At 40.6% G+C, this 144179-nt stretch overlaps 2 protein-coding genes and 2 long non-coding RNA genes across 6 annotated transcripts; 3 read left to right on the top strand and 1 right to left on the bottom strand.

Annotated features, from left to right (window-relative positions):
• The first annotated feature begins 32269 nt into the window (after positions 1 to 32269).
• On the top strand, positions 32270 to 77028 carry LOC135706775 (retinal dehydrogenase 2-like). The gene is made up of 4 exons (XM_065228430.1): positions 32270 to 32376; positions 75388 to 76168; positions 76227 to 76734; positions 76802 to 77028. The coding sequence occupies exons 1-4, from the start codon at positions 32341 to 32343 to the stop codon at positions 76944 to 76946; spliced, it is 1470 nt and encodes a 489-aa protein (XP_065084502.1). The 5' UTR covers positions 32270 to 32340; the 3' UTR covers positions 76947 to 77028.
• On the top strand, positions 65844 to 66683 carry LOC135706774 (uncharacterized). 2 transcript variants are annotated; one of them, XR_010518191.1, is made up of 4 exons: positions 65844 to 66143; positions 66223 to 66301; positions 66358 to 66444; positions 66503 to 66683. It is a non-coding gene; the product is annotated as an uncharacterized LOC135706774 (long non-coding RNA). The 2 variants fall into 2 exon arrangements; XR_010518190.1 differs by having other exon boundaries at positions 65844 to 66301.
• Positions 72631 to 73459, top strand: LOC135706773 (uncharacterized). Of its 2 annotated transcripts, XR_010518189.1 has the most exons (4): positions 72631 to 72939; positions 73019 to 73097; positions 73154 to 73240; positions 73299 to 73459. It is a non-coding gene; the product is annotated as an uncharacterized LOC135706773 (long non-coding RNA). The 2 variants fall into 2 exon arrangements; XR_010518188.1 differs by having other exon boundaries at positions 72631 to 73097.
• Positions 77029 to 127833: 50805 nt separating the features above from the next.
• LOC135706761 (uncharacterized) lies at positions 127834 to 129080 on the bottom strand. Its single transcript, XM_065228414.1, has 4 exons — positions 129056 to 129080; positions 128895 to 128993; positions 128509 to 128831; positions 127834 to 128457 (listed from the first exon to the last, which is right to left on the bottom strand). Exons 1-4 carry the CDS (start codon positions 129078 to 129080, stop codon positions 127834 to 127836), a joined length of 1071 nt encoding a protein of 356 aa, XP_065084486.1.
• Between the last annotated feature and the right edge of the window lie 15099 nt (positions 129081 to 144179).

The following is a 144179-nucleotide window of genomic DNA, read 5'->3' as shown; positions in this document are numbered from 1 at the left end:
TGTGTGTGTGTGTGTATGTGTGTGTGTGTATGTGTGTGTGTGTGTGTGTGTGTGTGTGTGTGTGTGTGTGTGTGTGTGTGTGTGTGTGTGTGTGTGTGAGTGTGTGTGTGTGTGTGTGCAATCTAACCCCCACTGTCCGGCAGTGTTATTATGGAAGAAAACTGCTTTTTATTACCCTTAAATTTAAGCAGGTTTAGTCCGGGAGTTAGAAGGTGTTAGCTCTATTGCAGCTCCAGTGACCCATTTCAGAATGCCTGGTAATTCACGACCACTCCGAGGTTCCTTTTACTTACAATAAGCCCCGCATGTTTACTCTCCCTTTATCAAATGGATAATGGTATCATAAACACACTTCCAGATTCAAAAAATATTATTTCCAGATCTGGCACGTATATAGTTTTGAAACTTGTTCAACTGTATTAAATCGATTTGACTGGACATTTCTTATCAATTTTGTTTCGAATACCTCTTGATTCATCTGCTGGCAGCACTTACTGGCCCTTACCGACGACCAACTCATCTGCCCGCAAATGCAATCGAGATATGTATAAGAACAATCTTCAACTGGAACGTACTCATCAAATCAATACATCCGGGAGCAAATTCCCGATGCTTATTTTTCTCTCGCAACCCGTCGTCGTCGAACGGCAATAAAAGGACACTCGGTGAGCAATTTTGTGACACGGAATTTTCACTGAACATAAACCGCGAATTCACGAATTTCACTACACCCAACTGCGAAACACGTTCAGAAGCACTTTTGGTACAATTTCGATCAATTTCTTTCGAAAACACAACAAAAAAAGTTACAAGCGAGCCAAAATCAACACCGATTGTGCCGAGCTCTTTCACGCACCTTGCAGCGCGTAAATAAACTGAAATTAAAAATTATCACTCGCGATGCCACTAATTTCTGGTCCGGGAGAAAATCAAACAACGCAGATCGCGACATCTCTTCTGATGCATGCAAACATGTTGAATCACGTTTTCTTTCTCTATTCTAAAACTTCCCGGAAAGCGAGAAAACTACCAATCACACACGCATAAACGTCCGGGAGGCAGAGCGCCAGCGATAATCCGGAGATTGCAGCCGAAAACTATGAGAGCGAACGCACGCACAAAACAGAGAACAAACTTTAAACACAACCGTATCCAAAGGCGTTCTAAACTGCACCCGCACTTTAGGTGAATCATTCTGTCGCAAAAAAGCCATGCAGGAGACGGATTCTTCATCGCCTTTAACTGGTTTCGCGCATTGGTCACAGGCGGAAGTCATGCTGACTCAGTTTCCAAAAGTGATTTAGAAACAGCTGTGGAGATGCTCTAATACGCAAAGAGGAATTGGATTCTCAAGATCGCCCAATGCTAGACAGTATACACTACAATATGACTGATTGGATAACTTTTTCACTGTTTTCACAACACAAAATATGCTCTAATTACACGATTATCGCAACGAACTGCACTTTCCACTAACAACCAGTACAATATTACAGGTATACCGAACGGAAAAAAACGAATAACGATAGCCCGTGTGATAGAAAATCGACAAATTTAGCAGCGCACAATCACGACGATGTGAATAACCGCAGTTTGTCTTCATATGGCAGTTTTTGGTGCCATGGCCATAGGAGAGGCAGTTCGTACACTGCGTAAGATCACGATGTTGGGGTTTGTAATGCTCCCAACTGATGATGACCTGAAACAGGTCCCGGATTTTGGATCTCAGAGCCGCAAGACTGGTGGATCCCTTCGTGAAGTGCACCAGGAACAACTGGTCACGGAAGCTGGTATTGTTGATGGAACGGCGGTTCATCTGGAACACGGCCTCAGGTTGGAACCCATGTTTGTATTCCTCCAGGCGGGAGCACATGATTTTGGTACCGATGCTGCAAAGCTTAAAGCGAGGCAGCAGCTTGTGTTTTGCCAGTTCGGCACCTAGCTTGGCAACATCCTTCACCGGCGTGAAAAGCGGGGGAATTCGCTCTTTTCTTGCAATGGGAGCGGCGTCACCATCGCCATTTTCTTCCGGGAGTACTGCATACTGGTTGGCTTGCAGTACTCGTTTTCCGGCGTCATCCTGCAACGCGCTGGGCTTGATTAGCACCTTCTTTGAAGGGCCCGCTGTTGACTCATTGGCACGTTTACGCACCATTTGTTTCGTGTTTGCAAGTTCAAGTAAACTTGCCAGAACGCGAGAAGGTGGCGACACTTCCAAGGCGCAATGCGACAGCACAAAACGAAAGCAGAGGCAGGAAAGCAGCGCTGTTTTATATCTTTTCAGGTTCAAGCAGAATGATGTGCAACCAAGTGGTATTCGTTTATGATGACTGGGCTTGGGGAAAACGTTTCATGAAAACAGTAATAATATTATCATTTGCACATTTTTCAAACGTTCTTTGATTAAAAATTGGAAAAGTATTTATTTCAGCAGAATTGTTAAGTAATATCCTATCGATTGGCGTATTTGGATTCTAATTTCATCTATAAATGACAAAGTTACAAGCGTTCAAAACCTAACACTATTTCACCACACATATTGTTTGATTTGTACCCCAGTATAGTCGACAAAGACGTAGTTCTACGTAAAAAAAGTTATTCCTTTCTAATCGGGATGCTTCTTTTCTGATTATTCAAATCCAGAACACATCAAGCGAATACAGTGCGATGTATCAGATTGAATAAAAGATTGAGCAAGGATAGATCGATCATTTTACCTCATGTTCCACCTTGCTTTACGTGACCCATTATTGAAAGTGATGAGTCGCCCACGCGAAGTAACACCACTTATCAGCTAGGACAATATTTCACCTTCTTGATGGTGATGTGAAGTTGCTTGAGCAAGCTATCAGATTCAGAAAAAATACTTACCAAAGGACCTACGACTAATTATTCGAGAATGGAATGTGCATAACTTGAGGATGACCGCTATTCAAGCAATGACAGTGAATAATCTCAGAAATTCCTCATCTTTGAATCGTGATTTCCACCGAAAAACAGTTCCGGAACGCTGTGGGTCGGAGCACTAAATTCACGATAAAATAAGAATTTACTTACTATGAAGTAATAAATTAAGCCAAACTGTACATTTATACCCACGAAACGTGAACTTCAATGGGAAATGGTTGTAGCCGGACGGAAGAAACCACTCCTCGGTGGCAGTTCGGCACGCCGCGGTTGGCGTGGAGGTCGATGGAAGTCCATCTTGGTGCCGACTACTAAACGAAAATAACATTTGCTCTTTATTTCTGTTGAACTGCTGTTCGGAGTTGTTATGAGCAGTGCTGGGCGGGCGGCGTGGCGGCATTGTCTGAATCGGTTGAGGGAGAAAGTCTACCCGTTGAATCACGAGAGTGGACGGGGAAGATCGAGGCCTATCCGCTACACCACACCGGCCAGGATAGGAGCACGACAAAGAGCAAGGGCGAGGAAATGATAAGATTTATTTACTTTTAGTATTGTTTCGAAGGAAATTTATTTTTAACGTTTTGTGTTTTCGGTTTTTCCTCCCCGCGTTGAGATTTTAGAGGTAGGTACGACTAGATGTCGGTGGGCTTTCAGCAGCCGGAAGTCCGCAAGATTTAGTGTCAAAGAGCCGGACAATTTACAGTCGTGCGATAAGATTTCCAATCGGGTGCTGGTATGTGTGGGGGATATCATTAAATCCTCGACCGCCGAAGGATATTACAACACTGAAATCGAATTACACTATCAACTGCAAATCATCAGATCATCACTGCAAATGTAACAAATTGTCTCGCATTACCACATCTGTGAACAAACATGTGAAAATTGCTTCATCGAGCTCATAAATCATCAATCAATAAATCAATATGGATGGTTCCCATTTCAGCGATCGAATCGAACCGATTCGAACACATTGCAAACAACAATGACTCGATTGTGCTGGGAGCTGGCATATTGTGCCTGTTGCTGCTGCTATCAGCGCCCAGTGGCGGCTTGAGGGGGTGCACCATTTGCACGACGACGAACTTTTCAGCCAAAACCCTTTTCTTTTGATGGAGTTATAGGACAGTTGGAAGGTAGTTAAAATCCCGGAAGAAGCAAAGCTCACCCCCTCTTTCAACAGGCACCTAGCGCCGCCCGCGTCGAGCCCTTCATGCCATTACACGCTGCATTTCATAAGCAAAACATAAATTTCCCGCATCCCAACAGCAATATTCACACCGGGCCCGGGTTCCACTCCAGAGAGCGCAGAAACAGGGCCACCAGCCGGCCGGACCTCGGAGGCAAGAGGGAAACCGAAAATAATTAGCCGAGACATTATTGAAAATTAACAAATGTCAAACCTGCAATAAATAAACCATAACAGAGTGTATAAATTTAATGACACCCTCAATGGACGGACCCCCAAGTGTCAGGGTGGGAAGGTGGTCAGGGAGGGCCAGCTTTATGATCCCCGCTGAAGGCAGTTTTGGGGACCAAGCGCAAATGTTTTGAGGCTACGGCCTGTCACCAGCTGGTTTTTCATCAACACGATCGAGCCGCCGAGACTCATTTGGACTGCCGTGTGCTGTAGGGTCTCAAAAACAGTGGTAAACGAGATTTATTCATAAAAACGTCGGCAACTCCTAGTCGGAGCAACAGCAGCGAGAAAAACACATTGTAATGATTTATACACTAGGTGGGCTCGATTGTTTCTCTGCCTTCCTCTGGTCTGTCAAGGAAGAAACGGGGTACCTACCGGTAGGTACTAGGCGAGGGTGCTCTGATTGTTGATTACATTTATTTCATAACCAAATGTCTCAAACATGGTAATTTACATCCACTTAACTAAAATTAATTTCTCCCTTATTGGTCGATGGAAATGAGTTTTTCTTTGTCGTGTTGTTGGGCTTTGAGAAGGGACACAAACTTCCTGAATGTGAAGGGACCATACCACGTTCTCTCTGCGGGCCATTCTTGGAAAAATGGTACAACGCTTGTCTTGTTGCTGCTTGACATCATTGAAATGCAGCTGTTCTCGGCAGGAACCTTTTATGCAATTGCCAAATAAACTTGACCCTCTTTAGCCCATGAGGTTTGTGAACGTTCGAGACTTTCGTAGCCCATAACTGAAGCTGCTCAATTAGCACAACGGTGCGCTGATATGCAGAGTAGACGCTCCTCTGCGGTGGGTCTCACCATCAACGTCAACAAGAGCAAATCGGTGGATGTCAACCCGGATAACCCTTGCAACTTTTTAAACAGAAACCGGCAGATTCCACTATCTTGGCAGCCAAGTATCGTCAGACGGCGAATCCAAGAGCGATATAGGTGCCCAAATCAAGAACGTTAACGTTAGGGCTGCCTCTTTGACTTTACGAATCATATGGAGAGCAGACCAGATGAGACTGCACGAAAATCCTACCACATACAGTGAAATTTGTACATAGAACCAAATATATGGTGTTAAGAATAAGCGATCCATTATCACTTGTCGTGATTTATCATCGTTTTGCTTGCTGCATCCAATCGGAAGCCCTTTCTCTTCTTTGATTTGTTTTCCGTCGATCTTGTTTTCCGTGCTGAGCACCAATGCTACCGATGCCATGGAGGCAGTTCCCTCACCTGGACCCTACCTATCGACCCATCACATCAACTCATGAACCGGGGACCAACGGGTTTACTTCCCTTCCCTTCCGAAGGCGTGATCAGAGATGTTATGCCTCAGAACATACTGGCGGCGCTGACTGGAATTGAACCCAGCCTGTTGGGGTGAGAGGTAATCACGCTTACCACTACACTACCGGTGCCGCTTGATTGGAAGCCATGTTTATATGGGGCTGCTCCAATTTACTGGTGATATTCGCTGCTCTGCGAGGTGTATTGTTCAGCGTCCGAGAACAGAATGAGCCAGTCTTTATTTCTTGAATATGTGTGGTTTACATGTTTGAATTCTCAACTGGCACAGACGTGTTTTTCCAACATTGGTTCATTTGAATTTTTTTTTTTAATTATTATTTAAGTTTCTCGTCCTATGAGGCCTGTTAAGAGAATTCCCAACTTGGTGGAAAGTCTGATCGGAAGCCCTGTTTATATAGATGGGGGCTGCTCCAATCCAATGGTGCTATTTGTATTAAATAAGACACTAGCACAGCCGCTGCAGTTGTCTTGGAACAGGTCGAGAGCATTACACATTTCTACACGGAGGTTTCGACTTGTCGTAGAAGATTTTTACAGACGAAATGTTGAATTTGGGAAAAATCTGATTTTTTTTTCTATCGCAGCATTGGACTGTTTCATTCATAAGAGCATTGAGAAGATTGAACATGTACCTTCAGGCCAAGCGTCAATATATTGTATCTAGAAGAAATTTCTATGCTGAGAAGTGCTCGACTTTCCCTGACGACGTAAAACTCCTTTAGCAGCATGGGTCTATCTTCTGTGATGTAAAGGTATGCATCGAACGTTGCGAGAACGTCGATGTTTGTCTCGGTTGCATACGCTTTGAGTGGACGGTCTACATAATTTTGGACGTTAAATTCCTTCTTACTAAAATCAGGAGTCTCGATCAATTTTTGGAACTTATGTTCGGTAAAAGTGTTCACCTGCGCTCCTGAATCGATGAGAAATACGCAATTCATAACTGCTACTTTAGCTGTAATGTATCCATCATCGAAATCGCTTAACGCCACTTATATTCGTTGCACTAACTCAGCGCTTGTCTGTGGGATATAATTCAAGTGGTCATCGGTAGTTTTCAGTTTGTCCTCAACTCTGCAATCTATATCGATCGTATGATCAATTCGCATCAACTGACGTTCAGCATTTTTAGACCCACCAATGGTTCGATCAGATGCTGGATCAGATGTACAGTCCTATTAAATAATACATACTATCAATTCATCTCTGTTTGAACTTCGATGACATTTCACTTCGGATTCTTTCTTATAATGAATATTCAAATCTTTAAGTATCAATTCAAACTCATCAATTTTATTATAGGTGTTCGAAATTTCGAAAGGTTGTCGTAAAATTACATGAACTATGTGTATAATTCTTATTAAATTTATAATGAGAGCAATAGAAATTCAAGGTCTTAAAAAAATCTCCGAGAATTTAGTGAATAATTCATCATTTACTGTTTAAAACGAGGTTTATAATTATGTTTCAATAATTTCACTCACTTTTCCGATTTCAACAGCATCTTCCTCCGACTTTCCAACTGTTGCGATCTGTTGAGGTGATTCTTCACGAATTCTGATAAATCGCTGCTCTCTGTCGTCGAAATTCTGGGCAATTCGGAGGATTCATTAGCTTGAAGACAAAATCGATCTTGTTGGCAGCATAACCCGAGCAAAGTCGGTTAACGAATTGAAAGCAAATCTATATGAAAGTTTGCAGTTCCTATCATAATGAAAACTCATTTTGATTTCAATTGTCACGACATAAGTCTGATATCATATTGTGCTTTCATTATGCAGTTAAGACTTTTTAAATGAAAGCAACTGAACTTGAAGTTCTGCTGTTAACGTCTTGTTTAAAATTTAATTTAAGCTCATCTGTCGTTGAACTAACGATTAATGTTTATTTGTTCCCGGGTGGGAGCTCAAGTCTTTCAGCATGAGAAATTATGAATGCAAAATCAGAAATCAAATTGATTTCACCCTGGGCATTGGCATAACCTTGAGGATTGCTTAACTGCAACCAGGACCAAGGCCTTGTCTGTATCTTTACATTTTGAAAGATGCACAACAGTGATGTCAGTTGTGATGTAGCGGACCAAAATTTTGTTGAAATTTAACTACTACCAAAAATTAAATAATTGTGTAGTGTAGAATTATGATTTTAACTATGAATTGTTTTTCTTGAGTCTAATGGCTGTAAAAATTATTATTTATTTTTTATTTATTTATTTGGTTCAAAACTTTTGGAAAGCGACATCTCACACGTACTACCTTTTAATTGTGCTTGATCGAGTGGCGATTTTCTTTCCTTTAGATCAAGACGATGAAGTTTTGAAGAAGACAACGATATTAACTATCTGCACGCTGAATCAACACATGGCCATGATATGATTTCATATCAACAAAACCATCATAACAGATTATCAGGAAAGCCCTTAAGTATGGGATCCCGGAGAAGAATATTTGAAGACCATGCTTCACATAGAAAACCAGCGCAAGGCACGATGAAGAAGGAAGCGGTCGATCGGCGGATTATTGGCAAGAGGTGACTAACAACTGAAACGGGTTGAAAACAGCCACGACAAGATTGTTCACTGAAATGGTGGAATCAGAATACAAAGACTCGGAATATACTCTCAGTGATTCGAGTAGCGATGATCAACTGAACATCCCGGATTTCAGAGGTTGCTCTAACGACAAGGATGATGCTTTCCTAGGATTCGTCTAATTAGTGCCATAATAATAAACAATCGCGCTATTGTCAAACTCTGTGATGGTAAAATCAACTAACATCATCTTTTACTTTGCACCAACCTCGATCATTATTAAAAGGAAAGTATTCACTTAATTTAATTCAAGAGCAAATTTTCATTACGTCGAATGTAACAAAGGTAAACAAAGTCGAGCTATCAGTGTCAATCGATTCTCCTGCTATTACACTATATACTGTCCGAATATAGGATCAATTCCCATTTTTAAATTTATTTACCAGTCAAATTGCTTTTTGACGTAATCACCTTCCGATCAAAATAGTTTTCGATGTTACTTAAGTCACCCAATTTCTATGGAGATGCCGTTTGACTTAAGTAACAGCGCTGAGAAACCCGTGAAAAATGTACGTTCGTCGTTTCGCTTTCTCATTATTAAAGTAAATAAATCGAACTGTTTGTTGCTAAGATGATTTCGGTGGTCCTAAAATGATGAATGGGCTGCACGTAAGGAGACGTAATAGATAATTCTCCCGAATATCCTGGTAAATACACTTTGACTTAAGTAACAATAGGGGCCACCAAACGACGTATAATAACTTTTGACTCAAACACCAGTGTTTTTTAGCATGAAAGCTAGCGATTTGCATTTGTATGATTAAAACCCTGCTAAATATGTTAAACATTGCTATCAATATGAGATTATACGAGTTTAATTGAAAATAGGAATAACTTTTCGGTCATCAAAACCAAACTTTATTTTTCTCGGATTGGTGCGAATGTTACTTACGACATAATGAAAATTTGCTCTTGAATTAGCATATTATACTGTCAATATCGTTGCAACTAATTCATTTAGGCATATTTAATTGACCTGCATTGATATTGGAAAATGGAGACTCACGATTCAGCATGGAGAGTGAATGAGCGCCGTTCTAGGGGTTGTTTGGGGCATGTTGTTCATTTTAGACATTATAGTTTGACGTGATCACCATGATCCACTCACGTTCTGGGATGTGGCCTTGAGACTTGCGATCCGGCGCCTTCTGCGTTAGCGTTGTTATGATATACTTCGTAGATTGGATACTAGCGACACTCACGTCTCTTCTGAAATTCTCAGTTGGACTACTTTCAGGAATAATGCTGGGGAGTAAACATTGGTTCCAATCTAAACAAGAGTAACAGAAGCATGACTGTCGCTATTCCCGGCCACACTCATCTTTACCATAACTAGGGATAGGGAAGGAAATGTTGATGTAGTACTTACTTAACGAGAGGCCACCGACTTAGCGACATCCTCATAAGTGCTACGGAGTTGGAGGGTTGGGTAGAGTATTCGGTTAGGATTCACCTCAAGTTGGTGATGCAACCAAAAGTATGTATTGTTTATTTGTTGTTTATTTAATCTCTCGATAGCCGGCTATCGAAAAAACACATTCATTTTTTTTGAGTGATCATGAATTTTAAGAGTCTTGGGATTAAACCCATGATTTTCTGCTCATCAGCCAAATCGATCCCTCCAGGGTCATCGAGCATTTCATAATCCACAGCGCTTCGCGTCAAAGTACGAATATAGCTTGAGATTCGGCAAAATCAAAATAAAAAACAAATCAAAAATCAGAAATCAAATAGATTTCATTGAAAGCAAGATTAGTTTTCCGTTTGATTCAACAGTGTAAAAGTTTGCTCTCGTTTTTGCTGTATTAACCGTTAAGTCAACCAAAACGAGTTCAACTGGAGTATTCAAAATAAGTTACATCATAACAGCAAACTTTGATTTCAATTTGATCTCCAGCTTTGCTCGGGTACCACTCCAGAACCATTTTGGAGTAGTGGCAGCTGGCCAAATAGGGCCAAAAGATGACTTAGCCTCTATACTTGCGGATGAACGGCAATACACGCTTTTTCAGGCATTCTTCGATATAAACTCAAGATGTCATCGTCGAGGATGTGACGAATGGTTCCGATTTCAGGCCACAACTGCAAATCGCTTGCCAAATCATGGCCTTTTTCGCGAACTTGTCGGCAAGCACGAACTTGAATCTTCCCGGCACATCCCCACGTCCAGTCGCGATGTAAAACCTTTGACCGGGAAGCTGCTTAAAATCGAGTTTGAAGTATATTTCGTCATCGATCAAAGGGCAGCTCTTGTGTTTCGTAAAAACAGGGTTCTACAAGAACCTTGCACGCTTTCTGGTAACGGAATAGGGTAGAGCGCTACTTCGTCGTAATTGCCCATTTCCGTTCTATCGATCAGAAAAGATCAATAATATCAATGATTTCACCGTGCACGAATCAATAATAGGTTTGTTACGATGCGTTAGTTAATTAGCTACAATAAAAATCCTGTTAGAGCACATTGTATGAATATTTACGCTCATTGTTCTCAAAACAAAATAAGCGCTCCTAGCGAATCCCTTTTTCTACGTTTACCCGTAGGACGAAGAAAATCTAATGGCGTTTCAATGCGTTAGTACGGAATTGAAGCTCGTAGAACGAATTTAGAATCAAGAAGCTGTATTAGATTTTAAACAATATCTCAACAATTTGTGACCTTTTTTTCAAATCCAACGGTACGAATGGAAAGGTGAATAAATTTAGAAGTCATATTTGACAGAAGTATTCAATTTTTTGTTTAAACTTGTTCAGAACAGAGAGGTAAAGCATGAGTTGTGCTTAGTAGGACGGAAATTAGGTCAACAACACTACTGCTTCGTTAGCCGGTTCGGATGTTTACTGGCTTTTTTACGACTTGTATCGATGTAAGAATGGTCCACACCGTTTGAAAGTTGGCGTTGTACCTTCTGGCCACATTTCGTACCGAAAGACCGGGGTTGGCTTTAACGCACCTCAACACCTTGCTGCGCTGCTGACGATCCCTGGTTTCAGTTTTTTGGTAGGTCCGCTGATTCCTTTCCACACTCAGGGTTTCCTTGTAGGTTTTGAGCACTCGACAAACTGTTATTATCAGCATCTTCAGAACTTAAGCCAGCTTGGAATCGGACCACTCCGGATTTTTCAGGTGTTTGTGTACAATATTTTTTCTTCTTTCGAGTTCCGTTTGACATTATTTCTGAACGCGATCGACTACTTTGATCAAACTTGCACCAGTTGGTCTCTATAGAAGTGTAAACAAACCACTGTTAAAGATTTTCGATTTCCAACACTAGAGGCGTGCTAGCGGCGCGCGAGGGCGTACCAATTTACTTTTAGTCAGCCTTTACGTTTTATTTTCCCATGATTATGATTTTACATATTACACTTCATTAGCCTGAAGGGCTCTTCATCTTAAAATTATAGTCAAAATGTACGACAAAAAACTATAGTCAAAATGTACGACACAAGAAACACTCTATCTTCCGCTATCCAATAAAGGCTGATTGAAAGTAAATTAGTATTTTGGGAATCGAAAATCTTTGACAGTGGTTTGTTAACACTTCTATAGAGAACAACGGGTGCAAGTTTGATCAAAGCAGTCGATCGCGTTTAGAAATAACGTCAAATGAAACTCGACAGAAGAAGAAATATTGTGCACAAACACCTGGAAATCCGGAGTGGTCCGGTTCCAAGCTGTCTTAAGTGCTGAAGATGCCGAAAACAACAGTTTGTCGAGTGCTCAAAACCTACAAGGAAACTCTGAGTGTGGAAAGGAATCAGCGGACCTACGAAAAAACTAAAACCAGGGATCTTCAGCTGTGCAGCAAGGTGTTGAGGTGCGTTAAAGCCAAACCCGGTCTTTCGATCCGAGATGTGGCCAGAAGGTACAACGCCAACTTTCAAACGGTGCGGAACATCCTTGCCAGGGATGGATATAAGTCGTACAAAGCCAGTAAATATCCGAACCGACACATGAAGCGGAATTCAAGGGCTGCACTTTGATCGATGACGAAACATACGTCAAACTCGTTTTTATGCAGCTTCCCGGTCAAAAGTTTTACATCGTGACTGGAAGTGGGGATGTGCCGGGAAGATTCAAGTTCGTGTTTGCTGACAAGTTCGCGAAGAAGGCCATGATTTGGAAAGCGAATTGCAGTTGTGGCCTGAAAACGGAACCATTCGTCACATCCTAGACGATGACATCCCAAGTTTACATCGAAGAATGCCTGAAAAAGCGTGTATTGCCGTTCAACCGCAAGTATAGGGGCAAAGTCATCTTTTTGCCCGATTTGGTTAGCTATCACTACTCCAAAGTGGTTCTGGAGTGGTAAGCTGCCTACAAGATCGATTTTGTCCCCAAGCTAATGAATGCTCCGAATTGCCCGGAATTTCGACCAATCGAAAAATACTGGGCAATTTCAAAGCAGCGACTTTGACAAACAGTACAGCCAAGTGAACACTTCCTATGTGTTGTAGCTGCATTGATACAAATCTTCCAGCTTTTGAAATAGTCGAACAGAACATCCACGCCTGATTGAAATTTTCTCGTCAGAGCACGGATCATTCGACCATTATAGATGATGGCAGTGGCATCCGCAAACATTGACAAATACCTTTAGAACTGAACCACACGGAAGAGGAGGAACATCTGACGTGAAGATGTTGAAGAGTATGGCAGGAATGATCTGCCCGGCAAGTAGTTTTTGATGATCTTAACAAAGACATTGCCGAACGCTTTCTCAACGTCCAACAGATGTATTGGAAACGGACTTGTTCCGCTTGAGGTAGTAACGATATTTTTTAGCCTTATCGCCATCGTCTCTCTCTCTGTTCTCTCGATAGCCTTAGCATTCAAGTACGTGATTGGTTGATAACGGTCAAAAAGTTTTGTTAAATTTTCGAAAGTTTACCAATGATAAACTACTATAAAATTTATAAAAAAAACGTATCTTACATCAAATCTGCATCAACTTATCTGATAATAATTGAAATCCATTCAGAAATGGCCATGTCATGAGCGGTTAAGACCTAACACTATTTCGTCACACAATTTTTTGATTTCTGCCCTAGTATATTTCACAAAGGCGTAGTCCTACGTAAAAACAAAAAGTGCTTTTTCATTATAGTAATGAGCTCTTAGAAAAATATTTTTAGCACAGATTGACAAAACTAGCACTGGTAAAAATAGTTGAGATAGAATCTAATCAGAATCAGTTACCTTACTTTTATGTTGAACGTGATATAAATAAGAGACAAAACTTAGGTTAAAAATCTATCTACCTATCTATGACTTTAAATTATCTTTCAACAAAGCATTCAAAATCTTAAAACGAACTTGTCAGAAAATTTTCAAAATCGATGAAAAAAAAAATATCACTTTGTCATATCGCTCCAAAAATTCACCATAATATGAAGAAACATTCGGAAATTACTTCGATCTATGAATGAACAAAGCGTCACATCATATTGAGGTGGTGAATAACTGTCATATTGAGATCAATAGTGGAAGCAATTTGGCTGCGTCTCTGATTGTCATTTCTGCTCCTGGTAACTACAGCAGCAGCGCCATGTGGCTATGGTGGAGATTTGACCAAACTCCCAAATGTACTATTGCGCATGCGACGCTCTCGGCCTCACAAAGCAGTTGGTTGAAACGTTATATGACAATCGCTGGTACTACTCTTCCAGGATCTTCATGTTTGTATAGATTTTACAGAGCTTTTCACCCATTTTCAAAAAAATCGTAGCAGTTTTCGATGATTTGACAGGTTTGCTAGCGATATCCTGGACAACTATCATTTTTCAGACTTTATGCGAATTGGAAATTATACCAACAATTCTCGAGCTAGTAAACATTGACTACCTCAAGTGTCAAAAACACCGTTTTATGGTTCCAACCGAATTGTTTTGTCAGTTGCTCTTGACCTAGTGCGCATGACCCAGTTTAACGATGACTCTACAGTTGGACCCTTACTTGTGTGGTTAGAAGTTTTATCGTCTGTGAAATACAAACGTATCGTTCAAACCTCACATCATGCACACAGTGATGGAAAAGTTTGCAAAAACTCACTATGACTCGTGAACTTTTTCCCTTGGTGAACTACATGAAATATCGTGAACTTTTCCAACACTGCATGCACAGCTCAATTGGGTATTTGATCTAATGTCCGTCCTTTCTAAGTACAACCAGCGCTTTTTCTCTCCCTTTTGTATTTGACGTATTTGAATAAGAATGCAATTTTTCTACTAAAGCTGAACTTTAAATTTATTTCCTTTAACATATGTACACAAATTGATTATATTCTGTTAAAAAGGCAACACTGATTTTTGATTCCAAATTAGTCACACGGGTTTTAATTCCGTCCAAACGTATTGTAACGCCATTGAATTTTCTTCGTCATAAAAATTGGTTCGCTTGAAGTGCTTCTTTTGAACAATGGGTGTAAACATTCATACTTTGCGCTCTTATAGAATTTTTGATGTAGCTTGTGAACTTAAGTATCGGATCGAACGAGTTATTGATATGTAAACGGATGATGGAGCCTCACTCGCGAGTTTGAAATGAGTCGAACGTAGCATTTTTCTGAGGAGTAGAATGCCTACTTCCAAATCATTCCACTGAGCTTCAGGGTTTGCGAGCGAAAGGAGTTAAAATGAGAGTGAACTGAATCAAAAACAAATTCGCTCATCAATTTGTTCCAATTCTATCTGAAGCAAGCTTTAAACATGTGTGATGATCCTGTACGATGACAAAAACTCATGCGAAAATGTACTTACTATTCCGAGCATGGCAGGCATTGATAATCAACTTTTAAAATTGTCCGGATTTATGGACTAAGTATCTGGATTTCAATGCATTACGGTACCCATACAAAATAGGATTACACTCACCAGCCTTAAACTTCAATTATATCGAACCTCTCTACTAAGACTTTGAGTCAAGTGCAAGAACATTTTTTTTTTCGAAAAAATAAGTTAACAAATAGTTGCTGTGCGAGTCACTGAAAATAAAGAAACAAATAACTGCATTTCTATTTAGCATATTCCTTCTTAAATCATGAGCAGTTTGTATTAAACTTACTTTTAAACTTATTTTGTCATTCGGTCATTTCTCCCACAACCTTCCTCGCATGCACAGTGGTCTAGGAAAGCAATCTAGCGGAACACAATAGCTCCAAAACGAGCCATTTTAGAGTCTTTATGTCTTAGGCAATGTTTTTTAATTGAAAAGTGACATATTTTGGTAAAAGACGAATTGTACTTAACATATACTAAACTGCCATTGAAAATGTATCTTTTTAATAATTCATTTTCAAGAGCTGTTGGCTTGAACAAAATTGTTCACTAGTCAAATATATGAAAGTCTATTCAAATCATAGTGGCCTTAGTTTTCAAAACATTGACTATTTTTAGTTAAAAATTTTAAACAGAATCGGTTTTTTACACTTCATTCTGTTTTTGTCAGAAAAATAGTAGGTTTTATATTAAATTTGCCCATGGCCACTCTTTTTTGACAATTCAAAGATGACAAAAACCATATCATTCATTCATATCATTCGGAAATCATATCTATAAATATTTTTAAAATTCTTGTGGTTTTGGAATGTTGCCATCGAATCTGATCCTAGACGCTACGGTGGATTTAAGAGATCTTAAGGGCAGTTCCCGTAACCGCAGGAAAGTTCAGACTTTTGGATGAGTTTGAAAATCAATAAGCGTGAGATTAGATCAATTAAGGACAACCCCATATTATCCAGGAAAAAATACGAGAACTCTTAAGATGTTCTGACAATGTCAGGAAATTATAGAGACCTCCAGAGAACTTATTAAAACTTCGAAGAAATTATGAAAACTTCAGAAATATCTCTCAATCTTCACAGAGGTCAAGAATACTTCAGGAAAGTTTAAAAATGTTTACTAGAGTTCCATTTCCATTTCAGATCAGAATCAAGATATTAAAGAATTGTGAGCTTCTGGGAAGCTTTTCTGATGTGGACGGATCAGCAAATCAAAGTACACCCAACCGGGGGATGTAAGATTCGCTTACAATTATGTGTGATTCATCATCAGAGGATGTTAGTGGAGACCGCATGAACCGAGGATGCGATATACCTAGCTGCGGTCCGATGTAAGAAAATTGGAGACCGAAATATGTGAGTGAAATTAATTATGTCGAAAAAAATAGGAAAAAGGTTGCCGACTGGACTCGAACCACGAACGTTGCGATAAACAGACCTGTGATTTCTCCACTGCTCTCTTCATGCTTCTGAATATGGGTAGCCTGAAAGCAAACAAGAAGCGCTCATTTCCTCTCATACTCGGTTTCGTATGCTTTTTCTGCTGGAGAGATTCGAGGCAAGTGTGTGCGTCGTTCTACAATGTTATACATAAAAAGCTTACTGGTATAGTCGAAAGCGTAGATAGAACACGAAATAAAAAAAGACAAAAAACCATTACATCCCCTGTAAGGCCAACTTCTAACATTCGCTGCGATGTCCATGAACAGAGGATGATAGGAAGTGGAACTAACATTCATTGTAATAAATTTTTGGTTTGCGTGTACAGTTCAAATAATTTCAAGGAAATTGAAGAAAGCTTACCGGAATTTCAACAAATTCAACGAAATTCAGAAATCTTCAGCAAAGCTCCGAGAAAATTTCGAGAATGTAATGAAAGTTATTTTAACATCAGGTAAATATGAGAGTATTGGCGAAAATTTAACTAAGTTGAATAAAGAACTTCAGGGCTTTTTTTTCTTGATTTGTTTTCCTTCAATCTTGTTTTCCGTGCTGAGCACCAATGCTACCGACGCCACTGAGGCAGCTCCCACACCTGGACCGTACCTGTCGACCCATCAACTCATGAACCGGGGACCAACGGCCTTAATTCCCTTCCGAAGGAACATCCCGGCCGCGCCGACAGGGATTGAACCCAGGCCTGCTGGGGTGAGAGGTAATCACGCTTACCACTACACCATCGGCACCACCAGAACTTTAGGGCTGTCCATTAATTTAAAAAAAATGCGATATCTTCCTAAAATTCCAGAAGCCTTCTAAGAAATTTAGAAACTTTAAGGAAGTTTCACGATATTTAGCAAAGTCCCGAGTACATTGAGGATGATCACATAGCTTCAGAGCAATCCCATTAAATTAAGAAAAATTGGTAAGACTTACAAAATGTTCCTTGGAATAATGGGATATGCCTAGAATTCTATGAATGATCGGAAAACTTTCATAAGAGACAGGGAATTATGAATATTTAGGGAACCTTAGACAAGCATAAGAAATGCTTCAGGTATGTTCAGGGAAAATTAGTGATTAAAAAAAAAAGTTTCGTAAGCGTTAATCAAGTTAACAAAACTTTAGGAAAATTATGGTTAATTATCCAAGGTAAGGTAAATCAATTAACAGTGCAGTCTAAATAACTGTAACGAAATTAAGAAATCTTTTAAACAGTTTTAATAATATCAGGAAAGTCTAGACTATTGAAAAAGTTATGAATTAGTGTCGATAATTTAAGGGCACTTCAGGAAAATCTCATAAACATCAGTGTTAATCTATGTTTTTTTTTTCGGTAACAAAAAGTTCTTAAAAGGGCCAATTTTCAAGTGCATAGACCACTCTCCAGAAGGCGAGTGGAACATGGTGATCGATTTGAGAACTGCGCGAAAATCTTAGATCTATGTATATTATTTGTTTCGTTTCAGATTGATTTCAGACAAATTGGGGAAACTTAGGAAAATTTCAGAAATTTCAAGAAAAAAACATCAAAAGCTTCACAGAAGTCCAGAGATCATCAGAAAACTTGGAACTCTAGGGAGGATCCGAGAACTCCACGAAAATTTCATGAACATTAAGAAAATGTGGGAACATTTCGAAGAAGTTTCATGTGCTACAAAAATTCTGGAACTCCAGAAAAGTTTTTTGAATTTCAGAAAATTGGTGTAAAATTTTGAGATGTTCCCAAATTGTCAGGAAAATTAACAGACTTTCATAGAACTTCAGAGATGTAAAGAAAATTGTTGAATTCTTCACATAAGTTCAGTGAACATCAAGGATGCTCAGACATTTTTAGGACAGTTTAATTAAATTCATGGCAGTACAACAAGGGGCCTCCTTTAGCTCAGTTGGTAAAGGCGCAGCTACAAAGCAAGACCATGCTGGAGGTGGCTGGGTTCGATTCCCGGTGCGGTAAAGGAATTTTTCGGGTTGGAAAATTTCTCGCCATACCTGGGCACATAGTAGGATTGTACTTGCCACAAAATTATACTTATGCAAACATGGAACAGGCATCGAAAGCTCTTAATTTAATAACATAGGAAGTGCATCTAGAACACTAAGTTGAGAGCACGCAACAAGCTGATATGCGATAAGCAATAAGCTTGAAATACGCAGCAGAAGAAGAAGAAGAAGAAGAAGAGGTACTGCTATCCCGTCTAAGCTTGCCATGCTCCGCCGGTACTCTCGCCAGTACTCATGAAACTGCGGTTTGAGTGGATCATCCCATCCACAGTCTTGCTTCCAGAGATCCTGCAGAAAGATCTTCGCCTGAAGTATTACTGATCCTACCAGTCCCAAAGGGTCGAATAGTCTGGAGGCATCTGATAGGACACAACGCTTTGATAACTCCGTAGACTCATTACAGCTTCCTGGAATTCTAGAAAAATTGCGAAAACTTCACTGAGATGAGAAAGTGACGTAAGCGACACCATGTTCAATTTTCACTTTTCACTATATTGGAGTTCTGCATCGTTAATGACACACAAAAACACTTAACACTTGCACAAAATTAGATTTTTAAGCAAAGCGGCAATGAGACGATAACCAAACATTTTCGAAGAATCGGTGAAAAAAGTTCACTGTTTGTACACATAAGTGACGTCCACCATACATAAGCGCTGATAAATTAAACGCTTTTTTAAACATCAACGTTGACAGTTTTGTTTCGTTCACTATGCCCCTCTAACCCCTACTCCTCAGCATTCGCTTTGTATTCTCACGAAGCCAGAACTGGTAAATATCACGGCCGTCATGTGACGATGAGAAAACAGGCCTTCTCACTATCACGAGACGAAACTACCTATCATTGGCTTTCTTGTCATTTTCCAATGATCAAGCACTCATGAGAATAATTCTGTTATGTGGTTTTGACATCAACATTTCTAACTGATTTAGATTAATTTAAGCAAGCAACTGTATGTAATCGGTGAAGTGAATATATTTTTAAGGTTTCCTCGGAACTAGGAACATTAATAGCACGCTCTGTCATGACAAAAAATTCTATGAGATTTAGAAGAATATCTCTACCATCGTTTTCTCATTAGACGATAGTGACAGAAGTGTCTCTGTAAATATCGTGTGAGATTTTTCATTTAAAATGACATTTGCCAGCCCTGTCACCAAACCTGAGCGTCTATTCATCATGGAGGTGCGGCTCAAAACGGCGTCTGTGCTCCATGTTAGGAGCGGCTGATCACCGTCCAAGTGCCAGCGTGGGACTCTTAACAGAGCTGTGCACGATGGTTCCCCGGCGAGACAGGGGGTAGGGGCAGGCCCAACAAGCCGCCATGAAAAAAAAAAAACAAATTTGCAAATACTGAAGAAAGAAATACGGATCGGACAATCGGCATAGACCTACGCGACGAAATAAGGACTACGATTGGAAACTCGGAACATGGAACTGCAAATCGCTCGGCTTCCCGGGTTGCGATAGGTTAATCTATGACGAACTTCAACCACGCAACTTCGAAGTCGTAGCACTGCAGGAACTTTGCTGGGCGGGACAAAAGGTATGGAAAAGTGGGCATCGAGTGGCTACTTTCTAACAGAGCTGTGGCACCACAAACGAGCTGGGAACCGACTTTGTAGTGCTGGGTAAGATGCGCCAACGCGTGATTGGTTGGCAGCCGATCAACGCGAGGATGTGCAAGTTGAGGATTAAGGGCCCGTTTCTTCAACTACAACTTCAACAACGTGCACTGCCCACACAAAGAGAGACCCGACGACGAGAAAGAAGCGTTCTATGTGTAGCTGGAGCAGGTGTACGACGGCTGTTCGCAACGGGACGTCAAAATCGTCATCGGCGACATGAACGCTCAGGTAGGACGGGAGGCAATGTATAGACCGGCAATCGGGAATTGCACCAGCTGCTGGGAGAACCATCCATCGTCCACATTGCAAAAATTGGGCGACTACGGTGGGCTGGGCACGTCGTAAGAATGCCGCACGACGACCCAGTGAAAATGGTTCTAGAAAGCGACCCAACAGGAACAAGAAGAAGAGGCGCGCAGCGGGCAAGGTGGATCGACCAAGTAGAAGGTGACCTGCGGACCCTTCGCAGACTACGAGGCTGGCGAACTGTGGCCATGGATCGAGTAGAATGGAGACGACTTCTTCGGACAGCAGAGGACAACAAGGCCTTAGCCTGATTGGTAAGGTAAGTAAGCCAGCCCTGTCAGAAGCTTCCATGGAATTATTCTAGAAATTCCCTAAATTTTCTCAAATCCTTCCTAGAATTTATTTCGAACAATTCTTTGAATTCGCTTAAAAGTATAACCGGAATATTTTTGAAATACTTCATGGAATATTCATCATAATTTTAAATTTTCTTTTACCTTGAAAATATTCTCAGTAAGAAACCCTTATAATTGTCATTGGATTCATTTCAGAATTCCTTTTGAAATTCACTCCTTCCGCTAGGGGTGCCAATGGAGTAGTTGTAAGCGTGATTGATTCTTCTTCTTATTCGCATTTCAAGCTTATTACTTAGTGCTTATTAGCTTATTGTGTGCTCTCAACTTAGTGTTCTAATTGTACTTCCTCAGCTATTAATTGAGAGCTTTCGATGCCAATTACCAATGCATGAATTTGTATATTGTGTGGCAAGCACAATGATACTCTATGCACACTAAGATTATTTTACCGAAATCTGCGAAATTTTACCGAAATCTCAACAGCTGAACGTTCGGTAAACAGTTCGGTGATTTTTTACAGATTTTCTGTGATTTTTCACAGATATTCGTTGAAAAATTACAGGAAATCTGTGAAAAATCACCGAACTGTTTACCGAACGTTCAGCTGTTGAGATTTCGGTAAAATTTCGCAGATTTCGGTAAAATAATCTTAGTGTGTGTCCAGGGAAGTCGAGAAAATTTCCAACCCGAAAGATTCCCTCGACCAGACCGGGAATCGAACCCGCCGGCTCCGGCTTGGTAATACCGTGCCTTTACTGACTAGGCTATGAGGCTCCGATAGAGTGATTGCCTCTCACCCTAAACGCAGGCCGCCGGAATTTTCTGAGGCATGAAATCTCTGATAACGGGAGGGAAGTAAAGCCGCACAGCGACCGGAGGCCGGACGAAACCCAAAAATAATGGTTTTGAGTATTTTTTTAATTTTTGTAGCTTTCTCACCCTTTCAATACTGTTGTCTCTATTGGATGTTTTCTCAAATTTGAACAGCCCTGTGAAGTTGCTGTGTCAACTAGTTTTGATGATTGTTAGTCCAATAACTACATTTTAAGACTTACTGAATCATGAGTATGGTAGATGGTAAAACCATCAATGCCGTAACACACTCAACATCCGCCCAAAGATGCTACTTGTGTTAATCAATGTCGGCAGAATTCAACGAAATTGACCAAATGCCTGTTATTAAATTCTTAGATCTGGGTCAATGCAGTCTATATTGCTGGATAAGATGTTTTGAGTGCCTGTTGCATATCGCTTATAGGTAGACTCAGTTTCTGCAAATGGGTGAAAACTTCTCATATCGAACAATTCAAAAGCTTCAAAAAGCACATATAAGATGAATTCTTCAACAGACTGGGTCTGCACATGAGTTATGATAAGGTCAAATGTGACACTGAATTCTGTGTCGTTAATTGGTAAAACAAACGGATGCAACTTAGCGTTTTCGGTATTCATCCAATCATATTCTTGACGGGTTGTGTCACTGGTTTCCACAGCTAATTGAAACTGGTCGACAGTATCGGGTTGACGATGGATAACAGTTTTCCCAAATTACATTTTTACAATTTCAATGGAACATGAGATGTCAAGATAACATTACCGTCTGAGCTACCAGCTTTTTCTAATTTTTGATTGTACTCAGATAAAGTTGCACCATCCATACCCCATTTTAGGATAAAACCCAATTTTTTATGACTCCAATTCGAATAGTTTGACTCTACAAGATTGACTAATCTTGATGCAGTGTGGTTCAGAAGTTCTTGCAATTCAATTTCACAAAGTACTTCTGAAGAATATAAACATTGGTTCGAAGGATATCACTTCTTTTTAGCGGCAGTGATTGAGTCATACGATGGGTGGATGTTTTTCGCTGGTTCTCTCACGATATTATAGCTACGCTTTGATAGCTTTGCATCATCAAAAAATAGATAACGCTTGTTCACAGAGATGCCAGATCTACGCAATACTCCGTAGATCTACGGATTTTACAAATTTTTGCGGAAATACGGATCCGTAGGTAAAATCTACGGATCTCGATACTGTTTCTACCGAGGTTTCTACGGATTTTTTTCATCAGTGTCAGAATCGAATTTTACAATCTATAATCTGATTCTCAAGGGAAAGAAGCATAAAGTATGTGTATTTACCCCTGTAACTTGTCAACCGTTTTCTTGCTCACTTATCCGCTTTTTGATAGAATTGGCGTTGACGGCGACTCTGTAGCTCTTCCCTCCTATGAAATATCCCATAAGCAAATGTCAGACTGTGCGTGAAACATGGCGGCCTTCGCGCTATCTCTTCACTCCGCCGAAAGTATCTATAATATACTGTCAATCTTTACTTGAAGAGAAAATTTTTCGACGTTGCCGTGTGAAGGCGAATAAAGGTCGTGTCGATACCAGTCTTGTAAGCGGTCACCGTAGTCGACACATTTTCTGTGATAATCGACTGCCTTTGCTTCCGACACTTGCAAAACAAGCTTTCAAACTACAGCACCAAACTAAAATGTCATACGACAGGCTCTGTCTTACGACACTGTCGCCGAAGGCCGCCATGTATGTATTTTAGTTTTTCTCATAATAAGAGCTGCTGATGTTGAGCTTGTGTGAATTCTGAAAATAGCAAGCAACAATGTCCTAGTAATAACATTTCTGATCAGAAATGGTTTAATTTACACCAAATTGAGGATTTAGAAGTTCTAATTTAGAACGAAATCACATATGTTCATATGGTAGTTATTTGATAATTTTCTTTTTGCTCGAATGTTGTTCTACCGTTTGCGTTGTGTAAGAGAAACGACGCTCTCTTCCCTGTCAGCTCGATGATGATCAGGCCTTCAACGTGTTCATCAAAAAGCACGTAATCCATAGGTCGTCGTACTTGTCCAGCTTTATAAAGGAAACTAATTGATGTGATCAGATCGCCATAAATGGTCTTGAAACCCCTGCAGTGGATCCTCAAATTGAGCTGAAAACCATTGCCTTGGATAATGATACATAATTGCTGCTTGGGCAACAGGAAACAATTGGAATGAGGACAAATGCCTGGAGATCACTCTCGCGTAAAACAGGGTTCCTGGGGGAAAGCCTACGATGTTCCTCACACTCAGTGCAAATGAGATGAAGTAGCTCCATTTGTTGAATCTCTCATTTGTTGTCAGAATAACACAATGGCAATGACTTAACAGATCCTATCCAGGAATTGACTGCACTACAAAGAGCAACTCTGGTCAATGATGATCCAGTCACGCGCTGTGTGTACTTCAACAAGCTGGTTGACACAATTGAATTTCAGCACCGTAGAAGTCCTCACGCACACATCTTGCTATGGCTGAACAAGAATCCCCGGGAAGCAATGCGTGAAAGTATGCCAAAAACTGTAGGTGCAACAGTATTCTTGCCTGTATTACCATCGGCCCTTTTCAGGGTCACCAAGATTTTCCAAAAGAGTTGAATTTCTGAACATGTCCCAACTAAAATTCATATCAAAAGCTTCTTTTCGAGGCAATCATAGTCATACTAAAGAGTATAAACAGAGAGAACCCCGATCAAATTCCTATTACTACACAGATCACAAGTCCTACTGCAGTTAACAAATAACATTTATTATATAAGACCACGTAGTCCGACGGCACCATTGCGTACAACCCCAAAGGGATGTCCCTAGTAGTTTTTCAAAAGTTCTTTCATCGATTTATCATTTAAAGTAAAATATCACCTTAGAACTAAAAAAAAAAAAAGAAAAAAAAAAAAAAAAAAAAAAAATAAAAAAAAAATGGCACCTTTGAATAAAAAAAATCTGTAGAAATCCGTAGATTTGAATAAGTCTATGGAATTGCATAGAAAAAAATCTGGCATCTCTGCGTTCATCAGACAACTTTTGTGAAGTGACACCAGTCTTCAGAATGTTTGCAATGTCTCTCTGAGCTTCAGACCGCAAAACGACTTCCGTAGCAAATCGCAACTCACCTATGAGAAGTATAAAATAGATTTCTTCAAATATTATTATAATGATGATGGAGTAAAATTAACCTACTAGAGCTACATGTTCGCCCACATTCGCTGCTAGACTGTTGAGCAGTTCAGTCGATTTGAATTCTCTCTAGTTTCGTTCGTTCGTTCGCAAGTCGAATTAGCTCCGCGTTGTGTAGTGACGCTCTCGCTGACCCAGCCATGGGTAAGAAATCGCGCGGTAACGCGAGTGCCGGTTTACCGGGAAAACAGACTCTCCCAGGAGACGGCGCGACCACCGAGCCAGCCCAGAAGAAGCAGAAGAAAACCCCATTGCCCATCCCGACAGGCGTTGCGGACCCGCAGCCGGGGCCTCCCGGAACTAAACGACCCAGACCTGAAGACAGCAGCGCCACCGTATCAGCAGCAAAAAAGCTGCTGAGCAACAATCCGTTCTCCGCCCTGCAGAACGGAGCCCAGCCACAGTCGGACCCTGAGACGGTGCCGAAAAAAGTTAAGTTGCCACCCTTCTATGTGAAGGGCTTCCCTCCCGGGCTATGGGAGCAGCTGGATTTCTACATTAAGCAGGGCCTTCGCTGCACCATTCAACGGTGCACGGAAGGCTACAAACTGATGGTCCCGGCCGAAAAACACTTCAACGCAGTTCAGGCCCTCTTGGACAGAATGAAGCTGGAGTACTTCTCCCACGACATCGAGGCCACCAAGCCGCTGAAAGTGGTGCTGCGCGGGCTCCACGACATGGACACCACCACCTTAATGGACGAGATTAAGGCGAACGGCCTCAAGCCGGTCGAAGTCCACAAGATGACCCGCAGCAAGGCCATCAAGTATCGTGACCAGCTCTACCTGGTCCATCTGGAGAAGAACTCCACAACCGTGAAGGATCTCCAGACGACACGCACACTGTTCCACATCGTAGTGAAGTGGGAGCGGTATAAACCCACCCACCGTGGCGTCACTCAGTGCTCGAACTGCCTATTGTTCGGGCACGGCACCAGGAATTGCCGCATGGCCAGCCGCTGCATCAAATGCGGCAAAAACCACAAGATCGACAACTGCGACAGCATCGAGGAAGCCACTCCCACATGCGCCAACTGCGGTGCCGCCCACAAGGCCACGAGTAAGGCCTGTCCGAAGCGGGCCGAATACGCCGAGATCCGGAAGAAGGCCTCGTCCAACAGCCAGCCCGGTCGCAAGAAGGTCCCAGAAAACAACGCGCAGAACTTTCCTCCGTTATCACCGGTCCAATCACGGCCAATTCCAGTGTTGCCGCCTCTCCCGCTCAACCAACAGTTGGCTGCCGCTGCAGTACCCGGTCAAGCCTCCGGCCCATCGACGGATCCCCCTGCTCCGGGATTGGCCGGTACAACCGGTGAAGCTACAGACGATTCTCCGCTGTCAACGGATGAGATCGTCACACTGTTGGCCCAGGCCATCATCATCAAGCGCACCTGCGCAACAAGAACACAACAGCTCCAAGCTATCATCTCCTTCGTCGCTAATTATGGACCGTGAACCCATAAAGATCGCCAACTGGAACGCTCGCTCCGTAGGGGCGAAAAACATTGAGCTTGCAGACTTCCTCCGCAAGCACGACATCGACGTGGGCCTTCTCACCGAGACCCACCTCAAGACCAGTGACAGCTTCTGGCTGCCCGACCACAGCATTGTCCGGCTTGATCGCACCAGCTCCAGGGGGGGCGGTGTCGCGGTCATCATCAAGAAAGGCATCAAGTACTGCACCCTACCCCACTACCGCACTTCCATCATCGAGGCCGTCGGCGTTGAGGTGGAAACATCGACCGGAAACGTCCGGTTCATCGTTGTCTACTGCCCCCGGCAATGTACCGTTAGCAATGGTACAGCACAGCAGTTCAAGAACGACCTTGCCATCATAACCCACACCAATGCCCGCTTTGTAATCGGAGGGGACCTGAACGCCCGGCACGAGGCCTGGCGGAACTACCAGCAGAACCAGAACGGCCGCCTGCTATTTGACCATTCCCAGCATGGTCTCTATTCCGTCTGGTTTCCGGACGAACCAACCTTCACATCACCGACGGGCAACCCATCGACGCTGGACCTGTTCTTGGCAAACACCAGATTAGCCAAGCCGGTTGCCGTCAACGACCTGAGTTCGGACCACCAACCGGTGCTGACCGAGCTGGGCTACAACGTGGCCCCTGCACCGTGCCAGCGGAAGGACTACCATCGAGTCAACTGGGTCCAGTTTCAACGCGTGGTCGACCGCCACATCGACGACAACCCACCGCTCGACACAGACGAGGACATCGACCGGGCCCTGGAGGGTCTCCATCAAGCCATATCCGTGGCTGACGAAGAGTGCGTTCGACGAGTTCCTGTGAGGGGTAAGTTTCAAGCAATTGATTCCCACACCAAACTCTTGATTCGGCTCAGAAATGTTCGTAGACGCCAGTTTCAGCGGACTGGGGATCTGCAGCGTAAATACGAAATGGTCGATCTGAATCGGCAGATCGCTTCCAGAATGGTCTCAATCCGGAACGAGAGTTTCGGGCGGCTCGTTCAGAACCTGGATGACCGTTCCAGACCATTCTGGAAGGTTGCCAAGGTGCTGAAGTCTCACCCCAAGCCCATTCCACCACTTAGAGTCAATGACGAACGGCTTATCACCAACGAAGAGAAGGCCAATGCAATTGGGGAGCACATTGCCCAGTCGCATTTGCTTGGCTCTACAATCCCAAGTCCACTCGAGAACCAGGTTGTGCAGTGCGTCCAGACGTTAGATGCCTCCCCTTGTGCCGTCCCTCCAGAAGAACGGATTACAGAGGAACAAATTTGCTCAGCGCTGAAACACAGTACGAACATGAAGGCTCCCGGGTTTGACGGAATATTCAACCTAGAGTTGAAAAATCTCAGCGCGAGGGTGCACTCGCTGCTGGCTGCCATCCTCAACAGATGCTTGGAGCTGCACTACTTTCCAAGCATCTGGAAGGTGGCAAAAATCATCCCGATCCGCAAACCTGGGAAAGACCCTTCACTACCGTCAAGCTACAGACCGATTAGCCTGCTCTCAGCGCTGAGCAAGCTGTTCGAAAAATTGATCCTCAGCCGATTAAACAAGTTTGTGGAGGAACATGACATTCTTCTTCCGGAACAGTTCGGGTTCCGCAAGGGGCATTCCACCAATCATCAGCTAGTGCGGGTGATGAATAACATCCGAAGTAACAAAGCTGTATCCAAGTCCACAGCCATGGCCTTGTTAGACGTCGAAAAGGCGTTTGACAATGTCTGGCACGACGGACTTATATACAAGCTTTGTAACTCCAACTTTCCACCATACCTTGTGAAAATCACCCGTAACAATCTCCAGCAAAGGTCGTTCAGGGTGTCGTTGAATAGTTCCCTTTCGGGACAATTTCCGATCCCAGCAGGTGTTCCGCAACGGAGTCTGCTGGGACCACTGCTTTACAGCATCTACACGTCGGACATCCCTCCTCTAGGAGACGGTTGCGTGTTCTTTCTGTTTGCAGATGACACCGCGATAGCCGTCAAGGGTAGGATGCCTCGTGAAATTACGAACAAGCTCCAACGATGCCTTGACACCTTTACTGATTATGCCACCACGTGGAAAATCATAATCAACGCCTCGAAAACCCAAGCGATCATGTTCCTTCACAGACAATCATTAAAACTTAAACCGTCTCCCTTCTGTACCGTAATGATGGATGGTACAAGGGTTCGAGTGGTCCACTGATGTTACTTATCTCGGGATGTTGTTCGATGAGAAGCTCCTGTTCCGCTCGCACATAGAGAAAACCCTAGTTAAGTGCTCCGCCTTGGTTAGGTGTTTGTATCCGCTCATTTGCCGCAGATCCCGCCTCTCAAGGCAAAACAAACTGGCTGTTTACAAACAGATCATAGCCCCCGCGATCTTCTATGCCGCCCCGGTGTGGGAATCGTGCGCTCAGACCCACAGGAACAAAATCCAGGTTGCACAGAATAGAGTGTTGAGGATGATCCTAGATCGTCCATTCGACACAAGAATAGCAGACCTCCATCAAGAGGCAGAAATTCCCAAAGTAGATTCAAAAATTGATGATATGACAACTAAATTTATTCAAAAATGCAATCTTTCTGAACATGCTTTAATAAGCAATTTGTACATAAAGGGTGATACGGTCAAAATTTGGTCAATATCAACTTGACGTATTTCTTTCAATTTTGCATTTAAAAAACCTGAACACCCCTCATTTTGAAGGTGTGTGTGTGTAGAATGTTGCTCCTATTTTGATTTTGGAATTCACTCTTCAGTTGTCAAAATGCCGTCCAAGCAAGAAGAGCAGCGTATCAAAATTTTGCTCGCGCATCGCGAAAATCCGAGCTACTCGCACGCAAAGTTGGCAAAATCGCTAAAAGTTGCCAAATCAACTGTTACAAATGTAATTAAAGTGTTTGGGGAACGTTTGTCGACAGCCAGGAAGTCTGGATCGGGGGGAAATCGAAAACCGGAAGCCGCTGAGACGACAAAGAGAGTTGCCGGTAGTTTCAAGCGAAACCCTAGCCTCTCTCTCCGAGATGCCGCAAATAAGCTGGGTGTATCGTCTACAACCGTGCATCGAGCCAAAAAACGAGCCGGACTATCGACTTACAAGGAGGTAGTGACTCCAAATCGCGATGATAAACAAAATACGACGGCCAAAGCGCGATCCCGGAGGCTGTACACGACGATGCTGACGAAGTTTGACTGCGTGGTAATGGACGACGAAACCTACGTCAAAGCCGACTACAAGCAGCTTCCGGGACAGGAGTTTTATACGGCAAAAGGAAGGGGAAAGGTAGCAGATGTTTTCAAGCACATGAAACTGTCAAAGTTCGCAAAGAAATATCTGGTTTGGCAAGCCATCTGTACCTGTGGCTTGAAAAGCAGCATTTTCATAGCTTCCGGGACTGTCAACCAAGAAATTTACGTGAAAGAGTGTTTGAATAAACGTCTGCTGCCTTTCCTGAAGAAACACGGTTGTTCCGTACTGTTTTGGCCGGATTTGGCATCTTGCCATTACGGTAAAAAGGCCATGGAGTGGTACGCCGCCAACAACGTGCAGGTGGTTCCCAAGGACAAGAACCCTCCCAACACGCCAGAGCTCCGCCCAATTGAGAAATACTGGGCTATTGTCAAGCGGAACCTAAAGAAGACCAAAAAAACTGCTAAGGGCGAGCAGCAGTTCAAGGCAAACTGGCTTTCTGCGGCGAAGAAGGTGGACAAGGTGGCTGTACAAAATCTGATGGCAGGGGTCAAGCGTAAGGCCCGGCAATTCGGATTTGGAAAAGTGGAAGCCTAACTGAATATTTTTCCTGAATTTTATACTAATTGAACTTGAAAAAGAAATTTAATTTGATTTTTTAAATAAACGATTTCACCGATTTACACGCGTTTTCCCTTGACCAAATTTTGACCGTATCACCCTTTAGTAGGTTAAGTGTATATAGTAGAGTAGGTTAGTTTTAAGCTGTAAATAGTAGTATTAAGTAGTTTCTCTTCAAATTCTAAAAACAAACAAACCAATCCCACCAAGGTGGTCGACCGTGTACTAAGTCTAGGACTAATTCTGTAAAACAAATTTTGAATTTTGCCCATACTTAAAGATGAAGAAAGCAATTAAATCACTTAGTAAAAATTTATATGGTAATCGTCCAAGTTAAACTAAAATAAAGATCATTTAAACTAAACTACATGTTCGCCGCAAATTTTCAGTTTTGCGACGCTTGGCTCGGTGGAAGTTATCGTCAAACTCATTTGAAGGACGACCACCTTTGTTTCTACCTTCTTCCGATGTTGATGAGTTAGGTCCAGAAAGCACAAGAAAATCTTCGAGCCATTCAGCGTTTGCTTTTAAGAAGCGTTGCTTCATCCATTTCACGTTGTTCCATCGACGCAAGTACTCTCGAAAAAAGATTGAAATGTGTTGCTTACATTCTTCATCAATACATCCTACATATGTTGCAATGAAGTTATTAATTGCAGTACGCTTTTCTTCTGAATCCGGTATAGCATAGACCGCTTCAAAATATTTTTTTCTTTTTAAGAACATTTCTAATTAAATCAAAGTCAACCATTAAATGTAAACAATATTTTTTTTTTTCAATATAAGATCAATTACCTTTTGGTTGAGAACACACTTAACAACTGCTTGTTTTAATCTGTTTTCTTGTTTATAAATTCCTGCCGGATAAAGTACATCGGAAACTTCCAGTAACATGGTCAACATATATAAAATTTTTAAACTACTCTGGTAATCCGTTGACGTTTGAACAAAACTATATAGGAAACTCCGCATCCAAGAGCAGCACAGTACATACTTATGAAATATTTCAGTGTCATACTGAATACCCGAGTAAAACATCTGAGAGAATGTAAATTTTAGTTTATATTGAATATTAAAGCATAGTTCAAATATCATGTAACGCGAAACATTAAATTTGGTATGAAGAATGAAATGCTTCGTATTACGTAATACGTCCTCATAAGTGATTATTAAAATTATTTTCGGGTACGATGATAGGATAAAATGAACCGAAATAACTATTGAGTTGAAATAACTCAAGAAATTGTCAGTCTAAAATTTATTCGGATCCGAAAGATTATTTCACACTTTAGGGGGATTAGTTTGCATTTTTAATAGTTGTCAATGTCAATGGACTCAGCACCCAAAAAATTTACACTATATGTCATTTTCAGTCAGTTTCACTCATATTTTAGGTTTCGTCCGATTTTTGTTCGCAGTTCTCCAATTTAATTGTAATCCTCACCATCCAAAGTATTCTCCTAAAAATTTTAAAGGAATAATGCTCCGGATTCATTTTGATCCACAAATTTCCTCAAAAAATAAAATAAAAAACTAATAAAAATTAAATTAAGGTACTGCCAATCAAATGACCACTAGGGTCAAAAACTGGCATACTTACCCGACTTAGCTAAGATTGTACGACAACAGCACTGAGTGTTCATTAAATGACAATTTGACCGCTACTTCTTTATCTTTCAAGGTAAAATAGAACCACAAACCTGATTAGGTGCTCATTTTTCAGTTATTTGTATAGAGTTCATTGATCAATTCACTGAAAAGTGTGAATCAATATCATAATTAGTCACACCACCTTTCAAGCTCGATTACAAATTGCTTGCAAAAGCATTCTAGCTGTGTGATTCTAATTTGTATGGTAAGCTCATAATAAATGTCACAATTCGTTTCGACAGCACTCATTCGCTCTAGATTATTATCCATTTCCAAAACAGCTAAAAGAAAAATATTCATCTAATACTGTAGCTTATACCACGCACATGCGCCACACAGCATCACACGACCACATCGATAGCACACCGATAATCAGCCGGTCCAATGGATAGCTATGTATTAGCTTGGCCGGCAACAAGCACGTGGGTTTTCGTATTTGAAAGCCGGTATTCACCTGGCTCATGTATAGCATCATAGGAAAGACGATAGAACGTAAACAAACACATCGCAATTTTTGACACACGACCTCCCGGTTGCTGGTGACTGATAATAAAAACGATACTTGAAATTCGGACTGTGAGGTTTTTCGAGCGAAAATATTCAGAAGCATAGTGACATTGAACGTGAACGTGGTCGCTGAGTTGATTTTGTGCGTCTTGTTGTGTGCCATTTTTCGGAAATTGAAGCAAAATGGCTAATCCAAACCAGGAGATCAAGTACACTAAGGTAAGTTGATTTACTCTAATAGTTCTTAAAATCTGAGTTGAGATCGGTTGCGAAGTTATGTCTCGATAGGGGGAAATATTTTCCCACACCTCAATCACGATCAACACGCAACATGGTAATGGGAACAGATTGACATGCATAGTTCACAAGTTGTTGCTGTTTCGAAATCCAGTAGAAAACGTGAGATAATCGTTGTTTGCCGTGATTGCACAGAACCGTCGTTGCAACACACTCCGTGCAAATGTGCATAAGGTAGCTGAATGCTGAGCAAGTAGGAAAATTAGTCAAACATGGCCCGCTTGAGGTATCCTGCTGAGCCCTGTTCAGGCCAAAACAATAATGCTCCGGCTCATTGTCTTTCTTCGAGTGCTTACTCAAGGAGTGCTGCTTGTACAGGAGAAGGGTTTGGAATTACGTAACGTTGGGTTCTTTGTGCGAAAAAGACAAATCGTTTTGGCTGAAGGGCATCGCAGCCTATGTTATCAATATATCTGCTTGGATGATGAAGAAGATTCTTCGAGTTCTGCTGTTGTAACGCATTCCGGGCGAACAGTGTTGCCAGTGCTCAATGAAACATACATCGCAATGTACCGGGAGAAAGCATGGCATCTTTGCTGAAATCATGAGAAAGATCACTAAAAATAGCATCGATTGGGCGCGGTCGATAAATCATTCGGCTCTCGTCACCTCCCGCTCCCATTTTCTTGGTGTGACCCAGCGACCGGGCAGTGTAAGACGTAAAACGTAAGATCTGCGCGGATCGATTTTTATGACCCGAGCATAATTTACATTTTCATCGCCTAAAATGCATAAACAATTTAAAACATTTAATACCTCACTCTTGCGAAGGGTCGCGCTCGCTGGAACCCACTACACTGCTGGAGAGGATTCGCAGGACAGTTATATATCTGCGAGTGCCATCACACTTTTGCGGTCCATCAAGGCGCAGGCATCGCCGGGACTTGCGTCCGGATAACGGACTCAATAAGTTTCGCTTTGGCAATGACGACGACGACGACGAGAGATGGTATCGCGAATTACGACGCATCGCATTACTTAAGTCATTTATCTTGTTCGTGCTCAATGTGTTGCCTTTTTGTCCATCTTTGTTTCTTGCTAAACCAGGGGGCGTTCCTTTGTTGGTGACTTTTGAAGGTTGTGAAGTTGCCGTTTTGTCTCTGAGGAGTAAGAGAAAGATTTAATTTATTTTGTGGAGTGTTCGATTGATCGATAGGGATAGGGTTTTTTGCAAAGGAAACGTTTTTGATGAAGTTTAAGGGTCTTGTTACGCAAGCAGTATATTGAAATGTTTAAAACTCACAGTGCTCTATTGTGAGATTTTGATAATATTATTCATGTTTCCCATTTCCCTTTAGTAATATTTTTAATATTTTAGTTATCTGCCTTTGTAATTCATAAACATTTGAAAGATATTTATATGATCTCCTTGCCCTTGGAAAAAGAAGTGTTTGTATCAATTGCCTTAATATTTTACTTAATATTAACATCTTCAATCTGAACCATGTCATTTTCATTCATCAATTATTGAAAAATAGGATTTTGGTTTGATGCTTGAAGTGTTAATATGCTTGAATAAAAATTATCCTTCGGGTACTACACCAACAACAAAACATTGCACTTGTTTACGCACAATCGGCGATGCAATTAATAACCACATACATTTTGACATCGTCAGCGTAGAACTGCGGGCATCCAGATGGCAGTAGACACAAAAGCTCGTTGACGAAAAGCGAAAACAGAAGAGGTCCCAGATTACTTCCTTGGGGAACGCCGGAAACGTTCGTGAACACTTCAGAACGAGAAGCACCCCAAGTAAAAAAAAAAGTTCTGATAAAAGGCTATTTGTGGCTTAAGCAGCTTGGTTGAAGGCGGTCTATAGAATTCTAAGCAGCCTCATTTTTAAATCGTTATAAGAACTTGAAAATTCCGGTACCATAATTGAAGAGCATTCCAAGCAGCTTCTGGTGGAACTTGAACGGAACTTTTAGAAAATAAATTAGAAAAAGGTTTTTGTCCTCTACACCAATTCTATATTTAAGTTCGAACTTTTATGAAAGTTATTTCTAAAGGCAGGTATTAATGTGTATTGATTTATCAGCATTAGTAGTAGAATTGGAGCTATTTGAAGGATTGTCCCAGTCCTTCTGCGTGAGAACTCCAGCACGAACCGCTACGTCATCTGAGATATATTAAAGTGAGCTGTTGTCCCGCCTTCTGTTGGTGTTTCCAGTGCTAGCTGACTGACTTGAATACGAAACACAACACTTTGAAGAACTTTAAATTGGTATTTGCCTGCAATATATTCCAACACACTTGTGGCGCAGTAAAGGGTGATACGGTCAAAATTTGGTCAAGGGAAAACGCGTGTAAATCGGTGAAATCGTTTATTTAAAAAATCAAATTAAATTTCTTTTTCAAGTTCAATTAGTATAAAATTCAGGAAAAATATTCAGTTAGGCTTCCACTTTTCCAAATCCGAATTGCCGGGCCTTACGCTTGACCCCTGCCATCAGATTTTGTACAGCCACCTTGTCCACCTTCTTCGCCGCAGAAAGCCAGTTTGCCTTGAACTGCTGCTCGCCCTTAGCAGTTTTTTTGGTCTTCTTTAGGTTCCGCTTGACAATAGCCCAGTATTTCTCAATTGGGCGGAGCTCTGGCGTGTTGGGAGGGTTCTTGTCCTTGGGAACCACCTGCACGTTGTTGGCGGCGTACCACTCCATGGCCTTTTTACCGTAATGGCAAGATGCCAAATCCGGCCAAAACAGTACGGAACAACCGTGTTTCTTCAGGAAAGGCAGCAGACGTTTATTCAAACACTCTTTCACGTAAATTTCTTGGTTGACAGTCCCGGAAGCTATGAAAATGCTGCTTTTCAAGCCACAGGTACAGATGGCTTGCCAAACCAGATATTTCTTTGCGAACTTTGACAGTTTCATGTGCTTGAAAACATGTGCTACCTTTCCCCTTCCTTTTGCCGTATAAAACTCCTGTCCCGGAAGCTGCTTGTAGTCGGCTTTGACGTAGGTTTCGTCGTCCATTACCACGCAGTCAAACTTCGTCAGCATCGTCGTGTACAGCCTCCGGGATCGCGCTTTGGCCGTCGTATTTTGTTTATCATCGCGATTTGGAGTCACTACCTTCTTGTAAGTCGATAGTCCGGCTCGTTTTTTGGCTCGATGCACGGTTGTAGACGATACACCCAGCTTATTTGCGGCATCTCGGAGAGAGAGGTTAGGGTTTCGCTTGAAACTACCGGCAACTCTCTTTGTCGTCTCAGCGGCTTCCGGTTTTCGATTTCCCCCCGATCCAGACTTCCTGGCTGTCGACAAACGTTCCCCAAACACTTTAATTACATTTGTAACGGTTGATTTGGCAACTTTTAGCGATTTTGCCAACTTTGCGTGCGAGTAGCTCGGATTTTCGCGATGCGCGAGCAAAATTTTGATACGCTGCTCTTCTTGCTTGGACGGCATTTTGACAACTGAAGAGTGAATTCCAAAATCAAAATAGGAGCAACATTCTACACACACACACCTTCAAAATGAGATGTGTTCAGGTTTTTTAAATGCAAAATTGAAAGAAATACGTCAAGTTGATATTGACCAAATTTTGACCGTATCACCCTTTATTTAGCAATCATAGATCGCATACCGTATACCCGGGTTCGAATCCAGGAAATTACTCTTTAATTTTATTTATGTTTGGATAGAATGTTGATGATGTTTTCGTGCCACTGATCATTTCATATTTACGTACATTAAATTTTGTTACTAATAAACACTTGTGCAGATTGCTTCATGTGGCTTGAAAGTTCTGTCGGAACTTTATTTGAACTTTATGGAACTTGAAAGTTCTGTCAGAACTTTATTCGAACTTTATGGAACTTGAAAGTTCTGACGGAACTTTATTTGAACTTTATGGAACTTGAAAGTTCTGTCAGAACTTCATTCGAACATTATAGAACTTGAAAGTTCTGTCGGAACTTTATTTGAACTTTATGGAACTTGGAAGTGATTTTAATCGTTGAATGCAGAACTTTTGATTGCTTGGGTCCAATCTTAACGCAAAGCGTTTACCTTAGATTTTAACCACGAGATGAAGGATCCAGACCCTCCGAGTTTCTCAAGCTTGCTCAAAAGAATGTTAAGGTCTACTAGGACAAATACAGCCTTGTGATTAGTGTAAACAGCGTCGATTTGTCCATCAGAGTCCATTTTCCGAACGCAGAGAGACAAGAATTCGGTTTTGGGTAGAATCAATGCTGAGCCGTGGAGATAAAATTTTTACAAGAGCTGAAGAGCGCCTCATTGATGATGATCTTGAATACTTTGGAGCAACAACATAGTGCTGTGATGCCTCTGTAATTTTGGACATTCCTATTATCGCCTATCTTGTGGACGGGGAACATATACAGATTAAATAAATTCACAGACAGATTAAATAAATTCACCAAGAAAGTGAGCAACGACTCCGATCACAGCTTCAGAACGGGCGCTGGAATGCCGAGAGTTTCAACCTTTGAAGAGCTAGATTGACGGTATGTTCACTGATGTGAAACGGACGGAGCACAAATGCATCTATTGGAGAATCGCTTATAGCAATCGTGACTTGATTTGGTGACGAATCTACCTTGGTCCGTAGTCCTCGAACATTCTGGTAGTACTAGGTGGGGTGAACGGTAACCTCCTTGGCGGTGCTGTAAATTCTCAAAATCAATTGAACATTTTTGATGAAAATGTGAAAAGCAGCTATCCGCTATCACAGGGGACCTCCTTTGAATGGGTGACATCAGTTGCTTAGTCATTTGACGAAGGCATGGATCATTCTCATTTGAGAAACGCTTGATATCATTCAATTGAGTGTAAACCTACACATAAACGGAGCTCTGGTCGCCATTCCGGCGAAAATGCTAAGCCAACCCGACACCAACCTGACTTCTACCAAAACCCAAACCGATTTTGACCCAACATTGACCCGGGTGACTCGGGTCGACTTGTCTGTTCGGGTTTGCTGGGTTTCTTCCATACTCCTTTGTCGTATATCATATGATAGTGAGTGACTCAATTGACAGTGACGATGAGCTTCGAATGAGAAAGGGGCTCTTCAAATTATTGTCATGTGAGAATTCGGTTTCACAGAATTGATTGAATGGTTGTATTGGTTCATCTTCAATCGAATGATATGAAAATTAATGAAAAATATTTTGTTTTTTTTTTTTAATGTTTTCCACCTTTATGATCCCGTCCGGAAAGTAATTTTTCGGAAGGTCTGCAAAATACTACTCGATGATTTCCTTACGTGAGCTGATTTTTTTTATTGATGGGCCATCTTTTGTGGTTTGCGAAGAGATAATAATCTGAGGGAGCCAAATCGGGCGAATACGGGGGATGGGGATGTAATAATATTCATCTGTCCTTATATCTGTGGTCCTGTACGCTCCCTTTTATGCACTGTCGCAGGGCGTACTAACAAATTCATACGTAGAGCTAGCGTAGGACCGCGTCACTCCGTCATCGTTACAAGCCAGTTCATTTTGTACTACCAAGCTGAATAAACGTACAGTAAATTTCTTTGTTCCGACACTTAAAACATGGTATCAGAAGAAAAGTAAATTTCGCAAATTAAAGTGAAACGGATTCGAATAGCATATTTGATACGCTGTCTGTTAAATAGATCGCAGAAAGGGGTGAGAAAGTTGAAAGATGTCAAGAATGACATCCGGATTCGACCTTCGATTGTGGAGATGTACAATACGCTGTATCCCAACAATGGAAGCATCGAGAACATGTTTGGGCAAGAGTTTTGCCGCAAGACGACGATGAACAAGCGGGAAACGAAAGCGGTAATGGGGAAGAAGAAGAAAGTTGGCTGATGTCCACGAGAACATTACATGCACACTTTTAGAAGTTATTTCAGCTTTCGACTATTACGGCTTGCGACGCAAAAACGTTACGATGGCGTTACGACGCCTCGTTCAAATTTAATTTGATAACGCAGAAGGAAAAACAATCTTTCGCCGACTTAGAGACAGAGCTGGGCACCCAAAGCCAGTTCTGTGAATTCAAATGCTCTGCTTGCCAAGTTCCATATGCTGATCGTATGCTCCGCGATACGATTATCATCGGAGTGCATGATAAACTTCTGGACGCGAAGGATGAAGCTGCTACAGAAAATCGGTTGCTGCTGGACAGAAAGGATATTGTGATGGAAGTGAAGGCTGTCGACAAAACGGAGGGTACCAAACTGAATGAGGGGATTCAGGAAGTGGCTGCAATCAATCGCAATAACAAGTGCTACAATTGTGGTCATCCGTACGTGCGTAACCTATGCGTGCGACGATGTGGGTCACTTCAGGAAATGCTGCCGTAAGAGAACATCCAAGGATGGAGATAATGTCAAGACAACGAGGACGGAACCAAAATTCTCATCCGGAAAAGCAGTGTATTCTGTTAACTGGTGTGACGCAGTTAATGTTTTATGTTTAGGTCAGGTCGGCAGTGCATATGATAATGATGTTTATGTTAATTTCCTTAATGATCCCTATAGATTAAGCGCTAACGTCCATAAACCATCCCAAGTAACAATCCAGTAACCGTTTAGCATCCACTCTGACTTATGATGGTTGTATAACGGCAATGAACAATCCATTTAGTTTAAATATAGCATTTTAAAGTGTGAAACATTCCTGCTTGGTAATTCAGCTTTTTGCTGTTTTAAAAACCTTTTATAGTCTGGCAAGAAAGTCAAAAACTGTTATCAATCCCTCCTTAAAACTGTTCTGTAATTCAAGCATAAACGTCATTAGCAATTGATTATTAATGTCATGATAAAATACTTTCTAAACGTGTTTTATCATTATAAAAGAAACCATAAAACAATTAGGTTTTGCATTAGAGTCAAAAGCATTTAATGTTGCTTTTTAGCCTTTTTAAAAAGCATCATTAACTCCCCAAATACTTTGTTTACAAATTGAGCTTAAAAGATGGTTCCTCATAGTTAATAAATGCCAAATTTATGACAAGGAAATCTCGAAGGATAGACGAAGTAGGATGAAAAAATAAAGTCAATTTCAGATAAATTTACTTCTTTAGAAGAACCACCACACCACCAACGACTGACCATCTTGTCGTGACCTGGCCGGGGTTTCAAGCCTCGGCCATGTGTCTTAACAAAGACCAGTATCTTCCATTGAAGTAACTCAGGCTTCAAATCATTAATTTCTCATAACTCAGAATTAAATCAGCTTCAAATTACTAAATCATCTTCCATTGAAGCATCTCCGATTTGCAAGCTTTCACTTCACGTTATTTCAAACTCATTTTCCCTCAAAGTAACCCTGATTCCAGCATTTTAAATGCTCCAATCACCATTTGATTTATTTAAAATAATGCATAAACTACACTCAGCGACTAATTGTTTGAGTTTACCAGGCTCTTAGTACACAGAATAGTTCCAGAACTAAAGGAACATCATCTAATTATGCATCCATCTTCTATTGCAGCATCTCCGACTTCCAAACTCCATTTTTAATAACTCAATCTCGTTTCTCAAGACAGCACTATATTTATTTAAAATAATTATCAAACTACACTCAGCGACTAACTATTTTAGCTTACCAGGCTCTTAGTGCAAAGAATATTTCTAGAACTAAATAAACATAATCAAATCAACATTGAAGTAAAAAATTTATCTGTCAGCATTCCATCCATGGGGCATGGATGGTACAAGTGCCATCATGTTTTAGCATTCGTACCATTATATCATCAAATTCAATTTTAGGATTTTTTTTTGCCTCCTCCTCCGGCCTTTCGTCGGAGACTTTGTTTTTTTTTCTATTTCAATTTTTTTTTGCCCCCCTCGGCCTACTCCACTGCCCATTTCCGTCAGGGAGCCTACCGAGAGTATTTTCACGTCCTCCGCCCTTCCGTCAGAGACTTTAATCTCCTTTTTTTTGCCCCCTCGGCCTACTCCACTGTCCATTTCCGTCAGGGAGCCTACCGAGAGTATTTTCTTCTCCTCCGCACTCGCGTCGGAGAGGTTTTGTTGGTTTGTTTTTCTGATTATTTTTTTTGTTTTCTTTTGCCCCCTTCGGCCTACTCCACTGCCCATTTCCATCAGGGAGCCTACCGAGGGTATTTTTTTTTCTCTGCCCTTGCGTCGGAGAGGTTTCGCTCTCTTTTGTTTGCACATATACCTTCGCTCCTCCTTACTGTAAAAATAAATACCTACATGACACTACAACACTACTGTCGCTATCATTTCACTTGAATTTAAACTTAAAAAAACAGCTACCGACTGCGCCATTGTCGTGACCTGGCCGAGGTTTCAAGCCTCGGCCATGTGTCTTAACAAAGACCAGTGAGGTGCACATCCGTGCGCTACAACATTAGTTAAATGACTGATTCGATCATGCCAAGCGATGCACACAAGGCTCAATTCGTTTCGTTCACGCATGCATATGTGTGGGTTTATTTAGACCATCGAATCAACGGTACACGCTAACTGAATCCAACTCAAATTGAGTATATCAAAACTTGAGGGGCCAAACTTTACTTTGTATTGTATTATATATACAAATGTTAATTGTTATCTTTCATTATCATTATTATTATTATTATTATTTTTCCACGCCAACTATGTATACCACACATCTGTCGTAGAAGAGTAAAGTGAGTGGGGCCCTCGAACTCATAAAACATTGTCTAAAGTTGAAAAACATACCAGCAGGGTTGCTTCCACTCACTCGCTATAAAAAATTGTTTTTCGGAATTATGAAATCATTAGATTTTATAAATGTTATTAGTACTTGAAGGTTAAAAGAAGAGATCGTGAAGTATGTGTTTGACACATAAAACCTGCCAATATTGCTTTCAGCGCGTCACAATCAGCGATTTCACGATTCGTGAGCGCTCACTCTGAGTGAACGCTCACGAATCATAAGATCGCTGATTGTGACGCTCTGTTAGCGAAATTGACAGGTTTTGTGAGTCAAACACACACTTTTCACCCTCTTCTTGTTACTTGCAAGTACAACATATTATTATATCATCTAATGATTTCATTATTCCGAAAAACAAATTTTTATAGCAAGTGAGTGGAAGCAACCCTGCATACCAGCCTTCTCCAGATCTTGCGATGACAATCGAAATAACAACCGACAGCAAACCAATGAAACTGTTAGTTAGCGGAGATCAGTTGGTTTGTGATCCAAAACAGCGATTTTATTCGGCGAAAGACTCTTCGAAATTTTATTCATCCGTACATCTCTGCATCATTGGATGGTGCACTTCTGTAACCATCCGGAAGAAGGGGATCTTTTCCGGGAACGATTGCGCTTCCAGCTGTTCGAAATGCGAAATGTTGTAAAACAATATCGCAAACTATCTGAGTAACTGCTCCCAATCCATCGGGAGAAAACCACCTGGAAGAATCCTGGATCTCACAGCGCAACTATCGAAAGATAAACAAACTTTGACGTTTAACTTTTTGCAGGCAACTTTGCCTCCATAAATGCTGCCATAAATCTGAACGGGTTAAGATCAAGCAAAATGGCTTTAGATAAATACAATTCAGCCTGCAAGTTTTCTTCATAAAATCCAATTTAAAACCTTATTAATTTGTTAAGGAATTCTTGAAAGCAAAACAACTTTTTCGCAAATGACCCATGAAAATCAACTTTGATGCCGCCGCCATGTTACAATTAGTTTGCTTGTTTTTTTACAATCTTCGATTTTCAATCAATATTTCCTTATATATAACTATATTTTGGTAAATTTCCAATGTGCAAACATTTAAATGCGAAAATAATAAAAAAAATCTCGGCCAAGCTCGATCTAAAGAATACATTTTTTTTTTCAATGTTAAATAATTGGTCAAATCGACGTTTTACGAGGGTGGACTTAATTTTTACGATGTTTTCACGTACATTTCACATAAAATTTAATATGGCACTTAAAACTAGGCCACTTAATGAGAACTATTGTAATAAATATGGATATTCAACAAGATTTTTATACCATCAGTTTCTATTTTAATTATTTTGATAAGATCGGATTCATAAATCCTTTTCTATCTTGAATGATGCTTTCCTAGTGGATTCAGCATGTGGCTAGGGGGAATAACTCGGTAAGGGTTTTTATTGTTGCTAAATAGCTTTTATTGTAGCTTTCAAATGGTACTCAATGCGTTCGTCATACAACCTTTTGCAGTAAATCAATCTTGAAGAGCTTCGAGAATACACCCTTCAGAACTTTCTCCAGGGTGGGCCAACTAGACATATTCTAGTCTTAATGAGATTTTGGTGGATGCATTAATTACAAAATAGCCTCGACCAGGGTTTTATGAATGTTGTTTTATAGTTGCTTTGTAGTATTTAATAAAACTTAAAATGTTACTTGGGATCGTCCTGCAACAGCCGAGTAGACAGGTGGACGAAAATTTATCTCGTTCATGGGCTTCCAGTTATGTTCAAATTAGACACTGGATCCTATCAGCGTTGTCCCGAAGCTTTATACTAAAATTCATGATTTTTATAATACTTCTGTACTTGATTACAGTGCAAATACCATTCGGATTTACGGGAAAGTGAAGCTTCTTTGTCTTGATACTTCTGATAAAAGCAAACGAATTGCTGAGTTTCTGGTTGTTGATGGTAGTTTTGAGCCCCTGCTTGGGTTGTCATCTTGCATAGCTGTTGGGTTGATAAGCGTTTGAATGCCATCTCGGAGTTTCCCAGAAGTAGGGAAGAGTTTATCAGACAATTTAAGGATGTTTTTGAAGGGTAAGGTAAAATTCCAGGCAAGTGTAGCTTCGTTCTCAAGGAAAACTCTGTTCCGATTGTTCACTATAAAAAGCGAATACCGCTAGCTCTGCATGATTGCTTAACGGTGGAATTGCAACAAAAGGAGATGCAAGGTATAATCTCACCAGTTGATTATCCTACCGACTGAGTGAGCATCATGCAGATAGTTGAGAAACCAAATGGAAAACTGCGCATCTGTCTTGATCCCAAGCCATTGAACAGATGCGAACACTTTTTGATCCCTGCTCAAGAAAATCTATTTAGTCGTTTGTCTGGAAAACGAGTGTTTTATGTTCTTGATTTGTGCACTGGATTTTGGCAAATGGAGCTTGATTTGAAAAGTTCGGAATTGACCACTTTTATGACGCCCTTTGGTCATTTCCCATGGAATCCAACGCAAAATGGTTCAGATTTTTGGCGACATAGACGGAGTTGAGGTTTACTTCGATGACTCGGCGATTAGTGTTGGTGTTGATGAGGCAGACCATGATAGAAACCTTTCTATGGAATATTTTGAAATTTATCCCTGATAAGCGCCAATTTCGATCACCACAAGTGTTTCGGGAAACTACTTGCCGGATCGAATGGCAAGTCACACCGATAATTTTAACGTGATGGGAGAGCAAATATGGTTTTCGGACTAGCACAGAAACGTGTTATCGATTTGCTGGTCACTTATCAACTGACTGTATTTCACCTATCGGTTACACGTCTTGTGTGCATGAGCGAGATTGCGTGTATCATTGAGAGTGAGTGCTATTAAGTGTATGTGTTAAACAGTATAAGTATGGTAAGTATGGTTTGTTGAAGGTAAGGTTGAACATTTAGGTACTACACTTTATTTAATTGATTTCACTTGCGGCAACATGCCGGCCCCCGTTGACAACGTCCAGTTTCAACAGGCATCTTGGTCCTTCGTTGTAGCTTCTTCGTCCTGATCGGTTGGAAGAACCGACACTTCAGTCACGGCGCGCTTGTAGCGGCCGCCAGTAGTCTTCACGACGACCACTCGAATTCGGCCGTCCTTGCCCGGAATGGTCTCGACGATACGCCCCAAAGGCCAGTGGAGCGGTGGCGTATTCTCCTTCAGAAGGACTAGTTGACCTGGTTGTAGATCGGTTTGTTGCTTCCTCCACTTCGTCCGTTGGTGAAGCTGGCTCACATAGTCACGTGACCATCGAGTCCAAAGGTCCTGCAGCGTTTTCTTCATATCCTGTAGGCGACTGAGCCGTCCAGGATTGATGTGGCTCAGATCTGGTTCCGGGATTGCGACGAGTGGTTCCCCGACCAGGAAATGTCCTGGCGTCAGAGCCGCCAAATCATCGGGAGAATCGGTGAGCGGTGACAGGGGGCGGGAATCGAGCACTGCTTCAACTTGCGTGACGACGGTGTGGAACTGATCCACCGAGAATGCTTTCAGTCCCATGATGCGACGGAAATGGTATTTGAATGATATGATTCCCGCCTCCCAAATGCCACCGAAGTGTGGCGAGCGGACGGGGATAAACCGGAACTTGATCCCGTTGTCCAAGCAATGGTTTCGCCATTCGTCGCCCTTGAACTGCTGCAGGAACTCTTTACGCGACGCGATGAGCTCACGATCCGCCCCGACAAAAGCGGTCGCACTATCGCAATGTAGCTCCACTATACGTCCGAGACGCGCGACGATCCGCTTCATGGCGTTGATACAGGACGCGGCGGATAAATCGGCAACGATTTCGATGTGCACGGCCTTCACCACCAGACAGACGAAAAGCGAAACGTACATTTTTACCGACGCGCCCCTCCCATTCAGCGGACGAACGAGAAACGGCCCACAGTAATCCATTCCCGAATACAAGAACGGTCGTGCTGGTGTAGTGCGCACTTCTGGTAACGGTGCCATGATTTGAGTTGACAGCTTAGGATGACACCGAAAGCAAGTGACGCATTGACGAACTACTGCACGAGCTAGATCACGACCCCGGAGTGGCCAGAATCGTTGACGTACCGTAGCAAGCAGAAGTGAAGGTCCACCGTGCAATGCTTTGAGGTGTATTGCTCGCACGACCATTAAGCTCAGTTTGTGGTCGGACGGTAGCAAGATCGGAAATCTGGTGTCAAATGGTGCGTTCGAGTAGCGTAAACGACCATCGATTCGTAGCAACCCGAATTCGTCCATGAAAAGGTTCATATTTCTAAGAGGGGACTTTAGTCCAAGATTCGGTGGCGTCGGGGAATTCTTCTGGAGAGTGTTCAAAGTTCTAGCCTTGGAATGGATTGTCCACGCAGTGGTGCAACCAAGGTTGCAAAGACTCATTTCAGCTAAAACAATGTTTTTCTAAATTATGAAATAATTAGATGCCATGATCAAATTTTGAATTGGTAAGATACAAGAAGAGGTTGCAAAGAATGTGTTTGACATATTAAACCTGTTTATTTCACTTCATGAGAGTCACAATCAGCGATTTTTCACAAACTCACTCACTCACTCAGCGATCAGCAAATCGCTGATTGTGACTCATAGAAAGCAAAATTTACAGGTTTTATGTTTCCAACGCATACTTTGTAAACTCTTCTTGTAAGTTACAAGTAAAACATGCCATCATACCATCTTTTGGTTTTATTATTCAGAAAAACATTATTTTAGCTGAAATGAGTCTTTGCAACCTTGGGTGCAACACGAGATTTCGAGGTAAGTCTGGCGTTTAGTCTGGCGAAACGACGTAGACACAGCACCCGTAACCTTTCGTGGAAGCGTCACAGAAGCAGTGAAGATAATATTGATGAGAAGTGTTTGCAAGAATCCTTCTCGGAACTTGTAGGATCGATAGCTGCTGGATGTCAGTTCGATAAGTCATCCACCATTCTTGCAATTCGGTAGAGAGCTCCGTATCCCATGGCAAGTGTTCCGCCCAGAGAGTTTGCACAAACATTTTGGCACACAGTACGACAGGCCCGAGCAGACCGATGGGGTCGAACAAGCGGGACATCTCGGACACAACTACCCTCTTGGTGATGACGGCGTGCTCAAGAAGGGCTGGTATCTTGAACATGAGCTGGTCGGATTCAGGAAACCACAGAAGGCCTAGCGTCTTTACGGCAGTCGAACGATCGATTTCTAACTTTCTGGAGGTTTCCCATAACTCAGGAGGAACGTTCTCTAGTGCCGTACTATCGTTGGCCGCCCATTTTCTATGAGCTGCCCACAAGTTTCCTGAAGGGTGTGTAGATCGTCGTGCCCAGTCAATACGTCGTCGACGTAGGTTGCCTGCGAGAGGATAGTGTTCTCCGTCATCAGTTGCCAATTGATTGAGTACTCGAGTCGCTAAGTACGGTGAGCTGGACAGTCCGTACATAACCGTCTTTATCTGGTAAACACGAATTGGCTCGGATGGATCGTTCCTCCACAGAGTTTGCTGGTATCTGCGGTCATCCGGATGTACCCAGATTTGCTGGAACATCTTCTGTGCATCAGCAGTAAAGGTAAAGCGTGGCATCCGAAAATTGACGACGGTTGCTTGCAGCGGTGGCTGCACTGTGGGTCCAATGTACATGACTTCGTTTATCGACAAGCCGTTAGCACCATGGCTGGATCCATCGAATACAACTCGAGTCTTTGTTGTTGTGCTCTCTGGGCGATGTATGGCGTCGTGGGGGAGGAAAAACTGTGGGCCGGATAACGCGCGTGAATTTACCTCCATGTGGCCCAACTTCTGGTACTCCTCCATAACGTTACTGTATTCTTCATGAAAGTTTTCGTCAACGGCGAACTTCTTCTCCATCGACAGCAGTCGACAAAGTGCAGGAGTATACGAGTCCCCGATTAGCGAAACCAATTCTTCCCGCAACGGAAGACGAACGACGTATCGGCCATTCTCGTCTCTCGAAATGGATTGCTGGAAATGTTTCTCACAGAACTGCTCGTCTAGAGTGAATGCCTTCTCGCTATCAAGATTCTCAATCTCCCAGAACCTTTCCAACTGGGAATCGAGCGAGTCGTCGGTGCAGAGATGACTAGACTGCACAACTACCTCTGTGGTAGCTTGTTCCGTGACTTTGCCACAGACGACGAAACCAAGAACGGTTTTTTGGAGGATTGGATAGCCAGTATCGAGAATGATCTGCTGGTTTTCCAGAAGCAAGTAGAAAAGCTCAGCGCCGATGATGACATCAACCCCTTGGCTAATGTTGAACTGCGGATCGGCAAGTGGAAGATGCCTTGGAATCCGCCAGCGTGTTACGTCAATGCTGAAACTGGGTAGTGCAACGGTGAGCTTCGGTAAAACCAAGCAGTCAAGATTGGATGTGAAAGCACCAAAGCGAGAGGCAATCGACATACGAATACGTTAACCATAGACTGTCCGATACCGCTGACTGGAGAATTGAGCTTTGTTCGCTTCAAGTTGAGCCTTTGACACAGTGCTTCGGAGATGAAGCTGGGCTGGGATCCACTATCCAAGAGCGCACGAGCGCACTGGTACTTATTGTCCCCATCCAGAACATTGATCACGGCAGTAGAAAGCAGCACGGCATTCGGTGTTCTGTTTGTGGATCACTTCAGCACTTTGGCAGGCATTATTAGGAGGTAAATTTGAATTGAACGAGGCTACCGACGACGAGGGAGGTTCGTAACCGAAAGCGGACGACAATTCGCGGAACGACGACGCGACTGGTGAGGTGTTCAAAAACTCAACCGACCGAGAGCTTTGTACCGAACCGAATTGCGGCTGTTGATTTTGCAAACTATTCGATTCAGCAAAGGAACTTAGTTGTACCGGCTGTTGTAGACGGTTGCCCATTGTGGCCGAAGGTGATAAATGCAACATCGTATGGTGTTTTTTCGCGCAGGTTTTGCATCCGCCACTGGTACAGTCCTTCGCTAGATGGGCCCCTTTCATGCAGTTGATGCAGAGGCCGTTCCTTTTGATGAGATCGAATCGTTCGTGAGGAGTGAGGGACTGGAATTTGTCGCACTGAAACAGCAAATGGTGCTGCTGACAGCAGGCGCACGCAATAGTGTTCGATGAGCTTACGTGCACAGCAGAAACACGAAACTGTAGCTCACGTAGAAACACGATCAAATTGACGTTTGTCAGAAAACAAGCAGACCCGATCTTGATACCCGATCCAGGTTGGAACTGAATAATAAACAAATTCGCTATTAGAATAGTGCACGATATCATAATCCGACAACCCTGGGTTGCCCTAACCGTTCTCAACACCTTCAAATGCAGCTTACGATCCTTAGTTTCACTACCGCGCTTGCTATGATCCTGCCTTCTCGATTTTTGAACCTGACCACATCGGATTTTACAAGTGGGTGTCCAAAATTAATTTTCGGTTCGCGGCTTCCATTAAGTACAACTTCTATTGATTAAAATGAATCGTGACGAACTTGTCAGCACTGAAAGAGGAAACATTTTAAAACAAACTGCTGTCAAAGCATTCCAGATCTGACCGCTAGGAGCACTGCACTTAAATAAAGAGTGCGTCCAGATATTAAATTACTCAAACTTAAGGTCATAAAATAATCATAATGTAATTTACTAAAAGCCGACACTTATCTGCACCTAGCTTCCTTCTGTCAGGTTCATTCTCAGGGGGTACAAAAAGAGCTCCAGGAAGTGCATAGCACCTCAAGCACCCCCACCAATTATGAAGGGGAAAATTTTGTATCGGCGATGGAATGCACTAAAATCTGCATTCATGATGAACCGATTCCGCAAAATCAACGCTATCCACCCTGATTGCAAAAAGTCGTAAACAGTTATATTAAACCAGCTTTACCAACGGGACACAAAAAGTCTATTGTGTAATGGCATCGACGTTTTACATTTCGACGATTTAACCATGGCGAAACTTGCCATTAATCTTCCCGGTGGTCGCCGTCCGTCGAACGAAGGTAATGTGCTTTATTCAATTATTCATCTGTGCACTTGGAGACAAAAACCAACGAAAAGAAAACCTCGATTTGGGTGGAAATGAAAAGATAAGGCAACAACTCTGGCGTAGATTGGAAACCAAAAAAAAAATATTATCATCGTTGCAAACTCGAACGCACACCTCAAATCAACGGGCAACTACGCTTCATTGCGGACAAGAAGATAAAAAAATATTGGAAAAAGTGCGCATGATTTCTCCACCAAAAAATATGTGTCGATACCTGCAAAAAAAAAGAACCCACACGCGTCGAACCGGGACAGGGACAGGGCGCTCTTTTTTTCCAGGTTATTTGTGGTTCCTTTGGCCATACCAGGAGGCAGCGGACAGCGTGAAAAATTAAGAAATTATGTTTTAGCGCTAATTTCTTGGCAGGTCGCCGCGGTTGCTGGTCCAGTTAAGCGTGAGTCATCGGCATAAAGTAGAAGCATCACCATCATCATCATCATCATGATCATCGTGATCATAAAGGAACCGGATTGACTTTCATCGTTCGTGTTCTGGGCTAGCACTAAAAAAAAAGGTGCATCCTGTTATGTGCAGTGGAATGGGAGCAGCTGACCTCGGACTGTTTTTGTGTGTGTTTGTATGTGTGGGAAAGTGAAGGATGAGATCGTCACGTTTGGCGTTTTACACCACACAGGCTGACATCAGGGGAAGAAGAGGCCGACATTTTTCAATTGTTGCACTTTCACTGGCACTTTAACCTCAGTTTGGATGAGTCTGAGAATTATTTGCCCTCAGAAAATTGAAACTCTAGTGTGGGAATCACTCTACACACTGTTTTATATCTTCAGAGAGTTGTCGGAGTTCATAGAGCTGCCGTTGTTAGAGACTTCAGGACGCTGAGGAAGATTTGATAGCTCTTCGAGTGCGGCAGCTGCGATGCCCTGCCAGTTTCCAATCCAGTGCTTGCTTGCAGATTTCTTTTCCGCCCCTTCGTAGATTATGGCCGACCCATGTGTCAAAGTCATAGGAAACGTCATACCAATCGAGCAGAAGACCTGTCAAATGGATAAGATGTCGTCTCTTTATACATTCAGGCTCTTTAACATATTTCACGATGGCATCACGATGGCAGGCGTGTGGCCAAACCACAACATTTTTTTGTATGTGACAATGAAAGTTCTTCGCCTTAGAGTTTCCGAAGGCTTGCAATGCACTTTTAAGTGCACGGGGACCGCAAACATTACACTTGTCAACCTTAAAGACCACCTTATTCATGGAATAGTGCATTGAGCGAAATCTATCCTTCCTCAAATCAATACCGAATTCAGTACAGTATTGGCAACAAAGGAAGAGACATTTGTTCACCATAATGCGACAATTGGGAAAGCCTACAATGTTCCTCACACTCAGTTCAAATGAGATGTAGCGTCCCCATTTGTTGAATCTCCTACATCAATTGCCAGAAGGACACAATGCACTACAAAGAGCAACTATGGTCAATCATGATCCAGTCACATGCTGTGTGTACTTCAACAAGCTGATTGACACGATTGAATTTCAGCACCGTGGAACTCCTCACGCGCACATCTTGCTATGGCTGAACAAGGATCCCCGAGAATCAATCAGTGAAAGTATGCCAAAAACTAAAGGTGCAACAGTATCATGGTATTCACGCCTATACCACCATCGGCCCTTTTCAGGGCCACCAAGATTTAAAAAAAAAAAAAAAATAATTAAATTTCTGAACATGTCTTACTCTGCATATCAGAACGCCGTTGTGCTAATAGCACAACATCATCAGCCAAATAGAATCCGTTGAGATGCTCCATAGTGATAGACTGCCAAAGCAGCCCACGGTTCGGTACACGGTCAACTGCATCTACCATGCATAATCACGTCGATTATTATGCGAAACAGCTAGTGTAGCGGGGATAGTATACATCCCAAGTAACAATTCAAGCTGAACAGTAAGAACAGAAGCTGATTATTGGTTGATTTAAGGTATGCAAAGCTGATTAACAGCAGGCTGAATATATAGTAGATTAGTAGTGCATGAAGCTAACTGTATCCCCATATTTCAACCTCAATAAGTTAGCTGATCTAAAGACTTATTTTAGCTTAACACTACGCCATAAATCAACAATGCACTACAAATATTTTGATAGCCTGATTTGTTAAATGTAGTCAGTGTCACTCGTATCATTTCCGGCATTTTAGTTCTTCTGAACTCACTGCCTACCTTTCTAATCCCAAGCAGCGGCAGCAGTAGAGACAAGGTAAAGGAGCTTTTTAGGAATTACACTAGCTCTAAATCGGTCAATTTAAAAGATAAAAAAAAGTTAGATTTTTGATTTCAATGATAATAAGAAGCACCCCAGAATTTAATGTAATATAAATGAGGGCCTAACTATAACAAAAAACTTTGTAGAAGAGACTTTTAGTCTAAAGTTTCAATTTCAGGCTCAAGTTAACTACACCTGAACATGATAGGAATGTTTTACTGTCACCAGCTGTTGTTTACAGTTCTGCATTGCTGAATAATACTCTTTCGGTTGCTGTTATTCAACTTAAATTTGACGTGTTTCAAGTTAATGATCATACATTTTGCCACACATATACTTAAGTGGTCCAGTACCCGAGCAGGAACGAATATCTCGATACCTTAAATTGGTATGGATGAGCCTGACATAAGAGGTAAAATACCAAAAAATAATACCAAAAAAATGTTCCCACAATACCATTCTAATACCAAATTATGATAATGCAATACCAAAACAATACCACCCAGGTATACTTTTGGTATCGAAATATCAACTTTTGTTATTTGCAAAGTATTTTGCATGCAATGTTTTGGTATTATTCTTTGCTATTTTACCTCTTATGTCATGCTGGTCAATACCAAATTTTGGTATCAGGTCAGAATTTGGTATTAATTTATTATTTTCTCCTGCTCGGGTAGGTAACGCTTGCATTAAAAAAAATGGACTTTTTTCGAATGGTGATAAAAAAGTCTATAAGTCTGTAAGCTTACTCGCAAAAAAAAAAATCTACGCCCTTGCGAGCGGTCTTCTGGAAGTTAACCGAAGTTTGAGTTCGTTCTTCGTTTTATTTATCAATTCCTCCTCAGTTTTCACGGCAAAATTGTTGGAGTAGATCTTACGCTTCAGGTTGGCCCAGAAATTCTCGATGGGACGCAGGAAATGAACTTCACTTCGGAGCTCACTTCCTTAGTGGGGGAAGTAAAATACGAAGTGCTCTGCCAGTCGTTGCCATCCAGGGTGAGATAGGTATCGTCGTCCTTCACCACGTCGCGATTCGCTGGGCAAAACGAGTTGACCATCTTATTCAGCCGCTGCCGCTGCGTCATTGGCTGCAGCTCCGAAACCAGTGGACCTGACTTCCGCTTCCTGATATGTATGTTCGTATTCGCCAGGTACTTTTTCACTGTTTGGCCGGTTGCACCGAACTCCCGGCCAAGCGCACGCAGCGATTTAGCCACTTTTCCATCGGTCTTCCTCTTCAACATCCTTTGGAGGGTCGTTGTCTAATAGTGCCAAGATGTTGAAGATGCCGGAACAAGCATATCCGGCGTCCACAAAGTGCCGCACGATGTCCGTTTTCGACACGACGGGGTGCCGTTCTTTGAACGCGCACACTTCTGAACGGAGTTGCTTCACTGTTTTTGCCATCACGGTTAGAGTTCGACTGATAGAGCTGTCAAATTTTGTCTGCTGACTCATGGGTTACTATGATTGATGCTGCATGGGTATTTTCGTCAGCGCGGGTGAAGGTAAACGCATGAAAAATCGACAATTTTTGCGCGACTACCGGTTTGAATCCCGAAATGCAAAGGTAATTTGTAGCCATATAATAACAATATCAATATGTAAATCCAATTAGTCAGCACCTTGTTGCAGTCCCATAAAAATATATAAGATATGAAGCGGTCTCCCATAATATTTTTTTTTTCTAGATAAATCTAAGAGGCTGAACAAGGGTTGGAAAAGATTGTTATTTAATACCTTAAAAAGCTTACAATTTATATAACTGTTAAGCTTTCGGCTGCTTGAAATCACCAGATTAAGATGTTTAAAAGCTGAACAAAGGTTAACGTAGTCTATGTACAACAATTATTCAAAAGTAGGCTGAATTAATCGATTGAACAACGCTTATTAAGCATCAAATTGTTGCCTGGTATCCTTGCTTCACACTGGTGACTACCCGGATAGGGTCGGAAAAGGCTCTGTTAAAATCAACATGCAAACAACTGATTTTGATATTGCAAGCTGTGATATTGCAGCTCGGAATATTTAGTTGCGCTTATTAAAAGAAAGAGTTATTTGAGAAAAACGCCCTTTCCTTGAAAAACCTTAAAATCTTGAAATATAATGAACTAAACTTTTTGAAAATTTACTCATTTTTAGTCATAATAAAGATATTCTACACCAAAAGTTAAAATCATATTGAATGTGTTAAGCAAACCACTTAGATTTTTGCAATGGCTATATTCCCATATAGTTTAAAAGTAATATAAAGTGTTTAAGTCATGTCAAAACAATCAAACATACTCTTTATTAGACGCCAAATATTTCTCATTGAATTGAGTCATTTATATTATATCATAAAGAATATTAATATTATGAGTCTCACAAATAGTATTGATATAGATTATCCATGGTAGTATTGGAATAGGATTTATTTTGCTATCGTATCCATTTCTGTTTCAATTTAAACACATATTTATATAAAAATGCCTTTCGACTGAAAACGAGAAGATGAGCTACTCACTTACAGCATGTGACAGTAATGATAAACACAGTTTCATGTAGTTGAAGATGCTAATTTCAAATAACAGACTAAAGTGGTAATTTTTACACGATAGATGAGAAGGAGAAAGTATATAATTGATAGTTCCGTTTAGAGTACGGCAGTGTGAAAATTGCATATAGAGAGTAGCTTTGAATATTACTTGAAGTATGTGGAGGTTTTGTGTCTACGAAAAGCTTTGAAAGCATCAGATTTTTCTACATAAAATTTTGTGCATTCTTCGTCCCATCCAGGTGTGGCTGGTCTCCTTTTGAAGGGCGCACTTGGAACTTTTCTTTTTTGTGCTTCCAGTGAGCTTTTGTATATCAAATCGGCGAGGAATCGATATTCTTCAAATGGTGGAAGCGTATCTAAGGGCCATTGCATATTTCTGCCAATCTATGTTCCTTGTAAGATCAAATGGAACTCGAGGTGGTTCTGCAGAGTGAGGGCCACACTTTATTGAAATGATGATTGGCAAATGATCGCTACCATGGGGATCATTGATAACCTTCCACTGACAATCCAATGATAGCGATCTTGAACACAAAGATAGGTCGAGTCGGCTTTCTCGAGCCGGAGGTTTTGCTATACGTGTCGCTTCACCAGTGTTCAACAAGTTGAAATCGTCGCTTAAATCGTAAAAAATAGCCGCTCTATTGTCATCATATAGATCGCCCCACCCAGTACCATGGGAGTTCATATCACCCAGAATTAATACTGGGGATGGAAGAATCGAAACTAGATTCCAGAGTTGACTACGGCTAATGGAGGTTCTTGGTGGAACATAAACTGAAGCTATGCAAAGGTCTTTGTTCTTCACATTTATTTGGCAAGCGACGATTTCGACGCCTGATAGAGCAGGAAGGGAAATTTTGTAGAAAGAGTAGCACTTTTTGATCCCTAAAAGTACTCCTCCATAAGAATCGTTTCTATCTAGGCGTATAATATTAAAATCGTGGAAGTTGAGTTCTTTATCGGAAGAATGCCATGTTTCACACAGAGCAAATATATCACAATCAGAATTGTGAAGTACAAATTTGAACGAGTCTAACTTAGGCACTAGACTACGGCAGTTCCACTGTAGCACCGTGATCATATCTTCAACCTCGTTCGACGAATTATCCATCGAAAGATATGATTGATGCAAGGAGGGGCCATGAACACTCAAATTTACTCAGTGCAAATATATTAACTCTAAGTACAGTTGTCTCACCCCTTGCTACTGTCTTCAACAATATATTTCTCAAAATTTCCTGAGGAAGTGTCCTTGAAGTACCCCGGTCCTGCATCAGGCCCTGTAATCCAAGTGGTCTAGAGAAGTCTTCAGCGTGTGCTGGTTTCATTATCAACATTCTCTGGATATATTCATGAAGTCATACTTATGAAATACTTCAAACCATTATTGCAAAGTAGATGAGTGCACAATTGCCAACCTAAAAGAATTCCTCGACCGGACTAGGCATCGAACCCACCGCCTCCAGTTTGATAATACCGTAACATTACTGATTAGGCTATCTGAGGCTCTGTTCGGTAGATCCGTTAACCAAATAAAGCTGTTGTGTGACCTCCGATTCGACTATACCTACAACTTCCCCATTTCCTCGATATCCCTCTTCCCTATCGAATGGTCTCGGTGATGTTGGTTGGTGTCGCGCCTTGAGAAGCGTTGATAATAAAATTATGAAATTAAGTTATTAAGTCCACAAGATTTATGAGCCAGAGAGAAAACTGAGTGCGCGAAATGCGCAACCAGATGCTACGACGACGACGACGACGACGCGGCCGCCGATATGGGTGACTTAAGTTGTGTGGAAAATGTTAAGTAAGTTATTTTCCCTCGCATCGCCACTGACCGGCTCCCCCTCACTATTTACGATGCGGTCACTTTAGCTTGTACCAACCGTGTAGTTGTTTTTTTTTTTATTATTTTGCGCGAAAAAAAAAGTACTACAATGTCTTCTGCTCTCTCCACTCGCCTTCGTCGTTGGCGTCTGGTCGGCTGCTTCTGAATGAAGCGAGATCCGAGAGATCGTTGTCGCAGTAGTCCGGACGGGCGGCGAATCTCTCCTTGTTGTAAAGCGGTCCGTCGTCATCGGCCAGCAGTGCGATGTTTTATGGCTAATTGCTTGAACCCGGAGCCCCCGGCTGTTGTCGGTTGCAGCCTCCATTCATTGGAATCGTGAACGGAACGAACGACGTGAAATCGGGAACCTTGAATCATTTATTCGACCTGAACCACATTCTGACATTCAGATCATGGGGAAATGAGTTGTGCCGCTGACCACAAATCTCCTGCAGGCGGTCCCGAAAATGGCGTCGTGGTGGCGGTACTGCCAAAAGGACTAATGGCGGGGTCTTATGCAACCGGGTGCGGAACTGCACGAGTCCCGGAGGGGGGAATTTACATTTCAATTTTACGGGTTGCATAATTAACGGGTGCAATCCCAAATTGCGGTGCATTACTGGAAGACTCGCGAGGCTTAATTTCTGTTATCACGAGCCATTATTTATTCATCGGGATAAGCACTCGAACCGGGGAGAAAGTGATTTTGCTTCGGTGAACGAGCCGGACTTGGTGTCTTTAATACAAACTTTAAATGACGGGACATCACAAATTCATCATTTTATAAGACAATCTTGCCGCGATGATGCAACTAGACAGAAAAGGTAATTGATATTTCGACCGGGGTGACCAACGCAATTCAAAGGTCGCTGAACTGGCACAGCAGCACGCATTGAGGACGGAACCACTACTGGCTGGTGGCAAGGGTGCAGCCAGAGGACCAGCTCGATCGCTAATAACTCTCTAGCGAAAGCGCGCACCTGGTTGGCTAATTTGCGTCACATTGTAATCTAGCAATTAGCTGTAATTCCAGGTGCATAGCTCTTACACCATCATGCGGAGCGAAATCTGAAGCGTCAAATCTCGCCAAGATCGGCTAATCGCAATCCAGCAATTTTTGTCCCTCACTGAAACCTATAGGTACTCATACCGATTTGGCATTCCGATTTAACCGGAGACGGATCACCTAACGCTAGAGGGAGGTCCATCTTTTTGCTGCTGCAGATGAGATTTTATCGGCCCGGTCCACACACGGCGGTTCCCATATACTACTTCTGCAGCGGGTCTCACTAAACTCTCACTTGGAGGTCTCCAATGGGCGCAATTAGCAAACCCGATAGCCATCGCCGGTGTGCGTCGTCGAAACACGATTCAATTGCATTCTCCTCGGGCACCGGCATTAAATTGCAGCCGGAGTGAGATTGGGACAAATAATTGCGATAGTTTGCACACTCAACGCGCAGCGGTTGGTTAACTAGACAATCACAGACTCGAATGAATTTCTAAGTATACTAATTGAAACGGGGTCAGTTGTGTTGCGAATCTGGCGAGCAAATTGCTGTGAAGAACGGACCCTGAAGCTTTGAAGGCAGATGCAGCGGAATTCGAGGGGAAGTCCATTGCACAGTTGTTCATAAATGGGATTTAGCAGGAATAGTAGTCCTACAGATTTTGCTGTAATTTTTGGACGTTTGATCAGATCAGCTGTAATTACACCCCAAGCAACACCATTTGTTTCTCAGCCAGTAACAACAACCTTAGTGTGACTAAATAAAGGTCTAAATTATGGACAACGCATAGCATATAAAACTTCATTGTACCTTAAAAAGCGCAGAAGGTGGAATCTCTTTGCAACTTATGTTTGTTGCAAAGGGTGTTGCAAAACAGTTTCATGTAACATAAGACTTTAAGACACCAGTTGCAAATGACTGACTGACTTCACTGTAATGTTTAACTGACATCTTTAAAACAGTACAGTGATGTTTTCGAATGCATGTGAACGACATTCTAGTTAACCACATATAAATATGTATTGGATATTTTAGTGTGGCTATGCGAAAAAATAATTCTGATTTTTTTTAACTGGATTGAAAAGTTAGAAATGAAAATCGTAGTCGTAGTCATAGTCAAAAAGTCATTTCAATAAACATATGAAATTAATGACTTTAAAGAATTTATAACTATTCCGTTGTTTTAAACGCTTCAAGTTTTATGGTGAAACGACTGAAAATTAACAAATTGATGCCACAAATTTGCAGCTCAAATATGTGTCAAAATTAAAAAGTAATCTTCGCAAAAACAATTTAATTCCTACTATTGGAAAACATTACAGCTGTAATACATATTTCAGTATTCTATGTTAATATGGTGTGAAACATGAATAAATTGAAAAACAAATTCTTTATGTTTATTTCCGGAGGATTGCATATGGCTGCCAGTCTTACCAACAACATACTGATTATGTACACTTCGGGTCACTTCTTAAAACTCAAAATTATGGTCAAAGCAAATTTTATCATCAATGCGATGGTCAGTGCTCACTCCTTATCTACTTATAACCAATGGCGTTTCCTTGACCTCAATCTACTTGTGCATCAACTCTCAAAACATAAACAATTATCAAAATATTGCTTGAAATGGATAGATATCGAGTAAAATAGAAGACTAAGTGTATTTTTCAAACGATTCGAGTATGAATATGGCATTAAATCTGGTTTTGAAAGTTGGTGCACAGGTAAAAAGTGAGGTTATGGAACGACACTGCTAATAACAAGTGGCCATAGGGAGCATAGCCGCGAACCAGCACTTGGACCTAGCTTTGATTGCTTTGTTTTCACTTTTTTATGCTGCCTACGAAAAGATGGTAGCGTACGACCCAGACAACCAGAATGCACGTATATTGAAAGTTGTTTCTGTGATATACAAACATATATACAAACAATCAAATCGTATAGAATGCAAAAAAAGGCTTATACCTACAAAAGTGGTATATACGTGCAAATTTTAATTTCATATTAAATGAGTTGATTTGACATCATATATGATTTAATCTGTCATAACAAGTTTAGTTTGAAAAGTCTTACGACGTAATCCGATTTAATTTATGGTACAGTACGATGGAAGAATGATTCATCGCATATAAGTCGGAAATTTGCATTCTATACGATTTAACTCAAACAGAATGCGATGCATGTTATACTTATATGCGATGTTGAATTAAACTGTAGCTATTTACAATACTGTCTGTACATTGTTATACGAATTCTGGTTGTCTGAGCAATCCCTTGTGAAAAAATAATTAAAGTTTTTTATGGACCTATTTTAAACCTAAATATATTTTGTTCAAAAATAAAATAAATTTCAGATTTTTTTAATTAAAAAAATATGTGTCAAACAAGAAAACAAAAACCAAATGAATAAATGAAACTACTAAGCAAAAATGTGAATCATTGCAAACAATAACTAAAGACTGACTAATAATAAATTGGTGCGCCCCTCGCGTGTCGTTAGCACTCATCTAGTGTTGGGAATCGAAAATTTTTGACAGTGGTTTGTTGACATTTCTATAGAGAACAACTGGTGCAAGTTTGATCCAAGTAGTCCATCGCGTTCAGAAATGATCAGGATTGATCCGACTCCAAGCTGGTTTAAGTGCTGAAGATGGTGAACATAACAGTTTGTCGAGTGCTCAAAACCTACAAGGAAACCCTGAGTGTGGAAAGGAATCAGCGGACCTACGAAAAAACTGGAACCAGGGATCGTCAGCTGCGCAGCAAGGTGTTGAGGTCCGTTAAAGCCAAACCCGGTCTTTCAATGCGATATGTGGCCAGAAGGTACAACGCCAACTTTCAAACGGTGTGGAACATCCGAACCGGCACATGAAGCAGAATTTCGTGGCCAAAAAGTGTGCAAGGGTGTTGTACTACCGTGTTTTGACGAAACACAAGGGCTTCACTTTGATCGATGACGAAACATAGGTCAAACTCGATTTTTAGCTTCCCGGTCAAAAGTTTTACATCGTGACTGGACGTGAGGATGTGCCAGGAAGATTCAAGTTCGTGTTTGCCGACAAATTCGCGAAGAAGGCCCCGAGCGATTTGCAGTTATGGCCTGAAAACGGAACCATTCATCACATCCTCGACGATGACATCCCAGGTTTACATCGAAGAATGCCTGAAAAAGCGTATATTGCACAAGCATAGGGGCAAAGTCATCCTTTGGCTCAATTTGGCCAGCTGCCACTACTTTTAGGTGGTTCTTGAGTGGTATGCTGCCAACAAGATCGATTTTGTTCCCAAGCTAATGAATCCTCCGAATTGCCCGGAATTATGACCAATGGAAAAATACTGGGCAATTTTAAAGCAGTGACTTCGACGAAGCGGCGGGGCAGTCATGGACATCCAGAAAATGCGGGCTAAATGGAAGAAATGCGCTGATTCCATGTCCGTTTCCACTGTAGGAGCGCTGATGGGCTCCATCAAGAGCAGTGTTGGAAAAGTTCACCAAAACTCACTATGACTCGCGAACTTTTCCCTTGGTCTTCGTGAAATATCGCGATCTTTTCCAACGCTGATCAAGAGGAAGGTTCGGGATTTTGTTCGAACTGGAGAAATGTAACTATCTAATGCTGTAGCTTTGAAGTTTTAATAAAAGTACTGTAAAGCAACCATTAATGAACATTTTAAATCGATTGAATCCAGAATTACAGGTCTTTTTGTGCGTACCAATTTTTTTTTAGTCAGCCTTTATAATACTCGAACCCCCAACATCTGTTACTGAAACATGCTTGAACTTTCATTATTACGTAATTATCGAACAGATTTTTTATCTATCCATTGCAAAGGAACCGCAAACGCAAAGTTTTGATGCGCATTGTAGAATTTAAAAAATCTCATCATTCAAAACATATTTTGAATTGCAATAGTTATATTTTTTGACGTTGGGAGTTTGAAAAGTATTTAAGTTTACCGGTCTGAATTATTTGTTTCGGTGCGTTTTTATTTTTTCTAACAAGAAGCCATTCACAAATTATGACTCTGTAAAAGTTTCAGTTAACAACCTGTCCTCCGAAAATTTTCCTCAGATTTTAAAATTTTCAGAATTTATTTTAATATTCAGTTGGGTAAATTTTCACATCGATTGGCTCATTTAATGTATTTTTACCCCTACTAAATTGTATGTATGAAAATGTCAACCAACTTTTCTCATTTGTAAGAAACTGTAAGAAATGTTGAGACTCCCACTTTCCCCTGATCCGTTACATTATTTATGGATCACGCCAAAAGTTGGAAAAGATAAAAAATCAAAAATAGCACACGTAAATTATGTCTAAAAAAAGGAGAAGAAATGCAAATAAGATTGTTATGGTGCAACGTATATGGCCGCCAAAAACGCCATGAGAAAATTTAAATGGGTTACGGATTCCGAAGGACTCGTATGACTCCCGGTAATATGAAACAACAATTCAATTCCAAACAAATACACCAGCTAGCCCCATCAACGTTCAAATGCATGCTTTTTGACCCTTTGATCGAGCATAATATTACATGTGCACACACTATCCAATAATGAGTGTAACTTCAAGCCTCCAGGATTCAAACTTCCAGTTTATAGCGCTCTGGCTGACCGAATATAGTAGGTTTGTATAGACTAAATTTATTATTTTTGATTAAGCTGAATGACACCAGCTGTTGACACCACCGTCGATTACATAAACCGTAACATTCAAAGTGTTTTTATGTTAGTTCATACGCAAAGCTTGCGATGTTCAGAGTTGGTTGGAAATGCTAACATGAAGCTTTAGTGTGACAATTTATTAGCTAGAGAATGATCTTTAGAAGAGGGTAGAGAGTACGGCAGTATGAAAATGGAATAGAAGTTGAAAATGAGCGAAGGGCCAACAATGCGACAGTATAAGGTCAAACACACACCTTTTACCTAACCCGCAAAAGGTGGACGCACATTTTTTGCCTGTAGACTTGAAGACATACTAAGTCTCCGCGTACATCGTACGGGTTAGGCAAAAGGTGTACGTTTGACTTTATACTGTCGCATTTTCAACTTTATACCAACATTATACCAATATACCAACCGCTGGAAACTAACGATTTTAAATTGCCTATTGGTCCCAAGCAAATCGATTAATGTACCCCATTCTAGTCGAAATTCTAGTACTACATAATGTTTGTTTTGATTCGCTATGAAAGTTTGATAGATAAAATGAGGGGCTAGTGGATTTTCCTATGTTTCGAGGGGTGATCTACAGTACAGTACAGGATCAATCGAATAAACTTTACAGAGCCGAGTTATCATTTGCATTATACATGATTAATGTCTTAAATCTAGAGTTAAAGGAATTGAACCGATTACTCGCGGTCGTCTCGAGGTTAGTGGAGATTTACAATTTTTTGGATGGGGAAAGGGAGAAGGAGGTTTGAAATATGATTTATTATACCAACATTTAATTAATCCTAAAACATGAACTTATTTCTATTGATCTTGAAAACAAACATTAAAAAAAACTACACGCACAATACCCAAACTAAACACAAGGTTAATCAAACTTACAATCTAAGGTTAGTATTCTTAAAGTAAACATATATGAGTTTCATAAACTCCAGATCACGTCTAGCCAAAACATCCCGAACTGGAACATTAGGTTGTCTACCTCGAGCCCGAAGGGAATCGCACAGCTCAGATCTGACTCCACGATGCTCAGCACAAGATCAAAGGATGTGGTCAGCGCCTTGGTAACCTTGTCCACATTCACAGAGATTGCTGTCTCCCAGCCCAACACGAAACAAGTGAGCGTTTAACGAATAGTGATTGGACATGAGGCGAGACATCATACGAATGAAGTCTCGACCCACATACAACCCCTTGAACCAAGGACACTTCGACACCTTAGGGATGATTGAATATAACCATCGTCCCAAACTCCCTTCACTCCATTTATTTTGCCAGCTGGCGAGGGACTGTTGACGATAAATGAAGAAAAATTCATCGTAGGCGATTTGTCGATCGTAAATATCGCCTTCCATAACACCCACCTTTGCAAGCGAGTCCGCCTTCTCATTGCCCGGAATCGAGCAATGAGATGGGACCCATGCAAAGGTGATGACAAAAGATCTTAAAGATAAAGCACTCAGAAGCTCTCGTATTTTCATAAGAAAATACGAGGAGTGCTTTACCGGCCTCATGGAGCGAATAGCCTCGACAGAACTGAGACTATCCGTAAAAATAAAATAGTGATCTGGTGCAAGTGAGGCGATCGTTTCTAGCGTATAGAGTATTGCCGCCAGTTCAGCAACATATACGGAACAAGGAGCTTGAAGCATTCGAGAGGCGCCATGAAATTCGTTAAAAATACCAAAACCAGCGGACGACTCTATTAGTGATCCATCTGTGAAGAACGATCTTGCGGAATCAACTTTGCCAAACTTTGCAGCATAAATTGACGGAACAATCATGGAACGATGATGTTCTGGGATTCCACGAATCTCCCGCGTCATAGATAAATCAAAACTTACTGAATTGCCGAAGCCGGAGAAGCATACACGATGGGGATTATGCTGTGAAGGGCTGACATCCTGAGTTATGTACACGTAGTACAATGACATAAAACGAGTTTGAGGGTTTAGCTCAAGAAGCTTCTCAAAGTTTTCGATTACCAGTGGGTTCATAACTTCACAACGGGTGAGGAGCCTGAGGGACAATTCCGAAAACCGATCCGATAGTGGCAACATGCCCGCCAACACTTCGAGACTCATCGTATGAGTCGAGTGCATGCATCCCAACGCGATACGAAGACAACGATACTGTATACGTTCCAGTTTGATGATGTGAGTTTTAGCCGCCGATTGGAAGCAAAAACTACCGTACTCTAAAACCGATAAAATCGTTGTCCGGTACAATGTTAGAAGATCTTGCGGATGAGCTCCCCACCACGTTCCGGTAATTGTTCGGAGAAAATTGATCCTTTGTTCGCATTTTCGTCTCAGATACTCAATGTGGGATCTCCAGGTGCATTTGGAATCGAACCAGACCCCAAGATATTTGAAAGACATGGAATGAGTGATCGGCCTACCCAAAAGTTGAAGCTTTGGTTGTGCTGGGCTATGCTTCCTAGAAAAAACGACCAACTCAGTTTTCTCCGTGGAGAATTCGATACCTAGCTCGATAGCCCAAGTAGACAAATTGTCTAAGGTATCCTGTAAGGGTCATTGCAGGTTGACCCCTTTGGGCCCTGTCATAGACACTACGCCATCATCTGCAAGTTGTATCAACGTGCAGTTGTCACTTAGACAATTGTCAATTTCTCTGACATAGAAATTGTACAAAAGGGGGCTTAAACATGAGCCCTGCGGGAGACCCATGTAACTAAATCGAGAAGCTGTAGAGTTTCCAAAGAAAAAGCTCATATGTTTCTCTGACAGCAAATTGTACAAAAAGTTATTAATTAATGGGGAAAGGCCACAAGCGTGGAGTTTGTCTGAGGACTTCAACCGATACTGAATCAAAAGCCCCCTTAATATCCAAGAACACAGAAGCCATTTGCTCTTTTTTTAGCAAAAGCCAACTGTATTTCTGTGGAAAGCAACGCGAGACAGTCGTTCGTTCCCTTACCCCCAAGGTTGCAAAGACTCATTTCAGCTAAAACAATGTTTTTCTAAATTATGAAATAATTAGATGCCATGATCAAATTTTGAATTGGTAGGATACAAGAAGAGGTTGCAAAGAATGTGTTTGACATATTAAACCTGTTTATTTCACTTCATGAGAGTCACAATCAGCGATTTTTCACAAACTCACTCACTCACTCACTCACTCACTCAGCGATCAGCAAATCGCTGATTGTGACTCATAGAAAGCAAAATTTACAGGTTTTATGTTTCCAACGCATACTTTGTAACCTCTTCTTGTAAGTTACAAGTAAAACATGCCATCATACCATCTTTTGGTTTTATTATTCCGAAAAAACATTATTTTAGCTGAAATGAGTCTTTGCAACCTTGCTTACCCCTACGGAAACCAAATTGAGTATCTGAGTGTAGGTGGTTCGTCTCAACCCATTTGTCGAGGCGAAAAAGGATCATTTATCCAACAATTTTCGAATGCACGATAACGTCGCGATGGGACGATACGAGTTATGATCTGACGCGGGTTTTCCAGGCTTTTTAATGGCTTTAACTCTCACTCGCCACCAATCATCTGGAACAATATTGAACTCCAGGAACTGACAAAACAAGTTCAACATGCGCCTCTTAGCGACGTCTGGGAGGTTCTTCAACAAGTCGAACTTGATCCTATCAGCCCCCGGAGCCGAATTGCGACACGAAAGGAGCGCGAGTGAGAGCTCCAGCATTGAAAAAGGCTGGCTGATCTCGTCTACCGAATTCGTCGTTTCGCGAGGAATCATCTGTGCCGGCACGGAATCAGGACATACTTTTCGCGTGAACTTGAGAATCCACCGATCCGAGTACTCCTCGCTCTCGTTGTTTGAAGACCGGTTACGCATCCTTCGCGCCGTGTTCCAAAGCGTATTCATCGACGTTTCGCGCGATAAACCGTCCACGAATTGCCGCCAGTATCCGCGTTTCTTGGCTTTGATGAGGCTCTTGAGTTCGTGTTCAAGAGTCGAGTACGCTTCGAAATACTCGGGTGTTCCGCGTTTCCGGAAAAGCTTAAACGCGTCGGACTTTTTAAGATAAACCTCAGTGCATTGCTGGTCCCACCAAGGGGTAGGAGGTTTCCTACGAAAAGACGTTCCTGGAACCGGCCGAGTTTGAGCTCGAAGCGCGCTGTCCAAGATCAGATTGGAAAGGAAGTTATATTCCTCCAACGGTGGAAGCTCTTCTACCGACGACACGGCTTCATCTATCGCGGTCTTGAACGTTGTCCAATCGATATTGCGGGTGAGGTCGTACGCGACGTTAACGGATTCCGACGAATTGAACCCACTGGCAATCGAAATGCCGATCGGCAAGTGATCACTACCGTGCGGATGGTTATCCTGAAGTCTCGGATCCATATAAATACCTTTGAAATTCTGAATAGCAATTTCACCTTTTAGAAATGTGGGCACTGATTTCGTTGTTTATGCATTGTTGCAACACCGCAGAGGTGAATCTGGCAACACTGCATAACGGTACTGCAGATTGAGTGCTGCCGTTAAATGTTGACAAATAGGAATGGAGATAAGTAAACAAGATGATAGTATGTAGTAGTAGTGGTAGTAGTAGTAATATAGATAATAGTGAGTGGTAAACATAATTCGCCATCGCAAATATAATCTCGATGTATTATTAGAATATAAACAATTCAGTTCCGCGGTTAAAGTTTATTATTCGAAAATCGTATATAAATAGTGCTAGATTGGTCGCAGGAGGTACAAAAAACGTTCCTTATTTACCGCTAAATCCTGTAAGTAAACGAAAAGGAATAAAATTTAGTTAAGTTAGTGTATGAATGTAAATATTTACCCTCGTTTACTTACCTGCAGCGACGGTCGATCGTGGTGGATACCTGTAAAGGATACATTCACCCAAAAAGTATCTACCATTCCTCGTTGGATTTAGATTGTAAGTAAAATAAAGTATGATACACATATTCTTAGTAACTAGAATGTTTTTGATAGCACCTGCAAATAGGTCGAGCATATAGCACAACAACGTTAGGGTAGTTGGACCGAAGTTCGGATCAAGCGCAAATCATACAGCAAATCGTAAGTTTCGTAGCGTTAGTGATGAGTGATCGTTAATTAAAATTAATTCATTTAATAGGATCAACAGAGAGAGTGTAGGAGGAAGAAAAGGAAGCTTTATACAGTGGGAAAGGAAACCACTTTATTGTAAGTAACATCTAATATTAATAAAAATTGTAAGCTAATGATAATAAATGTTTACAGTTTGAGCGTTGCTGAAAACTAGTCAGCTGCTGTTGAAAATTTGGTTTCCCTACGGGAACAATTTCTCAAAAATAAAGTGACACAATCGGTGTCCAAGAGAGAAGTTCGGACCTTCCCAAAGAAATGGCTTCCGATTCCGAAACGGCGGACAAAACAGTCATGGACCTGACAGCGACTCCGTGTGGAATCTGCGGGCCATCAACATGCGACGAAGAAATGGTAGGTTGCGACGGTTGCGCAAGCTGGTTTCATTCTCGCTGTGTAGGTCTAACGGAGGGACTGAAGCCGAAGAAATGGTACTGCCAAAACGAAGCCTGTCAGCTCCAGGCTCAGGAGTACCAAAGGCAGCTCAAAGAAGCCAAGAAGCAGGCTCGTCTTCGGAAGCCTACCGACGAGTCTGACAAGTCTAGCCTCAACTCTCGCAAAGGCTTTTCCATCGTGGAGCAAAAAGTGAAGGCGTTAGAGGAAAGGCAAAAGCGGCAGTATGAAGTGCTAGAGGCGGAGATGCAGCTGCGGAAGAAGGAAAAGTATATGCAGCGCGCATTTGAAAGAAAAAGGTTGGAAATGGAGAGAGAGATGCGCGCTGAAGAAGAAGAAGAACAAAGAGCTTTGCAGGAAGAGATTCTGCAGAAGAAGAAGGCACAGATTGCGCGGATGAAAGCGAATCAGAAGTCATTCGAACAAGAGATGGCGGACCTGGATCAGGAGTTGGCAGAGCTATCAGTCGTCAAGGTTCCCAAGACGGTGCATAAAAAAGATGAAGACGGGATCAAAGCAGGACCCTCTGGCAAAGAGAGCAAGAAACCGCTGAAGCTAACTAAAGAAAATTTGAAGAAGCTCGCCGGAGACAACGATGATACCGAAGACGACGACGAAGAGGACGATGATGAAGACGATAGCAAAGAGGATGATACACGGTCGGAAGATTCGAAGGTAGCTTCCAAACATACCGAACCATCCGTCAAAAGTATTCCGCAGAAAGTTAAGAAGGTGGAGGAAAGAAGCCAAAACGGGCTGGGGCATAAGCAGGTCGGACCGACAAAGGCACAGCTGGCCGCGAGAAAGGGGTTGACATTCAAACTTCCCAAGTTCTCTGGAAAACCAGCACAATGGCCATTGTTCTACGCGGCCTACAAAACTTCGAACGAAGCCTGTGGCTACATGGACCACGAGAACTTAATGCGACTGCAGGAATCCCTCGAAGGCGATGCTCTTGAGCTGGTGTCCGGTCAACTGCTTCTTCCCGAGTCAATTCCGAGGGTCATCGAGAAGCTGCGTCGGCACTATGGTCGTCCGGAACAACTGCTACAGAATCTACTGGACAAAGTTAATCATTTGGAGCCTCCAAAGCCAGACAACCTGAGGAGTTTCGTTCCTTTCGGAAATACCGTAGAACAACTCTGCGGACATTTGGAGGCCGCAGAACTACGGCAACACCTCGTCAATCCACTGTTGATTAAATCTCTGGTTGCCAAGCTTCCGGACCGTGAAAAGCGTGAATGGGTTCATTACCGGAGAAACAAAGGAGAACAAACGCTGCGAACGCTGACGGATTTTCTCATGGAGATAGTCGAGGACGCCTGTGAGGCAAACGTTGACGTGGATTTCAAGCCGGCGTATCAGCCCAAAGGTGGACCATCGTCCGGAAAGAAGAAACCGAAGGAAAAGGGTGCGTTGTACTGCCATAGTGGAGAAAATAGTCCAGGTGCAAGTTCGAGCGACCGGAAGAGATTAAAGCCGTGTAATCTATGTCAAAGCATGGAACATCGTCTTCGGCACTGTGCGGACTTTAAGAAGCTGTCGTACACGAACCGACTGAAGCTAGCGACCCGCGATAAACTGTGTCACGTGTGCCTCAACGAGCATGGTGGTTTATGTAGGTTCAGGATTTTCTGCAACATCGGCGATTGTAAGGAGCACCACAATCCGCTGATGCATCCTGTGCGGCACACTTTCGGAATGAGTGCACATATTCGTTCGAACTGTACTGCCATGTTCCGTATGGTACCGGTACAGCTTCACTGTGGTGGAAAATCGATCACGGTCCTGGCGTTCCTGAATGAAGTTGCCTCCGTCACGTTGTTGGAGAAGAAACTCGCTGACCGGCTGGGCGTCGTTGGCGTACAAGAGCGGCTGACGATCAAGTGGACGGCTGATATCACGCGCGAAGAGAAGGACTCCCGGCGAATGAATCTGTGGGCGTCTGGTGTTAGTCCCGATGCGGGTGAAAAGTTGCTGCTGCATAGTGTTCGTACGGTTGGAAAACTGATGCTGCCACGTCAGAGGTTGGATTACCAGGAGCTTGCCACACAATACCAACACATGCGAGGATTGTCAATCGAGTCATACGACGGACAGCCGGAACTGCTCATCGGACTAAATAACATCCATTCGTTTGCACCGATGGAGGCGAAGGTTGGTGCACCAGTGGAACCAATTGCGGTTCGATGCAAGTTTGGGTGGACGGTATACGGTCCAAGGCACTCCGCCACGGTTGCAGCAGGTAATTATTTCGGTTACCACCAAGCGATCACCAACGAGGACCTGCACGAACTGCTCAAAAGCCACTACGCTTTGGAGGAATCGGTGGTTATGGTACGACAAGAGTCAACAGAAGAGAAACGAGCACGGGAAATACTTGAGCGGACTACCAAACGTGTCGGCGACCGCTTCGAAACTGGGCTACTGTGGAAGACAGATGATCCAAAGTTCCCGGTCAGTTTTCCCATGGCCGTGAGAAGAATGAAGCAACTGGAGAAACGACTACAAAAGAATCCGGAGCTGCACGAGAACGTCTGCAAGCAGATTGACGAGTACCAGGAAAAAGGGTACGCGCATCTGGCTACCGAGGACGAGCTGGCTGGAACTCCCCCCGACGAGGTCTGGTATCTCCCACTAAGTGTCGTACAAAACCCGAAAAAGCCAGGTAAGATACGTCTAGTATGGGATGCTGCAGCGACAGTACAAGGAGTTTCTCTGAATTCGCTGCTGTTGAAAGGGCCCGATATGCTAGTACCCCTGGTAAAAGTTCTTTTCGGTTTCCGCAAATGGCGAATCGCTTTCGGTGGAGACGTAAAGGAAATGTTTCACCAGATGAAGATTCGCACCGAGGATAAACAGAAGCAGAGGTTCGTCTTCAGGAAGACTCCGGACGTTTCACCGAGCATTTATGTCATGGACGTGGCAACGTTTGGGTCTACAAGCTCCCCTTGTTCGGCCCAATTCGTCAAAAACCGAAACGCTGAGGAACTCGCCGCTCAATATCCTGCAGCAGCCGCAGCCATCATAAACCGGCACTATGTCGACGATTATTTCGACAGCGTCGATACGGTGGAAGAAGCAGTCAAGCTGGCGCAAGAGGTGCGCTTGGTACATCGGAAAGCCGGTTTCGAGATCCGGAACTGGGTGTCCAACTCGCCAGAAGTTATTCGGAGTCTGGGAGAGACGAAACCAGCCGCACCGGTGCACTTCAACCGGGACAAGCAGACTTCCAAGGAGCGAGTTTTAGGGATAATCTGGGATCCGGACTCCGACGAATTTGTCTTTTCGACAACGCATCGCGAGGAGTTATTGGCGTACTTGTACGAGGGAAAACGGCCGACGAAAAGACTTGTCGCAAGCTGCGTAATGGGTTTCTTCGACCCGCTCGGATTATTGTCGCCATTCACCATTCACGGCAAAATTATCATCCAGCATCTGTGGCGTTCCAACTGCGACTGGGATCAGGAAATCGATATCAAGTGCTGGGAGCTGTGGAAGCGGTGGACCAGTCTGTTACCGGAGGTGGAAGCCATCCGAATTCCACGTTGCTACCTCGGAGGTGCTAAGTGCTCCGAAATCGATTCGCTGGAAGTTCACATCTTTACCGATGCCAGCGAACACGCGTACGGATGCGTGGCGTATTTGCGAGCGGTTGTCAACGGCAATGTTCATTGCAGCCTGATGATGTCTCGAGCAAAGGTGGCACCGATTAAACGTCAGTCAATTCCTCGTCTGGAATTAATGGGTGCGGTTCTGGGAGCCCGTATGAGTCAAACCGTTCTGGACACACATTCGTACAAATTCCTCCGTACTGTTTTCTGGACAGATTCTCGCACAGTGTGTAGCTGGCTGAATTCCGACCAACATCGCTACAAGCAATTCGTTGCATTTCGGGTCGGCGAAATCCAGGAGCTCACAAAGGTTACTGACTGGCGATGGGTGCCAACCAAACTGAACATAGCAGACGTATTGACGAAGTGGGGACAAGGTCCACCTCTTCAAAGCGATGGAATATGGTTTCAAGGACCAGATCTCCTGTACCAGCCGGAGGATCAGTGGCCATCGAAAAAATCAACGTTTGAAGAAACCGAGGAGGAGGCACGAGGTTCTGTGTTGTTCCAAGAGGTGATCAACGTTGAAGCGATTTCTCGTTGGACAAGACTCTTGCGAGTGACGGCTACCATGGTACGCTTCATCGTCAACTGCCGGCGTAAAAAACGAGGTGAGCCGATAGTGACAACATGGGCAACGACGAAGCAACGTCGGCTGATCGAAGCGACAGCGGTGAATTATGTGGCAGTGCAGGTACCACTTGGGCAGGAAGAACTTCAGCAGGCCGAAACCATCCTGTGGCGGCAGGTACAGTGGGACAGTTTCCCTGATGAAATGAGCATGCTCACGAACAATCTGCAGCGCCAGCCGGGTCAGCCGCTTGAGAAGATTAGGAAGAGCAGTTGCATCTATAAGAGTTCACCGGTACTGGACGACGAAGGCGTGCTGCGTATGGAGGGTAGACTGGCGAATTCTGGGGAAAGTTCATTCGACAAGAAGCATCCGATCATCTTGTCCCGGTCCCACGAAATTACGCAGAAACTGATCCAGCACTACCACGAAGCGTTCGGGCACGCGAATTCGGAGACGGTGTTCAACGAAATGAGACAGAGGTTCCATATTCCCAAGATGCGCCCAGCGATCCAAAATGTGATGAACAGGTGCGTATGGTGTAAGGTGAACAAATGCCGTCCAAGATCTCCAAGGATGGCTCCCCTACCAGTTGAAAGAGTCACTTCTCATCTACGGCCCTTCAGCTCCGTGGGCATAGATTACCTGGGTCCGGTGGAAGTAACGATCGGTAGACGAAAAGAGAAGCGTTGGGTGGCAGTATTCACCTGTTTGGCTGTGAGGGCGGTGCACCTCGAAGTCGTGCACAGTTTGACAACTGAATCCTGCCAAATGGCAATCACTCGTTTCCATAGTAAGTTTGGGAAGTCAAATAACATATTCTCCGACAACGCTACATGCTTCCAGGGAGCTAACAACGAGATGGTAAGGATGGAGAGCATCAACCAGAAATGTGCTGAAAGTATGGCCAGTCCCGCTACCGCTTGGCACTTTAACCCACCCGGAACGCCACACATGGGCGGCATCTGGGAGCGAATGGTACGATCGGTTAAGGAGGCGATGCGTGCACTGGACGACGGAAGGAAGCTGACGGACGAGATCCTAGTGACGACGCTGGCGGAAGCGGCCGATATGATCAACATGCGGCCGTTGACCTACTTGCCGCAGGATTCGGTCGAAACTGAAGCACTGACCCCGAATCATTTCCTACGGGGAACGGTGGCCAGTGCCGACAAGCAGGTGGATGGTGGACCTACGGATTTCGCCGAAGCACTCCGAAATATATACAAGCGCTCGCAATATCTTGCCGACAAGATGTGGGAAAGATGGATTAAAGAGTATCTGCCGACGATCAACCAACGGTCGAAATGGTTCGACGAGCAGAAGCCGCTAAACGAGGGCGACTTAGTGTTCGTGGTCGATGGAAAGAACCGGAAGTGGTGGAGACGAGGTATCGTGGAAGCGGTAACCAAGGGTTCGGATGGACGAATCCGACAGGTGAACGTGAGGACCGCTGATGGAAAAGTTCAAAGACGTGGGGTAGTGAATCTAGCGGTGTTGGAGATTCAGTAAATCCAGATTTCAAGCATTACCGGATGTTACGGGCTGGGGTGTTGCAACACCGCAGAGGTGAATCTGGCAACACTGCATAACGGTACTGCAGATTGAGTGCTGCCGTTAAATGTTGACAAATAGGAATGGAGATAAGTAAACAAGATGATAGTATGTAGTAGTAGTGGTAGTAGTAGTAATATAGATAATAGTGAGTGGTAAACATAATTCGCCATCGCAAATATAATCTCGATGTATTATTAGAATATAAACAATTCAGTTCCGCGGTTAAAGTTTATTATTCGAAAATCGTATATAAATAGTGCTAGATTGGTCGCAGGAGGTACAAAAAACGTTCCTTATTTACCGCTAAATCCTGTAAGTAAACGAAAAGGAATAAAATTTAGTTAAGTTAGTGTATGAATGTAAATATTTACCCTCGTTTACTTACCTGCAGCGACGGTCGATCGTGGTGGATACCTGTAAAGGATACATTCACCCAAAAAGTATCTACCATTCCTCGTTGGATTTAGATTGTAAGTAAAATAAAGTATGATACACATATTCTTAGTAACTAGAATGTTTTTGATAGCACCTGCAAATAGGTCGAGCATATAGCACAACAACGTTAGGGTAGTTGGACCGAAGTTCGGATCAAGCGCAAATCATACAGCAAATCGTAAGTTTCGTAGCGTTAGTGATGAGTGATCGTTAATTAAAATTAATTCATTTAATAGGATCAACAGAGAGAGTGTAGGAGGAAGAAAAGGAAGCTTTATACAGTGGGAAAGGAAACCACTTTATTGTAAGTAACATCTAATATTAATAAAAATTGTAAGCTAATGATAATAAATGTTTACAGTTTGAGCGTTGCTGAAAACTAGTCAGCTGCTGTTGAAAATTTGGTTTCCCTACGGGAACATGCATATTTGTGTATGACAGTGCCAGTGGTAACAGAAGATTTTGGTACGGCTGCGTACTTTTCGAAAATCTCGAATTATCTCGACTTCGGCGTATTAAAGTTAAATTCGAGATTAAATTGAGGATAATACAGCATGGTGCTCAGCAAAATCGAGGACTATTCCAGATTGGCGTATTATCGTCGATGGAGTTTACCGTTATAAAAGAGTAACAGTTAGCCAGAGGAGAGAAAATAAAGTTTCCGGGGAAGACCTCGTGCTCTCCTTCATCTGCTTGCTCTTTTTGTACTTTGAGGAGCACGGCGGAACGTAGAACGTTCATAACCAATCAATAGGAATCTCTATGTGATCAAATGAATGTTCGTTTCTGGAATCTGTGACATTCCAGGACTCAAGATGGTGGATAATAATACAATATTGCGGACGCAGATTCAAGATTGGGGGCTTCCACAAAATAATGCTATTCAATATGCATTCCATCAAAGTGTTTTGTTACTTCAAAATAAAAGTTAACGATTTTCAGATTTGGGAGGAACTGCTATACTAACATCAACATGAAGATTTAGTGCAATAATTTATCAGCTAGAGAAAGTTCCACAGCCGCAGACAGCATATAGATTTGAGGACATACCTCAAATCCCTTCATCCATCAATTTATGAGTTAGGTAAATGAGTGCGTGTTTGATTGTCGCATTAATGGCCCTTTGCTCAATTTCAGCTTCTCTTAAATTTTCACACTGCCGTACTCAAGTGGAACTATCCTCTTCAGAACTTTCCTTAGCTAATAAATTATCCCACTAATGGGCTGTTTACACTTATGCTAGTTCATTAGCTTATACAGCTCAACAAACTAGCACGAATATCAGTTATTCCTGAAATCTCATGCTGGTAGATGTTCTCGCCCTGTTTACATTATGTTGGCTAATTTTAGTACAGTTCTAGTACACTAGAGCCAGCACAAGTGCAAACACCCCCTAAGGCTTCTTGTTGATATTAGTATAGAATTTCCTTTCAATTCTATTAAATATGGGTATCTACCGAATGGACTCGACAAGTAGAAGCTATAACTCAATGTCCATCGCCATTTTGGAATCCAGTATGGCCGTGTCACTATGAAGATGGTGGCCTCCGGACAACGAATACTCCTTTGATCCTATGTGATATGGATATCTACGCAATGCGGTTGACTAGTACAAGTTGATAATCGATGTTTGCCGGCATTTTGATAGCCAAAATAGCGCACCCAGTTTCAAGATGGTAGCCTTCTGATAGTGAATATGTTTCTAATTGCCATTCAATATTGGCATCTACAGAATGGGCTCAATGAGTAGAATTACAAGATGGCGGCCTCCGAACAATGAACTTATGAAATACAGCCAACTTTCGCTCGTTGGGCTAAACCTGTAGCCCACTTAGTGAAAGACTTTCGTTAGTTGGGCTGTGCTGTCAAGCTGAAAATTGGTTGAGGGATACACCGATTATTTATTATCATCACAATTCCTTAGCAACTATCCAAATTGTTGATACATGAGCCCCTCGAAAAAAAAATAGCGCTGTCATAAATGATGTTCGACTTCAATTTAGGTAGGCTACTACGAGTGAAATATGACTGTATGGGTATATACGGAATAGAGTTGACGATAATCGATGACCGGCACCAATTTGAAATCCAGTATGGTGGACCCGAATTAAAAATGGCAGCCTACATTCACCATATTGTATTTCAAAATTGTGCTTTAATTTGTTATCGACTGCTACTCGTTAAGAAGCAAAAGACCACGTTAATAGGTTAATACATTGCCAAAGCCGTCATAACTATTGCAATTCGTAGAGTTTTCCCCTGGCTTCGACTGATCATGCTGATAACCATTTTCCATTTTTCCATCTCCCTTTTCTCCTTCGACAGTTGTTCATCAACAACCAGTTTGTGGACGCCCAGAGCGGCAAGACCTTCCCGACCCTCAACCCGGCCACCGGCCAGAAGATCGTTGACATTGCCGAAGGTGACAAAGCCGATGTCGATGCCGCAGTTCAGGCAGCCAAGGTCGCGTTTGCCCGCAGCTCTCCATGGCGTCAGATGGATGCATCGGGTCGCGGAAAACTACTGTACAAGTTGGCTGACCTGATCGAACGGGACATCAACGTGCTGGCCAACTTGGAATCGCTGGACAATGGTAAGGCTTTCGCAGATGCGGTGTTCGACATGAACTGTGCCATCGATACGTTCCGTTACTATGCCGGCTGGGCGGATAAGATTCACGGAAGCACGATCCCTTCGGATGGTCCGGTCATGACCTACATCAGGAAGGAACCGGTTGGTGTGGTTGGTCAGATCATTCCCTGGAACTACCCGGTGCTGATGTTGACCTGGAAGTGGGCTCCGGCTCTGGCTACTGGATGCACTCTGGTACTGAAACCGGCCGAGCAGACTCCACTGAGTGCGCTCTACATGGCTGCTCTGTCGAAGGAAGCTGGTTTCCCAGATGGAGTCATCAACGTGGTCAACGGATACGGACCTACGGTGGGAGCGGCCATCGTTAACCATCCGGATATAAGGAAGGTTGCATTTACTGGATCGGTCGAAACAGGTCGTTTGATCAGCGAAGGTTCTTCCAAGTCAAACCTGAAGCGGGTATCGCTGGAACTGGGCGGCAAGAGCCCGCTTGTCATCTTCGATGATTTTAATGGTAAGTTCTGAGATTTTGTGGTTGTATAATAATTTTCATGACGCATTTTGAATTGCAGTGGACGAAGCAGTTGAGATCGCCCACAATGCGATCTTCGCAAACCACGGACAGAACTGCTGCGCCGGAAGCCGCACGTTCGTACAGGAAGGCATTTACGACGCATTTGTGGCGAAGGCCACCGAAATGGCCAAGGCTCGCAAGGTTGGTGATGCATTTGCCGAGGGTACTCAACAGGGTCCCCAGGTGGACGAAGAGCAGTTGAACAAGATTTTGGGATTCTTTGAATCGGCCAGCAAGGAGGGCGCCAAGCTTCAGACCGGTGGAAAGCGCTTCGGAAACGTTGGATACTTTGTGGAACCGACGGTATACTCCGATGTTAGCGATAGCATGAAAATCGCTCGCGAAGAAATCTTCGGCCCTGTTCAGAGCATTCTGAAGTTCAAAACCTTGGACGAGGCTATCGAGCGAGCCAACAACACCGAGTTCGGTTTGGCAGCGGGAGTCCTAACGAACAACCTCAACAACGCGTTGACGTTCGTGAACGCCGTAGAAGCTGGATCCGTTTGGTAAGTGCTTAATATCTTCAAAGCAATCAAAACACAAATCCAATTCCAACTTTATCTCATTCCGCAGGGTCAACTGTTATGATTACGTCTGCCCAACGACTCCCTTTGGTGGGTTCAAGCAATCCGGACATGGACGTGAGCTGGGATACGAAGGAATCGAACTGTACACGGAAACGAAAACCGTAACCATCAAGCTGCCATCGAAGGTCTGAAAAGGTCACAAAGGAATATTAATGAAAGTGAAATCTTCCTCCGGTGATGATCGTTTAAATAAAAACAATCCGCTCAAATCAATTAGCGTTTAAAATACATTTCTCATTATCCGCAATCCGGTCGAACCGCCCTCGTTCGATTGCTCTGTAAATGTTTTCCTTGGCACCAAGAGCGATATCCAATAAAGCACATCGCTGAACAAGAAGGATATCTGTTGTTGGTTGTTTTGGACGTTTTTTTTTATCGTTTTGACAGCAAATTAATTCACTTTCAAACAGAATCGGAAAGGCAACACAAACAGAAACACACAGTCGAAAATAAAAATGAAAGTTTGCTTCTTTGGGGTCCTTTGCACGATGATTGGTCGTGGACCTTGACAAAATTCTGGGAAAGTTGTCGAATGGAAATTAATGGATGCAATCGGCTGTCTGGACAGGTATTTTTGCGCGAGCAAGTTTGATAACGCGAAAAAAGCGGACGAAGGGTATTGGGAGAAATTTAACGAAGAAAGGACCGTAAGGGTTTTTAGTTGGAATTAATTATGTGTCATTGCTTGGTACATGGAAATCCGGCATCGACGACGCGTGTCATAAATGCGGATTTTGCTGATGATGGCGGGAAGATTTCTTGGGAAAATACGATTATTGCGTTTAAAATGGCACGAAATTTATCTGCTCGAGTAACGGAAATTGCCGGTCACAGAAGGACTTAATTCACTGCTTTAAGCAGCCACGAAAAGTAAGCGGTTGTCTCCAGGTATCTGACACGGCGCCATGTTTTTGAAGCTAACATCTCGCACATTCCAAATGTCAAAATCTGATGTGATGATGTTCTTTTTTTTTTGATTTTGATCGCTTCAAAAAATGTAGTAACTTTGCCGATATTAACCCTCCGTTACTCGCGCTGTTGTACTTTGTACAACACACATGAGTTTTCCATTGCCATTTTGTTGCTTAGTTACCAATCGATTTGAAACCAACAAGTATTCCTCAAAAAACTTGTTTTGATCTAAGCAAGCTAAAGTTTGATTACAATAAACAACTAAAAAATGCGGATAATAGAGAAAATATAAATGGAAACCGCGTAAACTGTGACCATACTACGTGGGATTTAACTTAATTGATTACAATATGGAATATATCCTGACCAGCTAGATAGTTACTGTCTTTCACAAAGTTTTTCAGGAAGTCAAAGGCTATTGCTTGGTGCTCAATAGTTCAGAATTTTCTCACTACGCGACGCTAGTATACTCGTGAAATTCTCATATAAAATATCTTGAGTTCCCAACCAGATAGAGGTCAAGGCTTTTTCGCAGGTGGACAGTAGTTCAGAGTTGTCTCACTTTGCGGCGCTACTATACATGTGAAACTCTTGTATATAAAATATCTCTAGATCCTGACCAGATAGAGAGTAAATGAATTCGGCAAAGTTTTTCAGGAGACAATAGTTCAGCTATGCGGCGCTAGTATATACGTGCCTTTCTCGCATATTCAATAGCTCGAGATCTTGATCAGCTAGAAAGTTGCTGTCTTCGGTAAAGTTTTTTAGGGGCTCAAAACTTTTTGGCTGATAAACAGCAGCGAAGAATTTTCTCACCACGTGCCGTTAGTATACATGTACACTTCTCGCATATGGTATATCTCGAGATCCTGATTAGATAGTGTTTGGTAGTCTGGTCCTGGTGAGTGGACTGTATATTATGGGGTGGATTCCTGGATTTTTTATCGTATTGTGCTATATTTGTCTCCTATCGTTCAGCAAACACGAAAGTAACACCTTGGTTCACTTTAAAACACTACATTTATTTTTACACACTATACAAAGTTTATTTTACGGAACTAAACATTTATTCTACTTATTCTACATTAAAAGAATACAAAGTGTGGCCGCTATTGCCGATTCCTTAAATTGCTATGGCCTCAATTCGCGATGGTGCCGATTTCTGCTTGTGAATTGCCGGTCATGACCCTCATATGCAGTTGCAACGATTCCATCTTCGATCAGCTGTTGAATTTCCTTCATGCTTGTATTGGTAAGCTTCGTTGACATACGGTAGATAGTTGGTTTTGATCCACAAGCCCTTGCAGCAACATCGGGGGGAACTTCAATGCGAGCGCGATCGCCGTAGTACACTTCTCAACATCAACAGATAGAAAGTTACTGTCAACGACAAAGTTGTTCAGGAGGTCAAGGTCTTTTGACTAGTGGACAGTAGTTCAGAATTTTCTAACTACGAGATATAGCATATGCGAAAAGAGTACATGTATACTAACGCCACGTAGTGAGCATTTTCTGAACTACTCCACCAACGAAAAGATCTTGACTTCCTGAAAAACTTTGCCTAAGACAGTAACTTTTCATCTGGTAAGGATCTAGAGATATTTTATATATGCGAGAATTTTACATATATACTAGCGCCGTGAAGTGAGAAAACTCTAAACTACTGTCCACCAACGAAAAGGCCTTGACCTTCTGAACAACAATGAATCGAGGAATAGTTAATATGGTGATCAGAACACGCGAACCGAAGTGTAAGCCATCTACTCAAAGACTGAGCAAGAGATAACGAAGCACCACTGTATATACAACATTGACTGAACTCACACGATAACTCTCCGAGAGCGTACTCACTCATCTTTAATAGAAGCATCTACCACATCCCCTTTTCCAGGAGAAAGATTTATTAACCCTTTCCGTATAATAAATGTTATCATGTATCTTTAACAACTATTTATCTCTAACTTATACTTATCTTGTCGAACTGTATCTCGTTGCTGGTTTATGAACTCTGCCCGTTCGTCGAATCGCCCCCGAACCTGATGACGGAGCCGGTTGGCTGTGATCCACATTATCGCCCACAGGTATGATCAAAGTAGTGTCCTTCACTGACTGCTCCATTATGTCCCGCTCGCTTTGAAGGTCATCTCGATGTCCGTTGCAGCTATCAGTCTCTTCATTCGATGAAGCAGGCAGTAGCTTAAGGTGTCATGTATTTCTATCATAAACCCGTCCGGATTCATTTGATCGAACTGTTACATTAGAGCCTCGCCGATCAATGACTGTAAATTTCTCATTTAAGAAATTCGTAGCGAGTTTGTTTGTTGGCAATAGCTTCTTCATCAGGACAGTTTCACCCACAGATATTTCACTTGCTTTTGCCTTACGTCTTTTATCCTTCCGCTCTTTCCCGAGCATTTTCATTTCATGATCTTTATCTCTAAAATCTTATCGTCAACAGTCGCTCGCCAGCTGGCAAAATAAATGGAGTGAAGGAAGTTTGGGACGATGGCTATTCTCGATCATTCCTAAGGTGTCGAAAAGTCCTTGGTTGAAGGGGTTGGATGTGGGTCGAGACTTCATTCGTCTGATGTCTCGCCTCATGTCCAATCACTATTCGTTAAACGCTCACTTGTTTCGTGTTGGGCTGGGAGACAGCAATCTCTGTGAATGTGGACAAGGTTACCAAGACGCCGATCACATCCTTTGGTCTTGTGCTGAGCATCGTGGAGTCATATCTGAGCTGTGCGATTCCCTTCGGGCTCGAGGTAGACAACCTAATGTTCCAGTTCGGGATGTTTTGGCTAGACGTGATCTGGAGTTTATGAAACTCATATATGTATACTTTAAGAATACTAACCTTAGATTGTAAGTTTGATTAACCTTGTGTTTAGTTTGTGTATTGTTCGTGTAGTTTTTTTTTTAATGTTTGTTTTCAAGATGAATAGAAATAAGTTCATGTTTTAGGATTAATTAAATATTTGTTTAATAAATCATATTTCAAACCTCCTTCTCCCTTTCCCCATCCAAAAAAATGTAAATCTCCACTAACCTCGAGACGACCGCGAGTAATCGGTTCAATTCCTTTAACTCTAGATTTAAGACATTAATCATGTATAATGCAAATGATAACTCGGCTCTGTAAAGTTTATTCGATTGAGCCTGTACAGATAAAATAATATATACAAAAAAAATCTCTAAAATCCGAGCTTGGCGGTATCGTTTCCAGGTCATCTAGCTGTGGCAATTTTGTACGCAACTTCCTGTTTTGCAAAAGTTCGCTTGGAGATTTTCCTGTAATAGTATGCGGCGTGTTGTTGTACGATTGCAATTAATTGTCCAATTCAGCTTTCCAGTTTCCGTACAGGGCATTTGCAATCTTCATCCTCTTCAGCAACGACCTATTCTGTCGCTCTACTTCTCCATTGGCCTGTGGCCAATAGGGTGATGAGTGGTTCAAGTGGATTCCATTGTTCCCACAAAACTCCTCGAACTCAGTGGACACAAATTGTTTCGCATTGTCTAGAGTAATGGTTCTTGGAGGGCCCCAAATACGAAAAACTCGTTTAAGCCTTCCGATAGTTTCCTGAGCCGTTATTTTAGTCATAATCTCTAGTTCCATGTATCGACTATAGAAGTCAACGATAACTAGTACATACTCTCCTGTTGGCATGGGACCCAGAAAATCAATTGCCACATCCACCCATGGTTTATCAGGAAGAGCACGTCGTGTCATCGGTTCCGGGGGATCAGGGACTTGTACCAGACTGCAGCCTTCACATGATTCACAGATCTTCACCACGTCCTGATCGATACCCGGCCACCAACATCGTTCCCGCAACCGTCGTTTCATCATGGACTGGCCAGGATGTCCTTCATGTGCAAGGTTGCACATTCTTTGCAGCAATGAAGAGGGTATAACTAATTTTGTCCCTCGCATTAGAAGATCATTGACATATGAATATTCATTTCGAAATACGCTGTAAGGTTTCAAATCTTCCCGATCCCATTTTTCATTCAGAATACAATCTTTAAGCTTCTGCAACTCAGGGTCTAAATTGGTGGCCTGTACAACTTCCGAAATATCAATTGCTGCACACTCTTGAATAGCTCTAATCACTGTCTCTGTTTCCGAATCAAATGCATCTCGATAACTTTCGTTACTCAGTTCAGCTACCGACACTGCTACGACGCGCCTAATGAAAACTTAAGACTCATCAATCCATTGATTGTCTGTAAAGCGCCCATTACATATGTCAATATATTGACAAACATCGTATTGTCAATTTTCCTTACAATATAATCAATATATAAATATTGACAACATTAATGACAATACACTAAAGCGTTTGTTACTCAGGTCAATATATTGACAAAAAATTGACATACTGACAATATTATTGAAAGATAATTTTGATGACGATGGTTTGATGACGAGTATTGTTGAAAACTGATTTTCATTTCACTTTCTCAATATTCTTCCCCCACCCAAGAGGAGGGAGAACGTACGTCATTTAGACCGGCTGACTCACAATGCACCTTCACGCATGCAGTGTTGGCATTTTGTTTAAATCTTCGTGTGTGATATAAAATGGATATCAAACTAAATAAAAAAAGTTTCCTTTTACAGTCGCCAATCACTACCCAGGCTTCGTCTATATCGATGTTCATTTTCTACAAAATCACAAGCATAATCATGTAATTTTGTTTTTTTTTTTACTTTAAAATAAAATTAATACTATCTGCGTTTAACATGTAACGCAAATTCAATAATATATGCAAGTTTTTCCTTTAGGAATGTTTACCAAAACATCAGCATAATAGTTTATTTATGGGAAACTGCATACCATGAACGTGGGTTCAGTGTTGGAAAAATCATTTTCAAAAAAAGTTCTATCACAGCTCATTGCAGAGATAAATCCCAAAGTAACTTCTCACAAAAAGTTCGCGAACGAGAGATGATAAAAAGTTCATGAAAGCGTAGAGCGAGAGAAATTTTCATTTCGTATCGCGAAAGATCTTTCGTCTCTCCATCTCACATCATTTCACACGTACTCGTGATTCGAACCAACCAAATATCCCCTCAGCTTTGTTCTTTTTTTCCAGCGAGTAAAGGCAGGCGATGATCACGCGAGAGTGTCTGTTTGTTTTCTTCTCGTTCTCCGATATTTTTCGCATCCTTCACATTAAATACCATTTCCAGAGAACTTTGAGATTTGGGCGTAATTGCTTTTGTAACCAAACACGTCATTCAGCGATTTCTCACGAATCAAAGCACAATCTAGCGAACTATACTATACCAAATGAATCATTCCTCTACCTGGCTGTGTTGTTAGTTTTTTAGATTGAACTTTAATTCACGAGAAATCGGCGAATTAAGTGTGTGTTTACAAAAGAAATTACACCCTAATCTCAAAGTTTTCCGGATTTATTTATAATTTTAGTTCTCAACGCAACCAGCTAATAGTAGATACTTGTAACTATTCACCAAGAGTCTAATCTTTGCTGACCAAATCATCATTTGTGGCTGTACTCTTCGACAAGAAGAACTATGCTATTAGTGCGAAGTACAGTTAGACCACTGAGATTGGCGCTTAGAAATGTTTAGTGTTAGCTAGCAAGCATTCTGTTTATTAGTCTTACTGCATTGAGAACATGCTTATTAGGGTGGTTCAAAATATCGGCTTGCTTCACTAATTTCAATCGATTTTTAATCAGGTCCAGATAATTCTCCCAAAATTTGAGCTTATTGGGTTGTGATCTCATTCTGCAATGGCCATCTAAAATTTATAAGTGATTATTTTGTTCACCTCGTCTTTAAATTTCGCCATAATGATCTACCAATAAATTGGCCTTGTGTACACATAGGAAATTTTCTCAGCTACATTTTTTTTTCTAAAGACCACTTTTTAATTGAACGTTGAGGAAATTAGTTATTAATTGATTTCTAATCTGCTAACTTTCTGATTTGATCACTCGACTGCATTAGGTAGAGGACAGCAATGTAACCCAGTAGCTCGCCCGGTAGCTTGAATTTCCACACAACCTTGAATGAAAATATTAAATTTGCTGGTGACTGGTGCCATAAAGCTACTGTACCTTTTTTCATGGATCTCAAACTGCAAAAAAAAATCTATTAAACATCGATTCTAAAAAAATAGTTTACTTGATAATTTTTATTCAGCAGGTGTATTCACTTGGGAATCTATCACTTCGCAAGTTGAAAGTATTTTGAGATTGTCTATTAATTTCAAGTCTTGCAATACTTGTGAATGGAAAATTTAGATCGTTCTCAATCTGTCACTATATCAAAAGCTCAAGGTACATGGTACTTTGATTAATTTTGTGTTCATTTCCAGCCAACTGGTAATATTTTTTTGTTTTCTTTTTTTTCTGCCTATATTTTTTACAGTTTTAATGGACATTGAATAACCTGTTTAAATTTTTTATCATCCTAAATTGCACACTAAAAAGATGTTTTTGTCAGATCCTTGGTCAGCAAATAAAGCGTTTTGAAGTTCAGCAGTGCAGCAGTCCCGCATACCTTATGGTTTTACATAGGGAGGGTCTAGACCCTTTCTAGTTTTACATTGTTTTACAGGATTCCCAGTCATGGGAGAGGACCAGTGCTGTAAATTCTCAAAATCATTTGAACATTTTTGATGAAAATGAGAAAAGTAGCTATTCGCTATCAAAGGGGACCTCCTCCGAATGGGTGATACCAGTTGCTTAGTCATTTGACGAAGGCATGGATCATTCTCATTTGAGAAACGCTATATATCATTCGATTGAGTGTAACCTACACACAAACGGAGCTCTGGTCGACATTCCGGCGAAAAAGCTAAGCCAACCCGACACCAACCTGACTTCTATCAAACCCCAACCCGATGTTGACCCGACATTGACCCGACATAAACCCAAAATTGACCCGACATTAACACGACATTGGGTCGACATCAACCTTAAATTAGCCTTACATTGATCCGACATCGGGTCGACTTGTCTGTTCGGGACCATTTTCCTGGATTTCTTCCATACTCCACTGTCGTATATCAAATGATACTGAGTGACTCAATTGACAGTGACAATAAGCTTCGAATGAAAAAGGGGCTCTTCAAATTATGGTCATGTGAGAATTCGTTTACACAGAATTGATTGAATGGTTGTAGTGGTTCATCTTCAATCGAATGATATGAAAATTTACAGCACTGGAGAGGACAGTAATAGGCTTTTACTAATAGCACAGTGAAAAAGTTCACCACCACCTATATTCCCAACCATCCCCCTGCATATAATTATTGCATAAGAGCTTACAGGAACGATATTACGAACACTAGTGATGAGAGGAGCCATGTATTAACTGTATTTCGTGAAAATGAGGATACATTAGGCGCTCCTCCTTCCGCAACCCCCTATCCTGAGGAACGGTTTTAATATAAAAATTGCTAGTCACAAAATCTTACACTACCCTCCCCGTTCCTCGTTAATGTCGCGTTGACACTTGTGCTGATTCATTCATTTTTTTGCCAGAAACCAATGCACCAATCAATCAGTTGCACAAAACTGTTCACATCATCCTGATAACGGCTACTTTAAACAACAGGCGCCAGTAGACAGCCAGGTACCAGACTTATCAGTCTTTAGAGATTGTATTGATTTACTCGGGATAGCTTTCTGTTTATAATCTTTCCCTTGTGAAATGTGCAGTGCAATTTTCAAGAACGAATGTGGTGTAAAGAGATAGAGAGAAAAAATGATCTGATATTTTTCGTATCCTCACGTTGGAGATTCGAGTTAAAAAAGTTCGCGATATCTCATTCTCTCATCCCAGAAAGTTCGCTCAGGAAATATTGGAGTGTGAAACTAGTGAGGGAAAGTTCCCAAGAGAAAACGTATCGCAAGCGAAAATGATATTTTGGTGAGAATTCCATCACTGCGTGGGTTATTCAACACGAGTGGTAATTCCACGCAGTCGACAATCGATTTGATTCAATTCCATTAATTTGTTATCATGTTGTCCTGTGTATTTTCTGTGTCCTGTCAAAAAGCTACAACATTTGATATTGGCGTTGACGGAACCGTCGAGAAATCATATCTTCTAACAAACATTGACAGTTTCTTATTGGAACTTTCAGTGGAGTGAAAGGATAGTACCAACTAGAAATGCTCAGAGGGTGTGATAGGCGGAGAAAACAAAATACAATACGGCAGCAAGGATTTGTTCCTTAATTATCTTGCAACCCTTGCTAGAAGCTAGCATTTCAAATGACTTTTATTTTTGATTCGATTTACATGCAAAATAATAATTGATTGCATCGCAATATTTTGCACATTTCTTGGTGCCATTCATTAACCAACGAAGATCATTTTGTATTGTTTTTGGTTCCAAAACCTAGTTGAATTTGAGAAGCACACAAAACATAAAGGGGATTGAATTTCTGTTCGATTGCAATACTTTCAAATTTATTCTAGAAAGAATAAGAAATCCTCGGAAAAATTCTAATGGGAATGTTCGATTGGCTCAGATTTTGACAGTTCATTTGGCTCAAAACATTCTCTCCGCCCATCTCTTCCTCTGAGTATTTCTAGTACCAACCAATTCAACAATTTTGAAATTTATTACGAAATTGTACGGACCTATTTAAAACCGTTCAATGATAATGTGTCGATTTTATTGTTTTCTTACGAGTCCAATGAAGTTTATGTGATTTGTCATATACAATTCATGTGATCGTATGAACGTTATTTGAATTTCAGATAAAAATCATTAATTTTGTTATTGGAAAAATATCATGTGCGTTCCCAATGGAAACTATATGAAAACTTTTTCAGTGCATAGGTCCAGTAAGGACGTTTCTCTTTTGACCCGCTGATCCATGTTTCTTGTGTGGGGAAATTAAGACAAGTAATATTGACTTTAATACATTGAGGTTAAAAGGCTTCAAACGTATTGCCATTGATGTTGTCAATATTCGTATATTGATGATATTGATAGAATTGACTGTTTTTTTTTGTCAATATATTCTGAGTATTGACAAAGTGAAATGAAAATCAGCTTTTCATCAATACTTGTCATCAATCATCATCATCAATATCACCTTTTCAATAATATTGTCAGTATGTCAATTTATTGTCAATATATTGACATGTGTAATGGGCGCTTAACGTGAGCCGCGAGCCTTGAAAGCACGTCAGCAATATTTGCTGAGCCTTTCCGATATACTACCTGTTAGAATTTGCTTGTTTGTAAAAACTGGTAATGTTTATCAGTAAAATTAGTCAGTTCCTTCTTACCTTGAATTTGAATGCTTGAATACGAAGCAACCATCGCTCTATTCTTGCTGATGGGCGGGAGGTTACCGTAAAAAGGGTCTCTAACGGTCGATGATCTGTTTCAAGCTCAAAAGTAATCCCCATTAAGTATATCTTGAACCGCTCAACTGCCCATACTATCCCGAGAGCCTCTTTTTCGATTGGTGGGTACGACTTTTCCGTTTCTGACAAGCTTTTTGGAGCATAACTTATTATTAGGAGTTTTTCTCCTTTGAACTGGATTAAGACTGCCCCTAATCCGACACCCGAAGCGTCCGTGACAACCAAAGTTCTATCCTTTGGATCATAGTATCCTAAATTTTCCACCGAGCCAATCACCTCTTTCAATTTATCAAATGACTTCTGATGTTCTGGTTTCCATTCGAATGGTGTATCTTGTTTTATGAGACTTCGTAAAGGGAAATTCAATGTGGACAAATTAGGAATGAACCGAACACGTAGGTCACCAGTCCTAGAAAGCTGCGGAGTTCTTCTTTCGTCCGGGGCGCTCTGAATTGCAAAAATCGATCTGACTTTCTCGTATGCCGGTGAAATTCCTTTCGAAGAGAGCTTGTGTCCCAGAAAAAGGATTTCACGTTGTTTTTTTTTTTTTAACTCTTTATTTGTTCCAAATTCAAAATAAATTACATTTCATTTTAACCTAGGTGCTCCAGTTACTGCAGTAACGTACCAGCCTTAATTGTTATGATATATATCTAAGTGTTTTAACATTGTTCATGTCTTGGCAATTCAGTATTTTAAACAGGTTTTTTAACCTGCATGTCAGTATAACAATTGATATCTTAAAACTAAAAACTAAAACTAAATCTTATCTAAGTATAAAGGGAATTAATCGTTGCAATTGAGGATTGCAACGATTTTTGCCTGAAATTATTATTTATTTTGTTGGAAATTTGTTCTAAAGTCTCAACATTCGAAATTCTATGTACCTCGGTAGTACTGTACCAGGGAGGCAACTTCAAAATCATTTTCAGAACTTTGTTCTGAATCCTTTGAAGTGCTTTTTTCCTGGTAGTGCAAAAATAAGACCATATTGGCACAGCGTAAAGCATGGCCAGTCTAAAAACTTGTTTAAATATTAGAAGCTTATTCGTCAGGCAAAGTTTGGATTTCCTGTTTATAAAAGGATACAAACATTTAATATATTTGTTACATTTAGCTTGAATGCCCTCAATGTGATCTTTAAAAGTTAATTTTTGGTCAAGTATTAATCCAAGATATTTTACTTGGTTTGACCAGGAAATTGGAACTCCGTTCATAGTGGCTATGTGACTACTACTAGGTTTAAAAAACGAAGCTCTAGGCTTATGTGGAAATATTATAAGTTGAGTTTTGGAAGCGTTGTGAGAAATCTTCCATTTCTGTAAATAAGAAGAGAAAATATCTAAACTTTTCTGCAGTCTGCTGCAAAGAACACGAAGACTTCTTCCTTTAGCGGAAATGCCTGTGGAATTTTTATCCGGCTTCAAAATTGGAACAACTTTTGCATTTTTCCATTTATCAGGAAAGTATGCCAAATGGAAACATCTGTTAAATAATTTTACCAAGAAAGACAAGGTACTCTCTGGGAGTTTTTTGATGAGGATATAGAAAATTCCATCATCACCTGGAGCTTTCATATTTTGAAATTTTTTAGTTATAGACCTTACTTCGTCCAAATCAGTCCCCCAGGAATCATCAAAAATATTTTCCCGAGAGAAAATATTCAGATAATCCCGAGCAACCTGATTTTAAATAGGACTAGTAAGACCCAAACTGAAATTATGGGAACTCTCGAATTGCTTAGCAAGTTTCTTAGCTTTTTCCAAATTTGTGATAAAAATTTTACCACCTTCTTTAAGCGCTGGAATAGGCTTTTGAGGGTTTTTCAAAATTTTTGTGAGTTTCCAAAAGGGTTTGGAACTCGGGTCTAATTTAGAAATATTATTTTCAAAATGTTTGTTCCTCAGGGCAGAGAATCGCTTTTTAATTTGTTTTTGCAAATCCCGCCAGATAACCGTCATGGCAGGATCGCGTGTTCTTTGATATTGTCTCCTACGGACATTTTTAAGACGGATCAAGAGCTGAAGATCGTCGTCTATTATAATTGAATTGAATTTAACCTCGCATTTTGGTACAGAAGCAGCTCTTGCTGCAACTATAGAAGTAGTCAGAGATTCAAGAGCATAATTAATTTTATCTTTGGTTTGCAAAGGAATGTTTGGATCGAAATTATATTCCATAAATGTTCGATACTGCTCCCAATCAGCTCTATGGATTTCACGTTGTTTGAAATTACACTTGTGGGGGCGACCCCGGCGTATTGGTTAGCATCCATACCTCTCTCGCCAAAGTCACGAGTTCAAATCTCACCCCCGGACAAGTCACGAATGACCCAAGAGCGTTAAAGTGACTTTAATAATAATAAAAAAAAAATTACACTTGTGATCGTTAAGCAGGATTTCTGACTGCTTCAAAACGCCCAGTGTTTGTTTGACGGCATCATCGTGTTCTTCTTCTGTAGAGCCAAAAAGGACGATATCATCAATGAATATGACTGTATTTTTACAGCCTGCTAAAATACTTTCCATTAGATTTTGGAACAGTTCGGGCGCGCAATTGACTCCGAAAAGAAGTCTTTTGTATCGAAATAAGCCCCAGTTCATTATAAATGTCGTTAAATCACGACAGTCTTCTTCCAACTCCACTTGATGGAATGCCTGTTTAATGTCCAGAGTTGTGAAGAATTTCGCGTTTCGGAATCTTGGAAGGAAGTCATCGATGATTGGAAGTGGGTGATTCAATCTTTGAATAGCAAGGTTAGCTCTGCGCATATCTACACAAAGTCGAAGCTCCCCGTTTTCCTTGAGAATCGGTACCAGAGGGGATACCCAAGACGTAGGGCGTATAACTTTCTCTATTATATCAAGATCCAGGAGTTCATCCAGTTTTGACTTGACCTTTTGGAGTAGTGGAATAGGACATCGCCGCAACGGTTGTATGATTGGTGGAACACTTCTATCCACAGGAAGGCTCAGTTTGATTCCTTCCATCTTAGGAAACGGTTTCTTTGATGTGTCTATACGACCAATCGAGTCATGTTGCGCACTAGGTAAGCCGGTTCTCAATACCCTTAGTTGTTGCGCAGTAATTTTTCCCAAAAGGGGCTGTTGTCCCTTCTCAATTACGTAAAAAGATGTCTCAGTTTTCAATATTTGCCCACCATCAACAACTTCCAAGGCTGCATCAACAGCTGTCACAAGCTTTAATGGAATTTTTCCATAGACCAGAAACTGTTTATTACTATCAGATCTTTGATTAGTCACTTTTACGTCTCTTAGTTTCATCAGTTCCGAAAAGGTGTCGTCTATCAAATTGTGTTTGGAGCCAGAATCAATTAACATGACCACATCTACACCACCAACGCGGCATGTAATCAGCTCATCGTCTCCTTCACCCACATTGTAAACAGGCAGATTTTCATGTCCTTCGACATTGAAAACATTTCGATGTCGTTTACTGGAGTACGAAGAACCTTGGATATGAACGAAAGATGATTTGCGCTTTCCAAAAGCAACCTAGACAAATTCACTGTATTTATTATACTTCTCAAGCAGTTACCACATTTTTTTTTTTTTCATACCTGGCTGGTCATCGGTTTTGAACTCGACCTACAAACTGACTGAAAGTGACCTGTCTTTTGACATTTTAAACAGGTTTTATTTATAGCTGGGCATTGATCTTTATTGTTGTGTAGTTTATAACCACATCGCCTACATCGTCCATTTGATCTTTGTTCACCCCGTGCGGTATCGTAAACTCGGTTTAAGTCACTACTGGAGGGTTCTACCGTCATTCTTGATGATTGATACCGAACGGATTGATAAGCATTGACAATTTTTATCGTATCGTCCAGTGTCAAAACTTCCTTCTCCAACAGTTTTTGTCGCAATTCGTCCGGTGAATATTGAATAATTTTGTCAACAATTGCAATGTGACGACTGTCAACCTCTGTTTTACCGAATGAGCACTTGTTAGCCCTCTGTTGAACTTTCAACGCAAATTTTTCTATCGGTTCATCTTCTTCAGGCTTCATGGTCCAAAACATAAACCGCTCAAAGCTATCATGCTGCTTTGGGGAGAAATGTTGAGTCAATTTCTCTTTCGCTACGAGATACGGGTCAGCGTTCGGGTCTACAGAGTCATCATTCGTCCCTGGTAGCCCATAGATAGCGCTCTGTAACTCTATGCCTCCCATTGCTAGGAGCTGTATTTTTCTGTTTGGACCGACGGTAATATTGGCCGCAACCATAATACTCTCAAATCATCGTATCCATGAAATCCACGAATTTCGGATTTCCGATGGCGGTAGATGTCTGTATTAGAAGTTAGGCAGATTGTAAGAAGCCGGATTGAAGAAGGATGCATGTGGTTGCACCTTCTGTGGAGTAACATCATCACGAACACTATTATTGGTCTCCATTCTGGGAAACCAATCAATATTAAAAAAATAAATCATTAACAAAAGCAACATTGCTTGTGTCAACATTTTAAAGATTTTGGGTGAAAATGTTCCAAAACGGTTGTTTTTCTGTAGGTCCAACCAAACACAAAACATGTATCACAAGAAATCTCATCATTTATAACTTTCATGTTGGATATTTTTTTTTACGCATCAGTTTTCCATTTTTTTTTTCGTCTCCCTATTAACCATATACAACACAAAACACTTATATTTCATACAGTGACAGTATCTCAGTTTCCCTTTTTCTAATGCATTTGTTTGCTTGGGCGGCTATTTCCGCTAACATTTTACTACTACTATCGCATCATTTAAGAGCGAACTCAAACATATATTTTCTTCAATATGGACTCTTTTGATCTGAAGATTGTCGAGGGCTACTCAACACAGTCAACTTCTACTTTATTGCGCATCAAACTTGAGAGAACAGCCGTAATTGAATCGGCATCTCTTTCTCTCCCCAAAAAGAACAATTGTCAAACTAAATTCTCTTAGCCAGAGGTGGCAACAGTACATTTTTTGAAAAACCATCGTCCAGAGCGAAACAAAACAGCCAGCACACGGGCAACCGTTTATAACTACATTCCAAGCGAACAGCGGAGATAGAGAATAAATAAAATCTCGCAGCCTGATTTTTCCAAACAGTTTATTGTAATGAAATTTTAGCTGCAGGCTTGCGTGTGACAGTAATGTACCAACTCCCTTATTTACGCATAATTTTAACATCAATGCTTATGAGTGGTCAGTCTTCATTCTTATCTTTTAATTCCATGCAATAAACATCAAATAAATGCAGTAATTAGCCAGAAATCAGCCAAATTCTACACGACATAAATTTATGTCGCGCGCGCCGCCGGTCTTGTCTGCTTCTTTGTGCGAAAATGTTCTGTCGCTGGCAGAAAACAGTTAAGAAATGTCATGACATTTTTGCCGCTTGCCAGTTTGTTTTTGTGTGTCGTCAAAATGGTTATCGCAAAAAGTATCAAATGTTAAGGAAAAAATGTTAAACTCCAGGACTCGTGCCACCACTGCTCTTAGCCCTCTTACAAGCGCTATTTTGTTTTTAACGCAACGCCAAGAGAGCAGCCTAAATTGAATCGGCATCCTTTTCTCTTGGCCTTTTCTTTTTTCTACATTTTCTCATTGGGGTGACCTTGAGAGAATAGCCGTAATTAACTCGGCATCTCCTTCTTTCCATCCCATTTGTTATTCCTCACACTTCCAAGTCTGAGGTCACATGGAGATATCTGCCGTAATTGAATCGGCAACTCTTTCTCTCGTCATCGAAACATAGCTCTCTATTTTTTCAATCGTGTTTGCACAAATTTTTCGTTTCGAGAACGTTCCATTTGACATGGAAGAAAATTCTAATACTCTGATGTGAACATGCAAATATATATACTTACATACCTGATTAACAGCTCTTGTCATGCCTGGAAATAATCACGTGTCTCAAGAAAACTTTTAAGTTTCCGTGTATTCCGGAAGTAGCACATTGAACACCTGATCCAATTTCAAGCATACACATTCATAAACACATTTGATTATTTTGTTGATTCTTTTTTTTATGCGTTTATGTAATATTACTGCCTAATATTTGGAACACAATTTTTTTTCCACATGCTTTTCCAAGTTGAACGAATTATCGGTAGGCACAATACAGCAGAAATAAATTTCATGTTTCTCTTTTTTTTCCACTTACCCCAACACCAGTATGTATTCCATCACACATGCAAAAACAGCCGATAATTGCTGGTCGGTTCTCTTTCCACCGACTCTTTCGAAATTTTTAAACACATTTACACACACATCCAACTGGTGAGGTTAGATCAGGTGATGTTAGATGCCATCTTAAAAATCACAGTACTTCCGATCACACATTTTTCAAAATTTGACTAGCCCTTGCATACATTTTCATCCATTTTGTTAGATCACATTACCCTCCAATTTGTTTGCTACATCTTAATTGTAACCTTTGCATTCCTCAGCCGCTTTGATCCACATTTCGCATTTTTTTTTCTTTTGCACATTATTTCTATTTTGCATAATTTACCTCTGACTCGCTGAATTCGATATTTTTCTATTTTTTTTTTTTTTTATTGCCGAATGACTTTTCACTTTTGTACACTAAAGCACTACGAATTATGTTTCAATCACGCACTGGATTCGACATCCTCGTTGCCATTTGTGGTGATCAGAACACGCGAACCGAAGTGTAAGCCATCTACTCAAAGACTGAGCAAGAGATAACGAAGCACCACTGTATATACAACATCGATCGAACTCACACGATCACTCTCCGAGAGCGTACTCACTCATCTTTAATAGAAGCATCTACCACAGTTAACTTTATCTTTACTTCTTCCGTTGTTCACGAAATAAATCGGAATGTGGAGTGTGGAAAGCGTTTTGTGCTCATAATAATACAATACTTCTCCCTCAAACAGCACCATGATGACGTCATGCTCGTTTGGCTACACTAACTGACAGTTCGTTTACTTACTTTGCCTCCACTTATCTATAGTCACAACATGAAATGTTTCGTATCTGCATGTCAGAGTGATTTCCATGGGTACAAGTACCGGGATGGGAAGCAGCAGGAAGATTTTTCCAAACATCGATTTCCGAAAGATGTAAAACGTCGAATTGCTTGGCTGGATTCGATTGCGAAGGCTAACATAAAAGTGAGCACTGTTAATAAAATTATGTTTAACTCCGTCTGAATATGCTCCAGAAACTTTCTTGAGAATGATCTTTACTACCACAATGACAAAAAAAAAAATGCTGCATAAAACAGCCATACCAGTAGTATTTGAAAACAGTTCAAGCCTGGAAAGAAACACAGTCTTTTTCAATCCATGATGAAGTGCCAAAATATTTTTATTCATTTATTTAAAGCCCGCATGATGATTCTGGATTTGGTGAACATCAAGATAACCAGCATTCATTTACTATTACTCCTGATGTAGGCGAATTGGTCGTACCAACAGTTCCAAAACGTTGAAGGTACTATACATACATTTGTGTGTTATTATTTTATGTATCGTGCTAAGTAAAATAACAAAAAATGTTATGAATTATGTTAGAACAATAAGGTATGCCGGGGATATTAAAAATATAAACTCTATTTAAATTTCAATTGAGTTAAGCCTTCATTTTTCCTAGAAATACTCGTTCAATCCAGTGTTATTCGAAGAAATAAGCTCACGTGCGAAAAGGCATTTGGAGTGACGCAGTGCGAAGATTTGCCACGACACTGCTTACCACTACACTGACGTTGCTTAACAAGCTATTGTCTCATTAGTTTTGTTCGTGATTTCCCAGACAACCAGAATGCACGTATATTCATAGTTGTTTTCGTGATATACAAACATATATACAAACCAACAAATCGTATAGAATGCAAAGAAATGGCTTATATGTACAAAGGTGGAGGCCATATACGTACAAATTTAATTTTAATTTTAAACGAGTAGATTTAACATCATATTCGATTTAATCTATAATAACAAATTCACTTTGAAAAGTCTTACGATGTAATCCGATTTGATTTGTGATACAGAACGACGGAAAATTGAATCATCGCATATAGGTCGGAAATTTGCATTCTATATGATTTAACTTAATCATAATGCGATGCATGCCATTCTTATTTGCGAATTTGACTTAAACTGTAGCAATTTACGATACTGTCTGCACATTGTTATACGACTTCTGGTTATCTGGGTTACCAGTGTAAGAGTGATAATGATGTATAGACTAAGATTCAAAGAGCCAGTTACACAATATATTGATACAAAAAATAGGGAAAAATTGTCAAAAATAATGATTGCATAAAGTTGAACTGTCATTATTATTATTGTCAATCTTCATATATTGAAGAAATTGAAATTGAATTCGATTATTATGAATATATTGACATGTGTAACGTCCGCTTTAGATGCTTAGTTCAAGGCACATAACAAATGTGGAACTTCATGCAAAATAACTGACTAAAAGTTGGCCCCTTTTTTGTATTGTCTCAGTGGTATAACCATAGAGGTAACTCTAAGACCACTGGGTCCCGAAGAAAATCATTATTATTTTTGGCTCACTCAGTACCAGAACAACGGTCCCAAGCAGTCCCAAGCTATTTCACTCACCCCTGCATGTTCTGCATGAATCCACACACCCCTGATGTTATCTGTCAAACTTTCATAGCGAATCAAAACAAACATAGTGTAGTAATAGAATTTCAACTAGAATAGGGTACGTTAATCGTTTGCTTGGGACCAATAGGCTACTAAAGTGGTGAGCCAATTTAAAATCGTTAGTTTCGTATTGATTGTTGGTATAACTGTTATAGTTGGCCATCGATCTAGGCGAGTAAGAGAGGTGACCAGGCTTCCAAATAGTACAGCCTCCTCGCGACAGTTGGTTTATACATGAATTGACTGTTGCTTTGTGTGCTTTACTACCGCTTGCTACCGTACGTTCAGATCTGAATTCGAAGTGTATTGGCAACAGCGCACGCACGAACGAATGAAAGCTGTATTAGAACAGTCGCATCTATAGCCGATTTGCTAAAATCATCGTGCTTGGAACGTAGTGAACCGAATGGGCTGTATTTATACATTTCTTTATGACCAGGTTCTCAATGTTTCTGTCGTCATACCAGTCTTCACAAACCGACGACATCCCTTAGCTTACCCAAGTGGCTGTCACGAAAAGGCTGTCACGAGACATTATATACGATTGATGTACGGCAACTCGGGGGCAACTTGACATCTCCAGTATATTGCCATAGATCAGTGCACGGTCCCTAACCTCACTTTTTGCTCCCTATCATTTTGCTTCTGAGTAAAAGAGATAGCAACGAATGGGAGCCAAAACAAACCACCCAAAACTGTCAAAACTTACGGGTGAGAGAAGAGTGCGGCAAATCTTCGTGAACTGATCAATTGTACCCCGAAAATTTGGTGCTGGTGGTTCTGTCAAACTCACAAATTTCAGAAGTGTTATCTGAATAGGGCGAATTCGGAAATGATGTACTGTAAATAAAATTTATTTATTAACAAATAAAAGTTTGAAATGCATCTTATTGTCGCACGCCCGCCAAACCGGACACGCGACGTCCGACGACAAAACTAGTATTAACGACATAGAAACTCCAGTGATCCAAGCGACTGATATCGGTTTGATTCTCAGTAGTATGTACAATACATAATCAGTTTATGAAACTTTTTTTTATTTGGTGTATCGTATGTATTTGAGCAGTACATAACCAGTAGCATATGATTTGTAAAACAAAAATGAATGATTGTCATCGTCAAATTGTTTCGCTTCCTATGTCTCACGGCACAAATTTCTACTCACAACACTCTTCCCAACAAACAATTTGAATTGATCAACAGCTGAATAAGCTATTTTTTATCTGAAGGTGCTTACTTTTGCCTAAATAAGCTCTTATTCAACATTCAATGTTTGTTGGGTTTTTGACGGTCTCCTATTCACCAAGAGTGTTTAAATCTATCGCTAAGTTTCTATTAAAAAGGCGTAGGTATAAAAACAATTCTGTAACTTCTTTGTGGATAGAATTCTTAATGCTTCCAAAGTTGTTAACATCCCAACAAACAATTTGAGTTGATCAACAGCTGATGAAGCTATTTTTTAGCTGAAGAAGCTTGTTTTTGTCTGAATAAACTCTTATTCAACATTCAATGTTTGTTGGGATGTTCCTCAAGCCAACGTTTTAAATAAAAGTATATGCACATTACCTGAACTCCGAGAAAGGCTCTGATAAGTTTACAGATCTGTAGAAAATATCATACGGGATTCGGAAAGTTCTTAGCACTTCAGGGCAAGAACTTGAGGGAAGTTCCAAAAAATTTAGGAAATTTCAACGAATTTCAAGAAAATTTCAACGCATTTCATGAAAATTCCAACGGGTTTCAAGGCAATTCCAATTCATTTCAAGGAAATTCCAACGAAGTTTATGGAAATTCCGATAAATTTCAAAGAAATTCCTACGAATTTCAAGAAAAAATCCTACAACTTTCAAGGAATGCCAAAAATTTCAAAAAAATTCCAAGGAATTTCAAGAAAATTTCAATGAATTTCAAGGTAATTGCAATGAAATTCTAACGTATTCAACCCAATTCACACAATTTCAAGGAAATGGCAACAATTGCAAGGACATTTCATGAATTTCATGAAAATTCATACGAATTTCAACAAAACTTCATTGAATTTCAAGGAAATTCATCAAAATTTATAGAAAATAACTAAGAATTTCAATAAAATTCAATCGAATTGTATGGTAGTTCCATAAATTCTTAAAGAAATTTCAACGAACCTCAAGGAAATTCTGAGGAATTTTAAGGAAATTTCATGGATTTTCAAGCAATTTCCAACGAATTATAAGAAAATTCAAACAATTTCAAAGGAAATTCTTTCGAAATTCAAGGAAATTCCAATGAATTTCAAGGAGATTCCTATCCATTTCAAGGACATTCTTACGAATTTCTAGAAAATTCATTTCAATTTCAAGGAAATTCCAGCAGTTTAATGGAAATTCCAACAAATTTCAAAGAACAATAACTTCATGGAAATTTTTCGAATTTAAAGAAAATTCCAACTAGTTCAACGAAATTCCCGATGCAAAAAAGATTGTGTTTTGCTGTGGCTAGCTGCGCGCACGCTGAGTAGATAGAAAGAAGATTGATGATGATTCTGAAGATTTCCTGCAAAAAGATGATGAGCGATGCAAGTAGATGCGACAAATGAAAGAAGATTTTTCGAAGATTGATTCGCTAGTGTGAGATTTTTTGAGCATCTAAACTTGAGATTTAGATGTGCCACCCCCCTCGGAAATTCCAACGAATTTAATTAAATTCCAACAATTTAAAGGAAATTACATCAATCTCATGAAAATTCATACTTTCACTTTCAAGAAAATTCTACCGAATTTCAAATGTATTCCACAAAATTTATTACAAATTCCTACGAATTTCAGGAAAATTCGATTAAATTTTAAGGAATTTCCATTGAATTTCCAAGAAATTTTAACGATCTTCAAGGAAATTCCAAATAATTTCAAGGAAATTCCTAAGAATTTCACGAAAGTCCGACGAATGTTAAGGAAGGAAATTTCTATGAATCCTTCGAATTTAGAAAAAAAATCCAAATTAATTCAATGAAATTCTAACATATCCAACCAAATTCCAACAATTTCAAGAACATCGCAACAAATTCAAGGAAATTTCAAAAATTGTAAGAAAATTCATACGAATTTCTAGACAATTCCACCGAATTTCGAGGAAATTCCACAAAATTTATAGAAAATTCTTAAAAATTTCCAGAAATTCAAAGTTTCATCAAGTTTCAATGAAATTCCGACGAACTCCAAGAAAATTTATAAGAATTTTAAAGAAATGTCATAGAATTACAAGCAATTTCCAACGAATTTCAAGAAATTCCATTACATTGTATGGAAATTCCATCGATTTTTAAGGAGATTCCAACGAATTTAAAGGACATTTCTATGAATTTCTAGGAAACTCCAACAAATTTCAAGGAAATTTTAACGAAAATCATGGAAATTCCAACAAATTTCGAGGAAATTCCTATAGTTTCATGGAAATTCCTACGAATTTCAAGGACATTCCTACGAATTACAAGGAAATTCCTATGAATTTCAAAAAAGTCCTACGAATTTCAAGTAAATTCTTACGAATTTCAAGTTAATTCCTACGAATTTCAAGGAAATTGATGAGTATTTTCAGTTCAGTTTCAGAAATTTTGCATATCAGAAGAACACATACGGCCTAGGGAAAGCCTTCATCATCGCACAACTATGATCAAAAACATAATCTGAAGGCTGATTATATTCAAGAGCAAAATAAAATACAAGACAGAAACGTATTTTATTGCCATTTGATTATATAAGAAAATGAACCTCCATCAATCGGTTTCAATTCATTTTGATTTATTTCATTTCACCACGAAAATCATAAATTCGCTCTTTTCATATAACATGCTTGCCTGTTATTTGACATCCACACATGGGGAAACAAAAAGTTGATTTCCCATAGAAAAATACCATTACGGCGGTGAAGGACAATCCCTTTGTTTACGTTGTGTGGCGACATCTACTATTTGCAAGTTGGTACGTGAAACTAAGGTTATCTGTCACCTTGCCAGGGACTTGATGTACGGCAATGGAGTATGGAAGAAACCCAGAATAATGATCCCGAACAGATATGTCGGCCCGATGTCGGATCAATATAAGGTCAATTAAATTATGTGTTTATGTCGGGTCAATGTCGGGCCAACATCGGGTTGGGGTTTGGTAAAAATCAGGTTGGTGTCTTTCTTTCCTTTATTTAACGTCGGTCTCTGTTCCGCAATCTAGTGCCAATCACCGACGGACATCGATTGCCATCCATTGACGGCAATCGAATGTGCAGGAAGGCAGCTTCCACACCTGCGTAGGATATCGCACCCATTCAAACACACATGGGCCGGGACCAACGGCTTTACGTGACCAGAGATTTTTATGCCTCAGAAAAATCCCACCGACCTCGGCTGGGATTGAACCCAGACCCATTGGGGTGATAAAGCAGCCACGCTTACTACTACACCACCGGCGCCGGCACAGGTTGGTGTCGGGTAAGCTTATATTTTTCGCCGGAGACCACGCGTTTAAAAAAAAAATATCGAATGAAAATTTTGTAATGGGCAGCACGAACGTGATAGCAACCGAACGAGCTCCGGCGCCACACTGGTAGTGTAGTAGCACGATGGGAAATACATAGGTGCCACAGTCGGAAGAAGTGTTAGTTTGTTTACATAAATGAACCATGCCCATTTTGTTATGGCATGTTTGCTATAAGAAATGCGCCTCGTGTTTATTAGCGAATTTCACATCAAAGGTTGATTAATTGAGTAGGAAATCAGTTTGGCACGGCATTTGTGACCAGCATACACCTTCCGGTAGTATGAAACAGGTCAAAAACTGTCCAAATCCGCAGATAAAATTTTTTGTTTTGAATTTCTGTATGGCAAAATAGTGAACTTTTCGTGAACATTAACGGCAAAGAACTCACCAACACTGGTTCCTGTCCACCTGTCATTTCCCATCTCACCCCGAACACGTCGTTAAGCTCTCTTGTATGATTATTTTTATTAGCGATAGGAGTAAAGAGTTGCATAGTTGCCTAAAAGGCGATTTGTATATTATCAAGGTAATGCGGTCATTCTTTTTTCGACTTGCTCTACAGGGGGCTTATCAAAGGATTTTTTCACATATGTTTAATTTGAAAATATAGTTCAAATTTGATTCAGGCCCTAGGGTAAAAAAAATGGACCACTATTGTCAAAACTAGTAAACTAACCCTGCGTAAATTGTATCCAAACGATTACTTTCGTTTGTAAATAGTGCTTAATCATGAAAGAAAAAATAGCCGTTCCTGGTAACTTTGAAACAACTAGTTGGGAGTCTTAGCCTGGGACCTTAGCCATAACGGTCAAACAAAGTTTGTTAGGATCCTGTTTCGCCCCTCCTTTCCCATTTAGATCATTTTTTTTTCAAGTTTTCCAGTGCAAAGTAATTGGAGTAGATTTTTGTGTTGAGGTTTGAGCAAAAGTTTGCAATTGGCCGCAGTTGAAGAGAGCTTAACGACGTGTTCATCCAAACCATTTGTGGGATAGTTTACCCAACCGGGATACAGTTCGTTTATGGTATTTGTGAATTAAATAGAGGAGAAACATATGGAAGGTTCAATCCTTGGGTGTTACAGGTACGCTCGATTTGATTTATCGTTCTGCTCACGAAATTCTTGCGAATAGAATGATGGTCACCTCAAAACACTGCATATTTTCAACTTAAGCCCGGCCACTTGTTGCAAAATTATGCTGCTTCTCTCTGGACTTCAAAATGCATGCAGTAAACTACTAATTTGCGCAGTTATATTTTTCCTCCTATTTCCAAACAATTGGGTTCTTTAATTTTGAAAAATATATCGGTTTTTATATATCATCTGAAAGAGCTTCGTTTTCTGAGCACAGCGATATTTTTTTCAAACCCATACACTTTCATCTCGATTTTTAAATCAAGATTTAAATCAAAATAATAACTTCACTGTTTGACAGTAAACTGACAAACTGACAGCTCGCTCCCATACAAAGTGACACCGAGGGGCGCTAATAAGGTGATTTTTGCAAATGTAATCGTACTTATTTAAAATAGTTCCAGTGTACCAAAATTGATGAAATTTTGGGTTTGGGTTCCATTTTTAATGCAGATTACGAATATGCATTAACCTCAATACCCTTAAAGAACCCAATTAGAAAAAGTTTAACAAAAAAAATGGTACATACATTCCTCTTCTAAGTTAACAGAATCAAAATAGAAATAAATATCCGCACAAATTTAGAATGAGAATAATTAAACAAGTATTCGCGTGGAGTTTCCTCACGTTTTCGCCATAACAATAGAGAAGCAGTACCAGGTTATTATTATTTTAATAGAATTGACTACCCCCTTGTTTCCCTTTCTCATTTTACAGCTGGTATAATCAATTTGACAGATCGATGTTTTTCTATACCACTTGAAATCACTGAAATGGGGTCGATTTTTGATGATCGAGTTCCACATATGTTATGTGGCCAAGGTTATGTGAAATTGGCGTTGACGGCGACTCTGTAGCTCTTTACTCTGTCAGACTGTGCGTGAAACATGGCGGCTTTTGTACTATCTCTTTACTCCACCGAAAATTCCCATAAGATACTGCCATTTTTTGCTAGAAGATTGCGATTCAGAATAAACTGAATTATAATTTGGATTTATCTCATCGGCCGTGCACAAAAATTAAAGGGACAAAATCCAAATGGTCTTATTGGGATACATTGTAAAGTATGAAAACTCTTGGCATCAACACAATACAAATGCGTTCGATTTCTTCTTTAGATGATAACACCCAAACAAAACATTAAGCCTTGCCCTGAATTCGATTTTTCATATTTAATTTGACTCTACGATGTCGTAATCAAACTGTCGAGCCAGATCAAGCAGAGATCTATCGATTGGGAATGTTTTATACAGGTGAGATAGCTTGTGTGGATGGCTATCGGTCACAGACGGCAAGACGAGTGACATCCGATTTTAATACCTATGTTACGGTAGTAACAAAGGTAAAACTGACATTCGAGGTGGCTACAACTTCATACTGCTGAAATTGAAGGCATTTTTTCAAATTAATTCAATATCGATGATGGGGATTTTTCTGGTGATTGTGATATGCCTTTGATTTCCTATATGCCTTGTTTTGTTGAAGAATCACTTCTCACGATTAAGCGTGACTCATACGATTGAGTGAAACAAAATTGTATTCTGCGAAATCTGTCAGGTTCTGTTGGAAAATAAATGTTCTTCAGTGGTTTTTTATTCCTCTCATTTGATAAGCATTTACCTGTGGATTCACCAACAATGACCAACGGATTCGATTCGGATCAACCTGGCGCCGCTTGATGATGAATTGCGTCATGCAACTTGACGCCTCCACTCCGAATCAATGACGGATGGTGCCACCGAGCAGAATGGATCATCACGACACCATCCAACAGAAGCCCCGTCGTTGCCGCAACAGAAATACAAGAGTTCAGTGTACTCATCCTCACGTAGGTACCATCGAGTGCGGTAGATCCAGAAAATCAACCCAATCTCGACGAGGATCACCAGCACCGAGGGTGAAGTGTTGAGGAGATATTTATAAACATACACTCATCACCGCCGCCGCACCGTGCTGCTGCTGCTGCTGTCCGTTGTTCAAAGTTCACCACCGAGGGTCAGCACTTGGCGAGATCAATGTCCCCGTTCTCTCGCCCTTCTCGTCTTGTGCACCGGCCGATCGTCATAGACCACCACCACCATCGCCGCCAACGACGACGACGGCGGCGGCGATCGAAAAAGCTCGCGCAGCAACTTTCCATTCGTCGACATATAAGGGACGCTTTTACACCTTTTTTTCTGCGCATTCGCGGGGTCGCGTGCATACACGCTAGAAAAATGGAATGTCACGACTTTTAGTAACATTCTGTTATTGCCATTTCTGCTCCACGCTGCTGGCTGTACCTACTGGGAAGGTATTCCTGTGCACCTTGTTGGAATTGCGGCGGCGGCAAAAGAAGGGCGATCGGATCCAATCTGGTGGACCTGTGTGACGAAGTGAGGTCCTCGTCCTCCCAGTTGTCTCTCAGACTCCCAAGACAGCTCTCTAATGGGATTTACTGTTTGTTTTATTGGAGCGATCGCGCACTCGTGGTTGCAAGAATAGAACTTTATTTCCCTCCGCGGAGGTATCATTCTGCTCAGAATTGACGGATTGAGGTTAGAACTACATTAAAGAACCCCGTTACAGTTAGATAGATTGCTAGTTGCTCGGTCTTGAAAACGTAAATTGTGCTCGAGCATTACCGAGTGTGATTTATAGCTCACGATTCGAAGCAAGTCTCCTTTGACAGGCCACGTTCAATTCCAGAACAACGACCGTTGATGAGCCGTTGTCCTCCAGCGATCCATGTGAAAGCTGCATGGTTTCCCAGATTCTCATTCGCTGGGCAAAACAAACAACCTCCGTTACATTCTAATTGCTAAATTTTGTACCAACCAGCGGGGCTCAGCGGTGAGTAAATTGAGCAGGCTTCAATTGTGGATAATTTATGACTCAGACACCTGCGATTACCAACCGCGAGGAGAGCCAAATTTTCGTACGTCTTTCGAAACATGATAAATGTTTATTTGTGTTCAATGGGACAGCAACGGTTCACTAAATCACTACCTCGTACGTATTTATTAACTATCATTATCACTATGCCTCACAGAGGGAATGCTCTTGGATATTGAGGAAGAACAACCTGGAATGTACGGTTCCAGCTGTGAAGGGTTGCGTTCGATTGTAAATACGAGATAAAGCTATACTTTGCCCAATTTATTCTAAGTGCATCCTTTCACCTGGGATCTTGCTCGATTACTTGACTGATCAGGTTGCTTGTAAGCTAGAACCGCACTACCATTCATACTGGCGACAACGCTCTGATGAGACAACGAAACCTTACCCCAAGCTCCTCCTCTGACCCTATCCTTCAACAATGTACCTCTCTAACCTCGAGTAAGCCGCGAGTATCCGGCCCAACTCCTACTAAACATAGAATAAGGTGAATTTTGTTACAAACAAAGAACAATGAACTATCGGCTCCGTAAAGCTAACGCGATTGAGCCTTCCAAATAAACGAACTAGTTAAAAAAATAGAAGTGAACTGGAATGAACTAGAAATCGAAGTAAGAGTTAATAGCTTCGCGTCGTTTCATATTATACCTGTTCTGTGAACGTTGTAAGAACGATAAGTGTTGTGTCTTGTCTCGCGTCGCGTCTTGTCTGTTCTGTGACTATGGGAATTAAGCCATGTTTCGCATCAACCACTGTACCGAATTAGACGCAACAACCACCATGAAAGATGTCTCATAAAACGCATTTAAATACGTATAGAATCGTTCAACTGGTTCATGATATATACACGGATCAACATCCGAAAAACATGGATTTAGGGAACTAAGTCGTGTTTCTGGATAAACACTGATCTGAATTGAACACAACAACCACCAAATGAAAGGTACTAAGATCCTAAAGCACTTTTTAGAATATGATTGATCAACTGGTTACTCAAGGTCCCTAAGAAGAGGTGTCTTACTGTGTGCGACAACTGGTGAGGCACAATGTTACTGTGTATTGTTCTGAAAGTTCTGTGCAAAGTTATCCTGAATCGGATACAGGAGAAGATCGACGTGACCCTCCGGCGGTAGCAGGCAGGATTCCGTGCCGGAAAATCTTGTGTGGCTCGACCAAGAGTGACAAAGGTGCACGAATCAAGCTAGGGCTGCTTCTGTGAGTTTACGAAATGTATGGAGATCTAGCCAGATATGCCAACGTACCAAAATCCAAATTTCCAATTCGAACGTACGCACAGTGGGATGAAATCAAAAAACGTGAGACATGGACATTTGCGGCGAAACTATTTTGATGTCTTCTAGAATGTTTCTTCAATTTTTGAGTAGTTTATTCGAGTGGTGAAAATTTTTGCTTAAGGGGGTATACACTAAGATAAAAAAATGTGTATATATTGTTAAAATCAATGATCATATTTGTAAACATTTTAGATGGCAGCATTTTAAGAAACTTTATCGAACACGACAATTTTCTATCTCTCAACTGGACGAAGTTGAAAGATAAAAATTGAGTACAAACGGTAGTACCCCCTTGAAAACCGTTTTGATCCCATTCTAAGGCGATAGTGAAGCGATCGATGCCTGCGTCGGAGGTGTTGGGTTTTATAATCGTTCTATGATGATGTTGGTGATCAGATGTACTCCAAATACTGAAGGGTCTGCGCATTCTGTAGTGAATCCTGCGGTTTGCTTCCAATACAGTAGCGCAGGCGAAAGAGTGATGAAAGGTCTCAATGCTTCGGTGTGAAAAGAAAACGCTTGCTGGAGAGTATTGGCAAGGATGATTCACAGGACTGTTAGCGAACACTGCTGTCAAAAATAATGATTTTAGTGACAATGTTGAAGAAATAAGTGACTAAATAGTGACTTATAGTGGTAAAAATAGTGACTAAAAAGTGACCCTGAATTGAATTGACAGTAAATTGTAATGAAAACTCTTAGGAATTTCTGAGGAGCACAACTCCTGTGAACTTCAAAGGAAAATACCAAGGAGTATGATGAGGATAATTTCATAAAGTTTGTGAAAGAAAACAAAGTCGGAGCATAAGTCCTTGGATTTTTTTTTCGAAAATACTAAAAGGAGAACAATTAAATCTGAGAATAACTCCAGGACATCTTCCAAGGAAATCGGAAAATAAATTCAGGAGAGTTTGCCAAACAAATTATGAGAAGAAATCTAAGAAATTTGTGATGCGAAATGTCAATGAATTCTTAGAAGACTTTCAATGTGAATAGAATTCCAAGGGAAGGAGTGAGATTCAAAAGGAAATCTGAAATGAATTCAATGAATATTCTGATAATCTTTTAAAAGGGTGTCTTATTGTGGGGAATTTCAAGGTAATTCCGAGGAAAACTTAAATAAAATTGAATTCGGAGGATAGCTTCATTGAAATTTCCATTGAATATGGAATGGACTATTCTGAGGTCTTCAGAACTTCCCCAATTTTTCCTGAAGTTAATGAAACTTCCTTGAAGTTCTTTTGTAGTTTAAGAAACTAGCCTGATGCTCACAATACTACTCATCAAATTCTTAAACTTCCCTGAACTTAATAGGACTTCTTGAAGTTTCCTTAATTTTTCTAACGATCATGAATTTCTTCTAAAGTTTTAACAATTCGCTGAAGTTCTCTAAACTTCTTTAAACTATATGTGACTTTTCTCATGTTAACGGAACTGCTCTGAGGTTCTCTGTTCTTTACTGAAATTCTCAAAACTTCTCTAAAGTTTTTGCAGTTCTCATGTTGTTGTACTGCGCTGAATATAATTGAACCGTCCTAAAAATGTTTAAGCTTCCGACAACTTCTGAACTTATGCGAAGACCTCAATTAACTTTTAACGTCTCTGAAGTTATCTGAAAATCTGGGAACTGCTATAAATTTTTGGAACCAATGGAACTAGCCTTCCCCTGAAATTCCTTCAATTTTCGGAGCTTACTAAACTAACTTCTTTCAAATGCTCCCGCATTTTGCTAATTTTGAAAATTCCTGGAATTCCTGATTTCTGTCCCCTTAAGCTCCATAGACTTCTATGAAGTTCTCGAAATGCTTCTGAAGACCACTGTCTTTCTGTGAAGTTTTCGAAGTTTTCTAAATTTTTTGAACTTTTGTGCTCCCGCAATTTCCATGAAATTAGAGCGAAATAATAGTTTTATGATTTTCACTCAAGTTCTCATGATTTTTCTGAAGATCATGAAACTCCCATTAAATTATCAACACTAATTTAAAACTTCTTCAATAGTCTAGACTTTCCTGGTGTTATGAAAACTATCTAAACGATTATTGAATTTCTTTAAAGTTCGCTAGACAGCCCTGAATTGATCAGTATATTTTAAGAACCCGCAACTTTACTGAAATTAATTGATTTACCTGGAAGTTTCAACAATTTTCCTTGACTATTCTAACCATTATGAACGCTCAGTTATTTTCCCTGAACTTATCTATGCTTACCTGAAGTTCTCTTAATTTGTTTAACAGTCCGGAAAATTTTCTGATACATAAATATTCAAAATACCCTGACGTTTTTAAATCAATCATAGAATTCTTGGAATACCCCATAAATCCACGGAATTCCTTGTAAGTCGCTGCAAATTTGCATAAGTTAATGGGATTATTCTGAAGCTATCTGATGGTCCTCGAAGTACTCGGTACTTCGCAGAATATCATGAAACTATCTAAATTCTAAGTTCTCTCGAATTTCTCGAAGATATTTATCGCTGCTTTCTAAAAGTTCTAGCATTTAATTTAATTTATAAACTTCGTTGATATTCTCTAATCAACTTAGCTAATTTTTTGCATTTTTGAAAGTTTTTGAAAACTCCATGATATAACACCTTTAAAATACTCTCACGTTTTCCGGTTGTTCACATAATTTTTATCACGTTTCAGAAATTCTATCGGAGCTTTTCTGAAGCTTCCGGAACTTCTTTAAGGTTTCTAAAATTTCCTTGAAATTATTTGAACTGCCCTTTGATTCTCTGATCTGTCTTGATGTTCTCTAAGCTTCCCTTAAGCTCTCAATTAAAATTTCCCTGAACTTCTTTGGACTTCAATGAAGTTCTTGAAATATTTCTGAAGTTTTCATAAATGCTCTGATGGTCTCTGTACTTCCTTTTTCTTGGAACATCTTAAGGGTTCTCAATTTTTCTAAATTTACGATTAAATATATTTAAACTGCTCCTAAAAGTCTCAACTAAAGTCATGGGAACTGCTCTTAAGATCTGAAATTCCCCAAAGATCTCTAGATCTAGCCTTTCCAAGGTGTTTAAAACTTCTTAAAAATTTGCGCAATATTTCTATATTTCTCAAGTTCGCTTAGCATTTGTGAAGTGGTCTGAGATTTTAGGAACTTCATAAAAATTCCTGAAAATTTTCGGATGTTAAAAGAACCGATCTGAGGATCCCGCAGTTTGTTTATGGAGCTTCACTGAAATTCTCAGCATTTTCTTTCATTCCTCATAACTCAGAACTCAGAATATTTTTAGATCTTGGACTTTCTCAACTTAAGTACGTTTTTTTAACTTTATTAAAGTGAGAAATTAAGTAAGTGCTAAACTTCAACATTCAATGGATTTGATTATAAAGTTGTTTCTTTAAAACTGATTACCATGTCTTAAAAACGATTGGGTTTTAGATGTTCCCGGAAGCCCCTGAAATTCTTTGTCATAATCGACAGGCTTAAAACCCGTCGGATTGGGTTTCGGTTTATTTCCATGACCTCTTGATTTATCCAAGGAGGCTTGGGGGTCAGTTTTTTTTTTTAGTTTTCTGCGAGTCATTCTTGGATCGCTTCCTTGAAGGACCTTGGAAAACAAAAGGACTTCCGTCATTGCTCTCTGTGTCAGTGTCGTCCTCGTCAACTGGGAGAAGATTGAACGGATTATTGTTTTCTTTTTCCGGAGTGATTTTGGGAGGAGGATTGAAAGTCTTCAAGATCCCGGCAAAGGAACGCTGAGAGCGCGCCTTCAGAGACAGTTCAAGTTTTTTTTCCTTGCTGTTTATACTTCGGGATATCTGCGAGAGGATGCGGAGTTGCCAAGCAATAAACACATTTATGAGGAGCACCACAAGCACCCTCCGCATGCTTCTCGCCGCAATGATCGCATCGTGGCTTGTTGCCGCAGAAGGCGGCGGTGTGGCCTAATTGTTTGCACTTGGTGCAGTTCATCACCCTTGGTACAAACAACCGTACAGGAAGTCGAATCCTCCCAATTCGGACATAATCCGGCAGAGTTGATCCGGAGAAAGTCACTCGAAACGAGTCAGTCAGCGGGTAGATTTTTTTTGTCCCGTCGAGCGATGCTGATTGCATTTGGGTGCAGTCAAGAATCTTGACTTCTGGAAGAACGGGGTTCTTGAAGACACCAACCTCCCTCTTCAAGAAGTCATCGCAGGTCAAACTCGCTTCGGTGACCACTCCTTATATTTCCACGTCACGACTGGGAATGTAAGCGCGGTACTCCAACGTAAAAAGCTAGCAGGCAACGATCTCATTCGCCTGCTTGCGGTTACCAACAGTGACGCGCAGTTTGTCTGGCCTCACCTTCAAAATTTCAGTCACTGACGAGAAACGTTTAAATAGATCATTTTCGATCTGATTAACGTTAAGCGGTTTTTGTTTGGGTCGGAAAAAAAAACAACCCATGGGCCTGTCGAGGCGTCTGGGTATGCCTTATGGCGGGGGGCAGTTTTTGTTTTCTTGGCGGGGTTAGGCGGAGTAGGGGGAGACGGTTTTGGCGGTGTTGGGGGAGAGGGATTAGGAGGAGATGGGGTAGGCGGTACGGGCTCCGGTGCTCGCTTTCGCCTGGGCCGCTTCGGGATGGTTCCGGTGTACTTCGTCACCGTGGCTGTCGTTTCCACGCCGGACAGTTCGTCTTCAGTGGGAAGGGCAGGAAGGGTATTCCCTCCGCCATCACTATTACCATCCATTGCGGGGCAACTGCCACCGCAATAGATACAAAACAACTACACACAGGGAACACACAGGGACAAGAGGAAAAGAAGAAGAAGAAAAAAAAAATATTTGCGTGGGATGGGAGAAGGGGGAAACGAAAACAAAGGGGAAATAAATAAAACTTATTCGCTTCTTAACTACACCGGCACAAAGCGTGTGTGTGGAAACGCAGCTATCACGTGGTGCGTTGGTGTTGGTCAACGCTGCTATCCGGTGGTGATGGTTGTTGTTGGTGGGTCGGCAAGATGATGATACGACACGCTTCACTATCACTTGCACACCCACACGACGGCGTGAAAAATGATGGGCTTGACGACGCCGTTAGCCCCGGTGATGGATTACCGGGATGAATTAAAGATGGATGGTAACTCCAAGGGGCTCGGCCGATGGAATTCCACTTCCTCTGTTGGACACTGGTCACTTGGGGCACCCAATGGGGGATGAAAAAAACCACTTGGGCGGAAAAAACACCAAAAAAAAACTAGATGCCGCGCAACTGAAACCGGGACGTTGTTAACCGACTGAATGCTCAACTAGGAATGATAACGTGCTTGATGACGATGGCCCACAATGCTTGCTCACGATAAGCAACTGTACCCAAACAGTTACAGTGTGGCTTCATCACTGCTACTCTGTCTAGAGCACTCTTGCAGGCAGCCTTGGCAGCAAGCTGCTTGTGGAGTCTTTCGAACACGTCTGAAGTTCGAAAGGAAATGCGGCAACGGCTTGATTTGTTTGGGGCCAACTATGTGATGTCTTTGTTAGGAAATACACTTTATGGTGTAAGCAAATGTATGGGAAATTTTGATGCTCCAAATTTTAGTTAAATTTCTTAGTTGTTTAACTATTTGCACTATTTGTTCTATATGCCACAAAATTGCTGGAGTAAGCCCCCGTCGAATGGCATATTGCATGACATATTTCACACTAATGATTTGGAGATATATGCGTTCATATGTTACATGCTCATTTTTCGTACTAGCAAAGTGTACCCCCATATAGAAAACAAAGACGTAGTCCCACGTCATAAAAAAAAGTATCCCATCTCCAACACACAATCAGCACTTTAGGAGACAATAAGCGCAGTTGTTGATTTGATTATACGAAGATGAATTGTTATATTATACGAATAAGGCGTAATAAAGGGTGATACGGTCAAAATTTGGTCAAGGGAAAACGCGTGTAAATCGGTGAAATCGTTTATTTAAAAAATCAAATTAAATTTCTTTTTCAAGTTCAATTAGTATAAAATTCAGGAAAAATATTCAGTTAGGCTTCCGCTTTTCCAAATCCGAATTGCCGGGCCTTACGCTTGACCCCTGCCATCAGATTTTGTACAGCCACCTTGTCCACCTTCTTCGCCGCAGAAAGCCAGTTTGCCTTGAACTGCTGCTCGCCCTTAGCAGTTTTTTTTTTGGTCTTCTTTAGGTTCCGCTCGACAATAGCCCAGTATTTCTCAATTGGGCGGAGCTCTGGCGTGTTGGGAGGGTTCTTGTCCTTGGGAACCACCTGCACGTTGTTGGCGGCGTACCACTCCATGGCCTTTTTACCGTAATGGCAAGATGCCAAATCCGGCCAAAACAGTACGGAACAACCGTGTTTCTTCAGGAAAGACAGCAGACGTTTATTCAAACACTCTTTCACGTAAATTTCTTGGTTGACAGTCCCGGAAGCTATGAAAATGCTGCTTTTCAAGCCACAGGTACAGATGGCTTGCCAAACCAGATATTTCTTTGCGAACTTTGACAGTTTCATGTGCTTGAAAACATCTGCTACCTTTCCCCTTCCTTTTGCCGTATAAAACTCCTGTCCCGGAAGCTGCTTGTAGTCGGCTTTGACGTAGGTTTCGTCGTCCATTACCACGCAGTCAAACTTCGTCAGCATCGTCGTGTACAGCCTCCGGGATCGCGCTTTGGCCGTCGTATTTTGTTTATCATCGCGATTTGGAGTCACTACCTTCTTGTAAGTCGATAGTCCGGCTCGTTTTTTGGCTCGATGCACGGTTGTAGACGATACACCCAGCTTATTTGCGGCATCTCGGAGAGAGAGGTTAGGGTTTCGCTTGAAACTACCGGCAACTCTCTTTGTCGTCTCAGCGGCTTCCGGTTTTCGATTTCCCCCCGATCCAGACTTCCTGGCTGTCGACAAACGTTCCCCAAACACTTTAATTACATTTGTAACGGTTGATTTGGCAACTTTTAGCGATTTTGCCAACTTTGCGTGCGAGTAGCTCGGATTTTCGCGATGCGCGAGCAAAATTTTGATACGCTGCTCTTCTTGCTTGGACGGCATTTTGACAACTGAAGAGTGAATTCCAAAATCAAAATAGGAGCAACATTCTACACACACACATCTTCAAAATGAGGGGTGTTCAGGTTTTTTAAATGCAAAATTGAAAGAAATACGTCAAGTTGATATTGACCAAATTTTGAACGTATCACCCTTTATTGACATTGCGCCAGATGACAGGAAAAACGAATGTTTCGTATCATTTATTAAAGATGTGTTGTATGAACGATATTCATTTTAACGAAACGATTTTCAGAGAAATAACGAAAATACATTTTCAGTGTAGGCGCCATAGAGATTGCGATGGATAGGGTCCATAAAACCCTATTTCAATTCATTTTTATTTATATTTCTTTCAGAGAGGTTGCACTAACTAATCTTATTTTCACTTCGGTGAATGTTGTTGCTTGTACGTCTAGGTTTTTTTTTGTATTATCAAGAGGAAAGCATACCTTATTGTCCAAGGAATCTGACTGATCGGAATATTCACTGGCATATATGCTTCGCTCGTCTTTTGGGATAAGTTCGTGACAATTCTTAGTTCCAGGGATTGTAACTAAATCTTAAAATCTTTCCTGAAGCACATTTTCAGCATTTCGTTGGTGGCAAAAATAAATTCCCAATCTTTTTTCAACTGGTGTTTCGTTTCTTAAGACGTTGCCCACTCGAAAAATTGTTTAGCGTTGTTAATTTCAGCACTCTTTTTTATACTAGCATACCTAGCTATCCTCTTGACCTTTTCCATGTGATGTTGGAAAAAAGTGCTATTCTGCTCTGCTGTTAAAATCGTTATCATGGCCACACAAGTTTTTAAAATTGCATTTGTTTTTATACTGCTCCGCGCAAACATCTGACAGATAAATATGATATATGATTAAGGCTGGTAAGTTACTGTAGTAGCTGGAGCACCTAAGTTAAAATGAGATGTAGTTAGTGTTGAATTTGGAACAAATAAGAGTTAAAAAAAATCAGAATCCGTTTATGTCGCAAAGCATTGCAAATTCTGCATACTTTTCATGCAAACCTGTAAAAGAATCTTACATTTCCCTATTGAGTGTTATTGATATTCGAGATACTTTAGATGGATCTGCCTGTCGGTAGCACAAAGACGAGCAGCAGATGATTCACCAGTTCACGAGCGCAGGAAGGTAGGGTTTCCCTTTTTCCCTTTCTTTTCAGGTTCCAGATGCAGATGCAAATCACTTACACTTCTTCTTCTTTTAAATTAATCACTATTTTATTATCTTTAACTTAGTTAAACATGCAATTCACTTTTTATTCTCTTCAAAATCTCTACCATTTCAATAAAATTCTTCACTGTTTATTATTTACTTTTTTCACCGATGACGTTCAGGAAGCAAGAGACCACACCAACGACGAATCGAGCCTTTTATATCCGAGGGGTGATCGGAAGTTATTTTTCCACCATGTTGCCATTTCCGAAGGGCCGTTAACGTCATCCTTCAATGGTTGTCGGAGTCGGTCGACCTATCAATGTTCGAGGGGATCGGCGATGTCCACGTTGCAGGTTGACATGTAGGTGGTTCTGCGATGATCTTTCGTGATGAATAATGATGATGCACGAACACTGCCAATGTGTGAATTATTGATTAGTCAATTAATAGTTTTATCGAATTTTCTACACACTTTCCAAGGATTCAAATTTCGTTCATAATTTTAAACAACTGTTTGCGAGAAACGTTTTCGGGACCCACTTGATAGCACTAATGATGATGAATGCATTCGAAAAATATTCAAACAGATCCAATAAAGGGACCATCACGAAACATGTAAATATGCAACATCTGCACACGGCACATTCACCGACAGACCAAGGGAAGAGGCATAACGCGATCATTAGTCTCAAGGACAACTCCGATTCAAAGAACTGCTGCAAGCTGGTAGCATGATGATCTTTTCCCTTCACTCGAATGCATCTCAATGGTCTCTTATTCCGTCGTGTTGTGGTTTGTGTTCAAATGAGAGTGGCTTCTTCTTTTCTAGCGTGACTGACAAAGGGCAGATGTTTTGCACTTCCTTTTCAAAGAACTTGGCTTGCGATTTCCACCAAGTTGGGAACAATGACTTCAGTGCTTCGTGATGGTTTGATACATTAAATGAATTGTTCGAGTTAGAATTTTGTGAAAATGCGAAAAACTAAACTGAAATTGATCAGTTTTCTCTATTCGTCTGAACTCCCCGCATGCAAACATCCAACGATGGTATATAGAAATCAATACATCCCAATCAACAGCACAGAGGGCAGCAGGAGGGACCGAGACGGCGAAGACGACGTCCGCATGCCGATAGGGATTTCACAGCTCGGTAACTGCATTTTAATCGAATTATAATGAAAACAAATAAAAGAAAAATTAAGCTTGAGAAAATCTTGGCACCGATCGGCTTGACTAAGCGGCGATGGACGCGACGCGACACAACAATCGAAGATGCCGGTCGATCGTTCGTTCGTTCGTTCGTTCGTTTCGCGAGGCTTAAGCAGAAGTGCAAAGAAGGATTGCAAAATAATAATAAAAATTTCATGCTCCATCGAATGGTTCATTCGGAGGAATTCCAACGCTCCCGTCGTCACCCGGCACTCCGTCTTCAAGCTTGCGGCTTGTGTGGAATCCTGGCACGGTAGACGGTTGGAGGTATCTTGTGTCGGTTGGCTACTATCTGCTGACACTAGATCGGACCGCATAATTGGATTTCACAGTCATATGCGAGGTTTTGTTGTATTACCGTAAAGCGTGAATATTGGGGGAAATTTAGACGTAAAATTTCAATGGGGTAAATCTTATATATTGAGGATCATCAGAGAGCTTACCGCAACTTCATACTGCGAAAGTGCAATAAGTTACTCACGAAGGCCTGATTTAAGCGTGAGACAAGACATCCCAGATTTTGATTTTTTTCTGTAAAATATTGACCAACCCTAGTGATTCTCCTTTGGCTACCTCCGGCTTTATCAATTTCGTATCTCAATGAGTGGTTGGTGCATTGCAACCCTATCGACCAATAACGTTGCAGGCCGGGCCAGACAATTCCACCTCTGGCGATAACTAGCGCCGCTGTAATAAAACACTCTTGCCGTCCATAGCTAGCGCCACCAATCTCGGAGCTGCAGCGACGGCGACGACGCTCCACAAAGATCGAAGATTCGGAGGGTGTGTTCCTGCATGGCTGCATTGCATATGCCTACGAGCAGCACAGAAGCTAGTGCGCCGTGCACGGCAATAGCGAAATAATCAAAACGAAGGAGGTATGAAATAAAATGCCGCGATAAAATGATTAATCAGTGGAGGGGCTGTAAGTGTGTGCATAGCCGAGGAGCGATATCCTCTTAAATTAATTTATTATAATTAAAATAAATATTTATAAACGAAATTAACGGGTTGTCAAGAGCTACGGCTGCTATCTTGAGCTCGGGGCTTAAGAGGTTGCAAATCTCTTTGATTGCAAGCAAATGGATGAGGTCGGAGGCTTCTTTGCCAGTCGATCCCGGTCGGACGAGGAGTGACTTGCGGTTAGCATCTGTTGGGTTAGGGCCACAATAAATGAACATGTAGATAAGGTAATCAGGACTTGTAATGGGCTCTCAATTATGCTACAATGTGAACATCGGGATTCAATAATCATGTTTATCATCACTTAGAACCCTCTAGTTGGCACGTTTCTGAAATCCAAGCTAGAAGCAGATGCTTGATTCTTCTGCAACCGGTTGTGAGAGTAAATCTGTAAAATGGCGAATTAATTTACTAGAATTTTGGTGAAAAGTGGACCAAATACAGATGTGATTAGGATTAAACAATCAGTTAGAAGATGCTCAGGCAACTTTCCTAGCATCGGACTTACTAGATGTGTGAATCAGTAAGCCGACATTACCGACCCTACCCTAACTCGCCGCACAAAGAGAAGCTTTCACACCTAAAGGCTGGCGCACATTGTATAAGCAACCGGTCCGCACTCGTGTTTATTTCAGTTACCATGGGGACGTAATTTGTGATTAGCCCCGGTCCCTTTCAAATTGTATCATTATTTATGTACGGCCCAGCGTTGCCAGATATACCGATTTATCGGTATTTATACCGATTTTAGAACTTGATACCGATGGACAGATATGGTTTCTCAGAATACCGATTTTTTTTAGATTTTATACCGTTTTTTTTTAAATAATCAAAATTATTGCCTAACCACGCTAAACTGTTGGAAGAAATCATTGTGAGAGAAGTCTTATGCTTGATACTCCTTCGACTAAAGTTTCCATTTCCTCGCCGTTTTTGGCTACCCAGAAGTCGAGAAACAACTGATGAATCATCCCGGTATTTCCTGGGAATCGGAAAATACTTTTATTCAGTGAATAAATGGGTCCATCAAAATGTTAATTTTTTCAACTTCCAGATTGAATATTTCTTTGGAATTTTTTTCCACCTTGTAAGTTATTTTCCGATTGCTACGGGAAAGTTATTTCGACTTCCCTTCGAAGCTTCTTCTGGTTTTTTTCAACTTCCCCAACTTCAGGGATGCTTAAAATGTTTTATTGCGGTTTCATTTTTGCTTCATGGAAACTACAGGATCTTTTAAGAAGTTCTGAATCTTCAGAGTAGTCCAGACTTTTGGGTAAGTTCCGATGAATTAAAGAAAGTTTCATGCAATTCTGTTCAAATTCGAGAACCCGGGAATTTCAGGAAAGTCCAGAGAACTCCAGTGAACCTAAAGAAACATCAGGAATAGGGGAAATGGCTCTAATGTTGGCCTATGGATCGAAGATTGGGCCCATCGCTACAAATCTGTTATTTATTAATTTTATCTAGATGAACGCGTCATTGAGACGGTACTAATGGATATTTTTGGTCGCTATTGAAAGTTTAGTCGATTGCTGAATTTATGTATAGGCCCAAATTAGGGGCATTTAGGCCGACATTACATCCATTTCCCCTATTTTGGAAATTTCACAAGTGCAAAGAAATTTAATGGTTTTCAGCACTGTTCCATTTTTTCCGGGGGAATTCAGATAATTTTAGGAAGCTCTGACAACATCAGAACAGATCAATTAATTCAAATGAAAGTGTTGAAACTTTAAAGGAGTTCCGAAAAAATCGGGTAATTTCCGAAAATTTGAGCAAAGTACCGAGAAGCCCATCAAAAATTTGGAAACGTAAGAGAAGTAACATGAACATTAGAAAATTGTGAGATTTATATTAAGGGAAGTTTCGAGATTTTTTGAAAATTATAAAAAAAAAATCCATTAGATCAGAGAACTGTAATGCTGATGTTCCATTAATTTCAAGAAAGTTCAGGAAACTTCAGGAAACTTTAGGGGCATTGTTGGGTATTCAGGTATGTTTATAAATATCAGGAAAATTACTCAGGATCATTAGAACATGTAAGGAACTTCAGGGAATGTTTTGCTAACATCCCCAAGAAATCTCTTTCTTCCGGAATTTTTCTCCAACTTCTCCTTGAAGTTTTTTTTCGACTGATCCGTAAGCCCTCTGACTTTCGACTTTCTCCAGAAGTTTCTCCCAATATATCCTAGGAAGTTTTTTCCAGCGTCTCCAGAAAGTTTCTTCCGTCTTCTCCAGGAAGTTCAATTAAACTTCTATCAAATGTATCTCCCAGAAATTCTTTTCGTCTTCCTCTGAAGCTTTCCCAGTTGTTTTTTTTTTGGCTTCTATTGGAAGATTTTCCTGGCTTTCCCTGGAAATGGCTACTACTCCTGGAATTTGTTTCAGATGTTCGAATCTTGTCTGGTTTCCTCTGGATGTGTCATCCTATTTTTTTTTCCGAAGGCTTCTTTGAATTGTCACCAGAAGTTTTTCAATATTTGTCTCGGAAGTTCCCCGGAAGCTTTTCCGACTTCTCTTGGAACTTTCTTAAAAACTTACTCCAGAAGAACTACTTTATTATTTTTCTCTGGAAGTTTTGTAGGGTTTCTAATTCTTAAAAATAAATCACGGAGTGAAGTCAGTCAAGGTACAGAGTGAAACATCATCCAACCTAATCGTCAGACAACAAACGTGAAGAAAAAGTTCGGCAATCGAATTAAACGGCCAACAGCGGAGTATTTTCGGAATCAGGAAATTTGGCAAGGATTCACCGAAGGGAAACAAGTCAAGAGAGAACCGGCAAAGGTTTGTTCCCAGCGCAAAAGTGGCTTCCAAAGGGGGGAATCTTGCCTGCAATTAGTGTGCGAGGATTGTTTACATGATTGACAGCTCGTTCGGTGATTAGTCACTTCCGGAATCGTGTCTTCCCGGATTGTAACCCGCAGAATCCGGTGAGAAATCATCAATTCATGCGGAACTGTGTCGTTTTTGGCGTGATTTCGGTGAAAATCATCTGATTCGTTTCCAGAAATCGCAGGTTTCAACCGAACGACGGAATAGAGGTCATTCACCGTGGTTTCGGGGTATTAAATTTTCTTCGTAGACAAAGTGAATATTTACTATGTATGTTTAGGTATGTAGGTATGTTTAGATTTACGAATGCGTAGAACACGTTTCCAATGCCATATCGAAGCGAAGCGAAGCGAACAACAACAACAACAACAACAACAACAACAACAACAACAACAACAACAACAACAACAACAACAACAACAACAACAACAACAACAACAACAACAACAACAACAACAACAACAACAACAACAACAACAACAACAACAACAACAACAACAACAACAACAACAACAACAACAACAACAACAACAACAACAACAACAACAACAACAACAACAACAACAACAACAACAACAACAACAACAACAACAACAACAACAACAACAACAACAACAACAACAACAACAACAACAACAACAACAACAACAACAACAACAACAACAACAACAACAACAACAACAACAACAACAACAACAACAACAACAACAACAACAACAACAACAACAACAACAACAACAACAACAACAACAACAACAACAACAACAACAACAACAACAACAACAACAACAACAACAACAACAACAACAACAACAACAACAACAACAACAACAACAACAACAACAACAACAACAACAACAACAACAACAACAACAACAACAACAACAACAACAACAACAACAACAACAACAACAACAACAACAACAACAACAACAACAACAACAACAACAACAACAACAACAACAACAACAACAACAACAACAACAACAACAACAACAACAACAACAACAACAACAACAACAACAACAACAACAACAACAACAACAACAACAACAACAACAACAACAACAACAACAACAACAACAACAACAACAACAACAACAACAACAACAACAACAACAACAACAACAACAACAACAACAACAACAACAACAACAACAACAACAACAACAACAACAACAACAACAACAACAACAACAACAACAACAACAACAACAACAACAACAACAACAACAACAACAACAACAACAACAACAACAACAACAACAACAACAACAACAACAACAACAACAACAACAACAACAACAACAACAACAACAACAACAACAACAACAACAACAACAACAACAACAACAACAACAACAACAACAACAACAACAACAACAACAACAACAACAACAACAACAACAACAACAACAACAACAACAACAACAACAACAACAACAACAACAACAACAACAACAACAACAACAACAACAACAACAACAACAACAACAACAACAACAACAACAACAACAACAACAACAACAACAACAACAACAACAACAACAACAACAACAACAACAACAACAACAACAACAACAACAACAACAACAACAACAACAACAACAACAACAACAACAACAACAACAACAACAACAACAACAACAACAACAACAACAACAACAACAACAACAACAACAACAATACGCTTTAAACGGTTATCAGTTGCCGAATGTTGTGATTTGGAGACTGAAGGGGGACGAGACAGATGAATGCGTCGGAAGTTGTTGTTTGGAGATTTTTTGGTAAAGCTGGATGAGTTAAGCGTTTGTCTTGGATCTGATGAACAGCTGAGTTTACAACTTCTATCTAGCTGTTTCGTTGGTTTCGCAGGTTAATCAGCAAGTTTCAATTGTGGTGAAGCGAAATGATGGATAGCGACAACGACCAGAACAGCCGGGACTGTTCCCGTCGGAAAGATCGTGGCCGCAATAGTTTTCGATTCAGTAATGCGATCACGACCGTGATTGCCGTCGAATTTATGTCTCGAACGTATATACATTTGAGTATCGTTGGGATTTTGAGTAGAGAATTTTTTATTCAGAGGTAGGAGTATCTTAGCGGCAGTAAATGGTAATATGGATACTCATATTAGCTGATCTGATATGTTATTAAGTGGATGCCTTAGTGGATGAAAACCTCAAACTTCAGCATCGGTTTCTGGAAAAGGAGTCAAACGAATTATTCTTTTATTAATGCCGGTTTAGGAAAAGGTACTAACCCCAGTCACTGTCCAAGTTATCCGACTCATCGTTATCGTAGATTTCCAGGAGCTTTTTGTGGAACTGGTCTTTATTTATTGCCAACTGCTTCCAGTCTTCATAGCTTTCATCACCGTAACGCTGCATGGTTTGCTCAACCCTATTCCACCAAGTGAAACTGGGCCGCAGTCGGCTAGGCCAGAAACGAGCAGCTGCACGTAGGGGATGTGACCGGGGGCGTCTTTGTACGTGGCGCCACCAGCGCATCTGATACACCCGTATTTTCCTTGTTATGTGGCGCTTTCCCAACAATTGGTTTTCTGATTTTGGTAGATTCTGATCTCGGCACAGTTTCATCGGTTTTTATACTTTTGCAACAATCTGCCTTCGTTTCTTTTTCTTTGTTTTCCATTTTATCTTTATTCTCTTTTTATTGTTCTGCTTTTCTTTTGTTTTATTTGTTTAGATAAAACTAATACTAATACCTTTTTGTTTCCTCCCTATTGTTTCGTCTCTAATTTGTCTGCTATATCCCACCATCACGACGAGAAATGAGCTACCCTACATAGTATACGCCTATATGGGCGCCCAAAATAGTATGCCGCAAGTAAGTATATCACCAAAACAACACAAGATCCAGAAATAAAAATCGATGGCGCTGCAGAATAATGAGGTAACTTCTACAATGTACTGTAATTTGTACAATAATGCTCATATTACTCATATTACTTTAAACAATCGTCACGTGCGTAAAGAGCAACTCGAAACATTGAACGTCGCGTGATAGTGGAATTTAATCAAGGCCTAAATACTTTTTCGTAGCCTTTTGTTTTCGGACTTGAAAGATCGTCGGTTACAGTGGCTTGCTTACTGAGCAGAAAAACGCGTTCCCAGGTCGTTTCATATTAAAAATGTATGGTAAGATCGCTTGTTTATCGTGTATTTTGCAAAAACTTTCGTTGTCGTCGGTGCCGGGTTTGAATAGTTATAACAACTTGAGTAACGGTATGATGTGATATGAGGGGCTCGGTGGCTTTAGAGCAACCGTTTTTGCTTACTGAGCAGAACATCCTGAGTCTAATCTCAAGCTCATCCACATCAAGATTCGTCAATCGTTTTACTTGTTAATATGACTACATGGTAATAACAGCAACTCGATGATTAAAAAGGAGCTCGTTTGCCTAGTGGCAAACGTTTTTGCTTACTGAGCAGAAGACCGTGAGTTCAATCCCAAGCTCCTTCGCGTTATACGGTCGTTAGGATATCAATTCAGCTTATCGTTTACCAAAACGAACCCTGCTGCAAACCAACATCCCAGTGACGTGGAAGTGCAGAGGACTCCTCGGATTCCATCAAAGCGAGTGTCATGTCAACACATTCCTACCCATTCCTTTCTTGACCTGCGTTCAGGTGCGGCTGGCGCTGGTATTGCCTAATTCGAGATCACCAGTTTTTACAAATTGAGGATCATTGCTAGTCCCAAGCATCGTCTATTGGTTCTCTGTGTAATTACAGCTGGTCTGGCAATAACAGAGTAGCAACCGTGGGCGGTCAATCATGCTCATGCTCATGCTCTGGAAGTTTTATCAGCTTCATTCAGAAGCCCGAATTTTTTTACCGACTTCTCCTGGAAAGCAAATTTACCGATCATTGTTTGTTTATATTAATAGAATCTTATATCAAATGTGAATCGACTGGTGTGAAAGAACTTGAATAATTCATCCATAAATGGCGTTATAAACGTCTAAAACCTTATGTTTTTCGTTACATAATACTTTGATTTGTACCTCAGTATGCAAACGGTCGACGAGGAGTGATGCGACTTAAAATCCGGTTACAGAAAAATATGGAAATTTCTTCAAAATAACCTCAAATACACAACCTTAAACACAGTTAATTTTATTTGTTAAAACACAGTTTTTAAAGGAACTATGCTTTCAATAAATATTGTAATATATTAATTTAATATCCGCATTGGCTGTGGGCGTGCCCACCGTTCATTTCCCGCCGAAAGGTCAAGTTGAGTTGCTTTCCTTCCTTGCAGCAGCAGTTTGGCACGATCTTTTGATCATTGCAACTCAAATCCGAACAATAGTGTAATGCTTCTATCTCTATCTTTCGCTTCCAATGTACTACGCTTTCGACATTCAAAGCTCTCGAGATCAAGAGAACATGTTATTTGACTGCCCACCATTTCACCTGTTTTCTCCGTTCAAAACTTGTACCAGTTCGGATTGTTCTGTCATCGAACTTACTGCACGCTGAAACGCTCGGCTAAAAGCTCGGAATGGTTGGAATTTTCATTGATCCGCAACTTGCGTCTTATCGTGCGGTTTTCCAGTTTGCCTACCGACTTCAGCAAATAAAATTTCATTTTAAGAGGTACCGAATGACTCAATTAAAATTCTTTTCCCAATCTTGCACCTTGGTGAAAAGTTGATTCGGTGGACGCTGAGCGTGACTTCTGGTGGCGTGGATTGCTTGCATTAGGTTGTAATAAAATGTGTGAATTTTGGTGGCCAAAAGCCCAAGCAAAAGATAGATTAAGCATTTTGGAATAGTTAATCCCACGCCCACTGCGATAAGACCTCCCTAACAATTTGTGCAGTAATCCCGATTGTCCACTGGGGGATTCACTTATAGGTAAATCTTACCGTGGCTGGCGAGCGGTGATCACAACCGTTGTGAACACGACGACGACGACGGTGCATATTACACGATGCGTAGGTGAAAGTGTTAATAAATTTTATAATGCAGTTTTGTTTACATGTGCAAAAACTCGACAGCTTACAACGGCGGCTACACAGCGACAGAACAAATGCACGACACGAACTGTCCGTCCGGCCAGTAGTGCAGGCAACTGAACAACAATAGAGACAAGCATTACTTTGGGACCGGAGAAAGTGACATCAGATTATGATGTTTCGGCCTGGCGTCAAGAAGTGCAATGAAATTGCAGTTTTCTTCCTGCAGAAAATGAATTACTGATGTCCCCTCCGGGACGGACAGTTTTGATCGGCTGCCATAAAGCGTTTAGAAACCGTTGCATAAAATTGCCTTTGACTCGAGAAGCGTAGCGTTTTGCGCCCCGTTTGAAGAACAGATTTTAATTAGTACAAACACAGACCGCGTGCGAATGTTTACACGGTAGACACCAGGCAGTTGCAAGATTTAGATGATTACATACACCACGTCCGTATGGGTAGCCACGTTCTCTTCTCAGCTGAGTTGCTTTCGTCCGTAGAGGTTCCAAAGCTGTTGATTTTGTGTATTATTAATTGCCCACGCGAGGATCGATAATTTAATTTAATTAAAGCTGGAGGTATAGTGCTGCTTAACGAGTGCACCGTTTAGTGGTTACGAATAACGTGCGCCAGCTCCTGCCGGACTGTTCAAAGTGACGGCGGCAGTGCGAAGAAGCGTGTTTACATCATGTGCCAATGTGCCATGTGGATTCTAGGCTAGTCGAATCGATACTGAAAGGATCCGAAATTATGGATCTGTAAATTACTGGGTGTTTTCCAAGGCAATTTCGGTGATATTTTCAAGAGCGTTAAAAGGGGAGTTTCAATGGAATTTGGAGGAGCATTTCATTTAGGCTGATTCTCTGCGAACTTTTGGAGAGCACTTAACAAATTATGAGAAGAATTCTAATACGAAATGCAGTAGAACTATACGGGTAATACTTTGGAAATACTGTTAGAATGTTAAGAGAATTACAATGTTAACGAGAATTTAAAATACAATGTTAAGAGAATTCAAAAAGTGTAACCGCGAGGCAAATAATTTTAAATTAAATCCATCCATCAGCAGGACTTGTGCAACTATGTGGATTAGCTTATAAGCTAATCCACAAAGTTGCACAACTCCTGCTGATGTTGATACCAGATTCAAGAAAATGAAATGAAATGCAGGGAAAAAGGAACGATCGGTCTTTTACATAATCTGCCTGCACTTTATCTAGGAACGATAATGCGTTCAAGTTAAGTTAAACTCGCCCACGCGTCCTATCCGTATGTAGCTAATAACCTGAACAGGCACGAATATCGCGATACCTTAAATTGGTATGGCTGAGCCTGACAAAAAAAGTGTAAATACTAAAAAATAATACCAAAAAACTGTTCCCACAATATCATTCAAATACCAAATTTTGCAAACGCAATACCAAAACAATACCACACAGGTATTGTTTTGGTAACCAAATATTTTTTTTTTGTTATTCCCTGCCCTTTGGCTCAGTGAGGGTTAGGGCGCGTTCTGCCAGGTCGAGGCAAATTTCATGTGTCAGTAAGTAATGGGTAATTATGTGCAATTCGCTGTAAAGGTGCGTTTCATATTTCATCACTTGATGATCACTTGAAGATACGATATGACGGAACATTGATACTAATTGTATAAAACACAAGTAAATTCTTCCAAAAATTAGTTAGGATAACATATTGAAAAAATGTATAAATTGTTAGTGAACATACTTAATGTTGCATTGAAATAATTTAAATCGTGTTAAATTTAAATGTTCCATCATTTCATATCCGTTGAACCATTCTTTACGGCCATCCCGTTGCGGGTTATATTACAGCATTGCTAATAATGAATATATCTATATCTTTTCCGGTACCATGGAGTCAACAAAGTAAAAGTGAAAGAAGAGCTGCAAAATGGAGCACATGCAATACGAAAATGGAGTGATGCTCGTTAAGAAAATACTTGGAGACACTGTATTTTTTCCGCATCGGTGCTACGGTTTTATAAGACGGAACTACGAACTCAAGATTATCATACAAAGATAATGGACGTAACATTGGAGACTAGCAGCGACTAGCAGTGATGCAAAGAAGGACAACAAGTTCACAAATAGAAACGAAAATTGGACAGAAGGGTGAAAAAACAGTAAAAGTTGGTGTGATTGGTTTATCTTTTCAATTTTTATTATTGCTCATTAGACCTGTTCGTTTTAAAAGAAATGTTCGGATGCACCGGGTCAACCGTGATTACTGTTTGTTATGTTAATTTTAGCTTCTGTGCAGATTTTCAGCAAAATCGGCTAATTTTATGTTTTTAAGGTAATTTACGGCTTATAATATTTGTATCTCGAGACTGAAACAACGAAAACTGCTGTAACAACTTTCAAAGCAAAGCTTAATGTGATATGTACCAACATTGTGACCAAGGGTTGACTAGTCAAAGAGATTTTGTTGAAGTTTGACTTAGTTTCATGCTCGAAGATATCTTAAAAAGTGAAGAATTTTAAAGTATTTGCTCTACGAACTTTCCACCCATATGATATAAAAATGTGTAATCTACGGCATACCCAGACAACCAGAAATCGTATACCATTACACAGTTTGAATCGTATAAAATAATACTTGAAATTACTATCGTATATCTGTCTATCATAAGCATACTAAATGTTTATATTTTTTCGTATTTAATGTTTTTTCTTCCATTTGTTACGACCAATATTTCACATCGTAACAATGTACAATGCACATCACAGTATGTGTAAGCAAGATTGTATGTTTTCCAACTTGTGATTTATAAACGATCACTATTACTGTCAAATTATAGTGTGCTTATGCAGAGTCGTAAGAAATACTACTTTTAACACTAATTACAATTTCGCTTGATGCCATGAACAATGTGCATACAAAATCGATTTATGTGAAGGAGTATCCCGAAAATCAACGAAGTGATACCTCTCATACGTTTACCAATAGATCTAATAGAGGACATTATTGTGTCTGACGCTCTACATTTGTTGGAATTAGGTGTGATGAGGAAACTGCTGAACGGTTGGCGCACAGGTTCAATGACAAAGCGTGCTAAATTGAGTATCAAAGATAATGCAGAAATATCAAATTTCCTTGTAAAAATTCGATTTCCTTCAGAAATTCATCGACGAATGCGATTATTGCAGTTTGTTTATTTGTGGAAAGGTTTAGAGTATCGTAATTTTCTTAACTACGTTAGTTTGGTACTTCTTAAAGATTTTCTACCTGACAAATTCTATCATCATTTTCTATATTTGTTTTGTGCAGTTCGTATATGTTCTATTGAAATGTACAATGGTTATGTTCCAGTTGCCCGTGATTTGTTGAATGATTTCATAAATGAATTAAAAGATCTGTACGGAGTAGAATACCTTACAAGCAATGTTCATAATTTGTGCCACGTAGTAGATGAAGTAGAAAGGTTTGGACCTTTGTGTACACTAACTGCTTATCCGTTCGAAAATTACTTACATTCTATTAAAAAAATGATCCAAGCAGGACCGCTGCCCTTGAATCAAATAGCAAACCGTTTGATCGAACTTGTTAATAATGAAACTTCAAAAAACATAAGCCATGCATGTTCAACTAATACAAGAACTACTATTTCCGTTGAGAAGACAATATCTAAAATCAAGATCACCCTAACGGACTTCATTTTGAGTACAAACTTTGAAGATAAATGGATTCTAACTAAAGACCTTCATATTGTTTGTATGGAAAATGTCATTGAAAACAATTCGGATTGGGTGATTGAAGGTAGTTATGTACTGCATAAGAATGACTTTTTCGTTAAACCTTTCAAATCTTCTTTTATTCATATTTTTGTTGCTAAGGCAGAGAAAAGTAACTTATCCAAGAATCAATTGTGCGATATCAGTTCGATCATGTGTAAACTAGTTGCTATACCATGGAAAAATGAAATTGTTTTTGTTCCTCTAATACATACTGTGAAGTAGTTTACCTACACAATGAATCAGAATAACAATGTTTTTCGCAACTGCAATGTTTATTGCAATTCATGGAATCATGGAATTCGGAAATACAGCAAAGCAATCGTATGAAAACCAAATTATTGAATTTAATTTTCCTCAAATTCGGCAAAATCTGGTGAAGCATTATCATCGGAATCGAACAGCGTGCTCACTTCGGGTACGTCGTCGTCACAGGAATCAGTGGTTGCATCGACGTCATCAGCTTCTCTTGTATCATCAGCGTTTGACTTACGTTCATTTCCCTCAATAGAACTGTCTGCATGTGAAGCATCATCATCGGCATTTTCCAAAGTTTCGGCTGCGGGTTCATCGACCTCATCATCTGTAGTACCTGCTCCAAGCTCGCATTCAATGGGAATATCCGCATTTCCGTCGTGTTTCTTTTTCCGATTCGGACGAAAAGCCGATTTCCGTAGCTGCTTACTGATAGACCTTGCCTTCAAGTAACGGAAGAGTCGAGTTTTGCAAAATGTTTCCAGATTTCGTAATGTGTACGTTGGATCACCAATACGTACAATTGCCAGGAGTAATTGAAGAACGTTGGCAAATTCGCGAAACCCCTTTTTGGATTTGTTGCCACGATTGATTCCCGTCCAGGTAAATGTGTCCCAGAACGCTCGCGTAAATAGGCAATCTGCTATTATATAAAAAGCCGAATCTCCTCTTCCAATGTACGTGTCTGGGATAACAATTTTCGTGTAGTAGGCAATCTGAAACAAAAGTATGTCAAGATTTGTCGATAAATTAAAAAGAAAACTTACATATTGTTTGCGTACATCCTCATTTGCCAATAGTATGTTAAATTTAGTTAAATTATCTGCGTCATTGATAGGTACATGCTCCTCGATGGTTTGCCCTGTTTGCATCACAGGCTCATCGATTTTTTTAGACATGTCCATCATGGCAGCCAATCGAATGAAATTGCTTTCGAAGCAATCTGTCACGGCTTGGCGAATTGAATTCGAGATAGTCTCTTTGAATTCCTGCTTCATATTGTGGAATTCAGTCCTCAAATTAGCCATTTCAGATCTGAGGGCTTCGACTTCACATTTGAAATCATCAAAAGGAAGGAGCGACAGATTGCCTAAAAATAGGAAAATATATTAGTGACATGATCATATAGGAATGCTTTCATACGATTTCTTACCAGCGTTGGCGGAGTCGTCTGTTTGAGTGATGTACATTATGCCATCATCATTAACAAAGATAGGTTGCTGATAAGTAGACTGATGACCTAAGGCTGGATCTGTTTGAAAGAAAACAAAACAAAATTTAAGAAAAATCAGATATTGAATTAATTATTGTTACCTTTCGGAGAAGATGGTGCATACATCATTTCATTTGTTGGGATCCTTTCAGTTTTGTACTGATCAGATAGCTCTTGTAGATTTGGTACAACTTCTGGAGCTGGTCTCTGATGTATCATTGTAGGTGCTATAAACGAGGATGGTGTGGTACACAATGTTTGGAACGAAAGACCTGGATCAGTCTCGCGAATGTCGTACGTGCCTGGTGTTTGGATTATTTGTCGTGATGTTGTCTTCTGATGTGTCAGTTTGTCGAATCCAACTTGTTGCTGCACACCGGGTACCGGGAATGACGCGCCTGTTGATATATCTCGTGCTTCGGAAGTTTCGGATGGTCCTCGTTCTGGTAAAATCTCCTGGCGTGCTAGGGTGAGTTCAACTTTTCGAGGTACACTCGGAGTCTGGAACGATGCACCTGGTGCAGTCCTTAGAGCACTGGAAGTGCTGGATGTAAGGGACGATGATAGCGGTACGGATGGCTGGCGTATTAGATTGCAGGATTCGATTTGTCGTTGCTTACTTGGTGTCTGGAACGATGACCCTGGTGCAGTTTTTCGAGTTCCGGGAGACTGAATCGACCCATTAGCACCGACAGTAATTCCATGAGATCCGGTTTGTTGCACTTTCGCCTGTTTGGAAGAAACAATTTCTAAAAAAATAGATATTATAGCTGCGAAATAATTTGCTATATGCGCAACATACTCTCAATGGCCCGGTTGTAATCCTTGCGTGGATTTTGCTTCACATTGCTGTGTTTCAGAAGTTTTCGTTTAGTTTCTATGTCATAAACTTCATGCTTTAAAAGATCTTCAGCGGCTGCTTCTGCTGCTTGAAGACTCCGGTATTTTCGGGTTACTATGGCCGGAATTTTTTTCGAAGCCCCGTGAAATTCAGTTCCATCTACACGCATTTTGTCAATTTTATCGTTTGATAGAAGTTTTGGCCATAGCAAGCAGCCGCCTCGAATCCAAGAGGATGGAATAGCCAATACTCGTAGTTGTTGCTTTTCGAAAAATTACGCCACGGTTAACATCTGGAAAATATATTTGATGTTATATTATGGTACCTTTATGTACTTTTTTATTGTGTATTACCTTTTCTGGGTGAAAAATGACCACGGAGCTTAGTTTTAAAGCAAATTGCACTGCTTTTCACGCGAATTCATACAGACTATTGATAGCGACGCAAATGTAAACAAGTATGGCTCCTTCGCCTTGTCAAATATGTGTTGTATAGGATGACGAGTGAAAAACGACGACAAAAAAAGTCGCATTTATCAATGAATCAACTCGTATTGCAGCAACATTTAACAACATGGATAAACGATTTACTTTGATGGTCCATACGATAGATGTGAAATGTTATTGATTAGAATCAGCAAAACTCACAACTCATGTGTGATGCTGTGCATAGCTCGACAACTAACAACCCGGGTGTTCAAAGTTCGATTCCAGTAAGTGATGGTTTTAATTGTGTAAGATGTAAGTATAACATAAGTTTCATGCCAAATACGGAAGTCCTAGTGCATTGGGGCTTTGATTGATGTTGTGTGCATGTAAAAATACTTTTTGACGCTAATTTTATTGGTCGTTTAAAATATCAAACAAAATCGTAACTATGGACCTCGAAAATTGCATACAATGGTGAAGTAAATCAGTAATCAATTAGTGCATCGTGTATAAAGGTGTTTCAAATCGTAATATTTCATAGACAATAGACTTGTGGTAAAAATTTAATCGTAAATATATAAACCATAAATCAATGCAGGAATAGGAATCGTTATTTAGTCTATCAGAAATCGGAGAAAATGCTAATGTAGGTCTTAAAAATAACTTATCAAAATCGTATCTAGCCATTTCTTTTTTTAATGTTTTGGCGATGCTTGTATATTGCCTCCACTTTTGTACGTAAAGGGCATTTTTGAACATTACATACGATTTAAACAAATGGTATATATGCTTGCATATTTCAATTGTAACTGTGGTATACGTAACAAATGGTTATCTGGGAATGTTTCTTATACTGTTCTAGAAATTTTGTTCAAACATAGTTTTCGTGTAGATTCCATAGATTGTGAGATAAAAATCAGAAAAGAGGCCGTTATAGTTACAATTCACAAGACTAGTTTGACAGAACATAGTTGCATAGCTTTTCAATGACAAACGATGACTGTTTCATGGATGGATGATTTTTTTTTAGAAATATGAATCCTCAGCAGACGTGTTTTTTTTATCAAAGGCAAGTGTCACATGACGAACAGTAATCACGGTTGACCCGGTGCATCCCGAACATTTATGTTAACATGAACAGGTCTATTGCTCATATATACAAAACATAGCTAGGATTGGGATGGACCATCAGGGCACCTGATTGAGGCGATTTGGATGGGGAGGGAGAAATAGTCAACTCCCTGTTGTTAACATCTCGTGGAAAAGGGCGAGCTCTTCTCCACACTCATTGGGGTATCCTTCTTTCGGGCGGCTCGTTTTTTGATCATGTGGCTGAAAGGAGATTCTCTACCATCCCGCGGAGGCGTACAGGTGAATTTACCTATCGATCCACCTAACCTGTTTTTGGTCCTTCATAAAGTGACATGTTGAGGACAATCAGAGGTTATTAAGCTTGATCAAATCAAACAGTGTGGAGCGCCTTAGACTTAGGCTATTGGCCTTAGTTTCCGTGTTACAATAAGTGGTAGACAATTATCATCATCAATATTTTTTTTTGTTATTTACTAAGTACTTTGCATGCAATTTTGTGGTATTATCCTTCGATATTTTACCTCTTGCTGATCAACATCAAATTTTCAGGTATAAGGTCAGAATTAGGTATTCATTAGTTATTTTCTCTTGCTCAAAAAGTGGTTTAGTTTTTCTCTATGTCTATTAGGAATATGATTTCATACTTAAACGTTACAAATGTTCGTCATTCTTAGCTTGTAAGCGGCCTTCAGATCCGAGTAGAAGAAAAACAATAAATTTTCAAAATAACCGAGAAATCCCAGATCTGAGAGGGCATAGTATATAAGGTCTAAAAATACAAATTTGCCTAGCTATTATAAAAGGCAAAATTAGGCAAAAGTCCAGTATGGAAAGGGATATGTAAAATCCTGAACAAACCAAGTAAAAGTTTTACATAATTTTAAGTTGCTAATGCAACACGTAACCGTCAGATCACTTTGTACACTTTTTTTTTCAATAAATCAAGTTCGAATCTTATTCCAGGTTCTTTATCGAATCCGAAAAGACTCTCGAAATCTAGAAGTGAACACTTATCTCCTTGATCAGGGAAAGGTACCTCCTAGACGAATCTCAAAAAGCGAAAGACTCTTTAAACCAGAGAAGAAAGTAGCTTTTGGCAACGACAAAAAGTATTCTGGACAGAATTTCTAGAATATTATGGAGCAAATTAAATGAGAATACTGAGTGGATTAGATGAGCATAGATGTGGAGATGAACAATTTGACAAGGGCAGCCGGAACCCAGAATGCACGAGAATTTAGGAAGAAATCTTTTTAGGAACCCACGGTTTCCACCTCAATTAGCAAAGGCGAGCCTTTGCACAAATATGGCGACTTTCTAGACATTAATTGAATTGACTAAATAAGAAGTTAAACGGTTGGCCAAAGAAACCAGGAACCGAGCATAGATGAACCGAATTAATGATATGCGTTGTTTAATGAGGTTTAAAAACCTTATTAGAAGTAAGGGAGTACTTGCTGCAATTTCATGATATGACCATCCAGATAAAAATAAGAAGTGGAATATCGACAATGAGATTAGAAAGTACAGTTAAGGTAATCAAACTGAACTTACAGAGTTTGAGATGCTTAACGTAAAATGTCTGGCTCAAAGTGGTCATATTTTACGATAGATAAGGAAATGAAGATAGCGGCGCCGGTGGTGTAGTGGTAAGCGTGATTGCCTCTCATCCCAGCAGATCTGGGCTCAATCCCAGTCGGCGTCGCCGGGATGTTCTGAGGCATAACATCTCTGATCACGCCTTCCTTCGGAAGGGAAGTAAAGCCGTTGGTCCCCGGTTCATGAGTTAATGGGTCGATAGGTAGGGTCCAGGTATGGGAGCTGCCTCCCTGGTGTCGGTAGCATTGGTGCTCAGCAAGGAAAACAAGATCGACGGAAAAACAAATCAAGGAGAGAGGAGATGAAAGTATAGAGTTGATAGTTCCGTTAGAGTACGTATTGTGAAAATTGTATAGTCAAGATTCCTATGATTCATTTTTGTCGGATTTCTATAGTACTGATGCCACTGGATTCCTATAGTACGGTCGATTCGGCATTAACGAATACACGTAGCATATGGGATTTGAGCTAATTGGGACCAAACACCGATTGGACGGAAATTTGAAAAGATAATTTCCTGCTGTCTTTGGAGAAGTTGTTAATCAGATAATTGGCCACCTTTTGGGAAGTGTCAGTTTCCTGTAAGACTTTAGTCTGGTCCTGTAGAAGATCCGGAACATCCGTAAAAGTAGTCAATTCGTGAAACTGATCATAGAGCGCCGCAGTTTTTTAAAAAAGCACTCATTGACGTCTTATCACAATAAAATCGGAGTTTTGACCAGAAAGTTTAAACTGGGGACCACGAGTTGGTCCACCAAAGATCCGGAGCATCCGTAAAAGAAATCCAATAAATAATTTTCGAAAATTCCGTTAAAACGCCTAGAAGTAATTAAATATTTAAATGCCACCTAGAAATCATCCATAATAATAATTAGAAAATTTATATCTATGAGCACTTCTATAAACCCCACAGAGTTCTGAGATCAGTTTTCTTGAAGATCCACTTTAAAGGATGTTCCAGATATACCAGAGGATCATCCAATGAACCCTGGGGCCCATTTTCCAGTCACAACTCCGAGTTAATTCTGATGAGACGTCTATTATCTTCCAGAGAAGCTTTCATTCCAAGGCCATTTTTTTTTCGATCATAACTCCGAATTCATGAATTCGGCTAATTCGACGTCTATGAGAGTTTTCGAAAAAAAAAAATACGGAGTTCTTGGATCAGTTTAATGAATTGACCACTTTCACGGATGTTTCGGATCTTTCAGAGTACTATCCAGTTTACCACCCAAGAAACATTGCAAGTTTTATAGAGCCTAAATCATGGTCTACGGAACCCTCATAAAACCAAAATTGTTACTTGGGAATGGTCCCAAAGCCGTATTTAGGAAGACAAAAATGTTTGCGCCCAAACAGTCAATTTTAGGTTTATAGTGCCTTCGGGAACGTTTCTTCATATTTTTGGCCGATCTTTTATGTTAGTGAAGTTAGGGTGGTCGACAAAATTGGTGAACTGAAAATACAAACTTTTTTATTATTTGAGATAGAACAATGCAATGTTCTAAAAAGTTGTAGAACAATCAAACAAATTTCTATCCATAAGAGATATGTTTTTTTTAACAAGCAGGTTAGGGTGGCCCCTAAAAATTAGATTTTGTTGAATATCTTTTCGACGCATATTTTTGCTTGAGCAATCAGTTTACTATACATTTTTTTTTAGAAAGTCAATGGAGATTTTCTTCGAAAAAATTGTTATGTTTTAAATTTTTAATATCTCTAAATGGAGCAAACCGATTTTCAAACTTTTAATTCCATTTTAAAGATCGTGTTTCTCTTCAGTTTTGGTGAGAAAACTGTGAGAACTTTTTTTTTTGTTAGAATTATTTAATTTCAAAAACTAGCCACAATTATTCAAATAAAGTTAGTCAACTTAGTTGCTTCAACAAAAATATGCGTCATAAAAAGTTCTAAAACAACAATTTTTCTACGAGAAATGAACGTAAAAAAAGATATTTAAAGAAAACCAATTTTCTAGGGGTCACTCTAAACTGCTCGTTTAATATAAGCATAACTCATGAACCATAAGAGCTAAAATATGAGTTTGATGGCTTGAGCAAAGTTGCTGCAAATTGATTGTTCTACAACTTTTTAAAATTCTGCATTGATCTATCTCAAAAAATAAATAAGCTTGTATGTTCAATTCACCAATTTTATGGACCACCCTAATTTCACTAACACAAAACGATTGGCCAAAAAATACGAAGAAACTATCCTCAATACACCAGATACCTAAAACTGATAGTTTGGGCGCAAATATTTTTGTCTTCCTAAATACGACTTTGGGACCATTGTGCACAGGTCCACAGGGTAAATTTTCTGGTCTCAACTCCAAATTCATTCTGATAAGACGCCAATTATTCTGATAAGACATGTATGAGTGATTTCGAAAAGATGAATTTACTTCTTTTACGGATGATTTGGATCCTCTGGAGGGCCATTTCGTGGACCAAAGAGTCAATTTTCCGATCACAACTCCGAATTCGTATTGATAAGATGTCAATGAATGGTTTTGAAAAAAAAAAACCGTGGAGCTCTAAGATCCGTTTCATGAATTGACCACTTTTATGGATGTTCCGGATCTTTCGGTCACCAGGGTCTATATTCTAGTCACAACTTTGAATTAATTTTGATAAAACGTCTATGAGTGGTTTTGAAAAAAAAGCGGAGCTCTAGGATCAGTTTCATGAACTGACCACTTTTACGGATGTTCCGGGTGTTTTAAAGGACCACCTTGTAGTTTCCAGTGACCGAATTCCGGTGATAGCTCCACATTAATTATGATAAGACTTCTATGAGAGGTTTCGAAAAAAAAACCGCGATTGTTTAGGATCAGTTTCAGGAATTTATCACTTATACGGATGTTCCGGATTTTGCAGTGAACCATCGCGTGGTCTCCAAGATCTATATTCCGGTCACAACTTCGAATTCATTCTGATAAAACGTCTTTGAGTGGTTTAGAAAACTACGCGGAGCTTTAGGATCAGTTTCACGCCTTGACCACTTTTATGGATGTTCCGGATCTTCTAGTTGACCATCTTGTAGTCCCCAGTGCCCATATTCCTGTAACAACCCCGAATCCATTCTGATAAGGTATATTTGAGTGTTTGCAAAAAAAAGAGGAGCATGATCGAGGATCAGTTTAATGAAGTGACCACTTTTACGGACGTTCCGAACCTTCTAGAAGGCACATCCCGTAATCCACAGCGTCTACGAATTCATTCCGGCAAGACGTTTATGAGTGTTTTCGAAAAATTTGCGGAGTTCTAGGATCAGTTTCATGAATTGACCACTTCTACGGATGTTCATGATCTTTCACAGGACCAGACGTGTGTCCTACCGAAACTGACTGTTTCTTAAAGGTGGTCAACTATATGCTTACCAACTTCTCCAAACACATCAGGAAGTTATCTCTTCAAATTGCCGTACAATCAGTGTTTGGTCCCAATTAGCTCTAATCCCATATGCTACGTGTATTCGTTAATGCCGGTTTCTATTGTGCGGTCCATATTAACCGTACTATAGGAATCTTAACTGTATACAGAGAGTAGAAAGCGAGCAAACGTCAATTTTAAGGAAGGCACGAATCGGGTTGATCTTCACCTCTACCAAACTCCCCTGTTGAGGAAGGATGGTACACAAATTTCACACTGCCGTACTCTAACAGAACTATCAACTATCAACTCTATACTTTCATCTCCTCATCAATCGTATAAAATTACCATTTTAAGTCTGATATTTAACGTTAAGCATCCCCAACTATGTAAATCGTTGATTTCACGCATGAAGAAAGGCAAACATGATTAGTTAAACTACATAACTCTAGAAGGGAGCTTACCATCAATCATACTGTCATTGGTCGAAAGGTGCAGTAGCAGCAGCTCCCCTACCCGTGTCTCCTGTAGTGGTGTGTGTAGTGGTAAGCGTGATTGCCTCGCAGCCCAAAGGGCCTAGGTTCAATCACAGTCGGCGCGCTGGGATTTTCTGAGGCATAAAACCTCTGATCATGACAAGTAAAGCCGTTGGTAGGTAGAGGATCCTGGTGTGGGAGCTGCGTCCCGTAAGTCAGAAGCATTAGCACTCAGTATGGAAAACTCGTTGATTTATTTTCCGTCGATCTTGTTTTCCGTACTTAGTACCAATGCTACCGACGCCAAGGAGACAGCTTCCACACCTGGACCCTAACTATCGACCCATCAACTCATGGACCGAGGACCAACGGCTTTACTTCCCATGATCAGAGATTTTATGCCTCAGAACATAACGAATGAACTTCGGCCCTTTGGGGCGAGAGGCAATCACGCTTACCACTACACCACCAGCGCCGCTAATGGATGGCGCAATTTCAATATTCACGAGGTTTATAAATCTGTTATTTTTAAACATTGATTGCTTTTTCACAGCAAACAACAAGTAGTAGTTTGATCGACGTGCATTTACAAAAACCATAATATTTTGATTGTAAAGTGTAGTGCAAAAATGGACGCTGCAAGGAATCACTTTTCAAAACGCTGCAGAATTCTTTTGAAGCTCTCCGTTTTAATTACTGTGGAATTATTCTCAGCATTCGTATGTAATACACCTAAGAATTCATTAGAAATGATACTGGAATTCTACTCACAATTTCCTTGGGATTCTCTTTAGCACATATTTGAAATTATGTTAATTCATTTGAATTAGAATTCTGCTTATTATTTTCTTGGAATTAAAATTAGTAGGTGCCAGTTCCTTACAGTTCTTTTCAGTATTTCAGCATTTTCCAAACCTTTTTTTCTAAAATACCCGTAAAATTATGCGTTAAACTCTCGTTAAATTTCGTTTTCAAATTCAATTGGAATGCTCTAAGAGTTTTCTTCAGGATTCTTTTGGGATTCTCCTCAGAGCTAGTTTAGAATTCATTTGATGCTCTCATCACAATTTTCCAGGGAATTATCCTAAGGCTGCACCACGAATCAGGAGAATTGTCAGAGCTAAATACCTTGGAAGCAATTCTTAATTTCTTCTTGAAGCTCTTCTAATAGTTACATTTGAATATATATTAGAATTCCTTTTATTCCTAGAATTCCCTTTATGTTTGTCTGTAAATTTTGTAAAAATGTTTACAGGGGGAATAGATGTAATGTCGGCCTAAATGTCCCTAATTTGGGCCCATACATAAATTCAGCAATCGACTAAATTTTCAATAGCGATTAAAAATATCCATTAGTACCGTCCCAATGACGCGTTAATCTTGATAAAATTGATAAATAGCAGATTTTTAGCGATGGGCCCAATCTTACATCCATAGGCCAACATTAGAACCATTTCCCCTATAGTAAAATTAAGGTTTTATCTGCAAGTTTGAGATTTTGAAAATTATTATCGTGCAGAATTTTTAAAATTCCGGCACCTGCATCTTCGAATCAGAATCTTTGAAATTTTTTCAAGCTTGGATTATATTTTATTCAACATACTGAATCTTTAAAACCTTTCTTACTTCTAGACTTTTGGAATGTGATTAAATTAAGCCTCATAATTGATTTATCATCATTCACATTCTTGAAGATTCATCTTAGTCCATAATCTCTTCGATACACTATTATACTAATTCAATAATGGTACTGGCTTAGAAAGCTAAGTTGAGGGTCGAAACAAAAATGTAGTAGGAACTTAATATTTGGTACATTGTACTTCAGGGAGTTACATTTTTAAATAGACAATTCCAAAAAGCGTTTTACTAAAAATGCTCAAACTTCATGCAGATTCAACTGATCACTTTCAAAACTGTACCGACAAATCTCGAATACTTGACCAGCAGCTAAGATTGCAGAAAATTCCAGTGGTAAAAATTTGAGTGTTGTGTCCAAAGCACGGCTGCATTGTTGACGTAAAACTACGAGATTATTTTGCTGTTCCATTCAATAATATATAAATGACAAATAAATGCTTTAGAAATTTATTTGAAAATTCTAAGCCCTTGATATATTTCACGGATGTCCCTTGGAACTTTCATTAGAATTCACGTGAAATTATTTTTCTTATTCCCTTAGAATTCAATACTCTTTACAATTAAAAATACCCTATACTTATACTTTGAACTGAAACAATTGACGTGGTGTTGTAGTCAAAACTCTATAAAAATACTTCCAAAAACTCCATTGGAATTCGTATCTTCTATACCTTATTATCTCTAGAATTAATTCTAAAATTTCCTTTGGAATTTTCATCAACATATCGAATAAGTTCTTCAAAGTGATTGTAGTCCCCTATCTAGTCGAAACAAAGAAAACGAAACTAACTCAGGGAGTGAGTAACTTTTGCTCAATCCTAAGCATACATTTTTAAAAGCGTTGGTCACTAAGTGCATGAGTAACCTAAGTAAAAGTGACTCACTCTCTAAATAATATTCGTTTTCAGTGAATGTAGACTGCTTAAGCAAGCCTTTTGAATCAAATGTTACTAGCGCTGCATGGTGAGTGAATTCTGAACTAATAGGCCAATCATGCGATAGGTATTGTCCATCCGAATAACTTCACTGAATACAGAAACCTGCTTTCTGACCGTGCTGTCAAGTTAAATTGGAATTTGATGCAAATTGCTCACTGAGCTTGACTATCCAATATCCAATTTCTAGCCGAGATGGCAAGCTAAATACATCAGTTCGCGTTTGGCTTTCAACGTTAGCAGTTCAGCTCGTGCCGTGTTCTGTGTGTGCATATTGTCTTCCCTTTGTTTGTGCGTGCTGGCGTTCCGCCTCCCGGACGAATGTTGTCATCGTCGCGTTTGTGCGTTGAGGTTGTGTTTCAGAAATGCAATCGAAGTGTGCCGTGGCCGCTATTAGACGCGTGGGTTTTCGGTCGCTGGAGTTTTTGGTTCTGATTTCAGCGTTGGTCGCGAGTTGATTCGGTCGGTGAGGAGCTGGCGTCGCGAGTGATTGGTGATGGAAAGTGGATGCAGTCCTTTTTTCTCTGCTGAGTTCCCTCTAGTTGGAGCAGCTAGAGTGTATTTCGTGGTTGATGGGGTTTGCGCTGCTGTGTGAGAACCGAAAGGCGAGAGTGCTGTTTTTAACACCGGTTGAAGAAGTAGCGGCAGCATATCTATTGGAGCTCTTCGAAATCATCGTGATGTCATGGATTCTTTTGCAACATATCGGGTTTATTTTTCTCGTAATCCCATTTTATTGTTAGTCATGTTAGGTATACATCACACTTTACACTTTACATTTACATCCTTACATTATTAGTAATTCGAGATAAAAATATATATTTGCTTAATATAACCTTGAACTATTGATATTGTGAGCTGAGGAAACATAGAGCTGCATCTTATTATATGTAAAATATTTTTTTATTTTCATTGCAGAATATCATCTATTTTATCCATATAAATGTATTTCCATTATGTCATATTCAAATGTACTGATAAATTTCGATTATCCGTTACATATATTTACATTATATAAATAAAAACTTGATTGGGAGGGAGCATCAGGGTATCATTTGACCTGGAACTGGACGATGGACAATCGGAGTCTAGGAGGGAATAAACACTATCATTTTCTTAATCCTACCGATTCAATTTTAGTGGTGTTAATTCTACTTCAACAGTTTCAGTGAGATTAACCCGCCCTTTTTTAACAAATCATCCTGTAGGAAGCTTAAAATTTCTAAAAGCGTAGAGTATACAACGCATGAGTAACCTAGGATTTAAAAAAAAAATCTTCATACGAATCAGTAAAAGAGACTCATTTTCTGAGTAATATTCGTTTTCAATGTATTTAGTTTGCCCTTTAAAGATCTTGTCTTGTATGCAGCTCCACTTAATAGCAAGATCAATTTGAGCGACCGATCTGAATTCACAATATCGCTGTATGGATGGCCAAAAACGGAAAGGTGGACCCGTAAGCAGAGACACTTACACGAAATGCACGGGAATTTAAGAATCTCCTTCCAACGATGCGAATTGTGTTATTCAATTTTTGGATCGTATCGTTGGAGGGAGATTCTTAAATTCCCGTGCATTTCGTGTAAGTGTCTCTGCTTACGGGTCCGCTGGTACTGCCTACGAATCGTGTTGCGGAGTCTAATGAGGTCTTTAGTGGGCATGTCAAGGTTCAGAGTATTACTCACCTGTCTGGATACTGGAACATGTTGCTTCCAGGCCCGGGAAATCGCTTCATCGATAGAGCGAAGACACCGATCGATGTCGTCGGTCGTTTCCGGGTGAACGTCATAGTCGATACTGATGTCAACGCAGTGTTGGAACTGCAACCATTCTACCCGACGGTAGATTCGCCGTGATGCTTGGAACTTGTTGATTGAGGAACCCACTTTAGCCACCACCGGATAGTGGTCCGAACTTGACCCATTCAACGTGCAATGCTGAACGATTATGCGGCCTCGGCTTGTATTGTTAGGGACCAAATTTATTATTGATGTGTTAGGGGTGAGCACATTGCGGTCGTAGAAAATGCATGAGAAATTTGATTTTTTCCATATTTATTATTTTTTAGCTATTTAAATATTTAAAATTTATAATGTGTGACATACCACACAAATTTTATAAAACTGCCGAATTGATTGACACACAAATCATCAAAATCCATTGATTTTTGGCCAAGTTATTAACATTTAAAATCTGACCAATTTTCGTTACATTTCCTTGGATTGGCACCCTTCAAAATTCGCGACGTTGTATATTTATGTCCGGTACTGTATGTTACGACTAATTTAGTTATGAATTCTCTTCAAGAGCGATTCAAAATCGACACATGAATCAAAAATTTCCTTTCTCGAGATCTGAAAAGTCCATCTGTCGGAATTATCTGCTTAAAGCTCGGGATTGTCTTATTACACTCCATTCCACATTTAGTCGGTCTGGCTGATCCGACCCTTTTTCCCAGCCTAATCACATGTGTCGTTGGGTTACAATTTGCACTGCGATCATCATCGATGCCACCTTCGGTACACTAGTTCATTCATTCGTCCGTCCGGTTGTTAGTGCCAGGCCAGTATAGGTACCTACACTGTTTGATGCAGTCGGTCACCCCCGCAAAACGGCGATGCTGAAGACTGTCAATGGTCGATTTACGATCGCCTCTCCTCCCTTTTTCATATATGCTCAGCTCGGTTGAGGCTGAGCTACACCCCCAATCTGGCTCCACAGCCGAGTCGGTGCTCCAGCACAGCGGGGTTACACCGCGGATCGACTCAACTCAGGTTGGCAATTATGAAACGTTATATTTTAGGTGGACGATGATTTACGGAGGCCAAAATTTAATTAATTGAAATCGGGAAGTACGATCCACGGCAGCAGCTATCTCGCGTGCACCCAGATGATGGCGTGAAGTTGGGGCTCTTTTTTTCCTCAAGTGCAGAGATTGAGCAATTTATGACAGGCTCAAGTGTGTGGACTTTTTGTGAGTTTTGGGCGCGTTTGATTAAATCACACACCAGATGAGTGTTACGATTTCACGATTGCACAACAGTCGGTTCGATTTTTTGCGATGCATCACACCTACGAAAGCAGGTCCGATTATTATTCATCATCTTGGATAACAACCGACTTTCGCAGTATCCGATCCTATCGGTGACAGAAAGATGACACATAAATCAATCATTCGTCAACCCGAAAAATAATCGTGCATATCTTACGTGACAGAGACGCGTCATAAAACCAAGTCAAAACATTTGCATAGCAAATTTCGCCATTGCAGCATCGACCACCGTGGCTGGGAATTGTCGAAAAGTCAAACGAAGTGTACCCTTCTGAACCGTTTCGCGTGGCGCTTTCGATCGTAGAAGAGTTGTGAAATGGGCTCAGCCAAAATGGTGATGAATGCAAGCCTATTTAAAAGGACAACAAAACGCTCAAAACCAATAAAATTCGCGATTTTGCCGTGCAACCGTCGGTCGTCCAACCGTAAATTCGACTCCCGCACGGAGAGTTCGTGCCACAGATCGATCATTGTTGCTTGAGCTGAAAGATGAAATGGCAACTGCTAAGCTGAAAATGGCAATACCAAGCAGAAGCATTGGTAGCTCGAAAAGTTTAATAATAAGAAATAAGTCAACTTGTTCGGACTGGAGGCGGGGAACTACCGCCACATGGAGCAACGACAACCTGAGCTTGGGAACAATCGAGCCATCGACGACAGGTTGACATTTGTGGTCTGCCACCGATCCATCCAAGGTGGAAAAGGGTATGCACTGTGCTGGATCATTGTGCCACTGTCAGTCCTATGAGGTTGTTTTTTTTTCACAGATGAACAGATGAAACAGAAATTTTAAATTAATGTTTAAAACTGATAAATCTGTCAAAAGTATTTTCAAACTGGAAATCAAAAGTAATTACAAGAACACATTTAGGAAGAACTCTAGATACAGCTGGAATTAGGGCGTAGCAGCCTTTGTAAACAATGACTTCTCTAGTTGATTTCTAGGAATTCAAGGCGAGCCTACACCAACCAACACATCCATCGAATAAGGGAAGTCTTCCCCTACTCGATGGTGATGTCAATTTGCCAGGGAGAGCCATGACTTTCGAGAAATCCCCGAGAGAAGTCATTGTTTACAAAAGCTGTTACGCCGTAATTCCAGCTCTATCTAGAACTGCACTTATTTGAAATAAGGAAAACCTCCCTAAATATTTCTAATTTTATTTGACATCATTTTATAAGAAATATTTGCAGCTCGCTAAAGATTTTTTTTTAATAATTACTTAATTCGTTCAGGCTCAATCGAATAAACTTTACAGAGCCGAGTTATCATTTTCGTTATACATTATTAAGGTTCTACAAAGGGTAAATAATTTGTTTACTTCTTCTTTTTGAAATATTCTTCGATCATCATTTTCTAAATGTATAGGTAAAATTCGTTGGAAGTGCATGTCACCACGCCAAAACTGTCCATGTTTCGTAAATATCAACTGGTATTGTGAGGAAAGTTTAACCGTCTCTTTTCTTCCTTCATTTCACTACAACAGCACGTCACACTACCTAGTGCATAAGGACAGGTAGACAAAAAAATCACATTGCCAGACCTCGCTGTAGGAAATTGTGTTTACACCCCTGATGGTGGTAAGTTCCAACCGGTATTATCCTCGGATTAAATCCTGATCACGAATGTCAAGCTGTTATGGTGTCGATGTTGATGTTAATCAATACGATCCTTAACAAACATTTGGCACATCCTTCAATCAGGACCGGTATGAAATGTTGATCCAAGTTGAAGCATACCGCCATGAGAGGGAAAGCGAATCACAGGTTACGTAATCGGACCTGTAAAA

This window comes from Ochlerotatus camptorhynchus, unplaced genomic scaffold (genome assembly GCF_037179485.1).
Source record: "Ochlerotatus camptorhynchus isolate MF236.1 unplaced genomic scaffold, CSIRO-AGI_Acam_v1.1 ptg000290l, whole genome shotgun sequence".
NCBI lineage: Eukaryota > Metazoa > Arthropoda > Insecta > Diptera > Culicidae > Ochlerotatus > Ochlerotatus camptorhynchus.
This window is presented reverse-complemented; position numbering and strand designations above follow the sequence as displayed.

Bases quoted from the DNA above. Each gene is read 5' to 3' on its own strand.
- LOC135706775 (XM_065228430.1), top strand. From the start codon at position 32,341: ATGGCTAATCCAAACCAGGAGATCAAGTACACTAAG. The intron at 32,377-75,387 runs GTAAGTTGATTT...CTCCTTCGACAG, and splicing joins AGGAGATCAAGTACACTAAG to TTGTTCATCAACAACCAGTT. The intron at 76,735-76,801 runs GTAAGTGCTTAA...CTCATTCCGCAG, and splicing joins GTAGAAGCTGGATCCGTTTG to GGTCAACTGTTATGATTACG.
- LOC135706761 (XM_065228414.1), bottom strand. From the start codon at position 129,080: ATGTATGCACCATCTTCTCCGAAAG. The intron at 128,994-129,055 runs GTAACAATAATT...TCTTTCAAACAG, and splicing joins TGCACCATCTTCTCCGAAAG to ATCCAGCCTTAGGTCATCAG. The intron at 128,458-128,508 runs GTAAGTTTTCTT...CTTTTGTTTCAG, and splicing joins AGGATGTACGCAAACAATAT to ATTGCCTACTACACGAAAAT.